The 144,179-nt window shown below is 44.1% G+C and overlaps 2 protein-coding genes across 5 annotated transcripts; both read right to left on the bottom strand.

Annotated features, from left to right (window-relative positions):
- Window positions 1–43,581: 43,581 nt before the first annotated feature.
- Window positions 43,582–52,558, bottom strand: dnajc9 (DnaJ (Hsp40) homolog, subfamily C, member 9). Of its 4 annotated transcripts, none has more exons than XM_063070207.1 (6): window positions 52,487–52,558; window positions 51,521–51,721; window positions 48,544–48,684; window positions 46,187–46,441; window positions 45,910–45,996; window positions 43,582–44,061 (listed from the first exon to the last, which is right to left on the bottom strand). In XM_063070207.1, exons 2-6 carry the CDS (start codon window positions 51,698–51,700, stop codon window positions 43,945–43,947), a joined length of 780 nt encoding a protein of 259 aa, XP_062926277.1. In that variant the 5' UTR covers window positions 51,701–51,721; window positions 52,487–52,558; the 3' UTR covers window positions 43,582–43,944. The 4 variants fall into 4 exon arrangements, with proteins under 4 accessions (XP_062926277.1, XP_062926278.1, XP_062926276.1 ...); XM_063070208.1 differs by having other exon boundaries at window positions 52,373–52,499; XM_063070206.1 differs by lacking the exon at window positions 52,487–52,558 and adding an exon at window positions 52,328–52,471.
- A 696-nt stretch (window positions 52,559–53,254) lies between these two features.
- nfkb2 (nuclear factor of kappa light polypeptide gene enhancer in B-cells 2 (p49/p100)) lies at window positions 53,255–128,945 on the bottom strand. The gene is made up of 23 exons (XM_063070800.1): window positions 128,697–128,945; window positions 107,732–107,765; window positions 107,583–107,649; window positions 107,050–107,090; window positions 102,412–102,510; window positions 102,177–102,328; window positions 101,666–101,796; window positions 98,837–98,995; window positions 93,736–93,840; window positions 85,041–85,126; window positions 79,595–79,733; window positions 78,883–79,008; window positions 78,270–78,473; window positions 75,749–75,890; window positions 73,241–73,355; window positions 71,246–71,456; window positions 68,575–68,741; window positions 66,534–66,636; window positions 63,214–63,329; window positions 61,866–61,938; window positions 59,130–59,302; window positions 57,953–58,064; window positions 53,255–56,776 (listed from the first exon to the last, which is right to left on the bottom strand). The coding sequence occupies exons 2-23, from the start codon at window positions 107,762–107,764 to the stop codon at window positions 56,685–56,687; spliced, it is 2,646 nt and encodes an 881-aa protein (XP_062926870.1). The 5' UTR covers window position 107,765; window positions 128,697–128,945; the 3' UTR covers window positions 53,255–56,684.
- Between the last annotated feature and the right edge of the window lie 15,234 nt (window positions 128,946–144,179).

Here is a 144,179-nt window from a genome sequence, read left to right as displayed (position 1 = left end):
AGGAGCCTGATGGTTGAAGGGTAATAACTGTTCCTGGTTGTGTGGGACCTAAGGCTCCTGTATCTCCTCTCCGATGGCTGCAGCGAGACTGAAGGATAGCTTGGGTGGTGGGGGTTCTTGTTAATGGATGTTGCTTTCTTGTGGCGTCACTCCTTGTAGATGTGTTCAGTGCTGGGAAGGGCTTTCCCCTGTGATGGAATGGGCTGTATTCACTACTTTTTGTTGGCTTTTTGCTCATGGGATTAGTGCTTCCATACCAGGCCGTGATGCAGCCAGACAGGATACACTCCTCTGTGCATCTCTCGAAGTTTGTCCAAGTTTTAGATGACACGCTGAATCTGCAAGAACTTCTGAGAAAGTAGTGGCGCTGCTGTGCCTTCTTTGGTAATGTTACTTGTGTGCTGGTCCCAGAACAGATCCTCTGAAATGACAACGCCAAGGAATGTAAAACTACTGACCCTCTCCACGTGCCCTAATGAGTTCTGGCTCATGGACACCCGGCTTTCTCCGCCTCTAGTCCGTAATCAGCTCTTTGGTTTTGCTGACATTGAGTGAAAGGTTGTTGTTGAAGCACCATTGAATCAGATTTTCAATCTCTCTCCAAAATGTCAATTCATCACCACCTTTGGTTTGGTCAACAACAGTGGTGTCGTCAACAAACTTGAATATGACATTGGAGCTGATGTAGTCTCACAGTTATCAGTGTAAAGTGAGTACAGTAGGGGGGTGAACTTGGAGCAGGTGGGTACCTCAGACTGCCAAAGCAAGAGGCTAAAGGTAACTACTCAGTAAACACTCCAGCCAGTTGATTAGCACAGGTCTTCAGTACTTGGCCAGGTACACCATCTGGGCCAGATGCTTCCCATGCTTCACCCTCCAACAGCATGCCCTCATGGTTGCCTCAGAGACTGAGATCACAGGGTCATCAGGGACAGTGGGTGACCCATTATCGATTTGATGCGTGGAATGACGTGACATTGAGGAAAACCGCTCTCCCCCTGGAAAACAGGTACTCTGTCTGGCCACAGCTGAGGTAAGGAGGATCCTAGTTAGGGTAAACCCACCCAAAGCTGTGGGGCCAGACAGCAGCATACCTGGTCAAAGCAACACTCACAACAAGCCGGAGGAACTCAGCAGGTCAGGCAGCATCCGTGGAAAAGATCGGTCAACGTTTTGGGCCGGAACCCTTCGTCAGGACTGTAGAGGGAAGGGGCAGAGGCCCTATAAAGAAGGTGGGGGGAGGGTGGGAAGGAGAAGACTGGTAGGTTCCAGGTGAAAAACCAGTAAGGGGAAAGATAAAGGGGTGGGGGAGGGGAAGCAGGGAGGTGATAGGCAGGAAAGGTGAAGGAGGAATAGGGGAAAACACAATGGGTAGTAGAAGGAGGTAGAACCATGAGGGAGGTGATAGGCAGCTGGGGGAGGGGGCAGAGTGAAATAGGGGTAGGTGAAGGGAGGGGGAGGGAATTACTGGAAGGTGGAGAATTCTATGTTCATACCAAGGGGCTGGAGACTACATAGACGGTGTATGAGGTGTTGGAGGAGCAAACTCTGCTTCCCACTCCCATTCAGATATGTCCATACATGGCCTCCTCTACTGCCATGATGAGCCTAAACTCAGGTTGGAGGAGCAACACCTCATACTGTCTAGGTAGTCTCCAGCCCCTTGGTCTGAACATAGAATTCTCCAACTTCCAGTAACTCCCTCCCCCTTCCTCTATCCCTATTTCACTCTGCCCCCTCCCCCAGCTGCCTATCACCTCCCTCATGGTTCCGCCTCCTTCTACTACCCATTGTGTTTTCCCCTATTCCATCTTCACCTTTCCTGCCTATCACCTCCCTGCTTCCCCTCCCCACCCCTTTATCTTTCCCCTTACTGGTTTTTCACCTAGAACCTACCAGCCTTCTCCTCCCCACTCTCCCCCCACCTTCTTTATGGGGCCTCTGCCCCTTCCCTCTACAGTCCTGACGAAGGGTTCCAGCCTGAAATGTCGACCGATCTTTTCCACGGATGCTGCCCGACCTGCTGAGTTCATCCAGCATGTTATGAGTGTTGCTTTGACCCCAGCATCCGCAGATTATTTTGTGTTTAGCATACCTGGTCAGGTGCTTGGGGGACTGTGTGGCCCAGCTAACAGAGGTATTAACGGACATTTTTAATATCTCTTTGAAGCAGTACACTGTCCTTGCAGGCTTTAAGACAACCACCATCATTCCGGTGCCCAAGAGAGTGCCAGTAACTGGCCTAAATAATTACCACCCAGTGGCATTGATTTCAACAAGCATGAAGTGCTTAGAGTGGCTGGTAAAGATCATAAAGAATCCCACCTTCCAGCTACATTGGACCTTTCCAGTTCACCTATCACTCAAACGGGTCCACTGTTGATGCTATAGCCTCGACCTTCCACTCCCTCCTAGAAAACCACGCCTCATATGCCAGAATGTTGCTCATCAACTTTATTTCAGCGTTTAGCATGATCACCTGTCAGAGGCTGGAAGGTAAACTGTCATCGTTGGGACACAACACCCTTCTCTGTAACTGCGTCTAGTACTTTTTGACAGAAAGACCCCAGTCCAAGTTGGCCACGCCATCTCAAGCTCCATCATGCCGAGCACTGGTGCCCCCCAGGGTTGTGCGCTCAGTCCACCGCTGTTCACGCTGGTGACTCAAGCCTGCGCTGCCAGAATCAGATCAAACAGCAGCATCAAGTTTGCTGATGATAGAACGGTGGTTGAACTCATTAGCGACAATGATGAGTCGGCACACAGAGAGGAGGTAGAGAGGCTTGTCAAATAATGTGAGAACAACAACCTGAGTCTCAACATGGACAAGTCAAAAGAGATGATTGTGGATCTCAGGAGAGTGCAGGTTAACCACTCTCCATTGCACATCAATCGCTCTGCCGTGGAGGGAGTAAAGAGCACGAAGTTCCTTGGTGAGCACATTACAGCTGATCTAACCTGGACCCACAACACCTCCACACTAGTCAAGAAGGCACAGCAGCCCCTACTCTTTCTGAGGAGATTAAGGCATGCAAGGCTTCCTGCCCCCATTCTAGCAACTTTCTACAGGAGCACCGTCAAGCTTGTTCTGTCTGACCGCATCATTGTGCGCTATGGAAGCTGCAATGCCCTACAGAGGATAGTAAAAGCTGCCCAGATGATCACCAGGGTCTCTCCCCCGATATTTTTGTGAAATTTGCCAGAAGCATTGAAGACAAAGGGCCCAAAGCATTGCCGAGGATCCCTACCACCCATCCCACAATCACTTTGACCCACTACCATCAGGAAGGAGGTACAGGAGCATCAGGACTAGGACTACCAGACTGGGTAACAGCTTCTTCCCCCAGGCTGTGAGACTAATGAATACCCTACCACCACTGAGGTCTTGTCACTAGGACAGTGGTGTGTAAACTGCAGTCAAGAACACGGTAGAGAAATCGCTCAGTAAGTAGAAAGATAGGCACTTAATCATTAGATGTTCCAGATCAGGAGAACAAGAGTGCAATAAGACCACTACATCTGAACACCATGAACAGTTTATCATCAAACCCAGCCCCCTCCCACTTGCCTTTCCTGAGTGTTTTGCAGTTCAATTCATCTGATAGACTAAGAGCCCATCAGCGGGATTACCAGGTCCAGTGTCTGGTGTGAGCCACGTCTCAGTGAAGCAGAGAATGCAGCAATCGCTCACCTCCTTCCAATACAGCAGTTTTCCCCTTAGGTCCTCCATCTTGTTCTCCAGTGTCTGCATATTCATTAACAGAATGCTAGGGTGCGGTAGCTTCATACCTCAGTGCTTTAGTGTAGCCTGAAGTTCACCCAAGCACCCTGTCTTCCGGTGATGGCTGACGTTTGCCCATTTCAAGGTGCCGTACCTGCACTCTTGAGAGTTAAGTTTGCCGAGTCCTTCAGGAGATTGTAACATCGCTAGTTTGGATCTGGAACACACTGCCTGAGGAGGAGGTGGAGGAAGAGACTCTCACAACATTTAACAAGTATCTAGACAAGCACTTGAATCACTTAGACTTAGAGGTTATAGGCCCAAATGGGAAAATGGGACTTAGGTACAGTGGTCAGAGTGTAAAGGTGCTGGAGGGCCTGTTTCTGGGCTGTACAATTCTGTGACTCTAACCTTACAATTTCCAATTGCCAGAAGATTAGAAAATGGCACATGTGAGCTCCCTGATCAAGACAGAGGTTAGAATGTTACTGACTTGCACTGGCCAGTCATTTAAATCTTGGCTGTGGAGAAGTTTAAATCAATGAAAAAATAGTTAGTTACAGAATACTGAGTTGGTAAAAGAAACTTACCATGGTAAATTACATTTGACCAACCTGATTGGAATTATTGATGAGTTAACAGAGAAGGCAGAGGAAAGGACAGCTGTTGATATCTGTGTGGGCTGTCGAGGGTGTTAAGGTCTCACATCAAAGCCATCTTAGCAAAATGAGGCCTAGGGGATAAAAGAATTTTAAAAAAACAGTAAGGAAAGATAATAAATTCAAGCGCATGAAGCAGAGAACCACTGTGAAATTTTGTTTTCCATCTGAACAATGGTAGACAGTCTTGATCCCTGGGGATCAGTGCTTCAACTATTGCTTTGTCCAAGATATGAATTCCAAAATCTGCGAACTTTCACATTTGTGGTATAGTAAACACTGAGGAAATAATAAAGTGTAAGACACTATAGACTGCCTGAGGGAATGGGTACCAGAGTGGCTAATGAACAGTCATAAATGAATGTGAAGGGGTACATTCTCTCAGAATGAGGAGACAAGCTAGCATTGTTCTACAGGGTGCAAGGAACAGAGGGGCTGGTGTGCAGATGTGCAAATTCTCTGACAGCTCCAGTACTTACTGAGAATGTGTTTGGCACTACATATGAACCACAATCAGATTTATTATCACTGACTTACAGTACATAGCATGAAATGTGGTGTTTTGTGACAGCGGTATGGTGTAGGGACCTAAAGTTACTAGAAATTACAAAATAAATCCTGCAGGGAAAGGGAGTAATAAGCTGGTGTTCGTGGGCTTATGAACTGTCCAGAAATCTGATGGCAGAGGGGAAGAAACAGTTCCTGAGTCACCGAGTGTATCATCTTCAGGCTCTTGTACCTGCTCCCTGATGGTAAGTAATGAGCAGAGGAGAAAGGACATAAGAGCAGAATTAGGCCAATCAGCCCATCGAGTCTGCTCCAACATTCCATCATAGCTGATTTATTATCCCTCCTAACCCCATTCTCTCACCTTCTCCCCATAAACTTTGACACCCTACCTCATCAAGAGCCTATCAGCCACAGCTTTAAATATTTGCAGTGATTTCCACAGAGTCACGGCCATTTGGCTAAAGAAATCCCTCCTAATCTCTGTTCTATAGAGATGTCCTTCTATTCTGGGGCTGTGCCCTCTGGTCCTAGACTCCCACACTATAGGAAACATCCTTTCCACATCCACTGTACCTAGAGCTTTCAATATTCAATAGGTTTTAATAAGACCCCTCCTCATTCTTACAAACTCCAGTGAATACAGGTCCAGATCCCTCAGACATTAACCCTTTCATACCTGGGATCATACTTGTGAAGCTCTTCGGGACCCTCTCCAATGTTCGCACATTGCTTTTTAGGTGAGGCACCCAAAACTGCACACAACACTCCTACTGCAGTCTGACCAACGCCTTATAAAGCCTCAGCATTACATCCCTGCTTTTATATTCCAGTCCTCTCAAAATAAATACTAACACCGCACTTGCCACTTACCATTGACTTATCCTGCAAGTTAATCATCAGGGAATCTTGCACGAGGACTCCCAAGTCCCATTGCACCTCTGATTTCTGAATTTTCTCCCTGTTTAAAAAATAATACGTCTTCATTCCTTCTACCAAAGTGCATGACCATGCACTTCCCTACATTGTATACAACTGCTAATTCTTTGCCCATTCTTCTGATAAGACTACATCCTTCTGCATACTGCTACTTCCTCAACACTATTTGCTCCTTCACCTATCTTTGCATCTGAAAACGTGGTCAGAAAGCCAAGCATTTTATCATCAAAATCATTGACATATAATGTGAAATGGAGAAGTCCTAACACCAACCCCTGCAAAACACCACTAGTCACTGACAGTCAACCAGAAAAGGCCCCCAAGTAAACAACATCCACTGACTCTCCTTTGTCTATACTGGCTGTTATTTCCTCAAAGAATTCCAACAACTGTGTCAGGCAAGATTTCCCTTTAAGGAAACTATGCTGACTTTGGTCTGTTTTATCATGTGCCGAGGCCTGCAACATCTTACCACCCACTGAAGTCAGGCCAACTGGCTTATAATTTCCTGCCTTTTGCCTCCCTTCTTCCAGTTTTGTTCCTGTGCTGTTGCAATGGGTCACAAATAAAGCTGCGTGAAGACCTTATTCAAGAGGATTGAGTCCCATTGCAATGCCAGAGACACAAAACTGGAAGAAGAAAAGTGCCTGTTCAAGACCTTTCAACAGAACGGATATCCACGAAGCTTCATCCGAAGGTGCTCAAGGTCAGAAACCCGAATATACGAGCCACATGAATGACGAATAAATAAACTGTAATGCCGTACATAAAGGAACGTCTCAGAAATGACAGCGAGATTGCTTCAGCAACACAACATCACAGTTGCTCACAAACTGCAGCTTTGAGGAGGAACCTATCAAAACTCAAAGCGCAACAGAATGTGACTGATGGAACAAATGTTATCTAATGTCGCAGTCCAGTACTGCGTTGGTCAAACAGGAAGAAAACTATCGACCAGGCTACATGAGCATCAGCTAGCGAGCAGAAGGCATGACCCACTCTCGCTAGTATCAGCTCATGAAGACAAAGGAGGACACCATTTCAAATGGACGTGGTCAGAGTCTTGATTCAACCAAGAACAAGGAAAGAATGAGAATTTCTCGAAGCGTGGTTCTCTACAGAAAGATCCATTAACAAAGGCGTTGATATAGATCTGGTATATGAACCCTTATGGAGAAAAGACAAACAATGACGTCAACAATCAGTGAATCGCTAGTAATCTTAGGATCTAGACAGTAAAACAAACACCTCCATGGGACCTCTCTCGAAGCTAGCCAATCAGAATCTTCTACTCGAAGCTAGCCAATCAGAATCTTCTACTCGAAGCTAGTCAATCAGAGTCTTCTACTCGAAGCTAGCCAATCAGAATCTTCTACTGCTAAACTGCTCAGTTTTTTGAACCAGCCAACCAGATCACGAAGTCTAATCGATATCCATTCAGACCCTGGAGGAGTATATAAACCAGCATTATGAGGAGGCAGCACCCTCAACTGTGCACTGGTTATGGCTTCTTGATTGGAGCTGAAAGGTCTACAAACATTTTGCCAAGCTCAGCGATCAACCAAATTTCCATGTAGCCAACCTGAGCTAACAATATTCTACAATATTTCAAATAGCAACAAATATTTGCAAGTTAGATGACCAAGAAGCTTTTAAAAACCTACAGAAGGCAACTAAAAAGCCATAGGGAGAGAATAGATGAAATATGAATGTAAGCTAGAAAATCATATTTAAAAAGGATACCAAAGTTTTTTTCAAATATATAAACAGTAAAAGAGAGGTGAGAGTGGATATCAGGCAGCTGGAAAATAACACTAATAATGGGGGAATAAGAAATGGTGGATGAAGTTAGGAAGTATTTTGCATCAGTCATCACTGTGGAGTACACTAAGAGTACACCGGAATTTTGAGAATGTCAGATAACAGAAGCGAGTGTGGTAGCTATTACTAAGGAGAAGGTGCTTGGGAAGCTGAAAGGTCTGAAGATAGATAGGCCTTATCTCAAACAATAATGAAGTGGCCTACAGGGAAGAGGTCTTCTCTCTGACACAGTGGTGTCAAGAAAACAACCTCTCCCTCAATGTCGCAAAATCAAAGGATCTGGTTGTGGAATGGAGACGGGCTAACCCCTATTGACATCAATGGATCTGGGGTTGAGAGGGTAAACAGCTTCAAGTTCCTCAGCATCCACATCACCGAGGACCTCACGTGGTCTGTACACACCAGCTGTGTGGTGAAAAAGGCACAACAGCACCTCTTTCACCTCAGACGGTTGAGGAAGTTTGGTATGGGCCCCCAAATCCCAAGAGCTTTCTACAGGGGCACAATTGAGAGCATCCTGACTGGCTGCATCACTCCCTGGTATGGGAACTGTACTTCCCTCAATCGTGGGGCTCTGCAGAGAGTAGTGCGGACAGCCCAGTGCATCTGTAGTTGTGAACTTCTCATGATTCAGGACACTTACAAGGACAGGTGTGTAAAAAGGGCCTGTAGGATCACTGGGGACCCAAGCCATCCCAACCACAAACTATTCCAGCTGCTACCATCCGGGAAGCGGTACCGCAGCATAAAAGCCAGGACCAACAGGCTCTGGGACAGCTTCTTCCACCAGGTCAACAGACTGATGAGCTCAGCTGATTTGAGTGTACTCTATATTACATTGACTGTTCTATTTATTATAAATTACTGTAAATTACTATGATTGCACATTGCACATTTAGATGGAGACATAATGTAAAGATTTTTACTCCTCATGTATGTGAAGGATGTAAGAAATAAAGTCAATTCAATTCAATTCACCACAGGACTGGGTTTCCAGCCTGGCTGCTTTCAGTTTCCCACTTGCTTTATTTTACCTGTTTGAGCCATTTTAATGACCTTTTGTTATTTCTTCCCCTTTATCTAGTGATTCACGTCTTTCTCTTCTCTTTTTTGTTTGAAGTTCTCTGGTAATTCTGCTCGCCCTACACCATCTCCTCCTCTCCCTCCTCCTCCTCCGTCTCACTACCGTAGAGTGGTGTCTCCAGATTTACAAGCCGTCACCTCTGACTGGATCTCGCTGACTGTAGGTGTGTCCCCGAGCCACATTCCCCTCACGACTCCACCGCTACCTCCTCTTCCCGAAAGCCTCTCCTCTGACAGGAGCTACCTGCGCGACTCGATGGGGGCGCACTCTTTGAAGAGAAAAGAGAAACAACAATGTCAACAATCAACAAATCACCGTTAAACTTGGGACCTGGACAGCAAAGCAAACACCACCAAAGCTAGCCAATCAGAATCTTCTACTGCTAAAGTGGTCAGTGTTTTGAACCAGCCAACCAGATCACGACATCTAATTGATATCATTTGCTCCCTGGAGGAGTATATAAGACGGCATTCTGAAGAAACAACACTCTCAACTGTGCACAGATGAGGGCTTCTTAATTGGGGCCAAAATGTCTGCCAACATTTTATTAAGCCCAGCGGTCAACCAAACTTCCAAATTTCTTGCTATATTATATGTCTCACTTTTACTTTTATGCTATTTTTGTCTTCTCTCGTCAGCCCTGATCGCCTTAACCTCCCTTGAGAATACTTCTCTATCCTGCACCTTCTGAATTGCTCCCAGAACATATAGGACATAGACATAGAACATAGAACATAGAATAGTACAGCACAGTACAGGCCCTTCGGCCCATAATGTTGTGCCGACCCTTAAACCCTGCCTCCCATATAACCCCCCACCTCAAATTCCTCCATATATCTGTCTAGTAGTCTCTTAAATTAGTGTATCTGCCTCCACCACTGGCTCAGGCAGTGCATTCCATGCACCAACCACTCTCTGAGTTAAAAACCTTCCTCTAATATCCCCCTTGAACTTCCCACCCCTTACTTTAAAGCCATGTCCTCTTGCATTGAGCAGTGGTGCCCTGGGGAAGAGGCACTGGCTGTCCACTCTATCTATTCCTCTTAATATCTTGTATACCTCTATCATGTCTCCTCTCATCCTCCTTCTCTCCAAAGAGTAAAGCCCTACCTCCCTTAATCTCTGATCATAATGCATACTCTCTAAACCAGGCAGCATCCTGGTAAATCTCCTCTGTACCCTTTCCAATGCTTCCACATCCTTCCTATAGTGAGGCGACCAGAACTGGACACAAGTGTGGCCTAACCAGAGTTTTATAGAGTTGCATCATTACCCCACGACTCTTAAACTCTATCCCTCGACTTATGAAAGCCAACACCCCATAAGCTTTCTTAACTACCCTATCCACCTGTGAGGAAACTTCAGTCATTGCAACTCTGCCACCAATCGTGCTAGTGTTCCCTTCCAATCAACTTTACCCAGCTCCTCTCTCATGCCTCTGTAATTCCCTTTACTCCACTGTAATATTGATACATCTGATTTTAGTTTCTCCCTCTCAAACTACAGGGTGAATTCTATCATATTATGATCACTGTCTCCGAAGGCTTCCTTTACCTGAAGCTTCCTAATCAAATCTAGTTCATTACAGAACACCCATTCTAGAATTGCCTTTCCCCTAGTGGACTCAACCACAAACTACTCTAAAAAGCCATCTCCTAAGCATTGTACAAATTCCTTCTCATGGGATCCAACACTAACCCGATTTTCCCAATCTACTTGCATTTTGAAAGGAGAGGCAGGTAGGCAGAGGGGGTTGGGACGGCTCTGTTGGTTAAAAACAAAATGAAATCCTTAGAAAGAGGCGACACAGGACTGGAAGATGTAGAATCCTTGTGGTTAGAGTTAAGAAACTACAAGGGTAAAAGGACCCTGATGGGAGTTATATACAGGCTTCCAAGTAGTAGCTAGAATGTGGGGTACAAATTACAATGGGGTGCCCATGGACAGACGGAGAAGGTGGACCTTCATTTCTGCCGTAAACAACAGTGGTGTAACAGCAGTAAGTAAGTAACGACTATGCTATGTTGGCGCCCCCGATTGAAGCATAGAGAAGAAAGGATGGCCCAGCTGGAGGGATCTCAGTACCAGACAGCCTCCTCATCATTCATTGCCAGTGTCTGCAACCAGGCCAGCTTCCAGAGTGAATTACCAAATTACCACCAGCATGTCTTGTCCCACCAGTGGCCGCACCCCCTGAACCACTGCTACACAACCATCAAAGATGCCTATCAAACCAAGCTCCGCCCATACTGGTAGTCTGATTACCAGAGTATGGGTGGAGCTTGGCACGGGCGACCCTGCCAAGAGCCAAAGCACAAAGCCCTGACTCCAGCCAACAAAGCTCTCCGGGTCATTGAGGCACGCAAGCCTCCAAACCCTACAGCAAGGTTGTAGTCCTCTTGGAGGTGCGTAGCGGTTAGTGAGATGCTATTACAGCTCGAAGTTCAGAGTTCAATTCTGGCATCGGCTGGAAGAAACTTTGTACGTTCTTCTGGGGGGGGTGGGTGTGTGTGTGTGTGTGTGTGTGTGTGTGTGTGTGTGTGTGTGTGTTTGTTTGTTTGTTTCCTCTGGGTGCTCCACTTTCCTCCCACAGACCAAAGACATACTGGTCAGTAGGTGAATCGGTCATTGTAAATTGTCCTTTAATAAGGGTTAAGTCAGTGGGTTTGCCGGGTGGTGCGTCTCAGTGGGCCTTCCACCTTGCAAAGACGTACCGGTTGACCGGTTAATGGGTCACATGGGTGTAGTTGGATGACAGAGTTTCACTGGGCCATGAGGGCCTGTTGCCATGCAAGATCATGTGATCTTGTAGACATGCTGGTAGAGAGAGTTTTATTTGGGTTTTTAGCGCTGGAAATAGTTACATTCCGACATGTCTCATTAGCGGGGCAGAAGCATGGTCACATTGTTTATTCCAGGACCAGCTGATTGAGCTTTTGCTGGTCGGTTTAGCGAACAGAGCGGCGGACACCTCTGCTGAAATCTGGAGGAAAACACACAGAGGGTACAGAGGGTACAGAGGGGGATAACAAAGGGGAGGAAAGAGGACCGGGTTGAGACAACAGAGACTTATGGAGAAGAGGAGTTCGATGGGTAATAAAATGGAAGAGTTCGCGGCACTAGCCAGGCGTCAGAGAACATTTCGGGAGTGCAGTGTTACGTGTTTCACTGGAACGGGGCTGCACGAGGACATACCCGATCAAAACTTTTCCATGGACGGCTTCCAGACTGTTCGGGCTGACCGGAAGTGCACTGAGAGCGGTAAGCGTAAAGGAGTTGGGTGCTTACTGTTCTGGTTAACAATGGATGGTGCAATCCTGGTCATATTACGATTGAGGAACGTGTTTGTAGACCGGATATTGAACTCTTTGCTGTTGGACTCCGGCCATATTCCACCGAGATACAACACTGGGTGTAATGGGAGGTTGTTCCTGCCTGTGGCCATTGAACCTGCAGCTCCTCCCGTGGAGGGTCAGACACCCTGAGCCAATAGGCTGGTCCTGGATTTATTTCCATCTGGCATAGTTTGCATTTTGTTGTTTGATTGTTTGTGGTTTTTGTATTGCTATATTTATGCCCTATTCTTGGTTGGTGCGGCTGTAACGAAACCCAGTTTCCCTCGGGATCAATAAAGTATATCTATCTATCTAGCTACAAGACCCTGTTGGATATTATTAACGTGGAATGCTGTGAGCCTGATTCACTGATTTATTGGCTGATGGCAGGGGCAGAGGGCGAGGATGGACAGCGGAGGAGCTGCGTGTTTGTAACGAGGACTAGGCCTCGAGCCGCAGTGTCGCCTGTTTACTGCCGCCCAGGAGAGAGGGGATGGAGCCGGTGCGCTTCACTGGAGGCAGGGTGGCGTGGCTTACAGGCTGGAGTTGGCACTGCCCCCCAGTGTTTGCTTAGCACTAGACAAGCTGTATTGTGTTTGACCGCAGATTTCTGCAATGTTCATGGACTCAGGCTCTTGGACTATATATTTTTTGTGAGGCTGCATTTTGCTGATACCTTGTGATATGTGCTCTATGTACCTTGTGTTGTGTGTGACTGTTGGTACTGTGCTTTGTATCTTGACCCTGGAGTAACTCTGTTTTGTTTGGCCGGAATCATGGGTATTCATGTATGGTTGAATGACAATTGAACTTGAACTTAAATGAACTTGAACTCAGGTGGAGAGAGTGGTCATGGAACACATCACGCAAAGTATTGTTTCAATGGTTCACTGTGATTTAAAAGTAAAGTGGAATTGGCCAGCTTGGGAGTGTTTCCTGATTTGAGGACAGAGTGATGGGAGGGGGTGTCGGGGCAACACACACTCACACAGAGGCAGATAATCACTAGGCACAGATATTCAGGGCATAAATACCATGAAAATTATCTTCTCCTTTTTGTCAGCAGCAGCACTGTATATTACAAGATGATATATAATATATATAAATTATAATTTTAAAATGTAATTTAACATAAATTGTACATAAAATATATATGCACAAAAGATAAACAGGAAAATATGGATAGTGGTTAATTTTGGCAACGTACTAAGTTACAGTGAAAAGCTTATCTTGCGTACTGATCAATTCATTGCACAGGGCATTGAAGTGAAGCAAGCACGATGCAGAATAAAGTTTAAAAGCTGCCGAGAAAGTGTAAGATCATAACAACATAGATTTGGAGGCCGCGAGTCCATTTTATTGTGGAAGAGGTCCGTTCGAAAGTCTGATAACAATGGGGTAGAAGCTGTCTATGAGCCTGGTGGTTTGTGCTTTCAGGCTTTTGTAACTTTTGCCCAGAGGAAGAGGGGAGAAGAAAGAATACTCAGGGTTGGTGGGGTCTTTGATTATGCTGCCTGCTTCACTGAGGCAGAGAGAACTGTAGACAGGGTCCATAGAGGGGAGACTTGTTTCTATGATGGGCTGAGCTGGTCCACAACTCTCTGCATTTTTTTGTGGTCGCATGCAGAGCAATTGCCACACCAAGTCATTGTGCATCCAGATGGAAAACCTTCTATGGTCTGTCTGTTTGTCTGTCTGTCCAGGTACCGTATCTGATGCGGACTTTGATGACCATGGTTTTCCATATAGATCTATCCTTCGTTTTTTGGATGACTTCCATTTCCTCGATGTGTAGCCACCTGGCTATGGTTTTGATGTACATAAGCTGAGGTCTTCCTCTAGGTTTGCTCCCCTCAATCTTTCCAGAGAGTATGAGTTTTTCTAGTTCATCTAGATGTGTCCTAGGAATCTGAGTTGTCTTTCTCTTATTGTTGGTATGAGTGATTGAACTGCTTGGGCTCTTCTGAGAACTTCTTCATTTGATGTATGTGTGGTTCATGATATTTTTAATAATCTCCTGTAGAACCATAATTCAGCTGCTTCTAGTCTCTTTTCCATTGCTGGGGAAATGGTCCAGCATTCACTTCCATAAGTCAGGATAGAATAAATGATAGCACTGCAGTATTCTGTTTTTAGTGTACGTGCTCATCTTTCTGTCTGTTAATATGGTCTTCATTTTTTGGAAAGCTTCTTTTGCCATTGCTGTTCTGTATTTGATATCTGTGTCGCACCTGCCAATACTTGTTATTAGGCTGCCAAGATATTTGAATTTGTTGACTTGTTTGATGTTTGTATTTCATAGTCATAGTCATACTTTATTGATCCCGGGGGAAATCCCATTAATCCCGCGAGACACTACGGAGCAACTGTAACAGGCTGCATGCACGACCAGCGCATGTGCACTTCCGATCTTGATCACACATTGTGGGAAGTTTGTCTTTCAACCTGTATAGTGAAAATATCTTGAGAAGTATCAAAGACTTCAAAGGATTCACAATTGGAGGCCATAATATAAATAGCATCAGATATGCTGATGACATCGTACTAATAGCTGACTCAGAAACATAACTTCAAGAACTACTCACTATAGTGGCAGCAGAAAGTAATCGCAGAGGCCTCTCAATCAACACCAAGAAGCATGGTTATCTCCAGAAAGACAATCATCCCACCTTCTAAGGTGCATTGATAAAATTTGGTAAGGGTCAAGACTGAGAGAGCGAAATATAAATAGTCCAAGGCAGTGTCGGATCAGCCCAGTGGGGAAGATGCTGTTGTTGAGGTGTGTGTTGTCAGGCCCCTGTACCTTCTGCCTGGTTTTATTTTTGTTTCAGTTTGGAGATACCGTGGAGAACAGGCCGTTGTGGCCCACCGAGCCGCACCACCCAGCAAACCCACTGATTTAACCCTTATTATAGGACAATTTACAGAGCTGCATAGCCGCCCTCATCCCTGCTCCCAGGGATTCCCTTTCAACCCTCCCTCATTGCTGGTCCCCCCCCAAGGAATTTTCCTCAGGTAGCAGTGGCCCGGATGACAAAATCCATTGACCGCAGAAATGGCAATTTAAAATTAGAAATAAAACAATGTAAAAACAGATTCTGATGTGGAAGGGTGAACCCTCAGACCCCGGGATGGACGGGATGGAAATGGTCCTGAGGTGGGAGAGGTCATTGCACTGGTACTGTCTCCATGACTGAGTCAACCTACGGAGGGGAAGGGTAGGGGTTGTTGAGTTAGTACTGGGAGATGGATGAGGCACAGAGGGACCGAACTGGGGAGCATCAGTCCGATTGCAGTTGGGATCTGCTGTCTTGGGCTTGTATTGTGGACTGACCATTCATGGCTTCGTCATTGGTTCATGCAGTAAAAGTCTCCGTTTCCCTGTGCTCACCCAGATGCCATGGTTTCCAGCAGTCTTGTCCCTCTGGGAGAAGAAAGAGAAAGTAAATTCACTGGCTTACAACTAGAGAACAGCAGCACCATTTACACTTAGAATCACAGATTTAAACAGCATGAGATCTTGTCCACACCACCTTCATGCCCCTGCCTACCTGTATCAGCACTTTCAGGGAACTTGGTACTTGTATCCCTGGGCACTCTGTTCTACAACTCTCCCTGGGCCCTGTCATTCACTCTGAATGTCCTGCTTTGGGTTAAAAAATCTATCATGTTGTACTTTTCCCATTTAAGTTCCCCCTGCCATTCCTTGGCCCACCTTCCCAGCTGATCTCACTAAGGCTACGTCCACACTAGACCGGATAATTTTGAAAAGGCCAGTTTCGCGTAAAAACAATAGGCGTCCACACCAGGTATTTTTGAAAATACCTTTGTCGACATTAAAACGGTTATTTGGGCGAATCTCCTCCTACTGGGCATGCGCAGGATACATCTACAGAAAACAAGCGAAGAGGAAATGGTATACTTGGTGTGCATTTGTCCAGTTACAGACTAGAAAAACTAAAAGGAAATTGCCAAACAACGGACAGCTGTTGGCTCTTGTGCAGGAGGACTTAAAACTAGAAAAACAAATACTGGAGCGTATGGAGGCAACCGACAGGGAGTTCAGGGACAGTATGACCCGGCTGACGACGAACATTGAAAAACTGACCAACTCTGTCGTAGAGGGATTTGCAATGATGATGAATATGATGGCTCCCCCCAGTACTTTTCATCGCCACAATACCCGCCTCACAGCCACTACCATAGCTACACATAGGGACACAGAGACCCCCGGGTGGCCCCACCAACATCTTCCCCACTCCCACAGAGCGGTCACCCTGGAAACATTTCCTACAGCCATAGTCTCTTCACCAATGAAAGGGACGACAGCTACAACTAAATGCAATAAGGTTTGTTACTGGGCAAAAGTGATATTTGCTGTTACCTCATTTGTTTGCCTTTACTTTTGTCATGTCTTTGTGTATTATTTTGCTGTATTTAACATGTGCAATAAAACGAGTTTCTGGGCAAAAGTGATTTTATTTTTACCTGAGTAAAAGTGAAACTTACAATTTTTCTTTTTTGGCCTTAACATTTTCACGTCTATGCCAAACATAAGCTACTACTTAAAAATGACATTTTGGAAGTAGTGACAATTGCAACTATTGAATGTTTGCACAAGCAATACATTAATAAAGCACTTTGTTAAATGTATAAAACATGTCTGCATCAGTGTAATCTTGTATTTCCATACAATGTTAGATTAGGCTATTACACATCTATTGTCAGATATTGTTGTTGTGGTGTTGGAGATTGCATTCAAGAAAACAATGAAATTCCGCGCTGTCGCCACCATCTGTTCCGGCACGTCATGACAGCGGTTTACAAAAGCTCCAGTTACCCCGTACACACTACACCGCCCAACCAGCGTTTTCAGATTTAAATACTCTGGAGAGCGTTTTAGAAAAGCTCCGTTTTCGGGGGAGGAAAACGCCGTTTCAGTGTGGACAAAGGGTCAAAACAAAGAGAGAAAGCTTTGGTTACGGATTTATCTGGTCTAGTGTGGACGTAGCCTTACTGTTTGACCCTCATTCTCCTCCTAATCATTAACACATGTGACAAACAACAGATTGTTACAAGATGACTACAAGGTCATTTACACTTGGAGATTCAGATGGAGGGTGAGCATTGAAGGCGTCAGGTTTCCTGTCTGCAGTTGGTCATTGGGCCCCATTTTCAGACAGGCCCAAGGGGTGTGTCTGACATCATTGAAGGGCCTTTGTTGATATCACTCTGGCTTGATGAGCTGGGAGCAGTTCCTTAGCAACTCCTAAATCAATAAAGACAGTGGACCCCAAGCAGTAATTACTTATATTTACCCAAAATGACCCCCAAATCCCAACAATGAAAGAAGGCAAGACAGCAACTATACTTCATTAGGAGTTTGAAGAGATTTGGCATGTCAACAAATACACTCAAAAACTTCTATAGATGTACTGTGGAGAGCATTCTGACAGGCTGCATCACTGCCTGGTATTGGGGTTGGGGGGGGAGCTACTGCACAGGACCGGACGAAGCTGCAGAGGGTTGTAAATTTAGTCGCCTCCATCTTGGGTACGAGCTTACAAGGTACCCAGGACATCTTCAGGGAGCGGTGTCTCAGAAAGGCAGTGCCCATTATTAAGGACCTCCAGTACCCAGGGCATGCCCTTTTCTCAATGTTATCATCAGGTAGGACGTACAGAAGCCTGAAGGCACACACTCAGCGATTCAGGAACAGTTTTTCCCTCTCTGCCATCCGATTCCTAAATGGGCATTGAACCTGTGAACACTACCTCAGTTTTTAAATATATATTATTTGTTTTTGCACAATTTTTAATCTATACTGTATACTGTAATTGATTTACTTATTTATTATATGATTATTATTTTATTTTTCCTCTTCTCCTATATTATGTATTGCATTGAGCTGCTGCTGCTAAGTTAACAAATTTCACAACACATACCAGTGATAATAAACCTGGTTCTGATCCCTCCCAAAGATAATCCTTCTATATATTGCCTCCTGAAGGAATGGAAGGAACCAATACACTGTCTCACTGTTGCTGGAGTTCTCTCTCATGGGGATCCTCTGCATCTTGTGCAGGTTTCTTTCTTCTCCTTCAGACATCTCCACCTACTCTCCATGTCTGTCTCTCTTCTCTTCAGAGTTTTGATTTGCAAAGTTTAATTCAGGAAAGTCAGTCAAATCTGGGATGAATTCCTAAGGACCAGAATCCTGAAACTCAGAAAGAGGCCTTTCATCCCATTGTGCTGCTGCTACGATGAATGCTTTACAGATCATCCATGCCCTTCTTTGTCCTCTTCCTCCGTATCTCCATCTTTTCCCCTCTCAAGGGCTTCATCCCCTTGACAGAATGTGTTCTCTTCCACAGTCTGCTGGGTGCATCCATTCCACTGTCAGAATTCCAGTACAGATGTTGATCAAGATGGTCGGGGCCACGATGAAATTCGACTGAAGGGAAGAATTCTAGAGTCCAAGATGAGAACTTCCAGCCCATTGTGGTGTTACTAGGTTCAAATTCACCAGGTCCTGACTTGTTGGGAATGCTGACGAACAGGAGGATCAGAGTTGTCACTTGAGGACTGGACTTATCTCAATGTTACCTTCCAAGGATCACAAAATCTGCAGCCTATATTGGGGAAGTTTAACACATCGTGTCTACACCTGCCTCTGGATCAGCAACATCCTCCAGCCATGCTGAGAGTGGTTGTTCTGCCTCTATTCTCCTTCTTCTTCTTCTTTTACGGCAGTTGGCACCCAGCTTAATGGTGCATTACCGCCACCTTCTGCTCCAGAGTGTGCAATAGACTTACATGCTAAATTCCTTCACCCAATCACACACTCACACACACATACCCTAACCTACACTTTATCCTCCTATCTTTGACCATCCTAGTACCCTATTCCTGCTTATTCATCATATCCTATAAAAAACCCCTGTACCCCTTAAGAAAGCTAAAAATACTGACCTGTGCTCTCTCACCCATGCCCAGTAACTCTTTTAATGTGAATTCCTGCACCCCCAATTCCCTTAGATTGATTATCATCATCTCTCTCTGTATTCCATACTTCCTGCAACTCAGAACTACATGTTCTACTGACTCCTCTTCCTGACATTCCTTACACAATCCTGTCTGGTGTTTCCCTATCATTTTCAATGTTTTGTTTAATGCACAGTGTCCCAGCCTTAACCTAGTCCACACAATTTCCTCTCTTCTGTTTCCACTACCTACCCTAGTACCTGCAACACTCTTTTGTATTTGATATAAATGCCTCCCTTTCCCATCTCTGTCCCATCTTTCTTGCCACATTTGGTTGATTTTTTTCCCAGATTACACACTTAACCTCTGCTTTACTGATACTAATGTGCATTTCTATATTTTCTTTCTTCAACGCCCTCTTTGCCAACTCATCCACCCTCTCATTCCTCTTCACCCCTACATGTGCTGGAACCCATAAAAATTTTACCTGACCTCCCTGATTTGCAATTCTTGTGACTGACTGAAGGACTTCATAAAGTACATCTTGCCGACTGTTTGAGTGAAAAGACCTTAAACTTGCTAGAACTGAGGATGAATCTGAACATATCAACACTTTGACTTGTCTAGCTTTCTCCACCCATCGCAACGCAACCAACACTGCCAGCATCTCCACTGTAAACACCCCTAACTTATTAGATGTTCTTCTGCTGATTCCAATTTCTTTTGCTGGTATAGCCACCCCAAACCCTGTCACTCTTGTTTCAGGTTCCTTAGCACCATCCGTATACATCTGAGTATAATCACTATGCTTTTCCATCACATGACAGTTAAATGCACTTACCAAACCAGTTTTATATTTTTCTTTCCTTTTTACCTCTAACAAATGCCAGTCTATGTCAGGCCAAACAAGCTTCCATGGAGCTACAATCGGATAAACTACTGAAGGACTTATCCTTAGATCAAACACTCCACATTCTTTAGCAATATCATTCCCTACCTTACTAAAGTTATCCCTCTGAAACCTCCCATTTTCCCAGCACTCCTGCAACACTCCTTTTGCAGGGTGAGAATCATTGTGTCCCTGCAAATTATCTCAGTAGTTTGCCATCAATTGCATCCTTCTTAGTTCCAAAGGCAATACTCCCATTTCTACCTGTAGGGCTGATAATGGTGATGTTTTAAAAGCCCCACTGCACACTCTCAAAGCCTGAGACTGAATCACATCCAGTTTCCTTATAAGAGACCTAGCTGCTGATCCAAATGCTATATTTCCATAGTCCAACACAGATCTCACTAAAGCCACATACATTCTCTTCAATGCTGAACAACTTGCTCCCCATTCCCTACCAGTCAAACATCTCATCACATTTATTACTTTTTTACATTTCTCCTCAACTTTCCTGATATGGTCTGCCCATGTTAATCGTGAATCAAATATAACTCCCTGAAATTTAAATGATCCAACCCTTTCTAATTCAATCCCATACATCCTTAACTTATTCCCTACCTCAATTCTTTTCCTGGTGAAAAATACAGTTTGAGTTTTTCTGCTGAAAATCTACATCCCCGATTATAACCCCACTCCACCACTTCATCAATTGCTCCTTGTAGTTTCCTGACTATATGCTCCATGTTCCTGTCTCTTTTCCACAAGGCCCCATCATCCGCAAACGGTGACGTACCTATATCCACTGGTAGCTTTGTGAAGATATCATTGATCATAATGATGAAAAGTAACAGGCTAATCACACTACCTTGAGGTGTGCCATTTCCCACTATGTACTGCTTTGATAATTCTGGTCCAATCCAAACTTGAATTTTTCTACCAAACAAAAAACCTTTAATCCAATTAAAAACTCTCCTACCAACCCCCATCTTGTGCAGTTTAATTAACAATCCTTCCTTGCACGTCATATCATAGGCTTTTTCAATGTCAAAAAACATTGCAACTACTGACTCTTTATTTGCCTGGGCCTTTCTTATTTCAGTCTCTAACCTTATCACTGAATCCATGGAATTCCTTCCCTTCCTAAAACCACTCTGATAACTTGCCAGCATTCCTCTCTTCTCAAGCTCATACAATAACCTTTCTGTTATCATCCTTTCCATTATCTTACATATATTTGATGTTAATGCTATTGGTCTGTAGCTAGTGGATTTTGATGGATCTTTGCCAGGTTTCCTTATTGGAATTACTACTGCTTCCTTCTATGCACTTGGTAATGTGCCCTCCTCTCACACTCTGTTATAAAAATGCAGCAACTTCAAGAGCACTCCTTCTCCTAGATTTTTTAGCATCACAGAGCATATCAGATCTTTTGCTGGGGAGGTTGGTCTCGACCTCTTTATTGCTCTCACCATTTCTGCCAACATAATGGATCATCAATTATATCATCTGTTTCTTCCCTCCTGTTTAACACACCTAGGTGTTGATTCATTGTTCTTACCCTTCTCCTTCTCCCTTCTTCAGACAAATTTTCTGAACCGTGTATCTGTTCAACCGACTTGGCCATGATCTCAGCCCTATCCCTACTGGAGACTGCTGTTTCCTCCTCAGATATCATTACTGGATATTCCCATTCCCTTCCATCTCCCTCCCCATTCTCTTAATCATTCCCCATACCTCTCCCGCAGGTGTTGTTCTTCCCATTTTGTTGCAAAAACTCCTCCAACTTGCCCTTTTAGCTTGACGTATAGTTCTTCTCACCACTGCCTGTACCTTATATTGAACCAAATGCTGCATATTATGGGTTCTTTTAACTAGCCTGAATGCTCTATTTCTGTTTTTTACAGCCTGACAACATTCCTCTGTCCACCATGGTACCAGTTTCCTATTCATCCTATTTTTACTCCTGGGTATTGATCCTTCTGCTGCCATAATAATTGCTGAAGTCACCTGACTGTTTAATACATCTATATTTCCAGAAATGTCAATCTTTGTCAATGCCTCTTCACTCAACTTCTGGAACTTGTCCAAATCTGCTTTTCCAAACACCCACTTTGGGATTCCAGCACCTGGTCTTACTTCAATTATTTCACCCACTGAACATAAAACTGGGTAGTGATCACTGCCTACTGTTGAAGCAGTCCAAACTCCCCAGTTACTAGCACCAGCCAACGTATTAGACGCTAATGTAATATCTAATACTGGCTCAGTTCCTGTTGTTAAGTTTATCCTTGTTCCTCTACCATCATTTATACACACCAAATCCCTTTCTTCCATCAAACCTTCAGTTACTTTTCCATTTGAATCTTTAATCGGATCCCCCCATATTGTGCTATGAGCATTGAAATCTGCACACTACACTACTTTATGTCTGTTTTGTCCTTGTATCTTTAATAGGTTGTCCAAATCCAACCGTTTACATAGATTGTAGTAGTTAATTATAACCACACCCTCCCCTCTCTCCCACACTTCCACCACTATGTATTCCTGATCATCTCCTTTTTCCAGTATCCTATATGGTATACCTTGTTTGATTAACATTGCACAACCCCCTCCTCCCCCTAGAATTCTATCTTTCCTTATTATTGTATACCCATACACCACAAAGTTTAAAGTTGGTTTCAACCACGTTTCCTGAATACATACTACATCTGGTTTTACAACCATTTCTTTAATGAAGTGCTTGAATTCCTGGCTATTGGCCAGTAAGCTCCTTGCATTCCATTGTAAAAGAATCACCATAACTAGTATTAACCAACTCATGACACTTCCTGGCTTGACTGATTAGTGAGGTTCTCCCTCACTTCCTCCCATGTCAGTCCTACTAACTCTAAATGGTTTACCGCTGCTTTGACCACCAGCTGAATTTTATCACTTTTTGACTTTACTTCAGCTGTACTATTAATCACTCCTGCAATTAATGTTACTAGAGCCTTTTTGTCTACATAAATCCTGTCATTTGTTCTTTGTTGCAACTCTTGCATCCCTATTGCTCCCTGTTCATTAGGAGCATTATTCTTTTCTCTTGACATTTTTACAGCTTCTGCATAAGTCATCTTTCTTTTCACTCTTATTTCTTGAATTTTATTCTCCCGTCTCACAACCTCACACCCACTATATGCAACATTATGAGCTCCTCCACAACTGCAGCATTTTGGTTGAACTCCTGTTCCGCACTTTCCATATTCATGAGGCGGTCACCCCCACATCTACACATCTCCTCTGCCTTTTACAGTTTTTAGCTATGTGTCCAAACCTTTGACAATTATAGCAATTCTGCCTCTGTTCTCCAGGTAACCAGACTTTACATCTTGTCGTGCCACTGAAACTCATTGTGATGTGTCAGAGTGGCCTTGTGATGTCAGGATTTGACCTCTCCCTGAGGGGTCACACATCAACATCTCCATATTTAGTAAAAGCCCAGGTCATTGGCTGGGTTACAATGCTGTGACTGGAATGACTGGTTTTCATGGTGACCCTGGGTCTGTTATTACAACAGGACACCATCAGGTCAGAGAAACACACACAAAATGTTGGAGGAACTCAGCAGGCCAGGCAGCATCTATGGAAAAGGGTAAACAGTCAACATTTTGGGCTGAGACGCTTGAACAGGACTAGAGAAAAAAAGATGAAAAGTCAATGTAAGAAGGTGGGGTGAGGGGTGGAACAAATACAGGGTAGTAGGTGATAGGTGAAACTGGGAGGGGGAGGGGGTGAAGTAAATATCTGGGAAGTCATTTGGTGAAAGAGATAGAGGACTGGAAAAGGTGGAATCTGATAGGAGAGGACAGAAAGCCATGGAAGAAAGGGAAGGGGGAGGTGCACCAAAGGGAGGTGATGGGATTGTAGGGACATAAAATGAGAGAGGAAAATGCGAATGTGAATGGTGAAGTGGGGGGGCATGACCGGAAGCTTGAGAAATCAATGTTCATGCCATCAGGCTGGAGTCTACTCTGGCAGAATATAAGGTGTTGTTCCTCCAACCTGAGCGTGGTCTTATCTTGACAATAGAGAAGACCCTGGACTGACATGTCTGAATAGGAATGGGAAGTGGAATTAAGATGAGTGGCCGCTGGGAGATCCCACTCTTTTCTGGCGGATGGAGCGTAGGTGCTCAGTGAAGCTGTCTTCCAATCTACGTTAGGTCTCAGCAATATACAGGAGGCCACTCCGGGAGCACTGGACACAGTATATGGCCCCAACAGACTCACAGGTGAAGTGTCGCCTCACCTGGAAGGACAATTTGGGGCCCTGAATGGTAGTGAGTGAGGAGGTGTAGGGGCAGGTGAAGCACTTGTTCCGCTTGCAAGGATAAGTGCCAGGAGAAAAATCAGTGGGGAAGGATAAATAGACGAGGGAGTCGCATAGGGAGTGATCCTCATCGAAAGCAGAAGGGTTGGGGGTGGGGGAAGATGTACTTAGTGGTGGGGATCCCATTGGAGATGGCGGAAGTTATGCAGAGTTATGTGCTGGACATGGAAGCTGGTGGGGTGGTAGGTGAGGACAAGAGGAACCCTATCGCTGGTGGGCTGGTGGGAGGATGAGGTGAGGGCAGACATGTGTGAAATGGTTAGAGGTGCAAGTGAGGGCAGTGTTGATGGTGGAGGAAGAGAAGCCCCTTTCTTTTAAGAAGGAGGACATCTCCTTAGTCCTGGAATGAAAAGCCTTGTCCTGAGTGCAGATATGACGGAGGCCGAGGAATTGAGAGAAGAGGATCACATTTTTACAAGTACAGGGTGAGAAGTGGTATAGTCCAGGTAGTTGTGAGAATCAGTGAGAATATAAAAGGTATCAGTAGATAAGCTACCTCCAGAGATAGAGACAGAGAGATCAAGAAAGGGGAGGAAGGTATCGGAAGTGGACCAGGTTGGAAGTTGGAGGCAAAGTTGATGAAGTTGATGAGCTCTGCATAAGTGCAGGAAGCAGCACCAATGCAGTCGTCGATGTAGTGTGGGAAATGTTGGGGAGTGATACCAGGTCAGAGAATTGTTGACAGGGGATCTGTCATTGCAGCAAGATGCCACCAGCGGGAGTGTTGTCCGCAAGTGACCTGTCATTCCAGACAAATACCATCAGGTGGTAGTGTTGTCAAAAGGGACGATCTGTCATTCTGACTGAACACCACAAGGTGGGAGAGCCATAGTCATAGAACACTACCATATAGAAACTAGCTCTTCGGCCCATCTAGTTAATGCCAAGTTATTAATCTGCCTAGTTGCATCATCCTGCACCCAGATTATAGCCCCCACCCCACACCCCTGACATCCACGTAAATATACAAATTTCTCTTAAATGGTTAATTTGAACCTGAGTCCATCACTTCCACTGGCATCTCATTCTACACTCTCACCTCCCTTTGAGTGGAACAAGTTCCCCTTTAACATTTCACCTTTCATCTTTAACCCATCACCTCTAGTTCTCGTTTCACCCAACCTCAGTGGAAAAAACCTGCTTATACCTATTCTATCTATACCCCTTATAATTTTCAACACCTCTATCAAATCTTCTCTCATTCTAGGGAATAAAGCCCTAACCTACTCGACCTTTCCAACTAACTTGGGTCCTTAAGTCCTGCGACATCCTTGTAAAGTTTCTCTGCACCCTTTCAATCTTATGGACATCTTTCTTGTAGGTAGGTGAGCAGAACTGTACATAATACTCTAAATTAGGCCTTGCCAACATCTTATACAACTTCAACATAAATCTTGACTCCTGTACTCAATATTTTGAATTATGAAGACCAACGGGCTATTTACCACCCTATCTGCTACCTTTGATATCTCTTTCAAGGAATTATGGATCTGCAGTTCCTGATCCCTTTGTACTCTACACTCCTCAGTGCACTACCATTTACCATCTTAAGAAACCTGCCATTGTCCAGCCCATTTTTCCAGCTTGTCTAGATCCTGCTACAAGCTTTAATAGTCTTCCTCACTGTCCATGACATCCCCAATGTTGGTGTCATCCGCATATTTGCAGATCCAGTTTATTACATTATCATCTGGATCATTATTGATGGCAAAACAACAGTGGAGCCAGCACCGATCCCTGTGGCACATCACCAGTCACAGGCCTCCTGTCAGAGAGGCCACCATCAACTAAATCATTTCCATAGATGCTTTATACTTACTTTATACTTTATTGTCGCCAAACAATTGATACTAGAACGTACAATCATCACAGCGATATTTGATTCTGCGCTTCCCACTCCCTGGATTACAAATATTAAATATTAAAAATATTAAAATAGTTAAAATTAGTAAATATTTAAAAAATTATAAATCATAAATAGAAAATAGAAAAATGGCAAGTAAGGTGGTGCAGAAAAACTGAGAGGCAGGTCCGGATATTTAGAGGGTACGGCCCAGATCCGGGTCAGGATCCGTTCAGCAGTCTGGCCTTCTGAGTTCCTCCAGCATTTGGTGTGTGTTGCTTGGATTTCCAGCATCTGCAGAGTTTCTCTTGTTTGTGATTGAACATCTCCTACCACTGTCTGGCTTCTCCCGCAAAGTTAGTATCTAATCCAATTTTCTACCTCTGTCACAATGGGGGGCGTTGATGGAGGACTCAAATGCAGGACACAGACACTGAAGTACAAGGAACAGGACTTGACTAGAGTAGGGACGTGACAGGATACAGACAAGGAGCAGGGACAAGAACGCAGACTTGGGCTAGGACATGGACAAGACAGGGAACCCAGACAAGGAACTATGCACTAGGAGCCTGGGCTTGGGCTCTGAGCCAGAGACTGGACAGGGACCCAGAACCTGGGTCTTGGCTCGGGCTTGGGTCCCAAAACCAGGCAAGGAAATGACATGACTACAGGACAGGCCGTGGCTGGGGTCTAGAGGCTTGGGGCTGCAGGCTGGGGTCTTGAGTCTTGAGGCTTGAGGCTGAGATCTTGGTCTTGAGGCTTGAGCTTGGAGACAGGCTGGGGTCTTGGGTCTTGAGGCTGCAGACAGGGAGCTGGGGTCTTGGAATGCGGAGGCTGAAGCTCGGAGACAGACTGGGAACTGTACAGCAACATAGAACCGGGACTTATCCTTCGAAAAGCCAGGACTCATCTTTAACACGATACTAACATGAGACTGGACAGTACATAGACATAGAGCCGGCACTTATCCTTAGACAAGCCAGGACTCAACTTTATCTCCACACCAAGGTGGGACAGGTCCATCCGTTGGGTAACGGCAGAACGGCTGGACTTACCCAACAGAGGCAAAGACAAGACAAGACAAGACAGGACCCCCCGCAGGGCAATGGCAGAACGGCCTGACTTACCCCACAGAGACAAACACCGAACAATGACAGACAATTCCATTTCTGCATCGGGGTTGCTCCAAGTCGCAGTTCGGCCAGCAACCTCAGTTGGCTACAGAAACAGCTGGATTCCTACCTAGCTCAGAGTGGCTGACAGCCACTCCGCTGGCCCGGGAAACAGCCGAATCCATACCACAAAGACAGCTCTGACTACCGACAGCAAGGCTCCATGAAGCGATGGTTCTCCAACACGGCCTACAGATAGCAAGTGGCTGCTCTAGCCTTCCACCAGCAGGTTGCTCCCAGGAAATCTTGACAAGACAAACCAGCCGCCCACAGTCATCCCCAAGGCTACTTATATTCCAAGCCCCAAGATGGGAATCAGGTGCCTATGATTAACTCAACCAAAACAAGGGACAGCTGGAAGACCTGGAGTCCTGAGTCCACAGACCGGACCGTGAAACGGAATGCAGACCTCACAGACCGGACCATGACAACCTCACCCTGAACCTTCCTGACCAACCTCCCTCAGGGGCCTTGTCAAATGCCTTACTGAAGTCCATGCAGACAACATCCACTGCCTTCACTTCATCAACTGTCCTGGTAACTTTCTCGATAAGATTACAATTTACCTCAAAATAGATCAGATTAGATTAGATTATGAGGACATGCAGTCCTCTCTTATTGTCATTTAGTAATACATGCATTAATGTTGACTATCCCTAATTGGTCCTGGTCTATCCCAATACTTGTGTATCCGGTCCCTGAGAATACCCTCTGAATCAGAATCAGGTTTAGTATCACTGGCATATGTTGTGAACTTTGTTTTGCAGCAGTCCAATGTAATACATAGTATTAAAAACTATAAATGACAAGAGGTGTGTGTGTGTGTGTATGTATATATACAAATATAAATATATGCCTCCCACAAGGTCCAAAGGAACACCTTGTCAGGCCCTAGGGATTAATACACCTTAATTTGCCTCAAATCAGTAAACACCTCCTCCTCTGTAATCTGTACACGGTCCATTACCTGCTGGATCGCCTCACTTCTACAGACCGTGTCCGTCTCCCGAGAGTTGTCCTCAGCAGACTTGCTATTGCGGATGGAGACCACCAGATGGGAGTGTTGACCACAGGGACTGCCATTGCGGTAGGGCACCACCAGGTCGGAGTGTTTGTTGTTAAATGAAGGTTCAGTGAGAGGAGTTCTGGAAGACTTGACAACTTGAGTTCAAGGTGAGTAAGTCAATCAGTCCATCCTCTGAGTATGAGGTGTCATGTTGCAGATGCTTGAGACTTTTATGGGACCACATTAAGAATACTGTCTGCAGTCTGGTTTTGCTAGAGGAAGGATCTGATAAGCGCGAGATAATGTTACTGCCCCTTTTGACGATACAATCCATCAGACATAGGCACAGAATTAGGCTATTCAGCCCCTCGACTCTGCTCTGCCATTGCATCATGGCTGATTTCTCTCAACCACATTCTCACGCCTTTTCTGCTACGTTTCTGTATGTATGTCCTTGATGGTGGACAGGCTGGTGCTGGTGCATCGGGCAGTTTTGACTGCCTGTTGTAGGGCCTTCCTGTCAGCTGCAGTGCAGTTTCCATACCAGAGCAACACACACAAACCACTGGAGGAACTCAGCAGCTCAGGCAGCATCTATGGAAATGAATAAACTTTTGCCGTTTCGAGCAATTCTTCCGGCACCAACATAGAATGCCAACAACCAACTGTCCCATACCCCGTGACGGGAATAAAGAAACAGCAGAGATGGAAAACACTTTGGAGTCCAGTATTGCTATAATTTACTAGTGACTATGCAATACAGTAATATAAATGTAGATAAATCAAACAGGTTAGAAATGATTATATAAAAGTAAGTGTGGAATATATATGTATGAAAAACCAAGCTTCTTTAAGTCTAGGGGTAAAAAGATACAGTCTTATGATGACGAGTAAAGTTCAGTCCAGTTCAGTTTGTGGTATTGAGTTGAGTAGTGATGGAGAGAGAGAGAGGGAGAGATTTGAGTCTTCAGGTGAGCTGACGCTGTCGATCTTCTTGTCCTTCGAAATCCTTTCAAAGTCACCGACTGTGACTTTAACAAAGGGGACCGGTTTTCTTTGGTGGAGCTATCCCCCAGGCAAGGGTGGACACATGGACAACTCCCCACCAGTCAACCCCTTTTCCTCTTTCCACTGCAAGAGCGACGGATCGATCCGCCTGATCGATCCTCTAAAACCCTCTTTTCCTGTGGGCACAACAATGCTTATTCAGTGTCCAGAACATGTATCTGAGGTCTATCATCTGACCTCCTATTTTATCTTCTCGTGCTGAGCATCAACTGTCATTCAAATAACTCCTCCTTCCTTTGTCTGTGTAAGAAATGCAAGCAGGCAAAAGTATTGAAGAAAGTATCAACAACCTGCCGAAAATCATAACATCGAGTGTCCATTAAATAACGCTGCCTTCGGTCACCATAGCAACTTACCAGCTGCTCAGTGCTGTCTCCAACTCAGCAGAAATCCAAAAGTTAACCTGTTCTTAAAGTGACAGTCCAACAGTTAGTCTTCATCTCTCTCTCTCTTTCCAAAACAACATGTCAGTGTTAAGTAACACTCTCTCTCTCTCTTTTCAAAACAACAGTTCATAGGGGTAATTCAGGATCCCGTCACACTACCTATATGTCTTTGGAATGTGGGAGGAAACTGAAGCACCCAGAGAATATCCACGCCTTCATGGGAAGACCATACAAAGTTACAGAATTACGCCTTATGGACAGCAGTGGAAATTGAACCCATCGCTGGCACAGTGAAGCATTACGCCAACCGCTACACTGCCATGCTGCCTACCCACTCTTGAAGTGGAGTTGCCAGATTTACTCTTCACCCTTACGGGAATGTGTTGTCCATGAACTTACACTAGTTCATTTTGAAAGACTCTCAGTGGCCAAATATAGATTGACTGTATCTAGCTGCTCCCAGTCTAGTGTTGTCTGGTCCTGTGTGATGATATGGAAACCTGCCTTCCCCAAAATTACAACCAAAATTTCTGTATTATTCCAATGCCTTTCTATAAATACCTTGAAGATTAATTATATCTTCTAAGCTATTTCCAGAAAGTCCCACACCTTCCCCCTACCCCACCCAACTACTTGCCTGGTTGTAGTCCCAGAGATAACTTGTCCAGTACTGTCCATTCTCTGGTAGGACTAGCTCTATACAAGCTTATAAAGCTCTCCTAGATACATTCTAAAAATTCCAACCTTCCAAGACTTTCACATTAAGGCGATGCCAGTTGATACTATCACCCCACTGCTCCTACACCTCTCTGTGATTTACCACTACAACCGTTCCTCCGTCTCCTGTTCAAATGAGGCCTTAGTCCAACCCCGGCAAATCGACAGCTCCCCTTTCATTCTTATGTTCTATCAATCTGGCATTTTTGTAGAACCTTTGAGTATATTCTCCTACACTTTGAAGAACCTCTGATGACAGCTTCCCATATTACTGTAGAAACTAATTCATCTTGCGACGCCATCTACTCTTTTACATCCCCTGTCACCCATCAATGCCCGATGCTGAGACACCAGTTCTGTTCTGCCTGGGATGTAAAATTATCATAGTTCCATAATCTGACCCTTGCTTTGTTGATCTGCCCTGCACATCAGACTCCTGGCATTAAGAGAGATGCTAGTGATGCTGCTGAGCCCCACGTGCCCCCTATGTGCTTTATCATTCCTGTCTGCTCTATGTACGGGAGTTTGTCTCCTTCACAGCAGACACCCACCAGTCCACTTCCTGCCCCAATCTCAACGGTACATCTACTCCATGGCTCACCCCCCTGTCAAATTGATTTCAACCATCCCAAAAGCCCTTTCTCCCTGCAAGGGTGTTGGACTCCTTCCATTTCAGGTGCAGCTTTTGCAGTTTCCCAGAAACCGTTCCAGTGTGGCAGAGATCTAAAGCCCATCCTGCTACATCGCTGTTCTCACTAACATTCATCTGATCTATTCTCCGCAGATATTTGTGGGGTGCACTGTATGACTGGGAGTGGGAGCAGATACAACGAAGGTGTATACAAGGCTTTTCAATAGGCACATGAATACGCAAGGAACGGAGGGATATGGACCACATACAGGCAGAAAGGATTAGTTTAAATCTGAATTGAGTTCAGCACAGAGACTGTAGGCTGAAGGGCTTGTTCCTCTGCTCTACTATGCTACCAGGGTCAAAAAAGTTGTATTACTAAAGTACACGCAGAATTGTTAACATAAAGGCTGACACAATAGTGTCAGAGGAGGTAGAAGAGACTTAAATATTTTGCTTTAGAATTCACCAGTGAAAGCAGGGGTCCACAGCATAAAAAAAAGTTTGGGAATCCCTGAATGAGAAGGACCTTTATGTTTGTGAAAAATAGGCTGATACTTTATGCTATAACATGTCAATTTTATGAAAGAGGATGTGCTGGAACGTTTGAAAACCATTAGAATTGATGGGGTACAGTATACCCCTGTCTACTATGGGAAGCAAGGGAAGAGGTTGCTGCACCTTTGACAATGATCTTTGCAACAGCCATGAGATGATTGGAGGGTGGTGAATGTTATTTACTCAAGAAAGGGAGTAGGGATAACCTTGGGAGTTATAGACCAGTCATACTTCAATGGTGGGTAAACTATTAGAGAAGAATCTTGGAGACAGGTTTTACAAACTTAGTCTGATTAGGGGTAACTAGCTTGGGTTCGTGAAGGTCAGGTCATTGAATTTTATGAGAATGTGACAAACCACATACGTGAATGAGAGCAATCGATGTGTGGTGTATATTGGTTTTAGTAAGGCATTTGATTCAATTCCCCATACTAGGCTCATTCAGAAAGTCATAAGGCATAGGATGGTTGTAGATGGATTGTATTCTGTCTGGAGGTCAGTGACTAATGGTATTACACAGGGTTCTTTTCTGGAACCCCTACTCTATGAGATTTTTATAAATGAACTGGATGAAGAAGCTGTGGATCGTGTAGAAGGCTGCCATAGGTTACAACATGACATTGACAAGATGCAGAACTGGGCTGAGAAGTGGCAGATGGAGTTCAACCCAGAAATGTGTGAAGCGAGTCACTTTGGAAGGTCAAATATGAAGGCAGAATGGAGTTAATGGCAGCAATAACAGTGTGGAGGAATGGAGGGATTTTGGGGTCCATATCCATAGAGCCTTCAAAGTTGCCGCACAAGTTAATAGGGTGATTATGAAGGCATATAGAGTTATAGAAAGCTACAGCACAGAAACAGGCTCTTCTGTCCATCCATTCTGTGCTGAACCATTTAAACTGCCGTCCACCTCTTCCATTCATGTACCAATCCAAACTTCTCTTAAATGTTGAAATCGGAATGGCATCCACCACTTGCTCAGGCAGTTCATTCCACACTGTCGTTTCCAGGATTATCCTGTTTCTCGACATTTTCTCCACATTTGGATTGAATGTTAGATCTGTTTTATTTATTTATTTATCTATCTATGTGGCAGTAAAGCGTGGAGTAGGGATTTTTGGCCCTTCAGCAATCCTCAACAACCCCGATTAATCCTAACCCAATCATGGGACAATTTACATTGACCAATGAACCCACCCGGTACACCTTTGAACAGTGGGAGGAAACCGGAGAACCTGGGGAAAACCCATGCATTCCATGGGGAGGACAGACTGAAACTCCTTACGGACTCCTCCTACTGACTATGGAGTAGACGTGTTTCTCGAATGGCTCCGTTCTTTTTAAGTTACTGAATCCAATCTGCTTTGAAAACTTACTTTTGGAGTATTATGATGTCTCGTGCTAAAACTTTTAAAAAAGAAGAGGATCCTTCAGTAACTATGGGAGCTATTGCCGAGTTAATTCAGTAACCTCAGAGCGAAACATCTGAACAATTTTCAGATGTATGTTTAAAAGTTACCACAGAGCTTAAACGAATGGGGAATCTGCTGTAGACTTATCAAAAAACTTTACAGGAAAATACTACTCAGTTTCAAGAACATGAAGATGCTTTAACCAGACTGGATACTAAGATGGATGATTTGGAGAAGTTCGGAGATAAACAATAGAAAATCGTTGAATCTTTAAGTCAAAAGATTGTCGCTTTCGAGAATAGATCAAGAAGGAATAATATACGAATTTTGGGTCTTCCTGAGTTGGTCGAAAGCAAGCGACCTTCAGAATTTTTTTTGCAAATCTGTTGACTCGCTTGTTTTCTGATGTTTTGGATACTCCACCAAGAATAGACCGGGCATACCAAGTCCCAGGGTTTAGAACCACTTCTCAACAAAAACCTCAACCTGTGATAAGTGGTTTTCATGACTTTCAAACTAAGGTTTCTATAATTCGCCAAACTCGTCGGTTAGGTATGATTTACCTTGAGGATTATAAGATAAGGCTGGTCGAAGGTTATTCGCCTGAGGTATTAAATGAATGCTGTAAATATAAAAAGGTCATGGTGGAGTTATATAACAAAACCTTCATTAAATTACCCCGCTCACCTCAGGATCATTTTGGTTTCTTTTGATTGAGGAAGTGCACGAATTTCTTCAGGCCAAATCAAGTCCAGAAGACTAATTGTTTAATACTGTATCACTTAAATTATGCTTCCTTAGCTTGACCGATTCTTTGTGTTGGAAGTTTACAATCTAATGGTTTAGTATGTCTTTCTTTTGAACAATTCTCTCTTCTATTCTCGTATACTCTTATAATTAGTTTCTGGTCTTATTGGATTTTCTTTGCTGAGTTAATTTTTTAAAAATATGTTTTGAACTCTTCTTTAGCTCTTCTGAATAATATTTAGTATATCAACTCCGGAAGTTTAAATGTTTATTTCTGCTTCATATAACCTTGTCCCCTCAGTTTGACTGATCAATTCATTGTAATTGTGCAGTTTTATTTGTTTATTACTTCTTTCTTTGAACAATTCTTTTTTTTTGATATATTTTCATAAATAATTCTTCTTTTTCTTCTCATTTTTTTCTGTTTAGGAAATTAATAGATTTGACTTCGGTAAGTTTTCTTTGTAATTATTTTTTGCAAAAATTATGCTTTGATTTTTTAAATTTCCTTTGAAGGTTATTTAGTCTAGGTTGGAATTCATTGTTGTCGAAAGTGGCCATTGTTGTCTTCAGCAACTCTCGCAATAATTACTCTGTGTCGCATATTTTTGAGTTGATCTTTCCTTTTCTCCTCTGTCTCTTCCTCTCTCCTCCTTCTCTGCCTGTTTTTGTCATTCTGGAGACATGCAGCTCTTTCATCCTCCATCTCTTCATCTCATCTACCATTTGTTCTTTCTCTCTGATCCTGGAGTCATGTAGCCCTGGCCTGATCGGATTCTTGTTCTTTCCTCTGTCTGTGCCTATTGTTGTCATTTTGGAGACGTGCATGCCTGTTCTCCTCTGTCTTGTCTTCTCTCATCTTTTTTGTCCTGACCCTTTGATCCTGGAGTCGTGCGGCCCTGGCCTCATCCGATTGTTGTTCTCTCCCTCTCCTTGCCGCTTCCGATGATGTTTAGCGTCATCTCTTGACCATAATGTCCCCCTTCTCTTTCAATGCGACATAATTAGGCTATCCATATATTTTTACCCTAATGCTTGATAGAAGATAGGAAGCAGAAACACCAAAGCCTCCAAGCTGCTGAGGCTGGCTGTACGCTTGTGTTGGGCTGTGGCGTTGCGGTCTCCATGGAAGGTGGAGCTGGCTCTGTGAGCATCATGAGGCGCTGCTGAGGCTGGCCGTGCACATGCATCGGGCTGTGGCGTCCCGATTTCCATGATGGCTGATCGGGTCTTGGGTGAAAGGCAGCCTGTTGATTTTTGGCGAATGAGCAATTTTATACGAATATATAACCCTGCACTTTGCCTGCATTTTGTAAGTTAGCGCATTTTAATTCGATTTAGCCAAAAAAGGTGCCACTGTAATGCACCATTTGCGATAATTGGAGGTCACAAATGGACAGACAGAGCATGAGAGTTTTAATAGTATATAGATACAATATTAATTTTCTTAGTTTAAATGTGAAAGGTTTAAACCACCCTGTGAAACGCAATAAGATTTTTACCTATATTAAGAAATTGAATGCCTCAATTATTTTTTTAAACGAGACACATGTTCGCAGATCGGACTGTGGGCATTTGTTCAAATGTTGGAATGGTCTAGCTTTTCATTCTTCCTTTCAAGCTAAGGCCAGAGGTACTTCAATTTTGTTTGACAATTCAGTTGCTTTTGTTCAACGTGATGTAATGTCTGACCCCAATGGGCCAGTCATTATAGTCTCAGGGAAATTAGATAACAAACTAATGGTTTTTGCTAATCTCTATGCTCTGAATATAGATGAACCCAGCTTTTTTGAACGTTTATTTTCTGTTTTTACCAGACATAAATTTGTACTCTTTAATCTTGGGAGGTGATTTTAATTGCTGTCCTGACCCTGTTTTAGACCGTTCATCTTCTAAACGATTCAATATTAGTAGATCTGCCTCCTATATCCAATCTTTTCTAATGAAATGTGACATTATTGATGTTTGGCGGTTTTTTACACCCAACAAGTAGAGAATATTCCTTTTTTTCTCATGTTAATCATACCTATTCCAGGATTGATTTTTTTTTGTCAATAGTCATTTGATACCCTCTGTTCAATCCTGTGATTATAAGGAAATTGTTGTTTCAGATCATGCCCCCATTTTTTAATCTTTAAATCTTCCGGGGGTTCCTCGATCAAACAGATTTTGGCGTTTTAATCCAATTTTACTCTCGGATAAGTCTTTTTTTTAAAACAATTTTTAGAGAGTCAAATTACTTTTTTCTTTGAAGAGAATACGTTAGATGGCACTTCTAGCCTTATTATTTGGGATGCTTTCAAGGATTATATTAGAGGCCAAATTATCAAGAATTAGCAAGTATCAAGAAAAAAGCTAATAAGGAGAGAACTGATTTAACCAATCAGCTGAAACATTTAGATCAAAAATATGCTTCTGATCTGGATCCCGTCTTATATAAAAGACGTGTGTAAGTTAAAATTAAATATGATCTGTTCTTAACTTACCCTGTTGAAACTCAACTTTTAAAAGATAAAAGTGAATTTTATGTTCATGGTGATAAAACGGGCAAACTTTTGGCTAATCAACTTAAAACTTTAACAGTTAAACATCAAATTAAGGAAATCAAAGCAAATGGTGATATAACTGCTGATCAATTAGAAATAAACAATACTTTTAGAGAATTTTACTCTGAACTGTATAGTTCCGATTCCCCAAAAGCCAGTTTGGTTATGATTAATTTTCAATAATTTACATCGGTGGTGCACAAGTGGAACAGGTCAAAACCTTTAAGTTCCTCGGGAGTCAATATCACGAATGACCTGACTTGGTCCAACCAAGCAGAGTCCACTGCCAAGAAGGCCCACCAGCACCTTTACTTCCTGAGAAAGCTAAAGAAATTTGGCCTGAACCCTAAAACCTTCACTAATTTTTATAGATGCACCGTAGAAAGCATTCTTCTAGGGTGCATCACAACCTGGTATGGAAGTTGTCCAGTCCAAGACCGGAAGAAGCTGCAGAAGATCGTAAACACAGCCCAGCACATCACACAAACCAATCTTCCGTCCTTGAACTCACTTTACACCGCACGCTGTCGAAGCAGTGCTGCCAGGATAATCAAGGACACGACCCACCCAGCCCACACACTTTTCATCCCTCTTCCCTCTGGGAGAAGGCTAAGGAGCTTGAAGACTCATATGGCCAGATTTGGGAATGGCTTCTTTCCAACTGTGATGAGACTGCTGAATGGATCCTGACCCAGATCTGGGCCATACCCTCCAAATATCTGTACCTGCCTCTTGTTTTTTTGCACTACCTTACTTTCCCTTTTCTATTTTCTATTTATGATTTATAATTCAAATTTTTAATATTTACTATCGATTTGTAATCCAGGGAGTGGGAAGCACAGAATCATATATCGCTGTGATGATTGTATGCTCTAGTATCAGTTGTTTGGTGACATTAAAGTAAAGTAGATTGTTTAAACATTCCCTCACTTTCTGAGGTTGATTGAAAATAGTTAGATCAACCTTTTTCTTCTGAGGAAATTGCCCAGGTTGTCCATTCTCTGAGTTCGGGGAAGGCTCCCGGCCCTGATGGATTTTCTGGAGTTCTACAAGGCTTTTGTTCCTTTGCTTATTCCTCACTTACTTTCTGTCCTTTCCGACTCTTTTAAATTACATAGATTGCCACAATCTTTTTATGACACCTCTATTTCACTTATTCTCGAAAAGAATGAAGATCCAACTGGTTGCTCTTCCTACAGACCTATTTCTTTACTTAATGTTGATGCTAAAATTTTATCTAAACTTTTGGCTCATAGGATGGAAAACATTCTGCCCTTTATTATCTCTGATGACCAGACCGGATTTATTAAAAATCATTATTCTCATTTTAACATTCGTCATTTACTGAATGTTATTTATTCTCCCTCTAAGGAAACTTTGGAAAGCGTGATTTCTTTGAATGCTGAGAAAGCCTTTGACTGGGGTTGAATGGAATTATTTATTTAAAGTATTAGAAAAAAAATAAATTTGGGTCCAATTTTATTCAATGGATTAAATTACTTCATCTCCCACTGCACAGATTCTTACTAACTCTCAGAGTTCTAAAACATTTAATCTCCAATGTGGAACCAGACAAGGATGTCCTTTGAGTCCTTTGCTTTTTGATTTGGCTTTAGAGCCTTTAGCCACCGCGTTTCGTGAATCTGTTGACATCTCAGGTATTTTAAGGAGGGGTATCACTTTATCACTTTATGCCGATGACCTTTTGCTCTACATCTCTAATGTGGAGTCCTCTCTACCCTCAATACTCTCCTTACTTTCTGAATTTAGTCAGTTCTCAGGATATAAACTTTATCTTCATAAGAGTGAACTTTTTCCTTTGAATAATTTGGTATCAGTCAACTCTGACCTTCCTTTTAAAATTGTAAGAAATCAATTTACTATTTGGGTATAAAAATTACGAGGAATTATAAATTTCTTTTTAAAGAAAACCTTATCACTCTTTTGGAGTATGTTAAGAAGGTACTATCAAATTAGTCTCCCCTTTCTTTATCGCTGATTGGACGTATTAATTCTATTAAAATGAATATTTTGCCTAAATTACCTAACTTAAAAAAACACCCTACCTGTTTTTGTTCCTAATTTCTTTTTTGACTCTTTGGATTTGATTATATTTTCTTACTTATTGAAGAATACCCCCCCCCCCCCCGATTAAACAAAGTTCATCTTCAGAAAACTAAAAAAAATGGGGGATTAGCCCACCCAATTTTAGGTTTTACTACTGGGCAGTCAACATACGCTACCTTACGTTTTGGTTGTACTACATTAATCGTGAAGACTGTCTGGTTTGGGTTTCTTCAGAAGTTAATTCTGTTAATAAATTTTCTATTATTTCTCTTCTTGGTTCTTCAATTCCTCTATCCCTAAGTAATTTAAGTGATAATTATGTAGTTAAACATTCTTTGAGGATTTGGTTACAATTTAGAAAATTCTTTGGGTTATTTGGTTTTTCACTCTCCAGTCCCATTTTTTCTAACTATTTTTTAAACCTTCTTTGACTGATGTAGTTTTTAAAGAGTGGAATAGACCAGGTATTAAATGTTTAAAGGAGCTGTTTGTTGGAGATAGTCTTTCCTTATTTGAGCGACTATCTATTAAATATAATCTTCGTAAAGCTCACTTTTTAAGATATTTACAAATTAGAGACTTCTTGTGTTCTCAACTTCATACATTTCCTAAATGTCCAGATAAGAATTTAATTGATACAATTTTTACATTGAAACCTTTTCATAATGGATCTATTTCTAATATTTATAGTATGTTGTTGGCAGTGAGAAACATTCCGTTAGACAAAATTAAAAACCTCTGGGAACATGACCTACAGATTTCAATTGATGAGGATACTTGGAATGAATTTTAAAAACTTGTTCCCACCTCTTCGTTATGTGCACGTCACTCTCTTTTACAATTTAAAGTGGTTCATAGAGCATATATGACTAAAGATAAGCACTCTCGTTTTTACTCAGATTTTTCTCCATACTGTAATAGGTTTAATGTTGAAGAGGCCTCTCTAATTCATGTTTTGGTCCTGCCCGTGGCTTGCTAAATTTTGGAAAGAAGTATTTCAAACTTTCTCAGAGCTTTTTAAAGTAAACTTTAAACCCAATCCTCTGACTGCCTTGTTTGGCATTATTGGAGGAAATGATTTTACTCTTAAGCCAAATGATTTGCGTATTTTGGCTTTTATTTCTCTTTTGACCAGAAGAGTTTTGTTGCCTAAATGGAAAGATGCTGCTCCGCCTACTCATGCCCATTGGTTGATTGATATTATGTCATGTTTAAATCTAGAGAAGATTAGGTGTTGTATTTCTATACCTAGACAAGATTATTTTCATATTATGGGGATCTTTTTGGAACTACTTTCACAATTTTCAACTTGTTCAGCAATGATGATGGCTATTATGTTTGAATTTACGACTACATGTCAGAGATCTTTTTTCTTTTCTTTTAACCAAGCAGCTGTTCTTTTTCTTTTTTTGTTTTGTTATGGGGTTTTGATTTTGCTTTAGATTAGAATAAAATATACCTTTTCAATATTATGGTTAATTTACTATACATAGTTATGGGGCATTTCAATTTTGTTTCTGTTTCCATAATTTCATAATGTATTTTGTATTCGTCTATGCAAGTGATTAATAAAAATATTGAAAAAGAAACTCCTTACAAATGACGTTGGAATTGAACTCTGAACTCCGAGCTGTACTAGCGGCACACTAACCGCTACGTTGCCATTGCAACTATCAATTTACCCCATTAATTGGTGAATGATATCTGCAGACTCCCCCAACTCCTGGAGATGGCCTCACCACTGAAACGAGTCTGAGGTCATTGAAACTGCTCCGGGTCGTATCCAGAATGGAGTCAGTGGGCAGGTCAGTTCTGTAACCCAACTCCAGGAAGCTGGCACTCCTCCACCCGACTCCATGATGAGACAGGACCATAGAGCAGACTGAACTGTGGGAGGGAGACCTTTGAGGGAGATGGGTTCTGTGTACATGCTAGGGCCCTCTGAAAAGATCTGGGCCATCAGTTTAACTCTCCCCAAAAATAACTGAACCCCACTGATGTAAACTCTGACTTTAGTGTGTTGATCTTTATCAGTCAGGTGATCAAATTCAAGCACTGCAAGTAAATGTTCCAGCTCTATAAAAACCTGGTTGGACCTCCTTTGGAATATTCTGTTCAGTTCTGGTTGCTTCATTATAGAAAAGCTTTAGAGTGGGTGCAGATTTACCAGGCTGCTGCCTGGTTTACAGAGCACGTTGAGCGGGCTAGGTCTTTAGTCTCTGGAGTGGAGGAGGATGAGAAGTAACTTGATACAGGTGTACAAGATGATGAGCAGCATAGAATGAGTGGATATTCAGAGACTTTTTCCAAGGCCGGAAATGACTAATACAAGGGGCATAATTTTAAAGTGATTGTAAGAAAGTATCAGGCGGATGCCAGAAGTAAGCTCTTCAGAGTAAGAAGAGGGTGGTGTGTGCGTGGAACACTCTGCCAGGGATGGTGGTAGAGTCAGATACATTCGGGGCACTTACGAAATTCTTAAGACAGGCAGTGATAGCAAAATGGAGGGTTGTGTAGGAGGAAAGGGTTAGATTAATCTTAGGAGTTGGTTAAAAGGTGCACATTGTGGGCCAAAGAGCCTGTACTGTGCTGTAATGCTCTATAAAATTTCATATGGCTGACTGATCAGAAAAGCTCATGGGAGAGCAACACTGAATCCAAAAATGATTAAATAGTAGAATGTGAAAGCTAAGGGTAGGTGTGAGTTTCAGGAACTGGGAGGCTGGACTTGTTTCTTTGGTGTGCATCAATGCTGCTTCTGATGGAGTCTACAAAGTTGTGGATGATACTAAGATTGGCAGTTCCAGTGGGGAAAAATTTCAGTGAAGTAATATTGTGGACAAAAATGTGGCAGACAAATGCAATTTATTCCACAGATGCAAAACAAAATGTAGAACAAAGAAACTATTGATTGGATACCAGAAAGCAAAGTATGATATTGGCATGCACATCCTAATCCCTGAAGGTAGCAGAGCTGGTACACAGAATTACTTGTATTTATCATTAGCTGAGAACAGGAGTCATTTGGCCTATCATGTCCATACCAGCTAAAAACAGAGCGATTTAGACTACTCTCACTTTAACGCTCTGCAGTACTTCAAATGAGTGTCAGCCTTCATATTATTTCAGTGACTTCAGAACCCCTAACTCTTTGGGAAAATAAACTTTTCAACAACGTAACATTAATCTGCTGGTTTACTACATCAGGGATCGTCAAACCCCTTAGTTAATGGTAGGAGTCCATGGCATAAAGAAGATATTGGCAGATGTCAAAAAGATACAGACTGGATGATGGAATGGGCACAGTAAGCAGAGTGCTACATTATTGAAGAACAAATTGTGTGAGAAAGTATCAAATTATGAACCACTTACTTAACAAAATTAAATGTTCATTCAAGAGTCAAACTAACAATCTAATCACTCAACACTTTTTTATAATTTTGCCCAGCACCCAGAAATATCTTCAAAGAATGGGAAAAACTCCATGGCTGTCTTGATTACACTTCTTCCCACCGCCTCCTGTAAAAATGCTATTCCCTTTATTCAATTAATCTCTGCCATGCTTCCAGGCTGAAGCTTTCCTTTCCAGGGCATCAGAAATCTCCTCCTCCTTCAAAGAATGGGGTTTCCTTTCCTCTGCTGATGCTGCCCTCACCCGTGTCTCCTCCATTACCCAGACATCTGCAGTCACCCCATCTTCCCGCCTCAACAGAAAGAGTTCCTCTTGTCCTCTCCTACCACCCCATAAGCCTCTGCATCCAACACATCATTTTCTGCGATCTGCCATCTTCAATAGGATCTTACCACCAAACACATCTTTACCTCCCCCACCCAGTCTCTCCGTGACTCCCTTGCCCATTTATCCCTCCCCACAAATCTCCTTCCTGGCACATATCCCTGCAAGCAACAGGAGTGCTACCCTTGCCCATTCACCTCCATTCAGGGCCTCAGGCAGTTCTTCAAGATGAGGCAACACTTCCCCTATGGGTCTGTTGGGATCATCTATTGTATTAGGTGCTCTCAATGCGGCCTTGATATTGGTGAAGCCCAACAAAAATTGGGGGACTGCTTTGTCAAGCACCTCCACAAAAAAACACAATTTTCTAGTGGCCAACCATTTAAATTCCTATCCCCATTCCCATTCCGACATGTCGGTCCATGGCCTCCTCTTTTGCCACAATGAGGCCTCTCTCAGGGTGGAGGAGCAACACAGGATATTCTGTGCAGGTAGCCTCCAAACTGATGGCATGGATATTGATTTCGCCTTCCAATATTTTACCCCTCCACCTTCCCTCTTCTTCTATTCCCCACTCTGCCCTCTTCTCCTTACCTGCTTATCACCTCCTTCTTCCCTTTCGCCCATGGTCCACGCTCTTCAATCAGTTTCCTTCCTCTCCAGCCCTTTACCTTTCCCACCTACTTGGTTTCACCTTCTAGCTACCTTCCTTCCCCGCCTCCCACCTTTGAATTCTGGGGTCTTCTCCCTTCCTTTCCAGGCCTGAAGAAAGGTCTTGGACTGAAATGTCACCGATTTATTTATCTCCACAGACACTGTCTGACCCACTGAGTTCTTCCAGCATTTTATGTGTGTTACTGTGGCGTAGTGGCATCAGCGTCGGACTTCGGGACGAAAGCTCCCGAGTTCGAATCCAGCTGGCTCCCCTGCACACTTTCCATCCATGCTGGGTTACGAGCTGGTAAGCTCTTTGGACACTCACCCGGCAGAAGGCAATGGCAAACAACTGCTGTAACTTACCTCGTACGCCGTTCCCTACTATGTCACAGAAGCGTGGAGGGAAATCATCCGCTGACCGGAGAAACTCCAGATGTAACGTACCTTTCCTTTTTTTAACTTAAAAATACTTACATTACAGGTTTGTAAGAAGCACTTAAGAATTGATAAAATCTGAATTAAAAAGGGTTTCCATTCCTGCATGTGCTAATCAGTTCAGAAGATAACTGGTGGAACTTACTACAGCAAGTACTTTTACACTCATGGAGGAAATGGAGAGGAGGGGAGGCAACACAGACTTTCACTTAATGTCACTGGAGAGATCTGTCAGTTATAAAATCGGGATTGGGATGTGTGTCAATATAGGGTTCAGTGAAACATTCGGCAAATAATTAAGTATTTTGTATTTCATTATAATGTTATCAACACAGAATTGTCATTTAAATAATGGTTGCATCCAAAAGTGACTATTTCCTGGAAACATATTACTACAAAACACAACCATTTGATCAGGATTCCTCTCCCTTTACATCTCAATAGATGCACTGTGGAGGGAGAACAGTTCAGCATGGACTATATAACAAGGTTAGTGGGAACAGTAACTCTCAGGAAAAAAAGTCAGAGTACATGAGTTGTTCAAGGCAGACAACTAAAGTCATCATAGCAATACCAGCTCTTCTCATTCCAGAACTCTGAGACTACTGGACTACTGTCGTTCCATCTGAAGGTAGGGCATTATCACAGATGATTTTTTATTTCTTCCCTTTTTTGGTAGCTTTTTTCCCACCTTTTGCGGACTTTCCACAGTATTTGGCCTCCATTGCAGCCAAGAAACTGTTCATTTCCTTCTCTCGGTCCTTCTGCTTCTTCTGAGGATATAAAGATATCATTAGAAACTCAACTAAAGCTTAAAGAATCTCCTTCAAACACAATCTGTTCCCACATCAACTGAGGTGAGAACACAGGAACTGGAGATACCATTTAGACACTATTCTGCCAATGTGCCCAATGGTTGATCTGAAACCTAATTCCATTGTCCTGCTTTTATCCCATACTTACTTACTCTTACTCTACAATAACTTATTCTTTATTAAAGGAAGAGTTGTATCTACATACAACTCCAACTGGAGTTGGAGGACTGCTCCAACTTTCAGACTAAAACCCTAATCCTTGGTTCCAAAGCTAAACTTTTCTACATAAATTCACATAACTAATTGAAAACCTTCAACAAATCACCCTCAAATTCATAATAATTAAAGGGGCAAAAAATGGGTGAGACACATGTCAGGTGAATAATTCCAGGCTGAAGACAGTAAACTAAGTGACTTATTAATTGTTTTACATTAGAAAAGCCAGTTTTTTAATGTCTGCCTTGAGATGATGGTGAAATTCTTGCTGGAAATATATTTGCCTGGTATCCAGCTGTTGCAAGTGTAACTTGACACTCACCAGGCCACTACTAGTTCTTGTTGCAGTCCAGCATGGGCTGCTTTACTTAGGGAGTTGTATGTGGAGCATTCTGTACAGTAACAGTTCTATGATTTGATATGACTTTACCTGCCTTAATTTGCAGCCCTCCAGACAAGGTGTTATATTCTTTTAGCCACTTGACTATTTTCCATGATCTACATGCACAGACCTCTTTGCACTTTCATGGATTCAAAATTTTAATGCTTACAAGTGCTTTTCTATTCTTTCTTAGTCTAAAGTGAAGTCTCTCACTTTACTAGCTTATCTAGCCGTTTCACTCTTGACGTTGTGCCGAACTTGTTAAACAAAGGATACCTCATCCCTACTGCTGTACGTGGTCAATATCACACCATTCTTTGCATATTCAAGTCAGGCAGCATCTTAGGAAGTAGGAACAAAATTAACAAAGATCCTGTGTCAGTTCTGGTTGACTGATGTGTTGCTTATTTCAAGCACTTGTTTTGTAAAACTGATCCTCACCCCATCATGTCCTCCAGCTGATAGAAGCCACCTTCGTATGACAAAAACGGGTTTTACCTTTTGAACCTGTCTCCCACGTTGGAGCTTGCTAGAGGCTTTACTGAAGTCCATGTAGACTACATTACCCACACGGTTCTTATCAAGACATTTTCTTATCTCTTTGATAAGCTGAAATGTGCCAGGCAGGTCACTCCCCAACAAACCTATGTTGAATATTTTTTCTGTCCCAAACACGGATTTATCCTGTCCCTTAGAAATGAGTCTAATAAGTGGTTAGACTCATAAACCTGTAATTTCCTGTCTTACCCCTTCTGACCTGCTTGAAGGAGGCTATCACACTTGCTGTGCATTTGCACCTCGCTCATGACCCAGCAACCTTGTTCCTCACCTCCCACAGCTGCCTGTGATACATTTCATCAGGCCCCGGGAAGTTATCCACTGTGAACTATGTTATATCATCTCCATTTCCCATGCACAAATTACCACTTGGACCCTTATGGACCTTTATTCTTCCCAATAACTTACTGTCCTTTACAAACTTACAAAACAATTCTGTTCTTAATCTTCTCATACAGTGATATTTCACACCCACTTTTCTTTCTCTCCTATTGCCAGGTTAGTTTGAGAGTCCATGAACTTTAGGAGTATGAGTTCATTTAAATAATTTTCAAAACTTAAGTGAGAAGATAGGCTGTATATTAAAGATTACAATGGCAGGAGACAAACTCCAGGTCTGAGTGTGTCAGCAAGCCTGCTGTCTCACGTACCTGGATCAGTGCTTTGAGGGAGTCATCCCCATCCTCCAGCCCCAATTCCAGTCTCGCTGCTTCTGCTTCTTTAGCTTCCCTGTCACCCTGACATGAAAATGTGCATGATAAAACATAAATTAACATAAAATATGCATGGCAAAATTAACATTATTAGTGCGAGTGAGAAACGGAAGAAATATAGAAACATACATCTATTATATATTTTTCTCGTTTCTATGCCCGAATATCTTGGAAAAATTAGATTAATCCCAAATTGAAGTACTTGCTTCCTTACCTGCCTCTTGCGTGCTCTCTGTTTACTTTTGCTCTCTTTGGTAAATGCAGCGTATGCTGGAAGCTCTTGTGCTTTGATGGCACTCTCTAGGACTTCTCGTATCCGTGGTTCATCCCCAATCGTTGCACATAACACCGACTCCATGATGCAGTCCATGTCCCCCTTAAATTCCATATATGCCTGTTTTATATCCGTCATCTCCTCTTCAGATCCTTTGTACTTGTCTTCAAAGTTCTTAATATCATCAAATGTAATCTGGGCACAATAAATCACGTGTGATAAGGTCACTCAGGAAGCTGGCAGTCCAGTACAATGCCAAAAAACCACATCTAACTAAACCTGCAGGACGACGTGCACATGTACGTACAGGTGCCAAGAGCAATGTTATATCACACGGCATTCAGTTATAGTAATCCTGCATCTGAGTGACTTCTGTGGTGCCAGATTCTGTGTTCCAGGATTATTGAACATTACTCCTGTTGATACCTGCAGATACACCTAATTAATTTTGTTTTACAATTGCTACACAGTGGTGCAACATATTCACCAGTGAGTTTAAAGGGAGTAGACAGCAGAAACTGGCCAGTTGTTACTTGTAAATTTCAAGATATCAAAGTAAATTGAAAGAAGCAAGCACCCTGGACCCTGGCTCTGGCCTTGTCCTCTGCTCACACTCATCAAAGGGTGAGCCTGATACCAAAATCACTTGGATTTCCCAGTGATCAATATACTGGATTACAGGAGTTTTACTGTTTAGGCATCCCTGTAAATGAGTAGAGAACAGAAATGCTGGAACACTTGGCAGGTCAGACAGCACCTGTTTTCAGAGGAGCAGAATCAATATTTCAGTTTGATAACCCTTCTGATGAAATGGGGTGACAATGATCTCAGAGGCTGATTTTGATTCTCATTCCTCCAATGTCTGACCACTTGAGCATTTCCTGCATTCTCTGTTACCTTCATTGAAGGGCATCAGACGCAAGTTTGGAAGTTACCGGCCAGTCTGTCTAATTAACGTTCCTAAGCACAAGAGGTGGGCGGCTCAGTTGCTCAGAGGTTAGTGTAACGCTTCACAGCAGTGCCTGTAAGATCGGGGTTCAATTCCAGCCACTGCCTGTAGGGAGTTTGTACGTTCTCCCTGTGACTGTGTGGGTTCCTCCAGATGCTCACATTCCAAAGATGTACAGTTATGGTTAGTGAGTTATGGGCATGTATGTTGCCAGAAGTATGACTGCCCAGTATAATCCACGCTGATTTGATTTGACTTGACGCAAAGAACACATTTCACTACATGTTTTGATGCAAATGTCAAGTCAAGTCAAATTTATTTATAAAGCACATTTAAAAACAATCCATGTTGACCAAAGTGCTGTACAAACCATACCTGGTAGCTAAATTCACAAATACAAGAAACACAGATATAAACAACATGGCACACAACTTATAGGCACAAAATAAACAACACATGAGCCTGGGCACAAGCCAAAAATCAGCCACATCAGGAAGATTCAAACACTCGTGAATAAAGGTAAGTTTTGAGCCCGGACTTAAAAGAGTCAATGGAGGGGGCAGATCTGATAGGGAGGGGAATACTGTGACATCGAAAGTTAATCTTTAAGATTCTGCAGATGCTGGAAATTATGAGCAGCACATACAAAATGCTGGAGGAACTCAGCAAGTAAGGCAACATCTCTGGAGGAGAATAAATGGTTGACATTTCAAGCTGAGACGCTTCATTGTAAGGTTTATTTTCTAATAACTGTTCTGAGGCACAGCATTAACCTACAATTGGAAAGGAAGGGATTGATCAAGGATAATTGGCATGGATTTATGAGTGGATCAGACAGATATATACAAAATTATTACAAGCTTAGGAAAAACGTTCTGACATGTCTGAGACCAGGGGGGCATGGTTTAAGGTGAGGACTAGGAGGTTTAGAGGGGCATGGGTAGATTGGTAAAGAACATTCACTGGCAACTTGGTTTTGCTTCATTTATGATTTCATTATAAAGTGTATGTGGAGGGTAACAACCAACACCATCTTCACTATATATGCTGTACTCCCAAGCAACTAATGCACAGAAACTGTAACAGATAGGTCTTTATAAACTATGACAACAAATCTCAGCACACCATTTTACCTCAAAAGGGATAAGCCTGATATTCCCTTCAGGGCCATGAGATCCTAGGAGCTCTGGCCAGAATTATGTGTTGTGCTGAAGGAGCAATCTGGCCAGAGTGCTGTGCGAATGAATCTCAATAGGCTTTGTCGAACAGTTCCTCAAAGATCACTGATGCTTCACATCAGTTCCCAAGCCCCTTAATTTCAAGTCTGTCATATTTCTATTAAAGTCACCTTTTTAAACAGAAGTCTCCAATAAGCTTCCCAGTCACGATCCTGTGTTAAGGCATCTGCTTCATCATCCACTATACCTTGCTCATCATACACTGCACGCTGCTCCTTGTCGCTCAGAACAGTGTAAGCTTTACCCAGGATCTGTTGGAAGGACAAGTAATAATTAACTTGCAAATAATAACCATGACTCGGAGACAGAAAAAAAGATACATTCTGGTTGCTTTGGGACCATAGGAAGATTTCAGTTTAAACTTGGGAATTGGGAAGACTTTGTCACTGGGGAGTCTCCGATATTGGGAGAGGTGAATGATTGAGATTTCTTTTCTTCAATAGATGGAGTGCTGGGTAACTTCGGGGAGAATCAATTCCAGACATGATCCGAAGAAAACATGGAACTACAATGAGGGTTTAGTCCAGGATTGAGCATTACTGGGAGTGCTACTATGGGGAGATTTCATCCTCTGGTTAGATGTTGGGAGAAATATGTTTCAAGTGACTTCGGTTGTGATACTAGCAGGCCTGTGTGTGGAATGAGAATGTGTGTATGAACTATGATTTCCAATAATTTCAAAATTATGTATAATCAATCTAGAGGAGAGGCCAGACTAGACTTTGCATTAGGAAGGAAAGCTGGCCAGTTGACTATGATTTCCATGAGAGAGCATTTTGGGAAGAGTGATCACAACTCCTTAAGTTTTAAGATGGTCATGAATGAGGATAAGCTTGCACTTTGTGCACAATGTGTGAAACTTGGAGAAGGAAAATTAAAACATTATTAAGCAGGAGCTGGGGAGAGAAGACTGGGAGAAGTTGTTATTGTGCAAGGCCACATCTGACATCTGGGAGTTGTTCAAAGACCAGCTGATCAGAATTCAGGAGAAGCATGTTTCAGTAAGTAGGAAAGACAATGATGGCAATGTTCAGTAACCTTGAATGATAAAAATTTAGACAATTAGTTAAAAACAAAAAAAAATGCATAGTCTGGGAAACTAAAATCAGACATGGCCCTCAAGGAATATAAAGAAAGCACAAAAGATCTCAAGCAGGGAATTAGGGTCAAAAGGGGTCATGGAATGCCCTTGTTGGATAGGACTATGGAAAATCCAAAGGCATATTATACATACATCAGAAACAAGAGGGCAGCTAGGGAGTAGGTAGGATCACTCAAGGATAACAGAGAGAAGTTGTACCTGAGCCAGAGAATGAGGGCGAAGCATGAAACAAGTATTTTGCACTGGTGCTCACCAAGGAAAAGGACAATGAAATCATTATGAAGTATGCAAACAATCTAGGGCACGTTGAGATCAAAGTACTTATGGTATTTGGTCCACTGAAGAACATTAAGGAGGGAAAGTCCTTGGGGTCTGATGTGATCTATACCTGGTTCTTGAGCAAGGCACCAGAGGTTGTTGCTGGGGTCTTGACAAAGGTCACTGCACACTCTCTAGAGATAAACCAACATCATTCCTTTGGGAAGGGTTATGGGGATAATCCTAGAAACTATAGACCAGTTATAGGGAAGTTGTCAGATAGAGATTGAACTTACATTTGCAAAAGTATTTGCTTATTAGGGGCAGTCAGTTTGCTTTTATGCAGGGCAAGTCACATCTTACAAACTTGGTTGAGCTTTTTGAGGAGGTAAAAAAGACTGATGGGGGTAGGGCAGCAGAGGACTTTAGTGAGGCATTTACCAAGGTCCCTTCTGGTAGACTAAACAGGAAAATTTAGGCATAAAGGATCCATGGTGATTTGGTAGATTAGATTCAAAATTGGCTTGGCCATAAAAGACAGACGATAGTGGTTGAGAGGGGTGCTTCTGTGACCAGTGGCTGGTCCACAAGTAACCGTGTTGAGACATCTTTTGTTTGCGATATCTTAAATATAAAATGTCAGACAAAAATATAGGTGGTTGGGTTAATAAGTTTGCAATGACACAAAAATTAGTGGAAATAGTGAAGAAAGTTGCCAAAGGATACAGATCAGTTAGAGGTGCGGGTGGAGAAATGGCAGGTGGCCTTTAATCTGGTGTGAGCAGTCTATTTTACTAGGTCTAATGTAAATAGTTAATGCCAGGAACCTTGGAAGCATTGATGGACAGAGGAATCTTAGGGGCCCAAGCACAAGTAGGTACGGGTGTAAAGGCAGCATTTTCACGCTTGTCTTCATTTGTTGGGACACTTAATCCAAGTTCAGGAAAACATATTGACGCTGTATAAAACTTCGATTAGGCTACATTTGGGCACTGCGTGCAGTTCTGGTTGTTCCACTATAGGAAGGATGTGGAGGCTTTGGAAGGGTGTAGAAAAAGTTCACCAGGATGCCGTCTGGATTATATAGTGTTAGCCACAAGGAGATATTGGACAAAATTGTATTTTTTTCCTCTAGATATTCAGAAACTGAGGGGAGACACGGTAGAGGTTTTATAAAATTACAAGACAGGGTAGTCTTTCACCCCACCAAGTTAGAAATGTCAAAAACTAGAGGGTATAGATTTAAGAGGAGAGGGAGATTCTAAAGATGAGCAGAGCATGTTTATTTTTTTACAGAGAGGAGCTGGTGCCTAGAACAAGTTGCCAGGGTGGTGATGGAGGCAGACATGACAATGGTATTTTGACAGCCACAGTGACCTGCTGGGAATGGAGGGAGATGGATCATGTGCAGAGAAGTTTAGTTAAACATGAAACCATGATCAGCACAGACATTATGCACCAATTGATCTGGTCCTGTTCCGTTCTCCAACTTGTTTCATATAATTCTAAAATAACCTGATTTGTATTCCATAACCAAAATGCAGGCTGTGACTGATCCAGGTATTAATTAGCTTCCATAACATAGTACCATGATGGAGACCAAACTCTCAATACTGTGGTGATCAAACAAGGCCTCTCACTATCTGATTTATTTCCAAACAAAACTGAAATATTCATATAACCTGTATTGCCCCGGACAACAATACCTTAACCGTGGCAGAATATACCTGGAACTTCTGAGTGGCTGCTTCCTTCTCCGCCTCTGTAACTCGATCAGGATGAACCTGGAGAGAAATCTTCCGATATCCCCTCCGGATCTCTCCCTCCGAGGCCCCTGTCTTAACGCCCAACACTTGATACAGGTCTGAGGTACCAAACACCTCCTCACACTGTTCCAGGAACCCCATAGCCAAGCTAGTTTCAGGCACCTGTCACACAGCAAAATACAACGAGGAAGTAAAAAAAAGACAGCTCTGCTTTTATTGCAAGAGGGTTAAGTCAACTAGCTCTAATTATACACAGCGCTGGTGAGACTACATTATCCACGAACCTGATTTCCCGACTGAAGATAGAATGTACCTGTTAATGTGGGAGTACAATTTCTAGGATGGTGAGTATGTTGGATGAGGAAATATAACTAGTTTGGGCCACTCCAGACTTGAAAAAATGACCGGGGGGGGGGGGTGCTCAATGAAACAGAGAGAATTCACATATGGCTTGACTGATGCTTCCCCTGGTGGAAGCTTTCAGAACCCCAGAATAACGGGTTGGTCATTCAACACCGAGAGAAGGCAGCGTTCAGGCAGAAGGTGGGCAACCTGTGGATATCTGTATCCGATGGGTGAGAGGGCGTTATATGGAGCTCGGTCACAGGACGGACTCAGCAAACGGAGATGAAGGGATTTAAGCGCCAGGGTCAGAGCAGGGCAGGGGTGTTGAAGGAACGCAGCTGTCACTGGATGCGGAGGACGGGCTGAGCGGCCAGGTCCCGGTCACCGAGTGGCAGGGCGGCCGCTACATACAGACGCCCTCACCCGGGGGAGGTCAGGCCCGGCCACAGTTGGTCATCAACTTCCCACCTTCAACACATCACGTCGTATCGCACAGGCGCCGTCCTCGGCCCTCACACCGCAGCCATTCCCCCCGCCACCCGGTCAAACCCCGAACGCCACCGGACCCAGTTCGTCCCTCACCACCGACTTCCCGCCAGTCCAAATTTTCCCGCACGGAAGGACTTCGCCGCGCACCGGAAGTACTGCCGAGCGGTTCAGCGACTGCGCAGTGAAGAACTGCGAGGGGGGTGGGGAGGAGTCGGCACAGAAAGAGACCCTTCTGCCCATCTAGTCCGTGCCGAACCATTAATCTGCCTAGTCCTCCCGTCCATGTACCTATCGAAATTTCTCTTAAATGTTGAAATCGAACTCGCATCTGGCAGCTCGTTCCGCACTCACACCTCCCTCTGAGTGAAGAAGTCCCGTCAGTCTTAACGTGAGGGGGATCCTGAGAAGGGAGGTGGGGCAGAGGTTGTGGATGAGGACCGGGCGGGACGGGGTAGGCGTGTGGAGGAGGAGGGAGGTGGGTCAGTGGGTAGTGAGGAAGGTGGGACACAGATGGTCTGAATTTAGGGAGTGTTGATGAAGAGGGAAGTGCAGCACAGGTTAGATGGGTTGGTGAAGGCAGCGCACAGCGCAGAACAACCTGCGGGGACATGTATGATGTGCAATTCTGTTTGTCACGTTGTAGGAGGTATGCGGTTACACCGGAGAGGAAGTAGCTTCAGCAGGACATTGCCTGGGATGGAGTTGGGTTTGTTAGTGGGAAGCCTTTACCCACAGGGAAGGTGTCTGAAAATAGAGCACATGGTTCTAAGGTGAACAGTATGACCTGAAAGGGGATCTGAGAACTTCATCATCGTAGGGTGGTGGAAGATAGGATTTTCTCAACATTAAGCAGTATCAAGTTCAAAGTTTATTGTCATTCAACCATACACATGAACACTGTCAAACAAGACAACGTTCCTCCAGCCCAGGGTGCACAACTCAATACATATAACTCACAAACAACACATTACCACAAATAATAAGATGTATATATGATACAAATTAGAAACTAAATAGTATAACACTACTGTTGCATCATGTGCAATGAGACTTAGATGGTGGCAAAGAGGTCAGTTGTCTTACAGCCTGAGGGAAGAGGCTGTTTCCCATCCCAATGCTAATGTAACTCCTACTCGATGGTAGGGGATCAAAGATTGTTGGACAAATGGGAGGGATCATTGATAATGCTAAGGACTCTATGTCTTGATAGATACCTCTAATGGATGGATGAGAGAGCGTGATGATCCTCTCAATCTTTTGTAAGGACTTGCAGTCAGATGCCATGTAATTCCTGTACCAGATGGTGATGCAACTGATCAGGTCACTCTCGATGGTGCTCCTGAAAAACCTGGTTAAAATGGTGGTTTGGGGGGGGGGGGTGCGGTAGGGGTCAGGAAGTGGAGATGCTGCTGTGCTTTATTGACCAAAGAGATGGTGTTGAGGGACCAGGTAAGATTGTCCATTACTCTATGTGCACTCCCAGAAACTTGGTGTTGCTAACTCTCCCCACGATAGAGTTGCATAAGTGCAAGTGAGGAGTGGTCAGCCTGCACCTTCCTAAAGTCGGCAATCATCTCTTTGGTCTCGTCAACTTTCAGCCTCAAGTTTTGCTCACATCATTCTACCAGCCACTCTGCCTCCTCTACGCACACCATCTTGTCGTCACTGTTGATGAGGCCAGCCACTGTTGTCTCATCAGCAAGCTTGATGATTCCATTTGAACTGGATCTAGCAATGCAGTCATGCATCAACAGCAGGCTGAGTAGGCAGGTCAGCAGCTCGACCACCAAGGCAAGCAGGTAGGGACTGGGTGCTGGGTCATTGCCGATTAGCACAGATCTGGTGGGTTGAAGGACCATTTTTGACATACGACTCTAAAATGATAATGCTAAACACAAATTTTTGACTCGTGTAGTTGGCATTCTGTACGGATTGCACACCTGAGTTTGCTCTAACCTTGCACATGCAGAGAATACAGGGAATGAAGAAATGGATCACATACAGATGGAAGAGATTTAGGTTAATCTGACATCATGTTCAGCACAGAAATGGACTGATATGTTCCTTGCTGTACTTTTCTATACTCTGTGCAAGTTAATATGAATCTGATTTGATGCTAGATAGGTTGTTTTCAATATTCAAAGTACATTAAAAAAGGAACAAAACCCCACTGACTTTTGGTGTTTTTATTTTATAATCGGTTTAAATACCATCCGAAATCATCTCATCACAGAACTTCCACTTCACATACCAAAGTACTCTACAAATTGTACAGAGTCGTTGGATACAGTTAAGTCAGTGCAACCTATGGACTGGGAAACTGCATACAGCAAAATAATGACATACAACAAAAAAAAAGGGTTAAATAAATCTTTGTCTGGGGTGTGAGGATGCAGTAAACGATGCAGTAAACAGGCTGCAAGGTAATTTAGCCAAGCTCCTCAAGTGGGCAAGTACAAGGCAGGTGCAGCACAAAGTGAAGTTATCAACTTTGGGAGGACAGATGTTGATATTAAATGGTGCAAGATTGGGAAATGATAACATACTGACGGGTGTCCTCATACACCAGTCACGAAAAGCAAATATGCAGGTACAGCAAGCAAGCTGTGCTTTTGGTCTTCACTGCAAAAGCATTTGAATACAAAAACAAGGACACCTTACTCCAACCGTACAGGGCCTTAGTGAGTCCACATCTGGAACACTGTGTGCAGTTTTGTTCTCCATATAAAGTACAGGAATATAGGGAGTGCAATGCAAGTTCACTAGATTGATAATTGGAATGGCAGGGCTCCTGTACATAGAGAGAAAGGGACAACTTGACCTGCATGCACTACAGTTTTAGAAGAGAAAAAATCTAACTGATGTGTACAGAGTATTGACAAGGCTTGACAGGCTGGATGCAAGGGGGACTGCCCCCTTGGCTGCATGTCTGGTTTAAAAATACAGGACAATTTATTTAGGTCAATGTAAAGAAACTTCTTCATTCTGAAGGTGGTGAAATCATGCAGCTACAACCATGGACAGTGAACATATTTAAAGAAATATGTATCTAGACACAGATATCAGGAGTGAGAGCAAGAATATGGTTTTGCGACAGTGTCATCTCTGATTGTATTAACCGGTGAAGCAGGTTTGAAGGATACATGATCTGATCATCACCTGCATGTACTTGATGTTTTGTTTCCAATCATTTCAACGAATGAGCAAAATGTCAGCTTGAAAGCAAGTGTCCGGATCCCCCGCACTAAAGGTACTCAGTACCCCTCCGCATGGTTTATCAACAGCTGTTAACATATCCTGCTACTTATACACTTTTCTTGTAATAATTATATATATCTTATAAAAGTGCTGCATAAATACAACAGCTCAGGATTCCAGAGGAGAAATGAGACTGCTGCAGGTTATCGAAACCCTCATATCTGGAGCCAAAGTCTGCTCAAAGATGAATTGGTTTGGCACATTCGTTTGCAAAGTTACAATTCAAGTGAGAAATTTAATCCTTCTGCCTTTTGAAAAAATAACACTTGTGACCAACCAAAGGCGCCAGCGGTGTACTCTGAATGTAGCGATGGGTTAAAAGTAGTCACACCTATCGCTCAGCTCCCATCCTCTCTGGAACCTGCCAGGTTTTCCCATTTATAACACCACCAACTGCCGACATCAGCAGAAACGCAGCTTCGCCTGGCTGTTGCAATAGCAGAAGGCACAGATTCACAAGGCAAAGAGCTGATACTGAACAAGAGAGGGCAGAAGAGACGCAAGAGCGTAAGGCAATTCAAGGAATGAAGAGCTAAACACTTCCTCCACATCCTGTAATGGGGTTAATGTAGGTGGGTGGGGTTAGTATAGATAGGTATGTTGGTTGGCATAGACTTGATGGGCCGAAGAGCCCGTTGCTATGCTGTCCTTTCCCTTACATATTACGTTGAGGCAAGTTCAGATTACACCTGCCCTCCTCCGTATAAACACGTAAACATCAGCCCATTGACTCGTACACCAACAGGTCTGTTCATACCACCTTTTGCACTCTGAAAGTTGTTGGCGTTCACTTGGCAGACTCTTGACGTAAGGCTGAAATAGTCACCAAGTCCCCAACACTTCTTCACGTACATCAGCAGCTGTAAGTCAATCAATAAGGAGCTGGCAGGATCCAAACAGACAAAATCACTTTTCTTATTGCGGGCAAGAGGTAAATAGAATCACGTCGATTGGCTCCCTACAAACTAGAGTTGGTGGGAACGATAAAATCCATTCATTGTCTTTGTTTATAGATGCCAGAGCCCGATCGTGGTTAAACCTGTTGGTCTCTAATCGGCCCTCTATTGGTACTGATAATGCTCTGTGATTCACTTTCATAGGCACTGTCCACTGACTGCTTCCCATCTGAAAGAAACAAACTTCCGTGAGTAACAGCACCTTCCCACTTGGAAACAGTCATGAGCATGGGTGATTTGTTGATCAGAGCCCAACAACCCCTCATACAAGTACAAAGACACCACTGCTACAATCACGAACACCTCAATCCAAAGCCTCACAGGAGTTATCGAGCGTGTCAGCAAATAGAAAATTACTTTGTACGTTCGTTGGGTTGACAAGCTGTGAGGGATGGGATACAATAGGGACTGCAGCCATTCACAGTCGGCACAGAGGATTGAATTCATCGATCTCAGAAAAAGGAGCAGGAAATGGAGCAGTGATGAGGATAGTCAGCACAGAAACAGGTCCTTTGGACAGAGCGAGATTTAAAGGGATATAGACAATTGAGAGGCAACATGCTTGATAGGGAATGATCAGAAGCAGAAAAATAATCAAAAAAATTCTGAGATTTCAAAATACAAGGGAGCGGGAAATACTGCTGTTTGAAGGGACGTGTGCAGCTAAAGGTTAACAGCAGGAACAGCGGCCGGTCTCGAAGGCAGTCGGCGAGGCCACAGCTGCAGCACTGTGGGCAAAGAGGGACTGCAAAGATTCACCTGACTGGTCCTACGACTGGCGCGCCTCTCCATCAGTGAAGGGAGACTGACTAGCCGAGTCTTCCATTCTCCACAGCTTATTAGAATGAGCGGTGACCTCATTCAAAACATACAACATTCTTAGAGAGCTTGCCAGGGTACAAACAGGAAAGGTACTCAGGCTAACCAGGAGATCGCGGGGTCAGCCACGTGGGATTGAAAAGAGGAGACATTTCTTCACTCTGTGCATCTTTGGAATTCTGAGGCTCAGTCACTGAGATTGCTCAAAGAAATGGGATTAAAAGAGTAGGGAATACAGAGGGAAACAAGTGATTATGGGGGTCTGTGCAACAGGAATGGTACTGAGGTCAAATATTCATGATCTCAGTGAAAGATGGGCAGGCGGGATGGGCCAAATTATCTCCTGGTCAGAGACACCCTTCTCAAAACTCTCCATCCCAGCAATAGTGCACATTGAACTGAAAAGTCGATGCCTCAACTCTCTCCTCCTCTGTCGCAGTCTTTCTCTCTGACTCTGCGAGATCTCATCCATATCCGGTTCATGGCTTAACAACTTAGACTATACTCTTTCAACCCATCACCTCACCTGAAGACTGAAGCACTTTGTAGCTTTCTGTTTTCTGGATAATATTCGCAGCTTTCTCCAAGCCCAGCTGATGTAGTGCATTAATTAACTGCTCAATCGTTCCACCTGAAATCTGTAGAGAAAGAGAGAGAGAGAGATTTATTAATTCACTTTCCAACAGCAGGTCGGCATCAATAACATAGTTACAGCATCACTGCCATACCCTCAATCTGACACCAAGAGTTACCAGGAGAGGGTAAGCCTGTTGTGGGAGTCTGAAAATCTCCTCGCTGAAAAGCTGTCCTTATGATTTGTCCCTCATTATTCTAACGAATTAGCACTGCAACTTTCCAGCAAGTGTAGCATGCAGTAACCCTGATGGGACCCGCTGGGCTCCGTTTAACATTTCTAACATAGTTTGGTGAGAGGCGGGTCACTCCACAACCCACCCACAATGACCACGGTACTGACCAGCAATAACAAACTGCTCCAGGCTGTGAGACCCCGAGATCTCCCTGTCAAAAGTGGCCAGGTCTGTCCCTGGAAACACTCTGGCAGTCAGCCTCAGTGTGGTCAAACTTTCAAAAAATATTGTGAATGCAGAGAGTCAAAACTAACCAAACACCATTAACATTTGTACAAAAAATTCCAAGTTCATTTAATTGAATTTTCCCTCCTGCGGCTGCATTTCTCCACCGGATTACAGGGAGCTCCTGCACTTGATCTGGGTTCAGTGGGGCAGCTTCCTCAACAGCTGCAGGGAGTGCTGCTCTGCCTGCAGGCTTCACCAAGCACCTCAGAGGCAAGAGCTGTAGGACAGCAGCAAGGACCCAAGCAGGGCACCAGGCGCTCTGTGCTTGGGAGAGCAGCTCTCCAGAGCAGAGTGGATTATCAATCTGGCCTCTCCCGTGAGAGGTTGAGGGTTGCTGATGGCAGGGATGGGTTTGGTGGTAGAGTTAGAGGACTAGAGATGAACTGCAGCCAGTGCAAGGTTCAGGCATACTGAACAGCTGAGATACTTCCTTTGGCCATGTCAGTTTATGGAGGACACTGAGAAGATCTGGGGTGAATAGAGGGGAGAATGACATATTGAAATAAGAACAAAATTGTTGTTATTTTGTGGTTTGTATGCCATACACTTGCAGGCCCCAGCATTAAAGACGGCCAATGATTCAAGAACAGAACAGGGTGAACATACATCAAAATTATCCAGTAGCGACTTGCTTGGAGACTTGGCACTTTTGAGCAGCTCGCTGAGAGAGCCAAGGCCCAGCTTCTCTGCCAGCTTCATCCAGTCAGCCCCTGAAACCTCCTGGTTCAGAACTTTGTTCAGTTCTCCCAAGACTTCAGAGCCTAGAGATGTGATGCTGCCTGAAAGATCAACAGACAATGTTTAGTTTCCCCACGGATAACCAGGGACTGGAGCCACGGCATGACTGATGCTGGAATCTGCAGCAGGGTAGGTTGCGGGAGAAACTCAGTAGGTCAGGTAGCACCTGTCGACATTTTGAGCCCCTGCATCAAGACTTCAACACAAGCAGCAAGGCAAACTAATCACTCGATGGGCAGCGAAAGCTAGACTTTGTCAAAGGCAGGAAGCTGGTCAGTTGCATGGAGACCTACAACAGGAAGGCTCCTGTTTCCTTGGCGGTGTTTGCCAGTAACTACTGATCCCTGAAGCAGCTTGTGCCTCACTGCAGGGAGGCCTGGATAGCATTTGGGCACGGGCCACATCATACGAGTGCCAACCATGACACTTACTCAAGTACCCAACCCAGCTGTAGACCCTGCTGTTAAAATTAAATCAAATGATAACATGCAAAATCCACAAAGGCAGCATCTGAGGTAGGGATTGAACCGTGCCACTGGGTCCGTGAGGTAAAGGTGATACTGACTGCACCACTGTGCTGCCTGCACTGAAATATCGACATTTATACACAATGCGGCAGCCATATTCTATAACCCTCTATGTACCTGTCCAGGTGCCTCCTCAATGTCATTGCTGATACCACCTCTCCTGGCAGCTCAAAACAGATTCAAACTATTTTCTGTGTGAAACATTTGCCCCTCAGTTCTTTAAAACTCCTCCCTTTCACCACATACCTCTTCCCTCTAGTTTTAGACACCCTTCCCAAAGGAAAACACATTCTCCATCTATACCTCTCAATTTTATAAACTTCCATCATGTCACCTCCCAGGGGGAACAGCCCAAGCTCATCTAATCTCCCCCAATAACCCAAGCCCTCCAATCATATGCAATGCCCTGGTTCACATCTTTACTGCTATGCTGTAGGTATTTCATTTAACAGCTCTGTAAGAGCAGTCTGTTCTGCTTCCAGCCTGTTTGGGTTACTGTTGAAGACGAGGAATGGTGTGGAATGTGTGCCAACCAATTAGGGGGAGGTTTTCTTGGTGCGGGACACTAAGGTTGGTCTTGAGGTTTTTTTTCTCGGTTCGGCGGGAGATGGAGAGAGAAGACGCTGGGGAGAACCGGTCGCAGGATACAACCCGGTGGGAGACCTGTTTGAGATGGTTTGTAGGCGAAGTTCAGAAGGTTGTGTGTGCTTCCACGCTGACGAGGGCCCAGCACGTGAGTGACAGAGAAGTTCACAATGAGCTCCAACTTGTGCACATTTGACTGTTTAATGAGAGTGGGCCCTTTTCTTTTTGTTATTCTTTACTAGCCCTTTAGTTAAGATTCATAAACATAATTCCTTTAATCGTATGCAGTGTACTGTCCGTTATTTCCTGGCACTAATTTGTAACAGGGTAGCAAATTACACAGCAGTCACACAAACTGGGGATTGGGGTGGGAGAGTTGTCTCAATCTCATGGGTTTGGCAGGACCGGGGAGTGTATTCCCTAGACTTACGCAGCCAAGGAAACCAGGGGGTTTCACATGCAACACCCTTGTGAATTTTTTCTGAACCTCTCTGGCTTAATCACATTTTTGTGTGAGAGAATCTAAAGCTGGAGGTCATTCTTCAGACATCCCATCCTGCAAAAACTCATTTCAGGGAGGTAGCACCATCAATTTGTGGGAGACTCCTGGAACTTCCGGGAGAGGTGGGATGTCTGCAATAGAGTAGCTCCTGAGCAGCTAGCCAGCTAGTTTAAATAATGTTAGCTATGCTAATGAACAAATGACACCTGTTAAACTCACCTCAACATGTCTTTTACAGTCTTAACCCACCATAGGCAATAGAAAAGTCCCTGTTGCAAACAGTGCAGCGAGCAACACTGTCATTATTTTTGATCCCTGTTAGGCAGGGGTGCACTTTAGTGTAGATTGGGGAGAAGTACGTTTTATATTTTCTTTTTTTTGGAACACTGCCATGGCGCGCTCTCTCTCACGCTCGCTCTCAAACAAATTGATTTCCGTGATATTGTATATAACTTGTGGCATCAGGGAGCCGTTATAAATATGTGGAAGACTCCCCGAACTTCCGGAAGAGGTGGGATGTCTGTTCTTTAAAAGAGGGTCACCCATTTTAGATAGAGAGGAGTTGGAAATGTTTAAATAGCTTTTAAGGCAGAGGTAGAAAAAAAAGATGCCTGATAAACAAGGGGTGTGGAAGGTGACCAGGTACAGGTGGAAATGGAGAGTTGCAAACACCTTGGATCTAATGAACGGCTGCCGGAGACAGGTTCAGATTTGTTCGTGTACACGAGGTACTGGGAGCAGCTAAGCAGGCGCTCTCTGAGTTACAGAATGCTGTGCTGGGTCTGTACATCAATGTACAATCCGAAATGAGTCTGGTGAGCAAAGTTCTCAGACTGATTTCCCAGGTCAGAATCCAGAGGGCAGTGAGGCACTGAAAACAAATAGTGGGCAAGGACACTGGCACGTTTCAGTCCTGCTGGGCACAGTGACCGACCAAGGTGCCAGCGCCCACCAACCCTCACGGTCCACACATGCAATCAGGGGCATTACCTTGCTGAATCTCGGATGAGTTTTCATTCTGTTCCTTCCATCTCCAAGATTGTCCTAGTAAAATGTCACGAACCTGTGTAAAATAATAACTGATTAGTTTCTATACAAGGCATCACTTAAAATACCAACAATACTTAAAATTTGCTTGTTTCTTATGGTTTTACTGTTCCTTTGTACGAAATGTGTAAATTTTTCAGTTTCCCATACTAGTCACCTTTGAACCTGATTGATAATTATTAATTAGCAAAAGAGAATCCATCTACCATCCCCGTGATAATCATCTGTGGATATGTATGTTACTTGCCCTATCCAGCTCTTCCTCTGTAACCTCCTCAAGTTGGGTTGGGTTCTGTAGGTTGGCTGTGACCCTCCTCCTGCATTCTGCACCTCAGCTGATATACCATGCATCCTCCTTCCCAGCTCTGCTCCTTCACAGATCTGTCAACATGGATTCCAAGGTCCACTGGTGGCTTTCCAGCTCTCGGCACCTATCAGCACCAGTCCACCATAAACACTGTTCTCCTTTGACCTGGGAAATGTTCAGCAATGCTTGGGTGGGGTGCCAACCAGGCTGGTTCCTCTGGATGACGTCAAGCTCTCGAGACTGTTGAAGCTGCGCTTATCCCAGCAAGCGGAGGATGTTTCACTGCGCTTCATAGGAGGAGGAAAGGCCTTGCAGTGACATGCAACAAGTCCCTCTACGAGGGGTCGCCAGGTTTTGAGCTGTTTCTGGTGCTGTGTTTTTTTTTGTGTGGCTGGTTCAATTGAGTTTCGATGTCAGATTGTTGACGTATGATTGGCAATGTTAATGTCATTCTGTACCAAGGGCAAGAGGTTTGGCTCTCCTCTTGGAGATGGTCAACTGCCAGGCAATTGACGCACAAAGGCCAGATCTTCATTCTGTTAAAATCAGATTTCAGCTCCTCCAAGGCCAATATAACCTTAATGAGGACTCAAATCAGGGCTAATCTGAAGCCAGCCAGATATGAGGAAGCGTTGAACAAAGAAAGTTGCAAAATGACTCTAAGAGTGGGAAGACACAGCACCTAGAATCCGAACATCAGCGCTTCTCTTCCTTATCCAAGGCACAACGAACAAAACATTTTCTCAATGGTGAGAAGTTAGGAAACTGGACGCTCAGTGAGATTTCAGAGCTGGTAATATCACTAAAAACTAGTGGCCAAAACAATTCGACATAAAGGCTACTTACCTGTTAACAGGAAGAAAAAAACCCACAACATAAGAAGTAGGTATGGAGTAGCCAGCCAGCCAACCCTTCAGAACTTCTCCACCATCCGTTTAAGATCGGCTTGTCTCTCTCCAAAACATTTCCCCATCCCTCACGTACCTTCTGGTCACTGGTGATATCGAGAGGCGTGTGTCCACGGCAGATCCCCAGATCCGGATCATCCTCTTCATCAGATTCCATTATGGGCTCATAGTTTTCGGCACTTCGATCAGCTCCTGGTGTTGGTGCCAGCCAAGTGGGACCGGAGGTGGGTGAGGGCAGCAGGGGGGCAAAACAGAAGATCACTAGTCAAATGCATGGCTCAGTCACTGACATATCCTTCATAACCCAAGGGTCAGCCAAGAGGGAGAAATGCCAGGAGATCTCTCTGATGTCGGAGGGGAACATGGATTAGGTTAGGGAGATATTGGTGTGGAGAGAGATATTGCACTTGGTGCTGAGAGGCAGCTAGATTTTGTAGAGAGTGGACAACAGAATGCTGAGAGAGGGGATGAGTTCCAGGAAAACAGTAGAGGATACAAGAAGTAGGCAGTGTCAGAGGTACGGCACCATTCAAGTGATGCCCCGGTTTACTCCACAAATCACTGTTGCTGATGAGGAACAGGCACAAGGTCCATTTCCTAGCACATTTCTGGAAATCAACCTTCCCATGGAAGCACAGCTTCAGACTACAAATCTTTCTGCGCGCACGAGCTCCAAAGGCCGGGTCACTGGATCCAGTGAGATGGACACTGACAGACTTACAGGAGCTTGGGCTTCTGCCTAGCACTGCGTGCAGTGAGATAGCTCTGGCTGGGCAATACCTCACAGCTCCAGTGACCCAGGTCCAATCCTGACCTCAGACACTACATGTTCTGTACGTTCACTCAGTGACCCTGTGGGTGCTGCACTTTCCTCACACATCCCAAAGCTGCTGGCAGATAACTGGCCCACTACTGTGGATTAATGACTAAGAAAGTCAAAAGGGAAAAGGAATGTCTGCAAAGGAATAAGTGCAGGAACAGGGAAATGAAGAGGGGAGATTGCGGTCCCAGTACTGGCACAGCCTTGATAGGCCCACTGGCCTCCTCCTGCATTTTTCCATGAGAGGATGCGGCAGACTGTCAGGAGTTGGTAACGGGTCTAAAACAAACATACAGACGTGGGGTGTCGAATTAATTTGGCAAGGAGGATAGAACGTCAGGAACCAAGTATTGGAATGACCGATGCAGGGGGAGAGTTGGTGGCCTAGAAGTGGGATCCCAGTGTTGAGTGAAGGAACTGTTCTTAACCTCCAAGTGCATGGATAGCTTCGACTGTGAGTAGGGTGCACATTTCTGAACTTTATTCGAATTAATGGGGCAGATGCCTCAGGACAGACATTAATGATTAAACACAAGATTCTGCAGATGCTGGAAATCCAAAGTCACACACAGATAATGCTGGAGGAACTCAGGCATCATCCATGGAGAGGAATAAGTAGTCAGCGTTTCGGGCTGAGACCCTTAATCAGGATAGGAATGGACGGGGTAGAAGCCAGAATAAGATGGGTGGAGGGGGAGTACAAGCTGGCAGGTGAAGGGTGTTGGGGAGGGAGGGGGATGAAGTAAGAACCTGGGAGATGATGGCTAGAAAAGGTGAAGGGCAGAAGGAGGAATCTAACAGGAGAGGACAGGACCATGGAAGGAAGGCAACCAGAGGGTGGTATGGGCAGGTGAAGAGAAGGACTAAGAGAACCAGAATGGGGAATGAAAAGAAAGAGAGGAGGGAGGGAGAGAGAGAGAGAAAACTGTATGTTGGAGAAATTAATGTTCACACCATCAGGTTGGAGGCTACCCAGACTGATAAGAGGTGCTGCTCTTCAAAATGAAGTCTGGCCTCATCATGGCAGTAGAAGAGGGCTTCTGTTCCTTCTCCTTCCCCCACCCTTATTTTGGCTTTATCCCCCTTCCTTTCCAGCCCGATAAAAAGTCATGGCACGAAACATCGACTATTTACTCTCTCTACAGATGCTGCCTCACTTGTTGAGTCATCAGCTTACTGAGACATTTGACAAGGACCCCCATGGTAGGCTGGTTTAGAAGGCTACGGCATGGTTGGGGTCCAAGGCTGGCTGATTAATTGGATCCAGAATTGGCTTGGTGACAGAGGCAGAGGATTGTGATAGAAGGATGCTTTACTGATTGGAAGTGTGTGACCTGTGGTGTACTACACAGATCAGTTGTTCATGATCTATTTAAATGACTTGGAAGTGGACACAGAAGGCTGGATCAGGAAGCACGTGGATGGCACAAAGTTAGTGGTGTTGATTTTAAGGAAGGTTGTGAAAGGACACAGACCAGGTAGAAAGTTGGGCAGAGTGTGGTCAGGCGGAACTTAATCCCGATGAATTAATGCACTTTGGGAAGTTGATCAGGGATTGGATATATACAATAAATGGTGGGGCACTAAAGATTGTTATTGAGCAGAGAGCCCTGGGGTTCAAGTGCACAGCTCACCGAGTCATACTTCAAGTGTTGCATGCAGTTTGCTCACTCACAGTACGAAGGATGTGAGTGTGCGACACAGACTCTGTAGGAGGTTCATCAGGATATTCCCTGGATCGGAGGACTTCAGTCATGGGGAGAAGATGGATAGGCGGGGCTGATGTTCTCTGGCATGAAGGAGACTAATAGGGGTTTCTCATATCATGAGTCGTAAATAGGGTAGAGTCAGAATCTTCTCTCTCCATCGGTAGGGATGAAAACAATAGATTTTACGTTCAAGGTGAGAGGAAGGAGTTTTAAAGGGCTTGGAAGACTGTTTGATATCTGGAACTTGCTGCGTTTAGACAAGCGAGGCACAGAATGTGATAGAGCAAGTGGGACCAGATGGGCAGAATAGTCAGTATGGCGATGACAGGCTGAAGGACCCATTTCTGCACTGGACAACTGGGTGATACCGTTAAAGGAACCACCAGGGCCCTGCGTGAGTGGTGAAGACACCAGATCTCAAGCCTATCACCAGCATTTGATAACGAAAAGAAACAATTTCCACTCTTGGGTGGTAAAGTAAGAGTTTAATAATTTACGATAAATGGTCTTGATTTTGAACAGGAAGATGTCTTTTAGTTAGGGACTGGTGCAGAGGATTTATCAGCAATGGGGCAGGAGAAATCTCACTGAGGGCTTTTAGTTCAGAACCTTTGGGCAAGTGTCTGCCCATATTTCATTGGAAGAGCCAATAATTATTCACAGCAAAGGACAAGGCCAGTGAGATTAATATCGTAGCGATCCAGCAGAGGCTAGACAGGGCAGCCAACAGCAGGACACCTCGACCAACGAAGGTCTCAGTGCCGTCTCCATCAGAACAGAATGATACTGAATGTCGGGTGGTGACAAACCTGTGATTCAATCCAACCCACAAAGCTACAGCCACAGGAACAGAAACGACCAACAAACCTGCACCGAGGAGCATCGCCGTCAACTCCGGGAAACTGTAGCCAGCCGCCAGGTGCAGCGCAGTGTTCCCCTGAAACGTCGGCCGGTCAACTTCTACGCCAGTCTGTGAACGGCAACAGTGGCACATCAGCACACATCTACACCGGGTGCTCAGCGTGATCACCCCTAGGTCATAGGTCATTCTTTGGCCAGCTGGTGGCGCAGTGAGATCAGCGCCAGACTCCGGAGCGAAGGTTCCCGAGTTCGAATCCAGGTTGGGCCACCCCCGAGCACGCTTTTCATCCGTGCCGGGTTGAGTGCCGAGCTAGCCACTCGGCCTCGTAAAAAATACAAGGGTCAAGTCAGGAACATTCATAACGTGACCCGGTTAATCCTGACACCACGTGCCAGACAAGAATGGCTGCATGTCTGGTACGATATGTTTAAAACAAAAGGTCACTCTACAAGCAGGCCAAATTGAGCTCATAGCCTTAACCCTAGCCAATCACCAGTAACACCTCGCGTGAGTGAGACACACAGGGAACTGAGCAGGGGAGCTGCTCAGATTTGTTATCCAGGGCCAACAAATCGGATCAGGGAGCTCAAAGTTCATGATAACAATTATGAAATTTGAAACTTTAAAAGTCTGACAGGGGGTGACGACGAAACAACACATCTGACTATATAATGTGTTAACACAGACCGCACAGTTCGCTTTGAGCATTGACTTCAACACCCAGGTCGGATATAGCAAGGTTCAGGAAACCCAGCTGCTAGAGATTAAGTCCAAGTTCAACTTCAATTGTCACTCAACCATACTTGAATACCCATGAATACCACCAGACAAAACAATGTTCCTCCAGGGTCAAAGTGCAAAACAGTACCAACAGTCACACACAGCACACAAAAAAGCAGTAAACATACAGCTACCCTTCCTTTAGAAAAGTAACAGATGGCAGAGCACGTAGATACATTGCAGACAAGATTCACAGTCCCAGAAAGGTTACAGCATTGAAGATGGCCATTGTCCTCTGCCACATTCCCATCATTTGGACAGGGCCACGGATAGGAAAAGTTTTATGGGATGTGGGCCAAATGCAGGCAAACAGGACTAGCTTAGATGGGAATCTTGGTCAGCATGGACAAAATAGGCCAAAGGACCTGCTCACAGAGTGCACATTTCGATGAACTTCCAGTTTGTTCTGATGGAGTTGAGCAGTTAAATGGCCACCGTAGGCTGCTCACACAGTGCACGGGTGAGAAGTTGAATCTGCGAAGAGTTGAACTGAACACGGGCAGGATTAAGCAGGATCAGTGGAAAAGGGTGGTTGACACTCAGAACAGACCTGGTGAGCTGAAGGGCCAGTCCCTGCGCTGCAATGGAGCCAATTTACAGAGCTAGTTCAGGTGCCCAGTCTCCAGACAGCACCTCTCAGTGGCAAACGATGCAGAAGCAGGGCTGACCCGGATTCCCACTGAGCCACTCTCATTTGCCCACGTTTGTCCCATATCCCTCAATCCCACAAATAGAGACCATATCCCTTAGCCAGCACTTTCAAAAAGGAATTGGATAGACTGGAGAGCAGGGAAACAAGGGAAAATGGTATCCATGGCATTTCTTTACAAGGAATGGGCATGCATTCAATAGGCCAATTGGCCCCTGTCTATGCCAGAAGAATTAATGATTATAATAGCTCTTGTTTACATCAGGTCCCTCTCCTGCATTGTAAACTTCCACTCATAACATAGCTGCACATGAAGGATTTGGTCCCCAGTAAATGAACCACACTTCAAAAAGTTTCCTTTACAGCACAAGTATACAGATGGAGCCAGACACCCTGATGTGGCCAATTGCTGTGCTGATGAATATGGGGTGCACCTGGGAGACATTTTACCAGTGCCTTTCCTGCCATTGCCAGTCTTGATGTGGTGAGTAGGGTGAGTCAGGGAATAGGGAACACACCAAGCTTCAGTGCAAGTGGGTGGGAGGGTAGGTAGGTAGGTAGGTTAGGAGAGCCAGGACCCATTAGCAACCCAGGAGACCCTCACAAAGTGACCTTACATGCACAAGGTATCCGACCATCCTGAGGCTCCGAATTTCCACGGCCAGGTGCAGCGGAGACCGCCCACTTTTTTGCTCGGACACATTTAGCTCTGCGCCGTTGCTCAGCAGAAGATCCACCAAATTCTCATCCAGTGCTTTCACTGCCAGGTGCACAGGGTACAATCCTGAGGGAAAAGGCACACCAGGAGATTCAGAGTGAGGCTGTCAACCCACACGTGCATCAACTTAACGATTTTCATCTCAGATCACTTTCCCAGCAACGGCACTGGCTGCCAGTTTCCCATCCTCTCTACGAAGGACAGAACAAATACAGGCCTGATGCTGGTGGTGGCCAGTTACTGGAGAATATTCTGAGGAGCTGCACAATTGGGGAACAAAGACGTGACATATTTTTCGCTCAGGAGTGACGACGTGATAATCAAACACTGTACACACAGAGTCAGTGCCTTCAAAAAGGAATACATAGACTAGAGAGCAGTTTGGAGATAGCGTGAGGTTGTCTAGCTGACCAACAACTGAGGCTCAAGCAATGTGCTGGAGGAGCTCAGCAGGTCGAACAGCATCTGTGGGGGGAGGAGGAGGGAATGCTGGCATTTGTAGTTGAAACCCTACACCAGGACTGAGCGGAGAAGAGAGGCAGAGAAGGGCAAGACAGGGGCCAGTAGGTGAGGGGCAGAGGGGGAGGTGAATGTGGAGGTAGCTGCTGTGGATGATGGGTGGAGTATGATTGATCAGGAAGGTGATAATGGGATCCATTCGGAGAGAGGTGAAGGCAGTGGGATCCTGATGGAAAAGGGATACGGGACAGGGGTAAAGTAAGTTGCTGGTAGGTGGATAAAACCAGGAGTAGGGTGTGGGTGTGGGGGGGAAAATTTGATGGAAGACAGTACACAGATGGGAAGACTGGAGATAGATCGGAAGGAGAGTGACAGAGAATATCTGAAATGAGAAAACTCACTGTACCTTTGTGTTGTAGATTCCACAGGATGAATACAAGGCGTCATTTTGTGTTGGGCTTCATCATGGCAGTGAAGGTTGTGGATGGACTGGTCTGTTTGGCAACGGGAGATCAAATGGCATGCAACTGGGAGCTTGGAATGGTCACTGCAGACGCAGAGTGGTGTGCAAAAGAGTTGCCCTGTCTGTGCCTGGCTTTACTGACGTAGAGAAGGTCACATTGGGAGCACCAAATGCAGCAGGGGAAGTTGGAGGAGGTGAGCATGGATCTCTGCCTCAGCTGGAGGGCCATTTAGACCCCCAGATGGTGATGAGGGAAGGAAGTGTATAGATGGACCGGCGTCACTATGAAGGGGTGGCGGTATATCGGGAAAGGGGTTCCATCTCCTGTGATTGCAGGGTAAAGTGCCTCCCAACAACTCAGCTCTCTGGAGGTAATAAGGAAGGTTGATAAAGGAATTGATCAAAACTGTTGACACCTGGGAACAGGCAGATTGATCCAAGTGGGGTCCAAGAGACTGGGGAATGACCGGAGAAAATGGGCTGTGGGTAAAAGTAAACAAACAGCAGCAAGCCGTTCCGTCCACAATGGAGGTGGGGGGGTGGGGGGGGCTCGTTATCAGCGTGGCCTGCTTCACCTGCTGGAGAGCCGCGAGAAAGGCCGATTGAGAACAAGGGCTCACCCGTTTACAACAGGCAGTTTCTTCTCCGTGGAAATGGTCAGCTTTTGGAACTTTGAGGGTGGCGTAGCGGTGCAGCAGGTAGTGCTGCTGACCCACAGCTCCGGCAGTCAAGGTTCCATCCTCATCTCAGGTGCTGCCCGAGTGGAGGTTGAATGTTCTCTCCGTGGGCTTGCACTGGGTGCCCGGTTTCCACCCACATCGCCAGGACATGCAGGCTGATTTTGGGTTAACTGGTCCCTGTGTAGATGGGTGGTAGGAGGAAGGAACAAGGCTTGGTGCTAATGGAAATGTGAGAACAAACAGATACCAGGGAAACAGGGGAGTGCTCAGAACAGGCAGAGACCAGAAAACCATTTGGCCCATCAATGTTAGAAGGAAATGTGAATAATCACTGACAACTCGTGGAGGAGGTGTCATTTAATGGAGATGATTTCTGATCTACAAGGCGTCTTAGATTATAGGGAATGAGAGGGAAAGTGAAGATCAGGGGAGCTGTGGTGTAGCAGGCTGCCTTCTGGCCTTGCCCACGATGGACTATAGTTAAATCACTTATATAGGCATCCGCTAGTCTTGTGAGACCATGGATTTGCGCCTTGGAAGGTTTCCAGGGCGCAGGCCTGGGCAAGGTTGTATGGAAGACCAGCAGTTGCCCATGCTGCAAGTCTTCCCTCTCCACGCCACCAATGTTGTCCAAGGGAAGGGCACTAGGGCCGAAACAGCTTGGCACCGGTGTCGTCGCAGAGCAATGTGTGGTTAAGTGCCTTGCTCAAGGACAAAACACACTGCTTCAGCTGAGGCTCGAACTAGCGACCTTCAGATCACTAGACCGACACCTTAACCACTTGGCCATGCGCCAACACAATCACTTAACAATGGTGTTTAACATTGTAGCAGGTAGATTGGTGGGAACAACACTACAGTATATTAAACCAAACGCGAGTAGATGGGACTGGCTTGCTGGGCAACATGGTTGGCATGGCCTAGTTGGGCCGAAGGGCCTGTTTCTGTGGTGCCAGTCTATTACCTACCGTCACAGTCTGGCAGCTTCATGAGCTTGTCGAGCACTTGAGGTTTGAGTTGTTGCACCAATAACTGCACCATCTGTTTATCCTTCCTATGCAGAGCAAGGTGGAGAATGGAGTTTCCATGGCGATCCAAAATAGCAGCATCAGCCCCGGCAGTCAGCAGCAGCTCAACCATCTTGTACTGCTGGGTGATCACTCCGAGGTGGAGCGGCGTCTGAGACACAGGAAAAGCAGTCACATAACAACTCGCGTTACTCTGCACACGGTGCTGGGGTCAGGGGTTACTTGGTGCTTCTAAAACCCGCTTATCCTGAGCTGTCTCAGACATCATTGGTCCCAATAATGGTCTCCACAGGCCTGAGCATCAAATCTAACAAAACTGCCTCCAGGAAGCAGAAGTGTAAGTGGAAAAACCCACCCAACCGGGCTTTTCATTCTTTCGCAAAACCGACATTTAATAGTGAAATTAAAATAGAGCGTTTGGTGCCTTTGTGTGGAAAGAGCAAGGAGGCCATGTGCTCTTCGGATTTGAGAGTCTGAACAAAATCAAGGAGCAAAGGGATATGGAACAGGCAACACCACCTGCTATTCATGTGGCACTTGTTATTGTTGGGCAAAATGATGCCAACCTGTGGTGAACCTGTGGCACATATGTTTTGTTGGCACATGGAATGCAGTGCCACCCATAATAATAAAAAAATACATGCCTATAATGATTATATTTACTGCCAAATGAAGCAGTGGAGAATTTTTTAAAAAAGAAACCCAAGAGCATTGAGATGTTTTCACTGGAAATGTCTCACGCTGGCTTGGTGCCAGCTAGGTGGTTGAAAGAGCACATGACACTGCATGATACTTCTGAAAACCTCACAGACCTGGTGTAGACATCAGTATTTGGATAGTAAACAATTACAATATTGATAATATTTAGAAATGACCTTATTTTTCAATTATCTATTTAAAGATTAACATCAATAATTTTAGAACAGGTTTTTGAAGTGCTTCATTTATTTCAGAGTCTGTTATACTTTTACTAATAGTAAAGCAATGAAAGTACATAAATATGCAACAGGATGCACCTTTTTCTTTAAAATTTATAATTATTGTTACTAATTCATTAACCAATGATAATTTCTACTCAAAATTACCATGGCAAGCAAGAGAATATATTTTAGAAAATTATCACCAATTTGGACACAAACTCTCAAAAATGTTCACCTCCCCTGCCAAAGAACAGGAGCACCTAAGGAAATGGACCAGCAAACCACACACCATGCAAAGGCAGGTAAGCAACTCTGCAGACCGTGCTTGCAAGGAGCAACTCTTGAAGAGAAAGGAGGCAGCACTCAGTGAGCAGGGGCTGGCTGATCACAGAGATTGGAGAGGTGAGTAAACGAGTGATTTGAAATCAAGGCAGATTTCTAGGGTGTTTTCCACGAGCCAGCCTAGGCCAGAAGCCCTGGGGGGGAGATGGGTGAGGAATGGGAATCTCAGCACAGAGTGACAATGATCCTATATTGCCAGCAAGCAGATGGGAGAAGGAGGGCTGTGAAACGTTAGAATGCAATAGCAATGCAAGTTTGCAGGAAGGCTTTAGCAGCTGGTGAGCTGAGGGAAGAGCAGATAGTGAAAACAGGTGGAATTCACATCCTCGCTTCCCCACAACTCCATTCATCTCCATTTTGAATACACTTGGGGTTGAAGCCTCCAAAACTGAACATTGAGGAGAATTCCAAAGATTCTCCAGTTCCAGGTAGAGAAATAACCTCTCACTCTGTCTTGGAGGGCTGAGACTGTGAGCCTTGGTTGCAGACATCGAGACTGCCAAGCCCCAGCAACGTGCATGGTTCAGTGAAAGCAGAGGCTGGTAATGTGAAGCAGGAGGGGCAGGAAGAGGCAGAACTAGACAACAATTGCCATTTCAGGGAGGGGCAGGATCCAGAACCGTCCTGGCAGCATGACACACAGTTATACGATGTAGTACTGAGGGAGACTGACCTGTCGCAGATGGTTAGGGACATTGATGATGTTCTGCCATGGGATGCTGACAATGACCTGCAGTAGCTGTTGAACCACCAATGGCTGCTGATGGATGACGGCCAGGTGCAGGGACCTGTGAATAGAGCACCCTTTACAAGAACTGTCTTAAGGTGCTGGGCAACAGCAGCCCCTACCCCCACATTGCCAGCTCCCCACCACCGGAGAGTTCTCACACAACGCCTTCCCCAACCATCAACTGAGGCTTCTCCATCAATGTGTCCTCAACCACACCCACCACCCCCCCCCACCACCCCAGACCCCTGTCTTTTTGTGTGTGAACTGTTGGCGGCAGCCTCACAGAGTGCATTCTGCATTATTCATTATTCCACTTTCCCAATGTGTTAGTGACACACTACACCCAGGGCCGAGCGCCAGGAAGAGGGAACCTCACAACACCAAACAATTCCACCCTCAGAAACCGGAGGCCGGATACCGTGCCTACAATCAGTTAACTCAGACCAAATTGGAATGTCACAGTGACACACTTTCTCCTCCCCCCTGGGTACCAGCAGTCCCTTTAGGACAAGGGATTCCAACCTGGGGTTCACGGACCCCTAGGTTTAATGGAGGGAGACCATGACATAAAAAAGGTTGGGAAGCCCTGCTTTAGAACCTGTTGACTCTCTGCAAACGTGATTTAACTTCTCAAAGTCTAGGTCACAGTCACAGAATCTTTCAGCACAATAACATATCTTTCAGCCCAGCAAGTCCATATCAACTTTTCTGTTCATCTACACCAATCCCATTTACCTGCAATAAGGCCCTATCCCTCTCTGACTTGCCTACTGAAACATCTGTCTAAATGCCTCAAACACAGTCATTACATCTGATTCTACAATCTTCTCTGGTATCGCAGTCCAAATACACTCTGTGTAAAACTTACTCTCAAGTCCCTTTTAAAACTCCTTCCTCTAACCCAAGGGCAAGGTCCTCTTGTTTTTGATAGCCCTGCCAATGGGAAGAAACAGACTATCTACCCTCTCTATGCCTCTTGTCACTTTATATCCTTCAATCCAGAGATCCCGTCTTGCTGCAGTGTGGTGACCAGAACGGTATCCAAGAATCCAGATGCAACCCAACTCCATTAACCTGGCTTCCGATTGTTTGGTAATCCTGCCAGTTCGGCAATAGCTCACTCGTTAGTTTGAAGAGTGGGCAGTGGATTCAGAGTGAGTGGAATGTGCGGCTGGAGCTGGGATCAGGATCCATAACAGCAGGAGGTGGATACATGGAACCGTACTACACAGAAGGCCTTTCAGCGCACGTCTATGCCAACTAATGACGCTAAATTAAACCAATCCCAACAGTCTGCACATGGTCCACATCCCTCCATTCCCTGCCTGTTTATGTGCCTCTGAAATGTTGTTATCATGTCTGCTTCCTCTCTGTGCAAATAAAATTCTCACACATCTCCTTTAAACTTTCCCCCTGCCCTCATCTTGAAGCTATGCCCTCTTGTATTTGACTCTTCCACCCTGGGAGAAGGATTTACCCTAAACATACTTCTCGCAATTTTATACTCCTCTATTAGTTTGCTGCTCAGATCCAGAGAAGCCAATTTTGTCCAACCACTCTTTATTGTTACTACCCTCTAATCCAGCCAACATCCCAGTGAACATCGTCTGCACTCTCTCCGGAGCCTCCACATCCCAGTGAACATCGTCTGCACTCTCTCCGGAGCCTCCACATCCCGGTGAACCTCGTCTGCACTCTCTCCGGAGTCTCCACATCCCGGTGAACCTCGTCTGCACTCTCTCCGGAGCCTCCACATCCCGGTGAACCTCGTCTGCACTCTCTCCGGAGTCTCCACATCCCGGTGAACCTCGTCTACACTTTCTCCGGAGTCTCCACATCCTGGTGAACCTCGTCTGCACTCTCTCCGGAGCCTCCACATCCCGGTGAACCTCGTCTGTACTCTCTCCATAGCCTTGACAATCTTCGGAGTGAACTCAACACAACATTCCAAAAGTGGGACAACCAAAATTTTTCTATACAGCTGCAACATGATGTAACACCTTTTATACTCAGGACCTCGACCAATAAAGGCCAGCATGTTATACATTTTATTTACCTATCTATCCACTTGTGGTGCCATTCTCTGGGAGCTATGGATCCCAGGATCCCTCTGTATATTGATGCTCACAATGGACCTGCTCCACTGTATGACATGGGTCGATCTGCAATTGGAACTGGATCTGGAGTGTTTGTGTATGTCCCACTGCTTTTAATTTACACTGGAACATTTATTACACTAATAAATAAATTATAACACTAGTAATAAATGCAGGGAAATGGTGAAAAGAAAATATATTGAGATATTACCAGAAATAATATCCCATAGCTCAGAAAATCCAATGATCCAGTACTATGCCGAAGTCCAGATTATTGGAGTTGCTCTGCATCCAGATTACTGGAAAGGCATTACCACAGTTAAGGAACACCAGTTCTCTACAAAGCAATGCTTACGTGTCTCCATTTTCATCCTGAATAGCAGTCAGATGTCTCTGCACAGCCAGCAGCATGCGCACATCCGCCGTGATGGCGTAGTCTAGTAAAGCACGGGCCGTCCTCTCGGTGATCTGCAGCGCTTTCAGACCAAACAACTGCTCTGCAAGGCGAGGGAAGAGTGAGTGAGTAAAGCTGTCAGACACTAGGCTAACAAGAAAGGGATCCAGGGTTCCAGTTGCAATTCACAACATTACCAGCTTTCAGTTAGAACTCAGAACATAGGGTCAGCACCAACATGGTGAGCCAGGGAGTTGTTGCTGTGCTGACCCTGAGGCCAATTTAAACTAATCCCATCTGCCTGTACATGATCCACATATCAATACCGCCACCCCCATTTCCCCACGTGCTCACATCAAAATACATTTTTGCTTTTGTCATCCTTGCGTTTAAAAGTAGCAGTTTCTGTGAGAGGTGGAATGGGCACCAAAGTGAATCCTTAGCTCAAACCCTTCACCAGTGCAGCTCAACACATGGAAGGCAATTTCACCACGTAGGTGTGCTGTAATCCAGAAACTGTGAGGAGGTTGTAATTAGCGAATCGGTGAAACTTTGTTCCATTGGATCCTGAAATCAACACTTGCCTGCCTCATTACTAACTTTGCAATTGCTGCTGTTTTAAGTTCCCGTTCCAGAAGCTGACTGACACAGAATCTGACAAAGGTAACACGTGTGGCCCTGTGAGCAGTCAATGGCACAAAAGGATATCCAACATGTGCAATGACTACAATTATGGAGCAAAAACATCCCAGGTCAACATCACAGTTTTACTGATTCAACTGATTAATCATTAATTTCATACCTTTTATCTCTTCCTCCCTCCCCAGCTCGGTCAAACCCTCCCAACACTCACCATTTCAGTCCCACCCTATTTATATATGGTCATCCAGTAAGGAGGGGGGCACAGAGGGATGAGGATGTCCTTGTCAACTTGCTCCTGGGGCTGGCGAAAATTGCCATCCGTGGCTCCTGGAAAAGGGTGGCAGGAGGTTCTCCCCGGGCGGACTGCCTGGCTATGTTCAGGGGGTATGTTCGTGCCCGGGTGAACATTGAAAAGGAATACGCACAGTCCACGGCGACCGTAGAGGTGTTCCGGGACCGTTGGGCTCCGCGGGGTGTAAATGCCATCATTGATGAGGATGGCAATATATTGGTTTAAGATGTATTGTCTGTTTGTAGTGTAGTAAATATGTTAGTCACTGGGTTTGTAAATATTGTATAGCACCGACATTTGTAATAAAGAATTTTGTAAAAAAAAAAAACACTCACCAACCCCCAGATTAACTGACCCAACCCCATTCAGATACAACCTACCCACCCTGTGCGGGTCTCACCTCTCCCAACACTAGTCGCAATACCAAATGGATCCAAACCTCACTGCCCTGCCCCACCCCTCAGCAATGCTTCCATTTCTCTTCTTGTTTCTGTGCCTACTCTAACTGGGAGTCACCAGGACACGGCTTCCTTTGCCTCCTATTGTTTAGTCGCCTCCCCAGCTCCAGTGTTATCTGTTTGAGGCACTCAAGCTCTCTTCTACCACCTGACGGGCACCCATGTGGACTAGAGCCTCCGGCTGGCCACCTTCCCGCTCGATGCCCTGTAGCCGAGCGTACAGTGAGTCATGCAGTAAAATGTGTGCACTTTGAATGTTTGTGCAGTCCCTGCACTGTGGGAAGCCTGCATTTACTGCCCAAGTCCTGGTGCTCTCTAGGTGTGAGAGTAAGCTGGCACCTTGCACTGGAGGATGCTACTCAGTGGGAAATTCTGGGATTTGACGCAGTGAACAGAAAGCCTCTGCTTACCGATGTACTGGTTACATTTGAGCCCTCAGCCATCCTTGATTTGCAGAGCAGTTATGTGGCAAGGTGCAGACTCTGGGGATTCAATGACAATGCCTTTACTACTTGTACACACTCTGTAATCATCAGGAACCACCGTCCCTTCCACCTTAGTTCTAGGGAAGGCCCGTATGAAACAGCTGAAGATGGTTGGTTTCAGGACATTCCACACGAGCCTGAGATGATTGATTTCCCACGACAGTCTTCCTTTGAATTTGGTGCGACTCCCAGCCAAGGCAGGGTTTCCACACTGCCCACTGAGGAGACACGTTTGAGGATACAGGGGCCCTTACGTTAATGGCAGTCACAGGTTTTATCTGACGCACCACTCAGCTTTGGAGTTCTATGTCAAATCCATGGAATACCAAATCCCACCTCATTCACATTGAGGTATATTCATATTAATTCCTTCCTTTGCAAAAATTACCTTCATGTTGACAGAGGTGGAATCTTCATTCATTCCACAACTTCACTACATACATTCACTGAAGCTGTTATCAACAAAGCTCTGTGGCTCAATGATTAGCACACCGGAATATCTGCGATTTGGAACCACCTTTCTCACGCCTGACATCTTGTCCACGGTTACCACACTGTTAACACTCAGCACACTGCTGTGGCTGTCCTGAACTCTGATCACCTACCGGAGTGAGAGAGAGGGGTCTGCTGCTCACTGAGCTGTTCGACTTCCTGTGGGCCTCTGCTGGAAACCTCCATTGACTGGGGTGAAGGATTCTGTTCCACAGAGAGCTCCATTCCTCCCTGTGCTCCCCCCGTGTGCTGCATCCCCTGCTGGTTCGCCCAGAGTGGGTTTCCGAAAGTATTCGAGTAGTTTAAATAGTTAAAACCTGAAAGGAAACAACAATGGTCCTGAGAATCTTTACTCCTGGTCTGTCAGAGAGTTTGGGTAGTCCAGCTTCCAAAAGGTGGAGATCTTCACCAAGATCACACGCCAACATACCCAGGAATGCCTCCCTCCTCCACGTCACCACCACACCCACCTTCTTGGGAAAGCACTGCCAAAATTCTGCCCTCCCGCCCACCCCCCCCCCGCATACCCGTCAGGACCGGCTTCATAAATGTCCCCCCTGTGGCTCACCACACCCTCAAGACCACCTCTGCAGTGATCCATGCCCAAACAAGGCTTGCCCAACCCCTTCCCTACCCCATATCATGGGAGTCAAACACTGGCCTCTCTCCAAAGCCTACAGTAAACACCACATTCTTTAAGGACGAAGAATAAAACCCAGGCCTTACCACCACCTCCTCCACCACCTGCTCCTCCTCCTCCCCCGATTCCTGGAGACCCTCCTGATGGACCTCCAAAGTGATCGGAGAAGTGTGGAAGCCTCTTCATCCTTTTCCGGTTCACTTCTTCCCTGTCTACAGAGGGAGAATGAGTGACATGAATTGTGATTTGGGAAAGCTGGGAACTCAGTGCAGAGAAATAAATTAAGCCACAACGTATCCCTCCAGCTATCAAGTAAGGAAACAAACACTGATTTAGGGAGAAGAGAGGGTACGGGGAGAGAGGGTGGGATTAGACTGGGAGTGATACACAGGGGAAAGTGCTGACATGAAGACAAACGCCAGAACGATTAGCCATTTTCGAATCTAGCAGCATACGTGTGGGGAGAGCTGGTCATGTGGCTCCTCACCACTACAGCATCTCGTACGAGTGCGTCCTCGGGCATTGCATGAAATCATCCCACCCTGACCTCAGTCCACCAGACAATGTTAGGGTCAGCTCAGCACAGCACACCAGTCCCACTGACAACACGCTCCACTGCTCCAAGTACCGAGTGAACCAACCATTGGCTTCTCAAAGTGTTTCTGGTTGCCAGAGGCCGCTTTGAGTGCAAGCTCTCCATTTCTCTCAGCCGCTCGGCTCAGATTTTGATCACTGAACCCATCAAGCAGCTCAGCACCACTCACCCACCGTTGCTTCGTGTCAGCTCCAGAGGCTTACCTTCCACTCTGGGGCAATACGTGAAGGCTTTGGCTTCACTCGTCTCCCCGTCTTTCCTCCTCTTCAGCTGAACAAAGACTGTGATTGGTCTTTCGATAGAAATGTTCCAGTAGCGGGGAGTCCGGAACACTATAGCAAACTGAGAAAATGCAAGAGATTACATAAACAAGTCAGAGGAGTGCCGGGCACCTACACTAAATGGGCAACAGCTGGGGGTGCACTGCAGAGGTAGAGGCATCTAATAACCTAATTGTCATGATCAGGGGTACCCCTCTCATCTGTCAGGTGGTGGGTTTAAATCCCACTTTGGCACATCGCCTCACAGATTCAGTCCAGCCGCACTGCTGCTGGTCGAATAACAAAAATTAACATATCCCAAAACCACCTTGTTACCACCCACAGTACAGAGGACATCACTGTGTAGAGCTGCAGGAGATGGGAGAGGTCCTCAGTGAGTGTTTGTCTGATTTTACTATTGATACAGACAGAAAGACTTTGGGACTTGAGATAGTTAATGGGAGGTCTTGTGGAATAGCTTACATTATAGTAGAGGTGATACTGGATGTCTACCTTCATCCCTTAAAGACAAATCTCAAGGGCCTGACTAGGTACATCCAAGGACACAGTGAGAGACCAGATAAGAAATTGTGGGAGCCTTGATTGAGATATTTGCAGTGTAGACTGGAGAGTAACAAATGCTGTGCCTTTATTTAAAGTTTGCAAAAAAAAAATCAAAAGCTCCAGCACATCCTCTTTCTCAATGTCTATATGCTCAAGCATTTCAGCAAGTCTCCCCACAATTGCCAAGGTCTTTTTCCCTGGTGAATAGCGAAGCAAAGTGCTCATTAAGTACCTTCACTACCTCCAAACACACGTTTCCACTATCGCACCTGACTGGTCCTATTCTCACACAGCTCATCCTCTTGCTCTTCATATACTTGTAGAATGCCTTGGGGTTTTCCTTAATCCATAAATGTAGTACTTTCACAGTGAGGGCTCTGGAGAGTGTTGTGGAACAGAGGGAACTTGGAGTTCTGAAAAATAGCTCCCTCAAAGTGGAGTCACAGGTAGACAGGGTAGTGAGGAAGGCTTTAGGCATGTTGTCCTTCAGGCAGTGCACTGAGCATAGAGGCTGGAACGGTTTTACAGGACACCGATGAGGCTGTACTTTGGAGTATTCAGTTCTGGCTACATTGCTATATTAAACTGGAAAAATGATATTAAGTCAGCTGGGAAGACTTAAAGAACAGATGATATCCTTTCCCTCATTAACTGAGGGAGGCAATAAGAAAGTTAAACTTTTCTAAAATGACTAATTATACCTCAGCTGCTCACAAACTGTGGACTTCCCTGAATTTATTTTAATTTTGAAATCTTTAACCACTAACTTCCCTTAATTTTGTCATTTTAAAATAGAGCGATGTAGAAGAGATTTAGGCTCTCATTTTGTGGTTAATCAACCATCGCTGTTCTATTGAAGGCAGGTGACTCCAGCACTGTTAGCTAGGAATCTCTCTGTTGGGCTCACCCATTTCCACCCTCCTATCACATGTTACCTTTCTCCAAGTGTAGACTGCAAGGGCAATTGTGTCAGAATTAAGTTAGTTAATCAAGGTATCTGAAATAAGTGTTTTCAGGTGGGATGACAGCTGGGGTCTGTGGGATTCGACCTCCACCTGAGTTCACTGTGACCACATCTACAGCTGATGTCTATAGTTCGAGAGGACCTTCAGTTCAAAGTTGATGCTGGACCCTTACACTGCAGGACTGGTCAGGACAGTCAGGAGGGTCAGGACGGTCAGGAGGGGCTGACTGATAGAGCCAGGTACGGGATTCAGAAGGGAGGGTCCAAGGAACCTTGGACCTTGTACGATCCAACAGACCAGTTCACATGGAGCCTGCAGGGAGAGTGAGCACTTACAGGGAGTATTCAAGCAAGGGCAGTGAAAAGAAATGTATTGGTGAGAACGCTTGGATAGATATGTACAGGATTGAGGGATATGGGCCAAGAAAACACAGGAAATTGGGACTAGATGGGTGGGCAGCACGGTTGACATGAACCATTTGGGCTGGAGGGACTGTATCCATACTATTGCTCCATGACTCAGTGGATGGAATCGTAGGGATTGTCTGCAGCCACAAGTGAGAGGTTCCAGGGCTGCGATACCTGCCTCAGACCAGAGGGCAGGGACTGCACCTCGGAACTGGAGAAGGTGGAACACGTACAAGACGAAGAGGAACATTCTGCTGAGGGACTGTGAGCAGCCGCAGAGCCACAAAGCCACAAAGGTAAATGCCTGGACTCTTACCTGAGCCACACAAAGACTGGCAACAGGGGCAGTGAATTAAACATGTGGTTCAGGGATTGATGTGTGGGCAAATGGGTTTCAATTCATAGGACACTGGCACTAGTGGTTTGGAAGGAAGAAGGGCCTGGCATCCATGTCTCTAGACCAGCAAATCAAATAATAGGGCTTGACTTGATCTTTAAAGCAAGTCATGGGGGTGGATGAGTTGATCATATTTTCAGCTGATTAAGTCTTTGCTCGATTAAAAATAAATAAATGAATTTATTTTCCCTCTCATCCCGATTCAAAAAGATGATATTTCCTTACGGAGATACAGGAGAAGTTATGCTGGGGAATAAGGAAAAGATGGAGAAATTCAGAGGACAAAAAACCTCCCACAAATAATGGAGAACCATAGATTCAGAATGAAGGAGAAGCTCAAAGGAATCAGCATGAATTTTAAAATACTGCAGAAATAGATTAGGAGAATGCTAGAGGAATGAATTTCCATTGTGTTGACTCCTACAAAACTGAAGATGGTGTCTATGGTTGTCTTTTTCCATTGGCCCCAGAGTGGTCCCCATAGACTGAAACATAGCAAATGTAACCATACTATTCAAGGAGGGAGAGAAACCAGATTAGATTATCTGACATCTTGAGCAGGGATGATGCTGGACTTTCATTAATAAGGAAATACAGTATTGTGCAAAAGTCTGAGGCAGATATATATATAGCTAAAGTGCCCAAGATTTTTGCACAATGCTGCATAACAGGGAACTTAGAAAATAAGGATAGGAGTTGGTAGAGTCAAATTGTTAATCATATTTCACAATTCTGTTGAAATTACTTCAGGTTATAACGAGTAGAATAAACAAAGGTGAACTGGTTGCTGTGTTTGGACTTTCAGAAGGTCTTCATTAAGGCATCACAGGATATCGAAACAAAATTAAAGTGGAAGGTAGTTTAGATGAGCAATCTCAGCCTTAAATATTGACCGTTCATTTTCCTCCAAAAATACTGACTGTTCACTTCCCTCCATAGATACTGCCTGATCTGGCGAGATCCTCCAGCAGTTTGTGTGTGCTACTTAAGAGTGCACAGTAGCAAGCATGCAAATTTATTTGCATAACACTTGTCAAACACAAGGCAGTTCCAAGTGGTTTACATGGAACAAGATATGTACAATATTAGGCATTTTATGCTAATATGGATTATGGACTGATTAATAAGCAGAAAGCAGTGGGAAATGAATGGGTCAAACTTAAGATGACTGTTACCAGTAGAACTCCCAGGGATCAATGCCGAGATTCAGTGACGCACATCAATTGAGGGGACTAGGGGCAAAGGAAAATCAAAGAGCTACAGAACTACGAATCTAAACTAAAGAACAAAGATAGTTGGAAACATTCAGTAAGCCAGGCAGCATCTGTAGAATTGTTTACTGATGACACAATGTGAGCTGCAAAGAGTATGCAGACAGGATTCAGGGGATGCACCAAAAATCCACATACAGGTCGCAGGCACACGATGGTCATCAGGTACTCTTATTAGGTCAGCAGGGCCTTTTGGCAATCACCTCTGTAACCAAGTAGCCCTTTTCTTCAGTGTCCAGAATGGGGCCACACTTAACTGAAGACCCACCAATTTCAATGAATGTCAATCAGTTCCAAAGGACTGGTGATAACAACAATGTACAGTACTGTCTGGGCATTACAGAGGTTTACAAGACCAATAACATGACATTCTGCAGATGCTGGAAATCCAGAGTAACACACAAAAAATGCTGAAGAACTCAACAGGTCAGGCAGCATCTATGGAGAGGAATAAACAGTCGGTGTTTCAGACTCACACCGTTTATCAGGACTGATGATGAGCCTTTGCCCGAAATGTCGACTGGTTATTCCTCTCAGTGATACTGCCTGACCTGCTGAGTATCTCCCGCGTCTTGAGTGTTGCTCAAAACTTCCAACATCTGCAGAATCTCATGGTTATGGTTCAGTCCCATCCACCGTTGCAGGAACCTAGCAAGTCCCCTTCCTGATGAACAGTCTCAGCCTGAAACATCAAAACTCCTCTCCATAGATGCTGCTTAACAGCATTTTGTGAGTGTTACTTTACGTGACCAATACCTAGAGTAACTGGTGTTGCAATATGATTAGACAGGACAGGTGTGTACCTGCTAGAGTCTGGAGAGGTGAGAGGAAACTCGACTTGAGGGTTTTGACAAGTGGATACCTAAGATCCTTGGCGGGAAGACTCAAGGCTGTAATGAGACACTCCTTGAAACTCTCCTTCTCAAAAAAAAAGTAGAGGCTGTGAATTTTTTGAAAGCATAGGTGTACTGTGTTTAATTAATTGGCACAGATTATTGGGGTGGATGTGAATATGGAGTTGAGGTTGTAATCAGATCAGTTGTGATCTTATTCACTAGTGGGGCGGGCTCAAGAAACAAAGCAGTATGTTCCTGCTCCTAATTACACGTTGTTAAATGTAGAGACTTTGTAAGGTCTTGATGTCCGGGGGATCTCCGTGACTTTCCACACCAGCCACCGATGTATCGATTTAGCCAGGCATCACCAAAACTGAGGGAGGGTCGCTGACCTGCAACTTTGAATGGCTTCTCTCTCCACAGCCGCTGCATGGCTAGCTGAACTCTGAGCATTTTACATTGTTGTTTCACCAGACTGAATATTGGGAAGGTAAGCTCATTGTTCAATTAAAAGTGATCACACTGACCATTTACTCTCAAGTTTAATTAAATGAAAGGTGATCATACCGAACAGTTCCAATCTCAGGAGCTAGAAACCATAGGATGCCCACAGTCCAAAAAATTAATCAAAGAAATTAAGAGCCTTGGCAAGTGTATCAGATGGAATTGGTGAATACATTTTTATACTAATGGTGATCTGGAATGCAAAAGGAATGGTGGAACTAGAGGAGTTCAAATCAATGATGTAGAAGTTAGAGTTGTGGAGAGTGAGCTCCAGAACGGCAATCAAAAACCTTTCATAGTGACATCACAACACCACCAATGGCTTCCTTCCAGTTCTATAACTCAGTGATGTTGGTTGTTTACATTTACATTTGTGGGTATGACAGGGCAGAACCACACACATACCCAATGTATGTGTAAATGGAGTCAAATAACAATTGTTTACCTGTCTATGAACATCCGTGGGACCAAAATCTCCATACGCTTCCCAGCCATTTTCGTCATCCTCATAGAAACGGATCTGGATGTCATCTGCAAAGCAACAAGAGCTGCTACTTCCTCCATTGGAGATTGATGCACACTTGCTGCACTTCAAATGATCCCAACCCCTACCATGAACAACCAAGGGGAGAATTCTCTGCTCACTTTTCCGTTCCCAGACCAGCTGAAGAACCGCCATCCTTCTTGTCACTTGGATGGCATGGAATTTGGTTTCACTTCTCTCTTGTCATGGGAGAAAGTGAAGGAAAACAGGACTATGGGGAGGAATCATCAGCTATCACATGGAAATAATATAGTAAGGGAGTCTTACAGCATAGAAACAGGTCCTTCAGTCCATCTGGTCCATGCCAAACTTTTATTCCTTTTGATCAAAAAAAAACTGATAAATCTGTTGGAAATCTTTGAAGAAATAATAAGCAGGATAGACAAAGGTGAATTGGTGGATGTTGTGTACTTGGATTTTCAGAAGGCCTTTGACATGGTGCCACACATGAGGCTGCTTAGCAAGATAAGAACCCAGGAAAGATACTAGCATGGATAGAGCATTAGCAGATTGGCAGGAGGCAAAGTGGGGAATAAAGGGTGCCTTTTCTGATTGGCTGCCAGTGACTAGTTGTGTTCCGCATGGATTGGTGTTGGGACAGGTTCCTTTTACGTTCTAGGTCAATGATTTGGATGACAGAATTGATAGCTTTGTGGACAACATGAAGATAGGTGGAAGGGCAGGAACTGTTGAGGAAGCGGGGAGTTTTCAAAAGGACAGATTAGGACAATCGGCAAAGAAATTGAATATACAGTCAGGAAGTGCGTGGTCATGCACTTTGGTAGAAAGAACAAAAGCGTAAACTATTTTCTAAATAGGGAGAAAATTCAAAAATCTGAGGTGCAAGGGTACTTGGGAGAGCTTGCGCAAGATTGAATCAGTGGTGAGGAAGGAAATGCAATGTTAGCAACCATTTCAAGAGGACTACAATATAAAGACAAGGATGTAATGCTGGGGCTTTAAAAAGCACTGGTGAGGCCTCACTTGGAGAATCGTGAGCAGTTTTAGGCCCCTTATCTAAGGAAGGATGTGCTGACATTGGAGAGGGTTCAAAGATGTTCATGAAAATGATTCCGGGAATAAAAGGTCATAAACTTTGGGCCTGAAATTCCAGGTACAAGAAGGTTTTGATGGCTCTCGGCCTGTACTCACTGAAATTTAGAAGAATGTCGGGGGCATCTCATTGAAACCTATTGAACTATGAAAGGCCGAGATAGAGCAGACGTGGAGAGGATATATACTATAGTGGGGGAGTCTAGGACTAGACACAGCTTCAGAATGACGGGACGTCCATTTAGACTGTAGATGAGAGGGAATCTCTTCAGCCAGAGGACGGTGAATCTGTGGAATTTGTTGCCACAGGTGGCCGTGGAGGTCAAGTTGTTAGGTGTATTAAAAGCAGAGGTTGATAGATTCTTGATAAGTCAGGGCATGCAAGGTGACGAGAAGGCAGGAGAATGGAGTTAAAAGGGAAATGGATTAGCCATGATGAAATGGCAGAGCAGACTCGATAGGATGAATGTCCAAATTCTACTCCTATGCCTTATGGTCTAACTGCAAGAAACCAAGGAGGATGATGACTACAGCTCGGCATAATCTCAGAAACCAGCCTCCCCTCCAGGGACTGTCTATACTTCTTGTGCAGCCGGCATAATCAAAAGCTGCACCCACCCCAGGTGTCCTCTCATTGCCCCCCTTCCATTCAGCAAAAGATACAAAAGCCTGAAAGCATGTACCACCAGGCTCAGGTGAATTTCTGCCCCACTGTTATAAAACTACTGTACGCTTCCCCTGTATGATAAGATGGGACTGTTGACCTCACAATCTACCTTGATGTGACCTTGCACCTTACCGGCTCCCTGCAATGCACTCTCCGTACTGTAACACTAATCTGCATTTGCTATTGTTGGACCTTGTACTACCTCAATGCACTGTTGCAATGAATGGATCTGTATGAACAGTATGCAAGACAAGTTTCTCATTGCATTTTGGTGCAATTATTGGCCCTATTCTAATGTGATTTCAACTCAGATCCACAGCTCACAGATTGAATTCTCTGGACTGGAGAACTCACTCAGTTGGACAGAACTAGAGCACACCTGGTGTAAAGAGGTGGCACAATAGCGTAGAGATTAATGCAAGTGCTTTGCAATGTTAGCTGTAAGATCTGGGTTTGATTCCTACTGCCGTCTATAAGGAGTTTCCATGTTCACCCCATGGGTTTCCTCCGGGTGTTCCGGTATCCTCCCATTCCAAAGACACATGATTAGGTTTAGTGAGTAGTGGGCATGCTTTGTTTGCACTGGAAGTGCGATGACATTTGCGGGCTGCCCCCAACACAGTCTTCGCTGATTTGATTTGATGCAAACAACGCATTTCCTGCATGTACATGTGACAAATAAAACTAATCCATCTTTATAGAATTTATCGCCAACATGAAGAAACTGCTTTTTGCCCAATACTTGACGTAATCTGTGCAATGACAAGTTAAAATTGTGACCAGCACTTGTTGAAAATTGAGAATTAAACAGACCAAAAGTGATTGAATGAAGTCTCAGGTGTGGCAAGCTGAGTATTGACAGTAAACGATCCATTTACAGGACCTACACTTAGATCCCTCCTGCTGCAAGTTAACAAGGGAGTAGAGGCTAGTGATGCCTTGACAACTGGGCAATTTACACCACTGCTGGTAGGGGCATACTGTGTGACTAGTGTTACTGTGAGGGTAATACTCAAGACTGAATCAAAAAACCAGGAAAAATGTAGTTCAGCAGGTACAAGCTACTTGTTTCTTATGAAGGAACAGCTTTGATGGGAACTATGCAGACTGAGGGTGGAGTAAGGTAGGGAAGGAAAACAAGCAGAGTAAAATCAGTAATGAGGGTGGGACAAATGTAGCATTCTTTCTCTTAGTATTGAGCCACAGAAACAGAATGAGCCACATGGACAGAGATAAGAATATGGCCATAAGACCTTTAAACTAGTCAGGAAGGTAGAAGGCAAAAAAAAAGTTCTGAAATGGACCAAAAGGTAGAAAAGTAGTCGGCAATAGTATGCAGCAAGTCAAGCTCCAGGGAAAGCTAGAAGACACAAAATAATCAAATGTTTCAATAAAACATTAGAGCAAAATGTTAAAATGTGGCCCCATTTATAAAAAAATCACTGCAGAGAGAATAATATAATGCATCTCAGGTACAAATTCAACTTGCAGGGCATGAAGTTTCAGGCACTGGGCCACGATTGTCAACACATGCAGCCTCTCCGGTGATTGATATCCGTAATCTGTCAAGTAGGGAACCGTGCACAATTCTGATTTGATGAAGACAGATGTGAGAGTACGGAGGAACATCTGGAAAACTTCTGAAATGCCCGCTTCGCTGCCGCTGCTACTGTGTAGTAACCGGAATCTCCGGAGCAGAAGGCCCTGAATCCTCGGCTTTGCTTGTTTTAGCGACCGGGGTGAGGTCAAAGGTGCTTGGCAGAGGATGGCACTCGGGAGGCTGTATTGGAGGGGCTGGTCGGAGGCTCGAAGTTTCCGGATGGACAGACTCAGTATTGGCTGTAGTCGGCTGCTTCCAAGGCATCAGCAAGTTGATGGTGCCTGGAGGTTTATGGCAGGGAGTTTCTCCCTTTTGCCGCCGCTATCGGGAACTCGGGGACTTTGAGACTATTTTTACCGTGCCCATGGTCTGTTCTTCATCAAATTATGCTATTACTTTGCACTGCTGTAACTATATGTTATAATTATACGGTTCTGTCAGTGTTAGTCTTTGGTTTGTCCTGTTTTCTGTGATATCACTCAGGAGAAACATTGTATCATTTCTTAATGCATGTATGCATTTCTAAATGACAATAAAAGAGGACTGAGTGTTCTCATAATCTAATCTAATCTAGACTAAATATTGGAGGTTATAAGCATTGGAGAAAAATGAATAAATGACAGAGGGAGAGTAACAGGTGAAAACTTCAACAATGAATTATGCTATTATCAGAGATGTGTAGATAGTAAAGATTAGTGAAGTGAGAAAAATTTATGATTCCAATAGAAGTGATTGACTCCTTAAACAGGTAGCAGAACATCTAAACACAGAGATTAGATGAACATGCAGCAGAATGGCTTTCATTTGGATATCAAAGTTCAAAAGTTCAAAGTACACTTATTATCAAAATATATATAAACTTCTTGCTTTATGAACCACCAGTAAGCTGTCACCCATCTTCAGTAGTGCTATCTTAAACTGTATACAAATTGACATAAACTGAATAAAAGTGAATTTTTAAGTGCTGAAGGATAGCCAATTATTTCTGACCTCAGCTCCATAAAGCTTGAGTCTCTCATTAACCAAAATTCAAAGTCCTGATGAAGCGTGATGGCTCAGCATGCACCGCTCCGTCGGACAATGCTGAAAGTTCACAGCAATCAAACAAAAGATTTGACATTCATCCTAGGCTGATCCAGAGATTAAGGAACATGGAGAGTTGGTAAATTGGACTCAGACTTGGTTTAGTCATTATATGACCTTTGGCCTTCTGGTAAAGATGGCACTGGCAAGACATGGCAATGTTTTACAGGCAGCAAGCAAAACTAACTATTCTATTAATTACACTTTTTCTGGATTACAATGTGGATTACAATCACTGTAAACCACAGTCTGTAATTTCCCTTTAAGAGTCGTGCTTTTGAACCATCTGTATGACCTAACATTTTTGTGGTATCCTGAAAGGTTCAGCAAACTGGACTCTCAGAAACGCAGGTATGGCTACAGCAGCCATTTATAGAAAAGACTAGGGGGCTGATTGAAATGGTGGGACCTGGGGCCGAGGGTGAAAAACGAACCTATCGTTGGCTGATTTAAGCGCTGAGCCACGTTAAAAATAATAAGGCGTCAAGGCCGAGGGCAAAAGACAAACTGCTGTTCACTACTCTGTGAGGTTTACTTGCCCCAGCATTGAAGTGAGGCTGTGCCTCACTTTAGGGGGTTCATGTTCATGTTCCGTGTATTATTCGTTTACATTTTTAATGCTTGGACGATTTGTTCTCCCCCCACTCCACCGCACATTGGGTGCTTGACAATCCCTGTTGTGTGGGATTTTATTTAAATGGATTCTACTCTTTCTTTGCTTTATGGCTGCTGCAAATCTCTTGGTTGTATTCAGCAGACAGACTGATACTAAATATACTCTGAACTTTGAAGACCAAAGATGATTGTGGAAAAGGGGTATTATTCTGACAGAACAGTGCTGGGAACTCTTGTTTATAAAAATGACTTGCATGAAAATGTAGACAGCTGCTTAGTTAGTTTGCAGGTGACACAAAGTAAGCAGAGTTGCTGAGAGTGATGGAGGTTCAGAGAGAATGGAGGGATGTGGACATTTTGTAAGCAGAAAGCATTAGTTTAGTTAGATGTTTAATTACTAGTTTAATTTGTTCAGCAGAACACTGGGCTGAAGGGCCTGTTCCTGTGTGGTGCTGCTCTATTGTCACGGTTCAATGTTACATTTATGGGCAGAGAAACGGCAGACAGAATATAATCAGGGCAAGTGAGAGGTCAGGAGCAAGTGGAAAGTTTACAGTTAATGGCAGCACCCTTAACAGCCTTGATACCTCTGGCATCCAAGTCAATAGCTTTTAGAAGTGGCATCACAATTAAAGAAGGGATACTTGTTCTTCTTTGGTTGGGACCCTGAGTATAGCAGTTGGGATGTCATGCTGCAACTGTATAAAACTTTGGTTTGGTCACATCTGGAGTGTGTGCAGTTCTGGTTGTTGCATTACAGGAACTGCGTGAAGTTCTTTGGAGAAGGTGCGTAAGAGGTTCACCAGGATTTGAGAGCATTAGCTACAAGGAGAGGTTGGACAATCTTGGATTGCTCTCCCTGGATCATCTGCGGCTGAGGGGAGACCTGACAAGGTAGCTCCAAGAATACAAGATACTAGGGTAGATAGTCAGAAAGAAATATCAAATATTAGAGGAAAGAGCTTGAAGGTGAGAGGGTACTAAAGATCCTGTGCATGCCGGAAATCCAAAGCAAAACACATAAAATGCCAGGGGAATTCAGCAAGTGAGGCAGCATTTATGGAAATGAATAAACAGTTGACTTTTTGGACCAGGACCCTTCATCAATCCTGATGCAGGGAATAGAGGGATACGGATCATGGCAGGTAGATATACTTAGTGTTTTTTTCGTGGAAAAACAAGGGATCTAGTGCTTTCCCGGCATATATGACAAATAAACTCTTCCCGGGCTTTCAGCCGGGTACAGGTATTGATTATACCCGATATTTCGATGATAAACTCTGCCACCTTCATTGGGGATGGCAGAATTTATCATCGACATGTCAGTTATAACTGATACTTGTACCCGGCTGGAAGCCTGATGAGAGTTTATTCATTACGTTTAGTTCATTTGGCATTATGGTCAGCACAAACACTATGGGCCGAAGGGCTGCTCTTGAGCTGTTCTGTAATTGTGTCAAGTGGCTCACTCCTTTGAGATTATCCTCTAGCTTCATACTCTCCTGCTTAGGTGAAACGCTCATAGCATCCACCTTGTGTTATTAAACACTTGGCAGCTGCTCAACCTCATGACAGCCATCACTCACTGAAATTCAGCTGATCTGTCCTTTGTCTCACTTCCACGTTGCTGTTCTTTTACCATAACCAGCTTCCCTATCCTCCAAATATCTGTTCATCTTTTGCAATAGCTATGGCCTCCAGTTTTCTGGGGTTTAAGAAATTCAAATTTTTCCTGGCCTTGACTTAATGCAGGCAACGCCTTTCTCTGAAACTATGCCCACATGTTCCAAGCAAAATAACGTCAGAGAAACAGGTAAAGTTTTAGGTCCCCCCAACTTCCCCCCCGAATGGAATCATGCACACTCATTTAAATCTTCTAAACACTGTGGAGTTTTACCAGAATGGGACCTCCCTGAAGGACCCAAAACAGCCAACCTTTGCTACCTAGTAGGGTGACAACCCTAACCACCAACCATCTCTTTACTGCCACAGATGCTGCTCAGGCTGCCGATTTCTTGCAGCCATTTGCTTTATTACTCCAGATTCCAGTATCTACAGTTTCTCATCTCCTTTGTTTCCTTCAAATACATCTTTCCTTAAATACAGAGACCAAAATTCTACCAAGCTCACCACGTGCTGTCCCATCAAAGCCTGGTACATCTCCAGCAGGACTGACTTGCTTTTACATACTACTCCTCTTGTAACAAGCATTTGCTCTCCAAACATGAACGTTTTCTGCACCATTCCATGTAAATATTGTGCTTTGGTATCCTTCCTGTCAAGGTGGATAACTTCATGGTTCTCAATACTACACTGTTTTCCTTCATTCACTTAGTCTTTCATGACCTTTTTGTTTACCTCTCTGACTTCCCCACCTGCTGTCACCTGGAATCAAAATACCCAGCTCCTTCACCCACACCATTCCTGTAGATATAAATAGCCAGGCCCCAGCACCCAGCACTGTGGCTCCAAGCCTGGCAAATGAAATGTCCTGCTTATCCATATCCAGTGTATCCTATCCGTGACCAACCACTTGAACGGGGGATTAAAGTATCAAACACCAACTCCTCACAAGGTCACAGAAATAAGACCTTCATCCACCTGAGATGGTGTTGGTCATCACATACCTGTCTATTTAAATCATATGTTAATTGCACTTTAGTGTCCACCTTGCTCACAAATCACAGGCAGTGACATTTATGCAGCCTTTGCTGCAAAGGGAATGCTGGGCTAAAGTACAACTGCCTAAGGGAGCGGTGGCACTGTTCTTTCAAGCAGGGATGTGCTTTCATTGGAGGCAGTCCAGGAACTTCACTACGTTTATTCCTGGCATGAAGTTGTTGATCTGAGGAACACCGAGCAGATATGGCCACTGCAGGGTGTGCCTAACCACAAACTTTTCGTAATCATGTCTGTAATACCCTCTTTAACAAAGAATTGCAGAATTATCTCAACAATTGATTTTCACTTCCAGCCAACTCCACCTCCCAGTTACTGTCAGGGTGAACTCCTAGCCCACTGGGAGATGAAACCAGCCAAATGTACCAGCTACAGTCCACTTCCATGCTCATAGCTTCCCAAAAGACATAGGAGCAGAATTAGGCCATTCAGCCCATCGAGGCTGCTCCGCCATTTCATCATTGCTGATCCCAGATCCCACTCAACCCCATACACCTGCCTTCTTGCCATATCCTTTGATGCCCTGACCAATCAGGAAATGATCAAATTCCACCTTAAATATAGGCACGGACTTGGCTTCCACTGCAGGCAGCAGCACAGCACTCCACAGATTTACAACTCTCTGGCTAAAAACATTCCTCCTTACTTGTGTTCTAAAGGGTCTCCCCTCAATTTTGAGGCTGTGCCCTCTGGTTCTGAATACCCCCACCATAGGAAACATTCTCTCCACATCCATTCTATCTAGTCCTTTCACAATACTGACAGAAACAGTGGGTTCACCGCGAAGACCTGATTGCTAGGAGACACTAACACCGTGGATCTGCATCCCACCCGAGCTCGAGTCTAAAATGAACAGTGACCTGCACCAGACTTTCCTTTCTCTGATCTCCCCGACTCACCTTTTTGAACCTTGTCACACAGGAGGTAAATCTCATCTCCACCGAGCACACAGCCAGATGTTTTGTCCATCCTGACAATCTTCAAGTTGGAAGCATTTGGAGCCTCTGCCAAACAGATCAGAAACATTAAAATATTAACAGTAAAATTTAACCTAGGAATGCAGTGAAGTGCATAAAATGTCTCACATATGTAAACAATGAAGATCCTAACCAGGTCCCTAAAGCAGCTCTTGAGCAAAGGAACCCAAGTTTTATCCTTCCATTTCCTGAAATGTCTGCCATTTTCTACTTGAGAAAATGACCAAAGGGAAAGAGTTACACACCTATAATTTCGAAAGTAATTGTGAAAATAACTGCAGGGAATTTCCCGTTCTACATCCTTGATGTCTTAAGATGAATTGGTTGGAAATACCTCAGAAAGTCCATTGGCAGAACCTGTGATTAATAGCAATTAAAAAAAATGGATGAAGTACATAGGTATCTTGTGTCTCACTACTCTCCAGTAGTATTTCCTGCAGTCACTGTTTCTAATCTTACCAAACTCTAGCAATCTAAATCACACCATGTGCCCCTACAGAAGTTAGTATACATTGCCACCTTGTAAGCTATGGTGCTCTCATACCATTTCATTATTTCCCTGTCTTCACTACTTTCAGGCCCATGTATAATCCAAAAACTTAGTTCTCACATGGTTCAATCACACCAGCAAATGGGTTTACTCAAAATTCTTCTTGCAATTAACATTACCCAAGTTTCTCATCAAGTTAAGACAGATCATGTTCTGTTCTATACTTCACTGGGGGGGGGGGGGGGAGTAGTAGGTAGCCATTGATCCCAGGGGATCATGGGTTTGCGCCTCTGGGTGCGAGCCTGGTCAGGAAGGTTTGAAGAACTGGCTGTTGCCCATGCAGTGGGATCCCCCTCTCCACGTCACTGATGTAGTCCAAAGGAAGGGCAAGCACCTATACAGTCTGACACTAGTGTCGTCTCAGAGCCTGCCAGCGTGAAGTTGTAAAAAACATCAAATTGCTTTAGGGACACCGGCTCTAGCTTTCTTCCTCAGGGTTTACTCCTGAAGCCTTTCCCATGGGTGGATACGGCCACAAGGCAGCAGAGGTTTAAAAGACATGATCAGAGTTTTCCTTCTCCTAGCCGGGCTGCTGTCCAAGGCTGTCGAGCCCCACCTTTGCCCGTTTCTTGTCAGTACAAACAGTTCTGCTGGGCCTAGAGGCAAAGTCACACGTGAAAGCCAAGAATAGAACTTGATTGTCAGAGGTTGTTAGTGACGCATGCCATTTGGAGCACTTACCCCCAGCTATGACAAAAAAAAAAGTCTAAAATCAAATAGAGAAATCAGTTTAAGGATAATCATCAAATGAAAGATTGAAGCTCTCTCTCTCTTTTTCTAGAGAGGTGGTAGAGGCAGAGACTTTCACAACATTCAAACTTCTAGACAAAGACTTGAATTACCAAAGCATCAAAGACTATGAACCTAATGAAGGTAAATGAGATCAGTGTGGATGGGTACAAAGGATAGCATGGACATTGTGGGCTGAAGAGCCTGCTTCTGTGCTGTACAATTCTATAAGAGAACAGCTGGTCTCTTTACCTGAAGGTGGTGTATATTCTATACAAGGAGCATGTTAAAGATTAGTTACATTGGAAATGGGGATGTGGTTTGCCATTGAAGATTTTGATCAAACTATTTTTCATAATGAAAGGAGATCTCACTGAAACTTAGATTTTGTGGAGTTTTTTTTTGCATGACTCGACAGGCTGGACTCAGGCAGGAACATCTACCCAGCTGAGGGGTCTGGGGCCTGAGGGCACAACATCTGCATAAGCAGTAGTTAGTTTTGGACTCAGACAAGATAAAGGTGGTGAATATTTTATAACTTGATCTCATGGTTGGAAACACTCAGCCACTGTGTCCTTTCAAAGCAAGCATCAATAGATTTCCCATTATTGAGTGAATCTAGGGGTAGATTCGGAGGTGGAGTAAAAGTTCAGTACTGATCCTGATTAATGGAAGAAATATCCCGATGTGCTACTTGCACTTCTTTTTGTAACAATCTTAATACATTTACTTATTTCAACCAGTTACAGTCCTCTGTCCTCATCATGGCTTGAAATGGCCTCGAAGGTGCTCACTAGTAGGTTGGCTCTGCAGTCAACCATTCCTTGTCTGACGTACCACCACAAACCCCACTTCATTTTGCCTCAGTGAAGCCACTTTTTCTTGTTCCTCAGTCTCACAGCCTGTCTGAAGAACATACTGCATCATGCCCAGGAACTCTGTAATACTACAGGGATCAAGTAGGCAGATACCCAAATATATACCCACGTCCCACAGTGACCGGACAGTAAAACTGACCTCTGCAGTACCAGACCCTGGTGTTGGGAGCAGAATAAAATGTCCAGAGGAGGGGAGTTGAGGCCAGCATAGATCAGCCATGGTCATCTTGAATGGTGGGGCAGTCTGACGGTCTGGTGTCGTGGTCTTACTTGCACCAACAGCAAAGCTGTGGTGTGGACCAGCATCTGCAACCGGTTTCCTATCTTGTTGAATTAAGTTTTAGGAATCCTGCTTACACCTTGCGGCTTCAGCAAACCATCACCATCCCTGTCTGCTACCCTCACCATTCAGTTAACCCAACATCGGCATGTTAGGATCCCAGGGAATTCTAAATAAATCCACAACATTTCTACAATAAGGAATTTGCTCAGGTTGGTAACATTGCAGCAATAATCATTCTGATCCCATTCTTTACCAAACATCAGTTGGATGAGGACGTAGGACGGTGGTTGTAGATAAATTATTTTCTAGCTCAGCCACCATCTCACTGGCCTTGGTTTCTCCCACTGACTAATAGTCTGACCAATTCCAATACTAGGTACAAATGTCAACTGAAAAACCCAAGAGCAGCAGTGGGAATTTTCAGTGAGTCATGACCGTTGCCTTCTGAAGAGGCAATGACAAATTTTACCTCAAGTTTGTTAATCCTAGTATCAATCAGTAACAGCCGTCCCACACCAACTTAGATCCTTGTCCAGGACAGAGCTCAAACACATGAAACTCTGTTGGCTCGTGTTCAAACTCTTTACCAAAATGGAGTCCTCCCCTTCAGCAGCAATGCATGAAATTCACTGTCTGCTCATCTGCTACATATAAAATTATGAAAGGGATAGAACAAGATAGAGGCAGGAAAGTTGTTTCCGCTGGTAGGTGAGACTAGAACTAGGGGATAGAGCCTCACGGCTCAGGGAAGTAGATTTAGGATGGTGATGAGGAACTGCTTTTCCCCAGAGAGAGGTGAATCTGTGGAATTCTCTGCCCAATGAAGCAGTGAAGGCTACCTCAGCAGATACACGCAAGACAAGGTTGGGTTGACTTTTGCATAGTCGGGGAATTAAGGGTTATGGGGAAAAGGCAGGTAGGTGGAGATGGGTCTATGGTCAGATCAGCCATGATCTTATTGAATGGCGGAGCAGGCTCGATGGGCCAGATGGCCGACTCCTGCTCCTATTTCTTATGCTCTTACATTCCTTACCTACAGCTTTATTCTAAAAGGAATTCATATTCTCTAACCTGGATATAAAACTCTTGAATGAAGCAACAAACACTGTGCTGTAGGAGCCAAGTGACAGATGGAAACAGTATCTGGTGGATAGGATGAGCTGCAAGGTGTAATGTGTAGTTGGTGTTGGATTACAAAGACAGGTGACAGAGGCAAAAATGGGGGATTGGCAGGAGCATGAAAGAGACCCAATATTGGAAGACAACGCTCATGCCATTGGCTTGTAGATCACCCAGGGCAAACACGAGGCTCTGTTCCTCTCTCACCTTGGTCGCAGAGGATGGACAAATCGGCGTGGGAAGAGGAATTGCACAAGGCCACAGCAGACAGAGCACAGGTGATCTGCAAAACGGTCATACAGTCTGCGCTTGATCTCTCTGATGCGGAGGCCATGCCGAGAGCACCAGATGAAGGTTGCAGGAGGTGCATGAAAATCTCTGCCTCACCTGGACAGGCTGCCTACTTCAACCCTCAAGATCTCTCTCCCACCTGTGCCCATTTGATTTTGGTTCCATCTGGCCCTCAACCCTCCCCAGATGGTTCCTATTCTCACCACTTTTACACATCAGCACTGGTAGCTTTTGTGTCCTTGCCAATCACCCTTCAGCAGCTCTCCTTCCTCCATTGATGGCAAGTCTCCAGTGGGGGGGGCCTGCAATTCTCCCAACTCCACCTCCCCCCTTCCCCCACTGAGCTCTATCTGCCCATCACTCTCCACTCCTTCTCAGTCGACCAATCACCTCAGGCTGCTGATTCACCCTTCCCCCTCTTCTGCTTATAATGACAATCTCCCCTCTCCACTCAGCTTAGACACACAAAACATTAACAATTCCTCCCCCCCCCACACAGAGGCTGCTTGACTATGTTCCTCCAGCAGATTGCTTGTTGCTGCAGATTCCAGCACCAGCAGTCCTTTGTGCCTCACTCTTTTGAATGCGTTATTTCACTGAAGCTTCACCTACATGTCAGCTCTAACTGGCCCACTAGTGAATTCACACCCGTAAGTGCTCTGTGACCTTGCCTGGACCAGTTCAGCGCCTCCACCGCATTTACAGCACTACCGTGGCCCATTGTCATGTCTTCATCTTTGACATTAACTGTGGTGCAAATTTCTGACTGAACTATGGCAAGGGATTAAGAACAAATTCCCTGATCCTGTGCCTCACAACCGAAGGATGAGCACACAGTAACTGTGGGATTTTTTTTTTATTACCTCAAAGATGATAAACAAATGCATTTTTTTTGTTCCATCTTTGTGTGATTGTTTGTCAATTTGTCCCTTCAACAGGGACAGAGTCATAAAGCACAGAAATAGACTCTTCAATACATCATGTCCATGCCAACAGTCAAGTACTCAACCAGACTAATTTCACCTACCAGCACCTGGTCTGAGGCCAGCCTCAAGTTGGTGATTAAGTAGTTGCACAGATATTTCTTAAACATAGTCAGAGCAGCCTGCAAGGATCTGTTGCTGCACCTCTGGTCCCATCCACACTTCTACTGCTTCACGTTCCAATACTTACTGCTGTCGAAGATGGGATTGGAGATAACCGGTTCGAGGGGCAATGTGTACATGCCCTCTCCGTCAGGGAGGTAGGCTGTGAACTGTAGCCTCACAACACTCAGGTCCATTTCCTTGGCCAATTGTTCGGACTCTTGTCTGAGGTGCTGGAGCTCTTGTGCTGTGAACATTGGTTGAGAGAGAGTCAGTATTGATTACTGATGTACACAGATCAATCCTCACCGTATGCTCGGTGAACCCTCAGTAAGCCAGGAACGAGAAAAAAATCATGTACTAATCACCCAACCAGGAAGTAAACTTCACAGTGCTCCCAAACAAAATGAAATATTACATCTGGGTAGTTCTGCATAAGATTGGGAAACCACAGGCTTCATTTCTGAATGGCCAAACAGATAATTCCAATGGTTTTTGCAAGGCAATAAATACAGGCTACCAACGCCCACTTTGTTATTTGCCGCATGTACCCCAAGTGTCCCATGTATTTATAATTCAGCTGGGCTGACCTTGGCTTAGTTTTCTACCCATTTGACTTCTTGACTGACAACTTCAGATTTCTGTTGCAAAGGACCCTCAACTTCACAGATCTTTCCTGTAGAACTTGATCAAGGACCAAAAAAAAAGGTAGTGTGCGGTTAGCACAATGCTAAACAGTAGCAGGGGTGTGGATTCAACTCCCGCCAGAGCCCGTAAGGAGTTTGTACATTCTCCCTGTTACTGCATGGGTTTGCTCCGGGTGCTCTGGTTTCCTCCCACAGTCCAAAGTAGTACTGGTTAGTAGGTTAATTGGTCATTGTAAAGTTGTTCCATGATTAGGCTAGGATTAAATTGAGGGACTGCTGGGTGGTGTGGCTCAAGGGGCTTCATCCACAATAAAAAAAAAATGGATTCTCACACTCACAACTTCTCAACTTCATGCTAATTACTAGGGCTTTACAGGAACCAGTATTGGACTGGCCGGTGAACGAACAGAATAGATTAAAGGTTGATTGATCAGGATGAACACATTTGATAAACAATTTGCTCCATTCCAGAATAAAAGCCATCACGGACTGTGTCTGTAGAATGCACTGGGACTGTGATGCAACTGATTTGGAAGCCATTCCTGACTCAGATCCTCAGCTATGCTCACCCTGCCCTAATAATAACCTTGTGTCCAAATTCAGAAGAATTTACAGTATTTATAACTTTGCACTGTTCTAACCTATTTCCTCGCATCTCAATGCCCACAGGACTGTAGGTCCTGGTTTGCAGAACGCTGCCACTGGATGCAACCCCCACTGCCGGCACTAACTCCTTCTTACCCAAAAAAAAATTCTCAAATAAAAGTAAACCCTCAATAAAGTCAAGTCAGGTTTATTGTTAAGTGCTAGAAAGTTTGTGAACCCTGTAGAATTTGCTCTATTTCTGCATATAACCCAAAATGTGATTAGATCTTCACGCAAGTCTAAAATATTACACATATTTGTTGGAAAAAATATGAACCTTTGGGATAACACCTTCTACAAAAGCTATAGGGAGTCAGGTGTTTCAATCAATGAGTTAAAATTGGAGGTGTGCGTTGTAGAGATGCCCTGCCCTATAAAAAAGACACAAAGTTAAGTTACTGACAGAGCCTGCTCTTCTGAAGAAAAATCTGTTTATATGTACCACGCCTCAATCAAAACAACTTTCAGAGGACTTTAGAAGAAGAATTGTAGAGGTGCATGAAGCAATAAAAGCATTTCTAAAGACCTGAGTGCTCATCAGTTCACAGGAGTGGCCATTCTGCGAAGATCACACCAAGCACACATCATGCAATGCTGAAGGAGGTGTAAAAGAACCCAAGGGTAACAGCAAAAGACTTGCAGAAATCTCTAGAACTTGCTAAAGTCTCTGTTCACATCTCTACTATGAGAAAAACGCTGAACAGGAATGGTGTTCATGGAAGGACACCACAGAGGAAACCACTGCTCTCCCCCCCAAAAAAAATTGCTGCACGTCTCAAGTTTTTAAGACCACCTAGATGTTCCACAACGGTTCTGGGACAATGTTCTGTGGACAGATGAGGCAAAAGTGGAACTTTCTGGCAGAAATGCACATTGCTATGTTTGGAGGAAAAAGGGCACTGCACACCAACACCAAAACCTCAACCCAACTGTGAAGCATGGTGGAAGAAGCATCTTGGTTTGGGGCTGCTTTGCTGCCTCAGGGCCTGGGCAGCTTGCAATCGTTGCAAGAACAATGAATTCAAAATTGTATCAGACATTTTACAGGAGGATGCCAGGGTAGCAGCCTGTCACTTGAAGCTTAATAGAAGTTGGATAATGCAACAAGACAATAATAATCAACAGAATGGTTTAAAAAAAAAGAAAATTTGTGTTTTGGAATGGCTGAGTCAAAGTCCTATAGAAATGTTGTGGAAAGATCTGAAGCAAGCAGTTCATGCAAGGAAGCTGACCTACATCCCAGAGTTGAAGCAGTTTTGCAAGGAGGAATGGCCTAAAATTCCTCCAAACCAATATGCAGGACTGATCAACAGTTACCAGAAATGTTCAGTTGAAGTTATTGCTGATCAAGAGGATCACGCCAGTTACTGAAAGCAAATGTTTACTTACCTTTTCCAACAAGTACATATAATATTGGATAATTTTTCTCAAAAAGTAAATGTTTTTTGTGTTATTTATTTAATTGGGTCCTCTTTATCTAATTTTGGGACTTGCAGTTCACAAACATTTAGCACCGCTGTAACTACATACATGTATACCGCCAAGCAAGGCATTTCTCCAGACAGGAGAGACAGTGCAAACTGAAATCTGCGTATACTTCTATACCAGACACCCAAAGATCTCACCTGATAGCAAAGACTTGCTAATAAAATTCGGACTCAAGGGATTCTTGTGGTATCTCTCATTAAATATCCTGTCCAGCAACACCTCTGGAACATTCTTCTTTGTGACATGTAGAATGCCCAGGTTAGTAAACCTGGTGAACAGAAACACAGTTGTATTAGTTTGGTATTTTTCTCTGACCAGCTTCTACCAGGGAAACAGGCTCAAATGATTTGCTTACTCTTGTTCCCAACACTGACCCCCCAGCAAAAGCACTCAAGAGATTTGCTGGTGATTGCAAAATTGCGCTTTATGGAAACTTGCTCTATGCTTTTTGGCTGTCACATTTCCCACAACAGAGACTACTCTTGACCCAGGGACTGGTGTGCTCTGGGTCACTCTGAATTTGGAACCATGCAAATCCCTTTCTCCATCACGCCGGATTGGTGGGTGCAGGAGAGCTCCTACAACATGGGGTCTGTGCATGGGAATTATGCCACGAATCAAGGCAAAATGCAAGAATTGTGAACTCACTGTGCTGTCATGTCCTTTGGTCCAACTTGTACAATGCAAACACCGTCATCGGTGCATTGTTTCCCAACCAGGCTGTGTGCATGCAGTCTGGGTGGGTCTTTGGCCGTCACCAGCTGCACTACAACCTTTGCGTTACCCGTGTAATTACAGATCTGGAGAACAATTCAACCAAATCAATTAGTACTCGCTCTGTGACATTTGCCCTCTGTCAAACTTTGCTCTCGCATTCACTCACCTTGACACTTGGGTATGTCTTGCGGTTTTTTTCACTGGAAGCTCCAGGTAGGCCCCCGTGTGAAGGGCCCTCACACCCATAGCGGAACCGGAATCCTCTCTGCAAGGACACACTAATGTTATGGACCACGATAGATGGGGCAGAGATACAAACAGATTGACAGACATGGAGCAGACTGATCTTAACAAAGGGGCACAAAGTAACATAATGCAATGGGAAATCTGAGGCAGTGCTGTGCAAGGGTACAAAATAGAGAGACAGAGAGTCCAGATACACAGGGCAGTAGGATGAATCTTTAAATGACCTAAGTAAAAGTACACAGATAGGGGCTCCCAACCTTTTTCATGCCATGGACCACTACCATTAAGCAATGGGTCTGTAGACCCAAGGTTGGGAACTCCTGAGTTATGGTAATTTGCTTTAAGCTGTTGGTTAGGACCAAGCCTGAGTTTGGTTCAGTTCTAGGACTTAGAATCTTCTTTAGTGAGCAACTTGCTTCCAATCAGCCTCAGTTTCGAGTGGTAGAAAGTTGTCAGGAGGGCAGTGGGTAGTTTTATACGTAGGATGCTCTGCTTCTGCCACATATGGGGCTTCATCTTTCAATACCACCCCCAAGCACTTCCCCATTTTGAGCGATAATGAGCTAGGAAATCCCAGGAGTTAGAGGACGTGTTTCACTTTTCAGCACCCATGGCATTGAGCAGGAACATAAAGTTGTGCTGAACTAACTGAAGTAGCAATTAAATGCTTATCTAAGTTTATTCCTTCCGCATTCACAATGTCCATATCCATTCATTCCCTTCATATTCATGTGCACAAGATCACCTGAAACACCTCTGTTGTATCTGCCTCCAACACCACTCCTGACAGTGCATTCCAGGCACCCAATACTCCCTTTGAACTTACCCCCTCTCACTTTAAACGTATGCCCTTTTGTATTAGATATTTTAATCCTAGGAAAAAGATGCTAGCTGTCTACTTTATCTATGCCTTTCACATCTTTGCAGTTTTGTTCCTGTCTGTTTGGTAATCTTCTCCAGCAACAGGGCTTGGAAAGGAGTTGAATCCAGAAGACGGTGATCAGCTAGATGATCAACGTGACCTGCCAATGCAGCCAACTGTATCTAAAACAAACCCAGCCTTGAGAACTTATGTGAAATGATTTATCATAGAACAAGCACTGTCCAGATCCAAGGCTTCCAGAATCTCAGGAGATGTGGATGATGCTTGCATTTATATTTGCTCAGAGGCCAAGTTGCAAGACAGTTTCTCTGCAATTGATTACTTGGTCTCCATTCTACAGGATGTGGACCTCCTCTACTCTCCCCATCCACAATCTGTTCAACAGCCCAGGGGTTTTTTGTGGGTCCTTGACCTTCATGTGCTGATGGAGCAGTTTTTCCCACTCTTCCTTCGGTGGAGCTTCCAATTCACTGCTTGTGTTAATTAACTCTTAGCTACCCTCATTCTTTTCAGTAGAGAACCCAATTGCCCTTCTGCATGGCCCAATTATGTCAGACTTTGGGAATGCCCAGAAACTGAGGACACATCACAGCTGCTGGCTGTAGACACGTTGTATCCAAGCTGCTGCCTTTGTCCAATGCTCGAGAGCTTCAGCGTTGGTCCAACGGCTCTTGATGCAGGTATTGCAGCAGCCAGTCCAGCAGTGGAAACACTAGAGACTGCAGAAGCTGGAATCTGAAGCAACACACAATCTACTCGAGGAACTCAGTGGGTTGAAAAGCATCAGAAGGAAGAAAGGAATTTTCGACTCTTACAGGGTTTTGACATGAAACGTTGACGATTCCTTTCCTCCAAAAGATGCTGCTTGACATGCTACATTTCTCCAGCAGATAGGGTGATCATCTGTGCAAGTCTTGGTGGGCATCTCTGCAATCTGTCACTCAGATGGTGGCTGACAGTAGTTGGTAGGAGGAAAGGTACACTGAACTCCCATTCTTAGTTATTGGGGCCCCAGCAATCTGATTCAATCTTGGTGCTGAGTGGAGATCAGGAGATATTGACCATCTCTGCAGGACTAGTGAGTGAAATGCCAGCACAGACAGCTGTCAATGGTGATTTTTGTTCCATGAAGACCACGCCTCTCTTCCAGTCTGTACCCCAGAAGGTGCTGCCTTCACCTTATTCTTTGAGCCAGCTTTTAGACAATAGACCACAAGACACAGAAGCAGAATTAGGCCATTTGGCCCATCAAGTCTACTCTCCCATTCAATCATGGCTGATCCTTTTCTCCCCTCCTCAGCCCCACTCCATGGCCTTCTCCCCGTAACTTTTGATACTGTGGCCAATCAAGAACCTATCAAGCTCTGCCTTAAATACACCAAACGACCTGGCCTCCACAGCTGCCTGTGATAACAAATTCCACAAATTCACCATCCTCTGGCTAAAGAAATTTTTCCACATCTCTGTTTAAATGGACACCCCTCTATCCTGAGGCTGTGCCCCCTTGTCCTAGACTCCCCCACCATGGGAAATATCCTTTCCACATCTACAGTCCAGGCCTTTCGACATTTGAAAGATTTTAATGAGATCCCCCTCCATCCTTCTAAATTTCAGTGAGTATAGACCCAGAGCCTTCAAACATTACTCGTACAATAACCCTTTCATTCCCAGAATCATCCTTGTGAACCTCCTCTGAACCCTCTCCAATGCCAGCACATCTTTTCTTAGATGGAGTCCAAAAATGTACACAATACTCAAGGTGAGGGCTTACCAGTGCCTTATAAATCCTCAGCATCACATCCCTGCTCTTATATTCTAGACCTCTTGAAATGAATGCTAACATAGCATTTGCCTTCCTCACCACCAACTCTACCTACAAGTTAACTTTTAGGGTATTCTGCACAAGGACTCAAGTCCCCTTGCATCTCAGATTTTTGGACTTCCTTCCCATTTATGAAATAGTCTGCACATTTATTTATTCTACTTAAGTGCATGACCATGCATTTTCCAACATTGTATTTCATTTGCCACTCTCTTGCCCATTCCCCTAATCTGTTCAAATCCTTCTGTAGCCTATTTATTAATTATTAAATTTAACTGCAATACTCCCCCTTTGGCCAGATATTTCATACTCTGCCACTCAGTGCATTAAAAGTTCTCCCTTGTGGCTGTCACCTGCCCCATCCATGGGAACAGTTCTCAGTCTACTGTTTAAACCTTTCACGATTCTAAATAACCCCATCAGGTTCCCTTGTACTCTTGATCTCACTATGACCTTGCACTGCACTTCACTTGTAGCTGTTACACTTTATTCTGCAATCCCTTATTATTGCCCTTGTATGGCTTCAATTCCCTGCTGTAATGAATTGAACTGTATAAATGGTAAGTAAGACAAATGTTTCCACAGTATTTTAGTACAAATAATATCAATTCAGCTCATTCTGTTCTGTTTTGTATCTTGTTGTACATACTATATATTACAATTTACTATAATTTGCACATTGCACATACAGAGAGAGACGTAACAAAGAGTTTTACTTCTCATGTACGTGAAGGAGGTAAGAAATAAAGTCAATTCAATATACTCCAAGGAAAACAACCTAACCTCCAGTCCACACATGCAACTATGGTTCTCTAACTCTGTGCAGAAATGATTTGCCAAAATCATTCCACTCTTCAAAGCCTTCACAAATTTTCTGATCTGCATTTCCTTGAGCAGGACTGTCTTCCAAGTTGTTGCCAAGCCATTGTTTTATAAAGGTCATTGTGACTTAGAGTCAGAGCACTACAGCACAAAAACAAGCCCTCTGACCCAACGGGTCCATGCTGATTGGGATGCCCATCTCAGCTAGTCCTACTTCCCCACATTTGGCCCATATCCCTCTAGCCATCCTAGCCATGTATCTGTACAAATGCAGTTTAAATATAAATCTATCCAGCTGTATCACTTCCTCTGCTAGCTCATTCCATATACTTGTCATCCTCTGAAAATGTTACCCCTCAGGTTTCTTATAAATTTTTACCCTCACTAAATCTATGCCCTCTATTTCTGGACTACCTTGCCCTGGGAAAAAGACTGACCATTCACTTTACTTGTGGCCCTTTATCAGGTCACCTCTCAGTCTCCTACACTCTCGGGATTAAGTCCGCCTATCCAGACTCTCCTTATGACCCATGCTCTCTGGTCCTAGGAACATACTCAAATCTTCTTGCACCCACTTGGCTCTTATGCTCTCCACCTCCATTTACAAAGCCCAGGATCTTTCACTCTTCAGTTCACCATTTCCTTAACCTGCCCTGCCACTTTCAGTGACATACCCCACCACATACACCCACTGTTCTCTTTTCCAGAACCGTTGCCTCGCCCTGTCCTTTTGGTTAAAGATTAACTTGCTGCATTTTGTAGCATCAAGCTACAACCATTTCTTCACCCTGACTACATCTAACACACTGTCAAGTGTTGCATCATACAGAATATACAACACCCAAGTTATTAATTTACTAATACTGGGGAATTCCATGAACACCCCCACCCCTCCAGTTCCCAAGACATCCTTCCCTCCACTGTTTCTTGCCAATCAGCTCACTCTACTGCTGTTCTACAGTCTGCTAATTCATCTGGGACCAATTACCATCACAAATTATCCTCTTATTCACTCATGGAGTAGGATTTACCTGCTTTGGCTGTTCACAGATGTCAATATACGGACCACCAGCTGTGATAGGAAGACAAGAATTGGTCAGAATTGCACCAAGAGGACGTAGCTTCTCCTAGGTCAGGGGTTCCCAAACTGGGGTTCACAGATACTTCACTTAATGATATTAGCCAATGGCACACAAAAGATTGGAAACCCCTGTCCTAGGCCCACCACAGCCCACCATTCTACCAGAGGCAAAGCCCAGCCCGCAACCCAAATCCCTCCCAAGACTCAGCCAGACCTACACAGCCCTACATCTCAGACTGATACCCCTTCACCCAAACTCCGCATCCCCATCGGGAATCTCTAACTCCCACACTCAACCCACAATCTAACAACCAACCCAGGCCTTGAGAGACTACCTTCCTCAAAGCCATACTCACCTGCATCCCCTATTCAAGGGGACACACAACTCCAGACATCCCTCAGCCGCTCCCACACTCTCCATCAGTACACCGATCACTCTTAAATTAGCTCCCTACTCCACCCATAGCCCCTCATTGCACTTACTGGGGACAAGGGAAGCCTCCGAGCCAGTTAACACATTCAGGTCCAGCTGCCCAAAGTCACTGTCAGCCTGGAGGAAGGACACAGCAGTCAACAGGCTGAGCAGAGGCAGGGCCAGATCCAATTATCCCCCAACACCACATCATACTCACATCTTGTGTCCCAAGGTTATAGGCATCCTCCATCCTAGAAGAAATCAAAAGTTATCACTTTAGACCAACCATGAACATACTGATATACAGGTCCACAATCCCTTATCCGAAATCCTTGGGGCCAGTTGCATTTCGGAATTCAGAATTTTTCGGATTTCAGACCCCCCCCCAACCCCCGATACCAGAAAACACGTTTGCTCAAGTCCCTTATTTAACCTGTCTCAGTGCGGTGGACTTTAGGACCCGGCGGTGCACCAAACCTACGCACATCCTCCTGTATACTTTAAATCGTCTCTAGATTATTTATAATACTTAATACAATGTAAGTGCTATGTAAATAGTTGTTATACTGTATTGTTTAGGGAATAATGACAAGAAAAAATTTTATTTCCAACAAAAACATTCAATAAAACAAAAATATACAGCTTCAAACGAACCAAATCAAACACATGGTAAATGACTTATTGGAATAAATTTTGACTATCACTGTCACTATAAAACTTCAGTAACTTGTCTTTCTGTTTATTTCAATCATATACAGTGGCAGTTCCGACACTATTTTCTTCAGTAAGATGCCGCACCGACACACCACGATCAAGCTTCTGCAATAACTCCACTTTCTGCATTATTGATAATGATAGATGCTTCCTTCTCTTTTTCTCATTGCTACCCATAGGGGTATCTGCAGCTCTTTTTGACATTTTCACAGTGAACTTAAACACAAAGTCAACAGTGAACTGCAAATGCACGTGTAACCAGTACGAGCGCTGAGCCACGACAGACGTCTGGTGGCCTTTGCTAGTGCTGCCACGTCACACCTGAGTGACGTCAGCTGTTGGCGAAAAAACTTCGGTTTTCGGAGCTTTTTGGATTTCAGAATTTCGGATAAAGGAATGCACACCTGTATTAGTTTCAGAAGAGGAGAGCCACTCACTCCTGACCACAGAACCTGATTACACAGAAACCTGTGGAGCTTTTGCCTTGCTCGATGTGACAACCAAGCCCAACTCTCCCCTCATTCCTCGCATCCCCATCAAGTTCTGAATGGTTCATAAACCCATTGACATTATCTCATTTTTAGCTCTATTTATTTGTGTAATGTATGAACTTTTACTGTACATCTTGCACAGTACTGCTACTGCAAAGCAACATATTTCATGACACAAGTCAGTGACAATAAACCCGATCCTGATGTAGAACAGCACAGCTCAAGAACAGGCCCTACCAGTGCTGCCTTCAGCTGACAGGCCTCCAGGTTAGGCATTAAACACTAAACAACACACAAAATGCTAGAGGAACTCAGCAGGTCAGGCAGCGTCTATGGAAAAGAGTAAACAGTCGATGCTTCGGGCTGAGAACCTTCTTTAGGGAATGGAGAAGAAGGTGAGGGGGGAGGGAAGGAGGACTAGCTAGGTGAAGCCAGGCAGGTAGGAAAGATAAAAGGCTGCAGCGGAAGGAACCCGACAGGAGAGGAGAGTGGACTGTAGGAGAAAGGGAAGGAGGAGCGGACCCAGTGGGAGGTGACAGGCAGGTGAGACACGAAAGCCTGAAAGCACATACCACTAAGTGCAATGATAGATCTATCCCGCGTTCATCACACTCTCGAATGGACCTCTTCAAAGTTCAAAGTACATATATGTCACCATATACAACCCTGAGATTTATTTCCTTACGGACATTCTTAATAAAATAATAACCACAATAGAATCAATGAAAGGCCGCACATCGGGACTGAATTCTTGATGGTGCACTTCATTCAATATTGTTCTTGCAACTTCTACGTACTTATGGTCGACATGATCAGCCTGGATGGTATAGGCGCGGAACTCTTGCCTTGCAATAATAAACCAATTCCAATAACAGAAGGTGTGATGGAGAGAAAGGAGCCCATAACAGGAAGAGGAATTGATTCCACCAGATACTATGAAAGTGAAGCAGAATAATGCTGAGACAGGAAGGAAAAGCCCCAACAATACCAGCCCTGCAACAGGATGTGTTCAGATCAACCCACAGTCTGCTTCTCCTTGCTGTACAGCTCAGCCCAACAGCATGTACACAAGAAACTACATCAGCGTAGCTTGCTACCATCAAACCTGGCTATATATATATATATATATATATTTATTTTTTTTTTTTTAAAACACCAACCCCCCCCCCCCAATCCTACAGCTTTTCAGCCATCAACAGCACCTCGCAAACCTACAACTTCTCCCCCAATGAGGAGAGGCACAGCGCACACCCCATACTGACCTGGGAATGTATCACTCACTCCATCTACATGCTGGAACACTCTCCCCAAGAGGGGATGAGTCCCTCCCTTGGTACTGCAGTGGTCCAAGGGAGCAGAGCCCACCTCCTTCTCCAATGTAGTTATAGATGGACAATAAGGAAGGAAATCAGCAGTAAAGTTCAGACAAAGTCATATTAAACTACAGCACAGAAACAAGTCCTTCGGCCCATCTCGTTCATGCCGAACCATTTAAACTGCCTACTCCCATTGACTTGCACCCGGACCATAGCCCTCCATATCCCTGTTCCATGTTCCTATCTAAATTTACCTTAAACATTGAAATCGAACCTGCGCTGGCAGCTCATACCACATTGTCACCACCTTCTGAGTGAAGTAGTTCACCCCTTATGCTCCGCTTAAGCATTTCACCTTTCACCCTTAACCCATGAACTCTCATTGTCGTCTCACCCAATCTCAGTAAAAGAGCCAGCTTGTATTTACCATTTCTATACCCCTAATAATTCTGTACACCTTACCAAATCTCCCCTCAATCTTCTAAGTTCTTGGGTATAAAGTTCTAACCTGTTCATCCTTTCCCTGCAAATCAGGTCCCAGCAACATCCTTGTAATTTTTTTCTGCACTCTTCCAATCTTACTTACATCTTTCCTATAGGTAGGTGACCCAAACTGGACACAATTCTCCAAATTAAACCTCACCAACATCTCCACACAATTTTAACATAACATCCCAACTCTTGTACTCAAAACTTTGATTTATGATGGCCAATGTGCCAAAAGCTTTCATTGTGACCCTAGCTACCTCTGATCCCACTTTCAAGATCTTCTGGTGTGGGAAGGAGCTCGAACACCATCCGACTCCAATTTACCTGGGCGTAACACTGGATAGGACGCTCTCATTAGCCACCCACATCCAAAAACTCTGAGGGAAAGTTGGCTCTCGCAATTCAAAATTGAAAAAGGTAAACAGAACTCAGATCCACGGCACCCACTACATCATCATGTGCCAGTTTCCAACTGCCTAAAATCGAGGAAAAGCTTTGCTACAGTGGAGGAACTACCACACGGAACATCCCCCCAAACATACAGGATTAACCTCTGGCAACAAACAGAAGCCTGAACCCCACCAAACAATACAGTGTAAGACCCCACAGAAATGTTACCAGACGGGGCACTGCTTGACAGACGGAAGTGGTGCACTTTCAACAGAGCAAGAGCGGGAGTTTGTAGGACGGCAGACAATATGGTGAAGTGGGGTTTAAAGACCAGCGAATCCTGCAAGTGTGGCGAAAGGGTGCAGAACATTGAACACGTACTACGCAACTGTCCACTCTCACCTGATTTAGGAGACACTGACCTGCTCAACATCAACCAAACAACACTAGAGTGGCTGGCTGTCTGGTGTGACAAGCTATGATGATGACCACTTTCAAGGAATTATGGATCTGTATTCCCAGATCCCTCTGTTCCACTGCACCTCTTAGTGCCTACCACTCACCGTGATTTGTCCTCCCAAAATGCTACACCTCACACCTACCTGCATTAAATTCTGTCTCCCATTTTTCAGTTCATTTTTCCAGCTGGGTCTACATTGTGCTGCAAGCTTTGATAGTCTTTCTCGCTGTCCACTACACCCCCAATCTTGGTTTGTCATAGTCATACTTTATTAATCCCAGGGGAAATTTGTTTTTTTGTTACAGTTGCTCCATAAATAATAACTAGTAATAGAACCATAAATAGTTAAATAGTAATATGTAAATTATGAAATAAGTCCAGGACCAGCCTGTTGGCTCAGGATGTCTGACCCTCCAAGGGAGGAGTTGTAAAGTTTGATGGCCACAGGCAGGAATGACTTCCTATGATGCTCTGTGTTGCATCTCGGTGGAATGAGTCTCTGGCTGAATGTACTCCTGTGCCCACCCAGTACATTATGTAGTGGATGGGAGACATTGACCAGGATGGGAGACATTGACCAAGATGGCATGCAACTTAGACAGCATCCTCTTTTCAGACACCACCGTCAGAGAGTCCAGTTCCATCCCCACAACATCACTGGCCTTACGAATGAGTTTGTTGATTCTGTTGGTGTCTGCCACCCTCAGCCTGCTGCCCCAGCACACAACAGCAAACATGATAGCACTGGCCACCACAGACTCGTAGAACATCCTCAGCATCCAGATTTGCAGATCCAGTTTACCACATTATCATCTATATCAACGAGCTGGATGATAAACAGCAACTGAACCCAGCACCAATCCCTGCAACACGCCACTAGTCACAGGCCTCCAGCCAGAGAATCAAGCTACCACTCTCTGGCTTCACCTGTGAAGCCAGAGTCCAGACCCTCAAAATACCTTTCAATAACTTTCCCACTTCTGATGTCAGGCTCACCGGGCTATAATATCCTGGCTTATTCTTACCTTAAACAAAGCAACAACAGTAGCTAGACTTCAATCCTCACCCATGGCTACGGACCTCTGCTCAGGCCCCTGCAATTTCTGCACTAACCTCCAGGGTCCAAGAGAACATCTTGTCAGGCCCTGGGGATTTTCCTCAAAACAGCAAACCACTCCTCTCTAATCTGTATAAGGTTCATGACCTTGCCGCTGCACTGCCTGACTTCTATAGACTCTGTGTCTGCTTCCTGAGTAAAGAGATGCAAAAAATTCATTTAAGATCTCCCCCCATCTTTTTCAGCTGCCTGTATAGATTACCACCTCTGATCTTCCAGAGGACCAATTTTCTCCCTGCTACCCTTTTGCTCTTACGACAGTGCCTTGAAAAAGTATTCAGCCCCCTTAAGTATTTTCGTGTTTTACTGTCTCGTTTAATAAATTTAAATTAGGATATTTTGAGCTAATCTACAAAACATAGTGCATGTCAAATAAAAGAAATTCCAAAATATGTCAACAATTAACTAAAAATTAAAAACCAAAATTGAGAGGCTGAAAATGTATTCACCTTCGTAATTACTGCACAACCTTTCCTTGAGTGCAATACTGTACATTATCTTACCAACTCACCCAAATTGTTGATGTAGAAAAATGGAGGATTGTCCAAATAACTCCCCCCACCTCTCTCTCTAAAATCCAACAGTATGGTAGATTTTCAACCCAATCAAAATGAAGACAAAAGCGCATTCAAGGCAAACCAGGGAAATAATAGAGAAGCACAAATCTGGGGAAGGGTACGAGACCATCTCAAAAGCACTGAACATACCTCGGAGCTCAGTGCAATGCATCACAAAAAAGTGGAAAAATACGAAACCACTGCCATATGCCTAGGTCCACATCTCCAAGGTCTTGCACATAAAGGGTTTTTAATGGAAGAGTGACAAGGAAGAAGCCCTGGCTTAAAAAAAATCATATCCTTGCCTGTAAAAGCTATGCAAAACATCACTTAGAAGATATTGCAAAGATGTTGAATAAGGTTTTGTGGTCGGATAAGACTTTTTGGCCTCAACAGTAAGTGGCATTTGTGGCGTAAATCTAATATTGCACATCAGCCAGGTAACAATATTCTTACTGTTAAGTATGGTGGAGGTAGCATCATGCTATGCGGATACTTTTCAGCAGCAAAGACGGGAAATCTGGTCAGAATTGACGGGAAGATTAACGCTGCTAAATACAGAGAGATCTTGAATAAAATGTCCAAGTCTCTGCCAGAAAGCCTAAACTGGGGAAGAAGTTCCTCTTGCAGCAGGACAATGATCCAAAGCACCCTAATGTAACACTGAAGTAGCTTCAAATGAAGAAAATTGATGTCCTTGATGGCCCATGCTGAATCCTGGCTTTATTCCAATTGAATATCTCTGGCAAGACCTCAAGATTGCTGTCCACTGCCGCTCCCTCACTCACCTGGCACAGCTTAAGCAATTTTCCAAAAAGGAATGGACAAATCTTGCTCCAACACATTGTGAAAAGCTATTAGAGACTTATCCAAAAAGACTACTGGGGCTAATAGCTGCAAAAGGTGGTTCAACTCAGTACCGAGCAAAAGGTCGGGGGTGGGGGGTGAATACTTTTGAATTGCTGACATTTCAGTTAGTGATTTTTAAAGTTTTTCATGCTTTACAATTTTCCCTGTTTTTTGGGGGGCTCTACTGTAAAAAAAAGAGCACAAGATATACAAATAAAAATTCTTAGTTAAGTTATTCAAAATCCCCGGTTGTAATACTCATTTATGTGAACAAAGGGTGGGAGCTGAACACTTTTACAAGGCACAGAGTATCTGCAGAAATCCTCGGAATTCTCCTTCACCTTGTCTGTTAGAGCAGTGTCACGCCTTCTTTTAGCCCTCCTGATTTCCTTGTTACGTACCTCACTCCACTACTTATACTCTTGGTGGCAAGACAGGAAGGCAGATTACTATCTGAATGGTGTCAAGTTAGGAAAAGGGGAAGTACAACAAGATCTAGGTGTCCTTGTTCATCAGACACTGAAAGTAAGCATGCAGGTACAGCAGGCAGCGAAGAAAGCTAATGGCATGTTGGCCTTCATAACAAGGAGAGCTGAGTATAGGAGCAAAGAGGTCCTTCTGCAGTTGTACAGGGCCCAGGTGAGATCACACCTGGAGTAGTGTGTGAAATTTTGGTCTCCAAATTTGAGGAAGGACATTCTTGCTATGGAGGGAGTGCAGCGTAGGTTCACGAGGTTAATTCCAGGGATGGCGGGACTGTTATATGTTGAAAGGTTGGAGCGACTGGGCTTGTATACACTGGAATTTAGAAGGATGAGAGGGAATCTGATTGAAACATATAAGATTATTAAGGGATTGAACACGCTAGAGGCAGGAAACATGTTCCCGATGTTGGGGGAGTCCAGAACCAGGGACCACAGTTTAAGAATAAGGGGTAGGCCATTTCGAATGGGGTTGAGGAAAAACTTTTTCACCCAGAGTGTTGTGGATCTGTGGAATGCTCTGCCTCAGAAGGTAGTGGAGGCCAATTCTCTGGATGCTTTAAGAAAGAGTTCGATAGAGCTCTTAAAGATAGTGGAGTCAAGGGATACGGGGAGAAGGCAGGAACGGGGTACTGATTGTGGATGATCAACCATGATCACAGTGAATGGTGGTGCTGGCTCAAAGGGCTGAATGGCCTACTCCTGCACCTATTGTCTGTTGTCAAGTACCTCATTTGTTCCTACCTACCTATACCTGATATGCACCTCCTTTTTCTTAATTAGGGCCTCAATATCTCTCGAGAACCAAGGTTCTCTAAACCTGTTGACCTTGCCTTTTATTCTGACAGGAATACATAAAATGTGTACTTTTGAAGGATTCCCACTTACCAAGTACATCTTTACCAGAAAACAACCAGTCCTAGTCCACACTTGCCAGATCCTTTCTAATAGAATCAAAATTGACCTTCCTCCAACTTAGAATCTCAATCAGTGGACCAGGCCTAGCTGTTTGCATACTTACTTTGAAACTAATGATATTATGATCACCAGATGCGCAAACTGCTCCCCTACACAAACTTCTGTCACCTGCCCTGTCTCATTCCTTAATAGGAGATCTAGTATCGCACTCCCTCTAGTTCTCTGCACTGATTAAGGAAGCCTTCCTGAACACATTTGACAAATTCTTTCCCATCCAACCCTTTTAGAGTATAGGAGTCCCAGTCAATACATGGAAAGTTAAAATCATCAGCTATCACACCCATGTTCCTCGCAATCCTGAGATCACAACACAGGAGGTCCTGTCCTTTAACTCAACAGCTAACTCCTTGAAGTCACTTTGCAGGACATTGTCACCCATCCTATCCATGTCACGGGTACAGACGTGGACCAAGACCTCTGGCTGCTCACCCCACCACCCCCCCAACTTAAGAATGCTGTGGACTCTATCTGAGGTGTCCTTGATCCTGGCACCCAGGAGACAACATACCATCCAGGAACCTCATTTTTATCCTCCGTCTCTCCTTTCTGTTCCCCTAAACAAATCCCCTATCACCACAGATCACTTCTCCTTCCTTCTCTTCTGAGCCACAGAACCAGACTCAATGCCAGAGACCTGATACCTGTGGCGTTCCTCTGCTAGGTCATATCCCTCAACAGTATCCACAGCAGTATACCTGTTGTTGAGGGGAACAGCCATGGGGTACTCTGCACAGGCCGCCTAGTCCCTTTCTCCCTCCTGATGGTCTTCCAGTTGCCTGTGTCCTGCACCTTGGATGTAACTATCTCCCTGTGTGTCCTGTCCATCAATCCCTCAGCCTTCCAAATGATGCGGAGTTCATCTAGTTCCAGCTCCAATTCCTTAACGTGGTCTGTTGGAAGATAGGGCTGGATGCACTTCTCACAGGTGTAGTCACCAGGGACACTGGAGGTCTCCCTGCCTTTCCACATCTCGCAAGAGGAGCATTCAACTAACCTGCCTGGCAACCCCACTGCTCTCAATGTGCAATAAAGAAAGAATAAGTAACAAAAAAACTACCTACAGCCTATGCCTCTCCTTGCTGAAGCCTTGATCTCTGAAAATGATCAAGAACTGGTCTCTGCATGAATCTTCCCTTTCTTTTATTCCCAGAGTAAAATTCCAAACTGCTGACATACTCCAGGAATAAATGTCTTCCCCTTTGTCTATGCCCACGCGTTAGGGTTAGGGTTAGGGTTAGGCAATTAGAACACAGAACACTGCAGCTCAGGAAAAGGCTCTTCAGCCCATCACGCCTCTGACTTTCCGCCTCACACTTGCTCGGATTAAGCCCCATCTGCTCTTTCTATGTCTATATCTGCAACGGACCCAAGTCCTGTTGAATCCTTTGACAATCCTTCACTGCAGCTCCAATAATTTTTGTCATATGCAAATTTACAAACCAGCCCCGATGTATCTTTGTACAAATCATTAACATATAATCATAAGTAGTCCCGGTCCCAGTGGATCATTGGTCACTAAGGACAACACCCTTCCACCACACACTGACACTATAGGCAAGCCAATTTTGAATACAGCCCACCAAGTCCCATGCACCTTAATCTTCTGGATCAGCCTATTTTGAAGGACCTTGTACTTATTTCAAGTACTCCAGCAATGAGACTCTAGTCCCAGTAAGAATCCTTCCAAACCCTCCCAGATGACCCGAACTGTGAAACCACACTCCCCAAAGTCAGCAACAAGACACCTTGACCTCCACTCTTAATAGGCAGAAAATTTCTACCCTCGTCACAAACTGGAGCTGAAGTTACACAACGCCGCATGCAACCCTGAAGTTCTGACAGTGACATTCAGAATGCGTGAGGAAAGAGACACATTGAGAGGCAAGAGAAAAAGAAAAAGAAATAAGTGGAAATGAGGTAATCATCAAGTTCAGAGGTTGGGTTGTCAGACCTGGAAGTCCAGGGGCTGTGTGGAGGATGGAGGACAATGGAGGGATGTTGATAGGACTGAGTGAAAAAAGTGTAGCAGAAAACTTTAAGAGGAGACTGTGCTTACTAAGGAATGTAAGAGCCTGCATTCTTGGAGAACAGGCATAGTTTTAACCAGCATTCAGATCTGAGATAGCCCTTCTAACAGTGCCCAAGGGAACAGGAGAAAAGACACAGGACCAAAGATACAGGTCTGGGCTTCACCTAGGAACTTCACTTAGGAGCTGTTTTCAGTGCACAACCAGCTCACTCCTACAGGAAGAGTCAGTGATAAACTACACTCACCACAAAAAAAAATGTTTTCCCCTTTCCCATTAACACTGAGGTTACTAAACCCAGAACGCCTTCCATCATAACAGCACTTTCAATCCACGCACAGGCAGGCTGCAAAAATTATCTAATGCTGGCGTCAGATGGGATATTTGGCGTCAGCACTTTTCCTGGAACAACTTGGGGTTCAAAATAACAGAACTTCAGAAATTTCCCATTTCAAAACTGTTTTCACTTGCGTGGGCGGTGGATTAATCAGATTATTGGCTTCAAACACACGGCTGGTTTCGTCACAGATGCTGATGTAGGCAGATCAACCGGGGGGTGGGTGGGAAATCCACTGCTGGGGGTGAGGTTGAGGGGTAGGGAAGAGTAGACAGTCATGGCTGACAGTGGGCAAAGCTGTTAGTTGATGTTGGGGGGTTGAGGACAGCTTACTGTTAGCAGGGTGGGCAAAGGATAGAAAGGCTGAAGTAAAAGATGAAAACAGTGGGAAAGAGAACAAAGGGTAAATGAACACAGGGGTTTGTCCGTGGAGAAAATTACACACAGGAAGGGGTGGCTTTGTAATTAAGGACAATCCCTCTTTAATCATAGAAAATATGATCAGAGGCTTGCAGGTGGGGGAGAAAGAATGAAGAAAAAGGAATTAATTTTGGGAGGTGATTGTGTGATCAGCTGACAGCAGGTCTGAAACAGTCAAATGTACAAATGAAGAAATCAAATTGGAAATGCTCAGCAGGTCCGGCTGAGGAGTGGAGAGAAGCTCAGTCAGGAGATTTCATCAAAATACAAAAGTGAGAGATAAAAACCCAACTCTGGTTCCCACGGTAACTAGTATTGTTAACAATTCTCACAGTCAGAGACACAGCCATTCAGCCCACTGTGTCTATACTGACCTATTTTCATTAATCCCTACAATTAATCCCTTTTTTTTTAAAAGAAAACCATATTCTTCCCATGTTCTCAACCACAACTCCCCCATAGATTCTACCATTCACCTACCTCTTGGTGAAAACACAGTTGCCACTTAACTTGCCAACCCGCACATGGGAGGACACCAATCAGTAAGATTGCCCAAATTCCACACAGACAGCACCGGAGGTCAGGACTGAACCTGACAATCTGGGGCTGGGAGGCAGCAGCTCTACCAGCTGCACCACTGCACTTGTCCCTGCTTCTGGAGCCCTTGTCATCATTCCTCTGAAGGCCAGCCCAATCCATCTACCCCTGCAAACCATTTCCTCTCTCTATTTCAGATTCTTGAACATAACACCATCCCTAATTTCATGCCTCATCCCCCAGCTACTCAGATTCTTTACTCAAATCAGGCCCCCCCACTTCCACACTGAAGAAAAATCTGATAAAGTCATGTAGGTCATCCAACTTGATTGGGACAAGGTTGACATCTTGTCCCATCGATGTGTTCTTTCCCTCCCTCTCCTCTTGCTCTTTTCCAGTCCTCACAATAGACCTTTTAGCACTTATACTTATACTTATTGTAATTTAGTTTTAATCGTGTATTGCAATATACTGCTGCCGCATTATCAACAAATTTCAGGACATATACCAGTGATGTTAAACCTAATCCTGGATCACATAATTCGGTCCATCGCTCCTTTCCCTGTGCTTTTAGCTCTCTTGTTCTCCGAGGATTTGACAATTCCAATTCCTTTCACATTCACATGGTGCCTTTGGAGATGTTATCCAAAAATATGGATGCAGTTTCATCAACATAAACCAAAAAAACTCAGCTCTTCCTCACTCAATCCAGCCATCATTTCTAACGTTGCATTTTTCACCTAACACAGGATCCGTGTTGAAGACATTGCCACGAAGTAGACAGTTCCCTTCCTGCCACAAATGCCATCAGCTCCAGCTCTGACAGGCTGTAATGTCTTACATACAATCCACGTGCTTCAAACCACAGTCAACTTAATTGCTTCATCCCACTTGAGTAGCGGACTGCTACATCCGCAAAGCTCACCTGCAGCTGAAACCCTCTCCGATTCCTTTTCATCTCACTCATCTCCAAATGGTACCTTGTACACAAGGTCATTCAAAGCTCTGATGCTTGTAACATAATTCACACTGTTCATTTCATCCAACCATTTACTGAAATTGATCTGTGGCCCAAGCTTACAGGTACTTCCTCAGTTTTTAAATGCCCACACTACCATAATCCATTTCAAAATTTCTCAGCCCACCATCAGAGAGAACCCATGCTCTTTCAGCTCTGACTGTCTCTTGATGTGCTGTTGTTATTTAAGCAGTACAACATTCCCCAGCCAAATGATTGTAATGTTTTTAGGGACAGGATAAAATACCCGTTAAAGAGGCACCAATTAGGGCAGACATCATAGATTTATCTGACTAAAGCAAAATTGTTTTTTTTTGAGGTGTCAGTGATGTCTGATATGGGATGTAAAACAAAAACACGCAGGTGTTGGAAATCAGAAATAAGAATAGGAAATGCCGAAAACATTCAGCCAATCGGACAGTACCTGTGAAGATGGAAAGAGTTAACATTTCAGGGCAGTGGACCACGTTCACAATCAGAGATGAATTTAAGGAGAGGTCACCTGAACCCCTGACCCATCTCTCCCTCTCCTGATGCACTGGATGCTTCCAGATTCATCATTTGCATCTTAGGTTTATGTAATGGACATAGATTTCAAAGACCCAAAAAGTGGATTGATCAAGAAAACAAGAGTTCATGGGATTCAAAACAAAGTGACAAATTGCAAGGTCACTTAGTGAGAGAAAGTTGGCTGACAGTCAGAGAGAGTTTTAGTGCTGAGGGGGCTGTGTGCAGTGCAGTTTGTGTGAACTCACTGCCATAAACCTTGCTTTCTCTGATACATGCTAGTAACTTGGACAAATGAGCTTAGGAGGCACAATGAAATTTGAGAGATACCAAAACTAGCCTCTTATGCCAAGGCTCCAATCTCTGTACTTCCCTTCTCAAACTTTCTCTCCTCACCTCTGGCTCCATTACCCAAAATGGCCCAGATGATCTTACTGACAGCTTGCACTCAGGACAACTCTGGGATGAAGAGGTGATAGCAGGAGGGCAGACCTTCCAGGCCCCATCACAGAGAGACAGAGAGAGACAGAGAGACCTCTCTCTTTATAATTTCCTCTCTGGAACATGGGGGTCCAGCAGTGTGAGGAAAGCAATTATTTGTCTCTGGTTTGCTGTTCCAAATCCTCTCCAACCTGCTGCTGTTTCAGTGTATGTGGGGAGGGGCCAAACACTCAGTGCTTCCCAAAGTTATTTCCTTGTTAATATAAATGACCTGTGATCTTCGTATACACTGTTGACTAGAAGTTGAAGCTTCCAACATCAAGAGGAATCCCTATCCTGCCTCTAAACAATGCAACATCTACCCTGGCAAGATTTCTCTGACTAAGATACACCACTCACTAAGACCATTGTTAAACACCTGTACCAGATCTATGTTCACAATCAACTCTCATTACACAATTCCCATGGCATCAAAAGTTTAAACTGATTTAACTCTTAAATATTATCACCCACCACCCCAATACAGCAAGTCTCCGACCCCAGTACTCAAATCCCCTCTGAGCATTCCACTGGTGATTTTAGCCCGTGCCCTCTACACAAGAGAAACACCAGCAGAAAGAACACTTGCCCACTTCATACTCCATTTGCGCCGAAGCAAATTCCATGCGTCCTCCTCAGAGTTTATTTCTCCATTTTGCTTGGCATTGTAGAAAGATCACTGTACTCATCAAAGCCATCAATGGTTGAGGTCACAACACTGATCCCTGTGGCAATCCACCCTAAAGAAGATATCCACTTGTTCCTTCTGCCTTTTCTACTTGATAATGAATTCATGCTAATATTAACCACAAAGCCGCGAGTCCTAATCTTGCACATTAGTTCAAATAATTTCTGTAAACTCAAAGCACATGCTCTCACCTGGACCTGCTAGTTACATCCTCAAAATGTAGATCTTCAAGATTCCTTTTTCCTAAACTGCAATTACAATTGACAGGTGTGATATTTAAAGCTGTTTTATCTTTAACAAGGAATTTCCCTCATTACTGATATCACAGCATGCAATTTTCACATTCCCTTAGAACTTCCTTTCTCAAGGAGCAAAGTTAAATTGGCAACCATACAACTGATGGTTTTTTAAGAATCTATGGAACATTAAAAAGTTAAAACCATTACATCTATCATATCTACTGATTCCTGTTTTAAAGCCCTGGGATTATCTTGTTACTGCAATTCCTAAAATCTTCTTAACCCATATTAATTTGAATGTTCTTCACTCCTTTGCACTTCAGTTCCCATTATGCCTGGTGCAGGTTTTACTGCCAGCAAGTGAAAACAAAGATAATAAAGATTTGACTATTATTTCCTTATTTCATATTGCAGTCATTGCTGCCTTTGCTACTGTTTAAAATCAACTCTTACATTTTCATTTCTTGGCCATTTTAGTATTTTTTCCAACATTTTGTCATCCACTTGCTTATTTTTAATTAACTTATGAACTCCTCAGGTTTACTATTTTTGGCAACTTCTAGGCTTTAAAAAAAATTCTGATATTAACACCTCCCATTAGCTATTATTAAACTTCTTCCATTAGAACTTCAAGGACTAATTGTATGAATCATAAACTCTAAACACTTTGTGTTTATCTTTCATCACTTCTAACCTAGGTTACATCTCTACCTCAGACACCTTACACCCATTGCTCCCCAATTTGCTTATATTCAAGATACTGATTCCAGTAATTAACCACATAATTCTCACATGCATAAAGCAACATTAGTAACTCCTACTCAGAGAGAGCTTTATGATCATAAACACAAGTAAGTCTGCAGATACTGGAAATCCAAAGCAACACATACAAAATGCTGGAGGAGCTCTGCATGTCTGAAGAAGGGTCTTGGCCGTAACATTGACTGTTCACTCTTTTCCATAGATGTTTCCTGGCCTGCTGAGTTCCTCCAGCATTTTGTGTGCAGAGCTTTGTTATCAGTTGTTTTTTTTTAATTACACATGTTGTTCCAAGTTTTTTTTCTAATTTTCAAATCAATCTTATTCATAAGCATTTATCTACATTGGGAGATACTCTCTGACCAATTTGACTGAGTTATTGCTTGAAGTATTGCTTGATAAGGGCACTACAATTGATGTGGACTTCAAGAAGGCTCATTCTATTTCATGCGTGTGAGACTGGCCCAAAAAGTTAGAGCCCATGGGATCCAAGGCAATTTGAATTTAATCTTTAGAAACCGAGGTTGTACACTTTGGGAGATTAAATTGAAAATACTGAATCTCTGCATAAATAGGGCATACACCAAGAATGGCAGGGTCCGAAAGAGTAAGAGGAACGGAGGGCCCATGTTTAACAAGTCCATAAATCCCCAAAGCTGGTAGAACAGACAGACAAGCTGGTGGCCTTATTAGCTGGGGCACAGACTACAAGAACTTCAAGAAGAACTATAAGAATGAGGTCATCGTTCAACTTCATAAAATGCTACAGCTGTTGTATAGAACACTGGTTCATCATTGTCACATGTATGAGATAGTGAAAAATTGTCTTGTATGCCATTTATACAGATCATTTCACAATAGTGTATATGCACATTGAGGTACAACTCTAGCACATAATCAGGTTTTGATTGCACTGTAGACTACTTAGGAGGTTAATGTCTGGGATGGAGGAGAAACCTTATAGGTTGGGTTTGTTTCCCTTGGAGTGGAGGGATGGGGATCCTGATAAGAGACTTAAAAAAAAAGAGCTTTGAGGGGCCTGGATAGGATGGATAGTGAGAAAGCTTTCTGCATTATAAAGATATCTGAAACCAAAGGGTGTGGGTTTAAGGTGGGAAGTACAAGAGTTTGAGCGGATCTGAGAAAGCCTTTTCACTGATGATTGGTTCCAATCTGAAACCCAGCATTTGATAAACTGGTGAAGGCAGGTACACTCACAACATTTAATTATCTAGATGAGCACTTTAATCATTGGGGTGCAAAAAAAGCACAGCAAAAATGGTAAATTGGACTGGGATAGATGGGTACTGGAGAGTCAGCATGCAAATTATAGGCTGAAGGGCCTGTTTCTGGTGGTATTGCTCAATTAAGCTACAAAGCAATCAAAATGATAGACTTGATTCCAACAAATTTGGCAACTGGTGGCCAGGTGGACAGCAAGCCTGGCTGATCGCCAAGATGGCCACTTTCTGACCTCTTGCTTTCCAAGAGGGTTAGTCCATCCTGACACCATTTAGAAATTAAGCTGTAAGGATGTTCAAATGCAGCTGGATCCTCCAGTGGCAGGAGATCTCCAACTGAATGAGACCTGGCCATATACAGAACATCCAGCTCAGCCAGGGCCTCCTCAGGGTTGACGGTGGGGAGGGAATTGAAGCCAGGTTAGTGGGACAGACATCAGACAACCCCTCATGCCAATAAAGGACAAAGAGAAATTCTGTCACCCAGAATTCCCAGGCTAAATACCCATAAAGCAATGGGAAGTGAGGGGGGGGGAAGGGTGTGATGCCAAAGGAAGAGAAGGAGCAGTCACATGTTGGCTTGCCTGATCAGTCACCAGGAGTCAACCAGCTGGGACTTCAGCAGGTTTGAAGATTGCCAAGTGGTGCATGCTGCAATTGCCCGTTACCAGGAACTGGCAGTCAGACGCTCAAAATAATTCAGGAGAAACTTAGGGGGATACAGTCCTCAAGCAGGCAGAAGAGATTAGTGTAGTCTGCCATCGTGACCAGCACAGACATGCTAGGCCACAAAGCCTGTTTCCATGCTGCAGAATCAGTGTTATACAGCACAGAAACAGGCCCTTCAGCCCAAATCATCTACGCTGACCAAGTTACCTACCTGAGCTAATCCCACTTACCTGTGTTTTGTGCACACCTCTGCAAAGCCTTTCTCTCCATGTAGTTGTCCAAATGTTTTTTTAAAATGTTGTGATTGCACCCACCTCTACCATTTCATCTAGGACCATATTCCATACACTCATCATCTTTTGTGGGATTAAGTTACCCCTCAGGTCCCTATTAAATCTTTCCCCTCTTGATTTACACTTTATGCCCTCTAGTTTTAGACTCCTCAACTCATCCATCTTATCTAGGCCCTCTATTTTATGCACCTCCACAAGGACATCTTTCAGGATCCAACACCCCAAGGTCTCAGCCAATCCAGCCTCTCCTGAGGAGTCAAGAACTCCAGCCCAGCCAACATCCCTAGAATCTTCTCTGCACCCTTTTCAGTTTAATGATAACCTTCCTATAGCTGGCTGACTGTAACTGAGCACGATATTCCAAGTATTATCTCACCAATGACCTGTACAAATGTACCATGACATCCCAACTGCAGTACTCAGTGTCCTGATAAATGAAGGCAAGTACACTGACCACCTTCACCACCCAGTCTATCTGGGTCACTTTCAGGGAACTATGTACCTTAACCTGTAGGTCTCTCTGTTGTACCACACTCACCAGGGCCCTACTGTGTGAGTAGACCCTAGTTTAACGTCAAAATACAATACTTCCTCTCCAGCTTCCCCAGTTCCTGTTGTAATCTTGATTACTTTCTTCACTGTCTACTACATCACCAATTTTGGTTCCATCTGTAAACTTAATAATCACCATTACCATGCAATTCATAAACATAGGTGACAAACAATAATGGACCCTGCACTGATTCCTGTGGCACATCACTGGTCACAGGAGTCCAATCTGAATAACAATCTACCATTACCACCCTCCGCCTCCTTCTACCAAGTCTATTTTCTATCCAAAATCAGTTCAGTTTGTACCTTGGTATACTGTTCAATGTTCTAAGTAGTCTGTGGGGCAAGTTGGAAATCTAATGGTCAAGCAACCTCCTATTAACTATAGTGTGATAATGTTCAAATCATCTGTGTTCTATTGATATTGAGTGATAAATATTGGCCAGGGCACCAGAAAGATCATCCCCCTCTCCTTCAACATTAGTGTCAGCATGTCACGTGCACCTGCAAGAAGGTACAGCGTTTAACACCTCATCCAAAAGCTACCTCCAGCACTTCTGCGCTTGTCGACACTGCAGCAATGTCAGCCTGGATTTCTGAGCTCCATTCTCTGAAGTAGGAAACTGGGAAGCTCCTGGGAAGGAGATACAGGAGCTTTAGGTCCCACACCACCGGGTGCAGGAACAATTATTACCCAATAACCATCAGGCTCCTGAACCAGCATAGATAACTCCACCCACCTCAACTCTGAACCAATTCCATAACTTATAGACTCACTTTCAACAACTCTACAACTCATGTTCTCAGTATTAGCTATGTATTTATTTTATTTCAACAGTTTGTCTTCTTTTGCACATTGTTTGTCAGTCTTCATCTGAGTTTTCATTGAATCTATTAGATACCAGGAAGAAACTGAATCTCAGGGTAGCATATGGGGACAAACACACACTTTGATAATGAAACTTAGTTTTGAACTTTGAAAACAGTGCCACTAACAAAGCCACAACTATTAACAGACCCAAATGTAACCCTTCACCATGTAATATCAACAATAACCAAATACAAAGTTGCACAAATATTCTCTTTACCTTACACAATGTATCAGTAATTTGAAGTGTATTGTTCAGTACATTTTCACAAATATCCATTGTTTGGTGAGGGCTGAGTTGGCTATGTGGATTCTTCCCTTGCAGAGCAGGATTGTGGGTACATCTCATGACTGGGAAGGCCCATGTTGTGGGTGTCTGGTACTGTATTACTGACTGACCGACTACAGGTATCTGTTGGCCAGTTTCAGCTTCTTTTTTTTTTTGAGTCTAATTCTCATAGTAATAGTTTCATCATTGTTCCTTTCTCAGGAAAATGACCCAGGAATTTCCCACAGATAGTTCCTTCTCAGCTTAACCATCAGAGAATGACACAACACCGAATCAGGAGTTATTTTTCATGATTCACATCCTTAAAGATGAAGGTAGCCCTGTAATAAAGTGCTGTGATCAAGTAAGCACAAGAATGCCTGTTTACATTAACCATAGAACTGACTACTTTTTAAAAATTGTGCTGAGTAAAATTTGCTGTTTTAGAAATTCATTTTCAGTACATTGACTATTTCCAAAAACACTGCCTGACTGAATTTGTCCAGTATTTTCTTTTTTGCTTCAAGTTAAACAGTAAAATGTCTCCCTACACTGCACTATCAAACATTAATTTAGAAGTTGCTTCTGTTTTGGGTGATAATATACACCAGACAAGTTCAGAGAAACATTCCCATTTCACATTGGTGACCAAACACGGAGGTTTTCACTCCTGGAGTACCAGATCTGCTAACTACAACACAGTCACAAATCTACTTCACTCATCTGCCCCCTACCATTCTCTCCTCAAAGAAAAAACATACTCATTTTTTTCCTAATCCAAGGCATTTATAAAATCAGTGATTCCCTACAACGATACGCAGGGCAATAAATTTTCAAGCCTCTGTTCTTCAAAACAGTATGCTAATGGGAAGAACACACTATTCCAAAGCGGAAGGCAATAGCTCGAGCTTCATCACGTTCTCACTTTGACCCCATACAGTGGAACCGAATCTTCTAACTCAGTCAACACTATAACTATGATTCTAAAGTAAACCTCCTGTCACTATTAAAGCCCCACGTGTTTGCCTCAGCAGTGCACACACCCACAGTTATTCCTCAGCCCCACTGATTCCAGCCCTTGGTGTGCATGAAGCTGGATCCTGATATGACCACTTATCATCCTCAAAACATCTTCGTTGGCAGAAGCTTGGATACCACCCTGCCACTCTCAAGATGAACTTTCATTACCCAAAAGAGTAAAGGCTTTTTCTTAATCCATTAACAAAATACTAGCCATCACATAAAGCCACGTGGACACAAGGCCAAACATGTGGTGATTTAGAACGGGTAGATTTCTTTAAAAATAAAATTCCCAAACCAAGAAACAGTATGGTCAGTGAGCACCACAATAATGACAAAATTTGCAGAGCTGCAAGCATCTGCAGACGCTGAAACCTGGAGGTAAAAAATAAACTGTTGGTGGAACTCAACAGGTTAGGCAGCATCTGTGATGGTGGTTATGGTGAGAATGGATAGTCAATGTTTTGGGTCAAGGTTCCAGTGTAGGTGAAAGGTCTCCACCTAAAACATCAACTGTCCGTTTCCCTCCACTGATGCTACTCAACATACTGACCTCCCCCAGTAGTTTGTTCCTGGATGTAGAAAGGAGATACTTTAGGACCTACAAGGAGAAATTTGTGTGTTTAAGATTAAGCCTATCCTGGAGCAAGAATAGTTGGAGCAAGATCTAGAGTTCAGGGCAAATTTATTGTCAAAATACATAGATGTCACCACACACCACCCCGAGATTCATTTCTTGCAGACAATCACAGTAAACACAAAGAAACACAATAGAATCAATGAAAAAATAAAAGCACAAGACAAACCACCAATGTGCAAAACGCAACAAAGTGTGCAAACAGATATAAAGAAAAACAAATAATAAGGAATAAGTGAGCAATAAATATCGAGAATATGAGATAAAGAGTCCTTGAAATTGAATCCATGGGCTGTCGGAACCCATGGATTCATTTTCAAGTGATGAGGGGGAGTGCAGTTATCCAGCTCCATAGCGTACACACATGATAACAATGTCAGCTCAGTTACAAAGATTGAATCACAGCGTAGCGAGAGCTCAGCCTCTCCCCGCATCACTTCCTCAACCCCCGGCCCGCCAGGGCTGCTCTACCCGTCAAACCGGCCGTGACAACTGAACGCGACCGCCCCTCCTATTAAGGTTTCCAGCATCTGCAGAATCGCTTCTGCTCGTGATCTGGGACGGGACGTTCTCCCGGTAAACCAGATCTGGCCCATGTCTTCATTCGGGGACTTGGGGCGAACCACCCCCAGTTCGATGGCAACCGGTCGGGCCGTGCTGATGGGAGCAGACCAAACTGAGCGCCCCGACTCCAGCTGTCTTGCCTCCCCCCGCCCCCAACGACCAGGTACCTGGATATTGGCCCGGCGTTAGATGCTCCGAACTGGCGCTCTCCCTACCTGACAGAGCGGCGCTTCGGTTCCAAACTCCGGCCACTACCGCTCCGTGCACTCGGGCCCTACCGAATGCCACCCAACGGCTCGCCCCGCGCCCAGGGCGCCGCTTAAACTCTCCCTCGCCCCAGACCCGCCGCTCCGGTCCCTGGATGTCGGGTCTCAGTCCCCGCTCCGCTCCGTCCCAGGTGCAGTGGTATGTCTCCGCTCTCTCCCCGTGCCGACCCTCGCCCCTCTCTCACGGCCTCTCGCGGCGGAAAGTCCCAGTTGCTATTTGCAGCGCGTGTTGGAGACCGGGGATTTCCCATGACGTCCATCACGGTCAGCACGAAAGCGCATTGGTTGCGCCGAGACAAGCCGCCGTTTCATTGGTCGATGTTGTACAAGGATGCAAATCTATCCAATCCCCATGCTGCAAACTGCCAGAAATTTAAAGGGATAGACATCTGTTGCCTCATCCACTCGCCCCACAATCTCGTTGAAAGATGGAATTTCCCAAAACAATACATATTTTGGCAATGTCCTCATGCATTCACTAGAATTGTTCGGTAATTATCTTGTCCCTCTGAAGAGGGACTTGGGTGACTTCCTGGGACATTACACTAGAAGCTGATAATCTTGATCATAGCACAAAACGTGCTGGAGGAACTCAGCAGTTCAGGTCGCATCTTTGGAGAATTAGCGGTCGACTTTTCGGGTCGGGACTTCATCAGGGGGATTTCCATGATTGGACAAATAAGTGGCAAATAAAATCAATCATTTGCTGAGTAAACAACACCTTTGGTCTTTGGAGGATCACGTTTACTTATCTACGGAGATTTTAAACAAAACATGACATTTCTTAAAATTTTTAAAAGTTAACGTAGCCGAGCAAAAAGTGAAATAGATGTTATTCCCAGGAGATTTAGTGCTTAACTGTCATTGGTCGAGCCACCCACCGTAACCGTTACAGCCGAATCTACCCCACTTCCAACCTACCACTTCTAAGTTTGAAGACAAAGTACATCTGCCCAAAACGTAACAACTACTGCAAAAGTCATTTCAAAGCAAAGCTATCATCAAGTCAGTAATCGAAAATAGGAAGCCGAAAATAAAAGGATGCAAATGCTGGAAATCTGAAACAATGCCAGAAACTGCTGGGAAAATTCGGCTGGTCAATAAGATGATTGTTTCTCTTTCTGCGGCTGCTGCCTGACCGGCTGTTCCCAGCGTTTTTATTATCAAAGCAGTAACCATTGTTAAGCCAAATAAGCAGATCAGATGAGTAAAACTTGGAGCAAAGAGCTAGTATTATTTTAGCGAGTGGCTTCAGATTGGGAAGAGAAGAAGTGTTCAGGGAGGGGAATTCCGTAGGCTGGGCTCGTGGCAATGAGCGCAGGAATTCAATTTTGACCACTCTGTGCATTAAACACAGAGCTAAATCCATGGGCATACATTCTTAACGAGTTAATAATTCCTGAGGGAAGCTGGTGATTGCATGTTCAACAGACCCCTGTGACTTGGTGGTTGAATTCACAACCTCGAATAGTAAGTAAAGTGCTAGAACTCAGCCAATCATACAGCATTTGCAGAAAGAGACAGCAGTTAACATTTCTGCTCAGTATTAGAAAACTGCAGGCTCACAGTGTACTTGACTCAGGAGCAAATGGCCTGAAGCTACCTGTTCTGATTATGACTGAATGGCTCCAAGTCAGAATGTCGTCCAAAAGTTACTGCTTGACCAACCGAGTTCTTCCAGTATCTGCAGTTTTATTCATTTTCCATCACAGCCTCTAGTAATGAGGTGCAATTAAATTCAGCCATATAGTCAGAATCAGGTTTATTATCACCGGCATGTAACATGAAATTTGTTAACTTAGCAGCAGCAGTTCAAAGCAATACATAATCTAGCAGAGAGAGAAATAATAATAATAATAAATAAAATAAAACATAATAATAAACTAAATAAATTACACATATTGAATAGGTTTTTTAAATGTGCAAAAACAGAAATATTGTATATTAAATAAACGAGGTAGTGTCCAAAGCTTCAATGTCCATTTAGGAATCGGATGGCAGAGGGGAGGAAGCTGTTCCTGAGTCGCTGAGTGTGTACCTTCAGGCTTCTGTATCTCCTTCTGTATCATGGTAACAGTGAGAAAAGTGCATGCCCTGGGTGCTGGAGGTCCTTAATAATGGACACTACCTTTCTGAGACGCTGCTCCCTAAAGATGTCCTGGGTACTGTGTAGCCTAGTGCCCAAGATGGAGCTTACTAGATTTACAACCTTCTGCAGTTTCTTTCCATCCTGTGCAGTAGCCCCTCCATACCAGACAGTGATGCAGCCTGTCAGAATGCTCTCCACGGTACAACTATAAAAGTTTTTGAGTGTATTTGTTGACATGCCAAATCTCTTCAAACTCCTAATAAAGTATAGCCACTGTCTTGCCTTCTTTAGCTACATCAATATGTTGGGGCCTGGTTAGATCCTCAGAGATCTTGACACCCAGGAAGTTAAAGCTGCTCACTCTCTCCACTTCTGATCCCTCTGTGAGGATTGGTATGTGTTCCTTCGTCTTACTCTTCCTGACATTCCCAGTCAGCTCCTTCATCTTACTGAAGTTGAGTGCCAGGTCTCTAGGATTAAAGGAACTAAATATTTTAGTGTACCAGGAACACAAGGGCAAGACCATGGAACTGAGGCATTCCTGAACTGCAGGCTGATGCACAAAGCTGATGAAATGAGTCTTAGAGTAAATTACAACATGGTACCAATTTTTCAACAAATTTTCTCTGATCATGACTAGGTATTAATGATTTCTTGTTGACTGGAGAAAAAACAAACTGTACATTGCCATCAAATACAATGAGTTCCCCTTAATCATCTACAAAACGTGTGCCTTTTAACTACTGCAGAGGGTTGTAGTTGATGGTACTGTGTTGGCATTGGGTTTGCTGACTGTGAAGTTCTAAACTCAGGTGATGACCTTAAGTGCCACTGGATATAAATAGCCATAACTGCTCTCACTAAGGAGAGATTATACTGTAATTACACAATCTTCTCAGACTTGTTCACTTCCCTGTTTATTCTCCATGGTGAGTTTAGCTGCCAATATCTACTATTCAAAGGGTGAGTCCCCTCTCCCTACCAAGGAGAAGATACTTCCAGCTAACAAAGTAGTTTAAAAGACAGTTCATTTATTTTCACTGATACATGTTTAAATCCAACATTCTTAAAACACATTTAAAACTCACAAACCCCAAACCTCCCACCTCCTCACACACAAAAAAACCCAACAGCTCGCCCACCCAAAAGAGGCAACCAAAATATCAAAAACCCCAAACTCCAACCCTCTCAATCACAAAAAAAGTGACAACATCAAATCCCCAACCCCTGCCAGCAAAAAAAACCCAGCACAAACAGCACCAAACTCTAACTCCCTCTCCCACACACAAAAACGAACAGATCATCCACACAGAAAAAACAGCAGGAACATCAGACTCCCAAATCTCAACCCCTTCCTCGTACAAAAACCAACACATTGCACACCCGGACACCCAACCAGATAATCGGCAACAAGAAAGAAAACACAGAAAACTGAACGAGAGCAATATAAACTACAGTTCAATAATCACATACACATCAGAATTTCGAAACACCTTCCCACCAGAACCAAGGAGAGAGGCCACTCGACTTAGTCCTTCTGCAAAGAGTGACCACCGTGTACTGACCTGTGGCCTTCCGAACTGCATCAACCCATGACCTCCATGGAGAGTGACCACTGACCTCCTCCATATTTGCCTCAATGCTTCAATCTTCCTTGACACTTCGAGATAGAGTCGATCATGGACTCGTGCCCTATCTCCGGTCTTCTGCACAAGGCAGCCCATGCCCGCAATCCTCAATGGGGACAGCAGAGCACCAGCTCATTCAACCAAACTCCAAACTATACAGCACAGGCTCCAACAGTCTCCAAAACACAATCAAGTCAAAAAGAACAAGCAGAAGGCATAGAAAAAGAGAAATAATTGAAGCAATTGGCTATCTGAAAGATGTCACCTGAGGAATCGTTCGCAGGTGCCATCTTGACCATCTTTTCTAAACAAAGGAAATATTGAAATATAAACAATGATTGGGAATCAATTGGCATTGAGGTATCTAAAGTGCAAGGAGATAGGGATGGATCATAGATTATTTATGACACAGAAGTAGACCATTCTGTCCAACTTGTCAACTAGTCAGTAAAGAGCATCCCAAACAAATCGCTCAATCCAGTGGTGGGTCTGTGACTCTGCTACACAAGGCCCTCAAATACTGCTTCTGTCTCCACTGTCTTTTGAATGTTGAGTTCCAGACTCACCCACCATCCCAGTGTCATCACTTTCACCCTTGTCTGAATCCTCTTCACTGCAATATCACACATTGCCTCCTACAAGTTTTCCACAAGAGTACAGATAGTGTACACTGTTCAGTCTATCTCACTTCCACTGTAGAACTCAGGGTATTCCACTCTCAGTATCGAGCTGCAGTACACAGATGACGTATGTGTCTCTCTGCACTTGTTGGTATGAATGTTGAATGGAAATTTGGAAATGTATAGTAAGAAAATATGAGAAAATATTACAGCTTGCCCACCCAAACTCCTAATGCTATCTTCCAATAGTCGCAGGATAGCAGGGCACTTTCAAAAATATTGCTACAATCCCTACAGTCAACATAAACATTGTTACCTTCTGAAAAAGATTCAATTGTTAATCATGCACACTCTTGACAAGCTTTCCTCTACGCCTTTTTACGTGAAAATTTATATTGTCCCTTAGATTTAGTAATTTGCCCGTCAGTCTCACTGAAGTTCCAGTATCTGCTGAATCGCTTGTTCAAAGTAAATTTATTATCAAATTGCATATGTGTCACCAAATACAACCCTGAGATTCAGTTTTTTGTGCGCATGCTCAATAAATCCATCATAGAATAATAACCATAATATAATCAGTGAAAGTCTGCATCAACTTAGACCATTCAACCAGTTTGCAAAAGACAACAAACTCTGAATGTACAACAATAAATAAATAATAATAATTAATAAATAAGCAATAAATATTGAGAACATTAGATGAAGAGTCCTTGAAAGTGAGTTCATAGGTTGTGGGAACATTTCAATAATAGGGCAAGTGAAGTTATCCCCTTTGCTTCAAGTATCTCATAGTTGAAGGATAATAACTGTTCCTGAACCTGGTGGTGTGAGCCCTAAGGCTCCTGTACCTTTTCCCTGATGGCAGCATTAAGAAGAGAGCATGCCCTGGATGGTGGGGGACCCGGATGATGGATGCGGCTTTCTTGTGGTAATGCTTTGTGTAGATGTGCTCAGTGGTGGAGAGGGCTTTGCTGTGATGGGTGTAGCTGTGATAGCCATTTATGGTTAAACTAACTGACCTAATATTACTTGGCTTATTGTTTCCTTTATCTGTAACCAGCATTACAACAGTAGCAATTGTCCAATCCTGCTACATCACTGATTTGACCAGGGACAATTGGACAATGAAAAAAGTTCAAAGCTCAAATTAAATTTTAGTATCAAAGTATATATATGTCACCCTATACAGCCCTGATATTCATTTTCAATAAATCTATAGAAATATAACCATAGCAGAATCAATGAAAGACCACCCACTTAGGATGTTCAACCAGATTGCAGAAGACATCAAATTGTGCAAGTACAAAAAGAAGTAAAATAAATAAATAAATGCATACATACATAAATAAGCAAGCAAGCAATAAATAAATATTGAGGACATGAGATGAAGAGTCCTTGAGAGAGACTCCATTTCAGTGATGGGGCAAGTGAAGTTATCCCTTTTGGTTCAAGAACCTGATGGTTGAGGGATAATAACTGTTTCTGAATCTGGTGGTGTGAGTCCTGAGGCTTTGTACCTTCTTCCTGATGGCAGCAGCAAGAAGGGAGCATAACCTTGGTGGTGGGGGTCCCTGATGATGGATGCTGCTTTCCTGCAACAGCATTTCATGTAGATGTTCTCAATAGTTGGAAGACTTTACCCGTGATGGACTGGGCCATATCCACTACTTTTTGCAGGATTTTTTGTTCAGGGGCGTTGGTGTTTCTATACCAGGCTGTAAACTACTAAGGAAGTGGAGGTGCTGCCATTCTTCCTTCATAATTGCACTTACGTGCCGGGCTCAAGACAGGTCCTTAATAATAACACTTTGGAACTTAAAATTGCTGACCCTCTCCAGCTTTGATCCTCTGATGAGGACTGGCTCAGAGACTCTGTAATTTCTTTCCATGCTACTTTTAACAGCCAGGAATACATTTCATCTGTACCTGGTGACTTATCAACCTACAGATGATAAACTCAGAATACCACAACTATGGTTGCCAGATTTGTTGATGAGACAAATATAGGTAGGAAATTACTTCGTGAAGAGTACATAACAAAAATGTACTGGGCTGTATCTCTTCCCACCCTGTTACTTGTAAAAACGCCGTCCTCTTTTCTCAATTCTTCTATCTCCACCTTATCCGCTCTCAAGATGAGGGTTTTCATTCCAGAACGAAGGAGATGTTCTCCTACTTCAAAGAAAGGGGCTTCCCTTCCTTCACCATCAACACTGCCCCCAACCCATCTCTTCCTTTTCACGCATGTCTGCCCTCATCCCATTCTCCTGCCACTCCACCAGGGATAGAGTTCCTCTTGTCCTTACCTAGACACCACCAGCCTCTGCGTCCAGCACATAATTCTCCATAACTTCCGCTATGTCCAGTGGGATCCCACCACTAAGTACATCTCACTCCTTCCCGCCCCACTTTCTGCAGGGATCACTCCCTATGCGACTCTCTTGTCTGTTCATCCTTCCCCACTGATCTCCCTTCTAGCATTTATCCTTGCAAGTGGAACAAGTGCTACACCTGCCTCTACTCCTCCTCCCTCACTACCATTCTGGGCCTCAAACAGACCTTCCAGGTGAGGTGACACTTCACCTGTGAATCTGTTGGTATCATCTACTGTATCCAGTCCTCCTGGTGTACATCGCCCCACTTCCTGCTCTGACACCTCATCTTTTTTTCCAGTCCTGATGAAGGGTCTCAGCCCAAAATGTTGACTGTACTCTTTTCCATAAACGCTGCCTGGCCTGTTGAGTTCCTCCGGCATTTTGTGTGTATTACTTGGATTTCCTGCATCTGCAGATTTCCTCTTGTTTGGTACAAAAATGGAGGTTAAGTAAGCAGACAAAGACTCTGCAAATTAAATAAAATGTGAGAAAATGTGAAATTATCAGTTTGGTAGGAGAAAGGAAGAAGAAGCATGCTCCGTGGTTTCAAAGCTCTGAAATGCAGAGCAATTAGGTTGGACCAGTAAAAGATTTGTAAAAGCCTCATGCACCAGACAATCGAAGAAATGAGGGGAAAGTGAATTTAATTAGGAAGGTTTTGCTGCAATTATATAAGGCATTGATGAGACCACATGTCATATTCTGCGTTATGTCAGTGCAGGGAAGTTATTGGAGAGGATTCTTAGGGATAGAATTTATGAGCATTTGGAAAACCATATCCAAATTAGGAACAATCAGCATGGCTTTGTGTGGGGCAAGTTGTGTCTTACTAACTTGACTGAGTTTCTTGAGGAGATGACAAAGATGATCAATGAAGGTAGAACTTGTTGTCTGTATGGACCTTAGTAAGGTATTTCATAAGGTCCCTCATTGTAGGCTCATCCAGAAGATTAAGATGCATGGAATCTATGGTGACATAGCCACTTGGATTAGAATTAGCTTGCCCTTCGAAGTCAGATGGTATTGGTCAATGGGACTTACTCTGACTGAAGGTCTGTGATTAGTGGTATTCCACAGGCTTTAATTTTGCTTGCTTTCATTGGTTGAGGCATTGAGTTCAAGAGTCAGGAAGTTATGTTGCAGCTTTATAAAACGCTGGTTATACCTCATCTGGCATATTGCATTCAATTTTGCTGGCCCATTATAGGAAGAAAGTAGAGACTTTGGAGAATCGAGACTTTGGAGGTTCACTAGGATGCTGCCTTGGTTAGATGGTAGACTGAGGTTGGAGCTTTGTAGATGAAACAGCAAAAGATGGTTTAGTTAAGGACACTGTACTAAGGAACTCCTGTTGTAATATAAACACAAGAGATTCCACATATACTGGAAAATTTGAGCAACATACACTAAATGCTGGACAATCTGTGGAAGGAAATATAAACAGTTGGTGTTTCCAACCACAACCCTTCATGAGGACAGTAAAGCAAGGAGCTTGGTCTCAGCCTGAAATGTCAGCTGTTTATTCCCCTCCATAGATGCAGCCTGACTTGCTCAGTTCCTCCTGTATTTTATGTGTGTGGCTGTGTACAGAGCCTTGAACAACCATAATCATCTTCCTTTGTTCAAGGCACACCAACCACTGAATGCCCATTGATCTCAGCTTTACCAGGGCTTCTTGATGCCACATTCAGTTAAATACTGCCTTGATGCCTCTATACCCATGACTGTGTGGTTAGGCATAGCTCAAATACCATCTATAAATTTGCTGATGATACAACCATTGTTGGTAGAATCTCATGAGACAAGACAGCGTACAGGAGTGAGATATACCAACTAGTAGAGTGGTGTCGTAGCAACAACATTGCACTCAACATCAGTAAGATGAAAGGGCTGATTGTGGACTTCAGGAAGGGTAAGACAAAGGAACACATACCAATCTTCATACAGGGATCAGAAGTGGGAAGAGTGACCAGTTTCAAGTTCCTGGATGTCAAGATCTCTAAGGACCTAACCTAGTCCCAACATATCAATGCAGCTATAAAGAAGGCAAGACAGTGACTATATTTCACTAGGAGTTTGAAGAGAGTTAGTATGTCAACAAAAACACTCAAAAACTTCCATAGAGAGCATTCTGACAGGCTAATCACTGTCTAACATGGGAGTGAGGGAGCTACTGCACAAGACCGAAAAAAGCTGCAGAGGGACGCAGATTTAGTCGGTTCCATCTTGGGTAGCAGTCTACAAAGTACCCAGTACACCTTCAATGAGCAGTGTTTCAGAAAGGCAGCATCCATTATTAAGGACCTCCAGCACCCAGGGCATGCCCTCTTCTCATTGATACCATCAGGTGGGAGGTACAAAATCCGGAAGGCACACACTCAGCAATTCAGGAACAGCTTCTTCCCCAATGCCATCCAATTCCTAAATGGACATTGAACCCTACCTCATTTTTTTAGAACATTTACAGCACATTATAGGCTGTTCGGCCCACAATGTTGTGCCGACCACGTAACTTACTCTAGAGATTGCCTAGAATTCCCCTAGCGCATAGCCCTCTATTTTTCTAAGCTTCCATGTACCTATCTAAGAGGCTCTTAAAAAACCATATTATATCTGCTTCCACCACCGCCTCTGGCAGTGCATTCCAACCACCTACCAATCTTTGTGTGAAAAACTTAGCCCTGACATCCCCTCGGTACCTATTTCCAAGCACCTTAAAACTATGCACCCTTGTGTTAGCCATTTAAGCCCTGGGGAAAAGCCTCTGGCTATCCACATGATCAATGCCTCTCATCATCTTATACAACTCTATCAGGTCACCTCTTATCCTCCATCACTCCAAGGAGAAAAGGCTGAGTTCACTCAACCTATTCTCATAAGGTTTGCCCTCCAATCCAGGCAACATCCTTGTAAATCTCCCATGCACTCTCTCTATAGTATCCACATCCTTCCTGCAGTGAGGTGACCGCAACTGAACACAGTACTCCAAGTGGGGTCTGACCAAGGTCTGATATAGCTGTAACATTACCTCACAGCTCTTGAACTCAGTCCGATAGTTGATGAATGCCAACACCATACACTTTCTTAACAACACTGTCAACCTGCACAGCAGCTTTGAGTGTCCTATCGATACAGACCCCAAGATCTCTCAGGTCTTCCACACTGCCAAGAGGCTTACCATTTATATTATATTCTGTCTTTAAATTGGACCTACCAAAGTGAACCACTTCACAGTTATCTGGGTTGAACTTCATCTGCCACTTCTCAGCCCAGTTTTGCATCCTATTAATGTCCTGCTGTAACCTCTGACAACCCTCCAGACAATCCACAACACCCTCAACCTTTGTGTCATCAGCAAACTTACTAACCCATCCCTCCACTTCCTCATCCAGGTCAATTATAAAAATCACAAAGAGGAGGGGTTCCAGAACAGATCCTGCAGAACACCACTGGTCACCAGCCTCCATGCAGCTATAAAGCTATACATTTTTAGTATATATTATTTTGTTTTTGCACTTTTTAAAATCTATCCAATATACATATACATTTTTAATCTATTATATATATATATATACTGTAATTGATTTACTTATTTATTAGTTTGTTCTTCTATATTATGTATTGCATTAAACTGCTGCTGCTAAGTTAACAAATTACATGAAACATGCCAGTAATAATAATCCTGATTCTGACGGGCAGTCCCTGTAGACTTATCTCTTGGAGTTTCAGATCTTTGCTTTGTGTTTGAATCAAGGCTGCGAAGAGATCTGGAGCCAAGTGATCCTAGTAAAAACCAAACTGGGCATTGATGAACAGCTTATTCGTGGGCAAGTCTAGCTCACAGCATTGTTGACAAGTTTCCATCATTTTGCTCTCTACTGAGAACAGACTAATTGGGTCTGATTGGGTTTGTCTTGCATCTTGTGGATGGGATGTACTGTGCCTAGGCAATTTTCCACATTTTTGGGTAGATGCCAATATTGTAAATGTACTGGGACAGCTTGGAATTTTACTGTAATTACCGGTGTGATCTTTTCTAACCAGGGACTTCTCCATCCTCTTGAATTTTCCCATACTGTACTTCATTTGCCAGATTTTTGTCTACTCACTTATACAGCATCCCTTTCGAATCATTCAGTGCTTTTGCTGTGGAAGAAACAATACCTTCAAAAGTCTTCACTTAGAACCCACATACAGGAAGCAGAGATGAGGAGATCTGAGTAGCACTGAATGGAGTTGGAGGAGTCGTTCAGTGTGATGATGTGGTGATCCTGGCCTAATGAGAATTAATTGGGCCTTTTTCCAAAGAAACTGCCAAGGCCTCTCACAACCTCCCCACCCCCCGACCACCAACTGATGAGGGATGGAGGTGCCAAGAGGGAAATGAGAGAAAACTGGAAACTGTCAATGTGGTAGAGAGCATTAGAAAGGGAATGGACCACAAAGGAAAAGATGGAGTCAGGAATATACACAGAGCAGGGAACCCTGGAGAACGTGATAGGACTGAGAGACTTAGGGGGTACAAGTACATAGTTCCGTTATACAGGTGGATAAGGAGTTGAAAAGGGTGTATGGCATTTTTGCCATCAGCAGATTGGGCACTGAGAACAAGAGTTACATCCATGCAGGTTGTTGGTGAGACTGTACCAAAATATATTTCTGGTTGTCATATTTTAGGAAGGATACAATTAAGCTTGAAAGGCTGGGTCAACATAGTGGGGGGGGGGGAAGAGATTTAAAACGGAGCTGAGGGGCAAGTTTTATACTCTGAGGGGTAGTGGTATATGGAACAGCTGCCTGAGGAGGTGGGTACATTTACACCACCTAAGGTTTAGAGGGATATAAGCCAAATCCAGGCCAATGCAATTAGCTCAGGAAGGCATGAATGAGTTGGGTCAAAGGGTCTGCACTCTATGACGCTAAACTAGGGAGAAATAAGCTTAATAGGATAAACCCAGACAGCACTGCTTGTGGATGTTGGCCAGTCGGTAGAAGCAGGCAGAGTTGTAGAGCTCCAGGCTCACACAACTTGCTTCAACTTCTGCCCGAGGCCAGAAATGGCAGAGGGAAAAGGTCTGTCACTGTGCGGGTGTCATGGGCTATTGGTCAAAAGCTAGGTTGTAGTCCGGGGATGTGATCAGGAGGTATCTCAACACTGATGCTTGGTCTCATTTCACCAAAACACAATCTCTCTCTTTCTGGTGGGGTTAATTGCAATGATAGAGTGTATTTTTAGTGAGCGAAGTGCTACAACTTTAGAGGGAGGTAGGTATGAATGAGTGAGTGAATTGAGTAGAACCAATGTCCCATTGACAGTTACCAAAGAACAGCTTTGCAGAGGATAAGAGGCCAGATGGAGGCATCTAGTTGGTTTGAAAACTCCAATGTGAGAGAAATGTCTGCAGTTAGACTCCAAACCAAGGAAATGAGCATAGAAGTGGAGGCAGTAGAAGAAGAATTCAGAGTTGTGTTGGGCTCAGAATTCACTCACACAAAATGAAGCGGAGGCCACTGATGAAGGTCAGTCCTTCAGGAACAGGGAGGGGAAATTAAAACATGGCTGGAGCTGGAACTGGGAGGAGAGGTGAGGTCAGAAGAAAGTGAAGGAGGTGAAAGGTCAGGATTAAAATTTAAGGGCCATTGAACATTGCAATCTGTGACCTCTAAAAGGGCAAAGAAGTTGTCTGTTATATTTCTCAATGTAACAGAGAATAGAGAAGAAACAGGGACCATGGCAGACAGAGTTGATCTTGTTGCAGAAACAACAAGATCACAAAGTATGAATTTGAAGTTGTGTTCAAGTTCAAGTTTATTGTCATTCACTCATACCACCAAATGAAACAACATTCCTGAAGACCAAAGTGCACAACACAGTTCATATAACTGACACACAACACACAAAGTAATGTCACCACAAATAAATTAACAAATAACATATTGTGGCAAGGAACTGCTGCATAGTTTGAATACTCCAGCGATCTTGGGTGGATCAATATTGTGAGCTGTGGAATTTCAATTGGAATTGTTCTGGGATGAGAATCTTTAAGGAAAGAGATGCGGCTATGGAAGTGAGCTTTTGCCTACATCTTTTCAAAGAAGGGAGACAGAAACCTTTCGAAGAAGGTGACAGAGACAGACAGAAATCCTGTTGGAGAGAAGAGCCGAACTCGGAATGTCAAACAGTATCTTCCTTCAATTTTAACATTCCTGGAAGAGAAGTGGCAGTAATTAAAAAACTCTAGAGTAATTACAGTAAATGAAAATCAGCATACTGCAGGAGCTAATTATTTGAAACAGAAACTGCTGAAAACACTTTGTTCAGATTACCTACCTAAAATACTGCCCTTTGCCTGACCCATATCACATATTCCAGTTCACAAACTCATTAATTTTTTTGTTATAGTATATCCCATCTCTTATGCTTTAATGCTCTTTGACTTCCCTTCCAAGCCACAGTTGCCTCATCCTCCCTTTGGCTTACTACTTCTGCTTCGCCTTGACTGGAAACTATTTCACCCACTGAAATTAACCTTTCCTCAGCTTCAGTTCCATTTTACATTTCTCTTTCCGCTCTATTTCCACAGTTAAACTAAACTTCACGGAACAGTAATTATTGCTCAGACATTTTCACCATGAATGTGTAGACTCTCCTTGGTGTGTTGCATTCCCCAGAATCAGATGCAAGAGCCCATCTTGACAGGAGCCCAATACCTCCAAGGTAGCCACTCCCTCCTTTGGCCTTTTCCCTAACATTCAAATTTGTGGTAACTAACATCCTCCCTCCTATTCCTGCCCCCAATATCTCCACAGTTCGTGTGCATTTTCGCTAGTTCCCAGATTTGCTCCACTCCTGCTCACTGATGGTTGCTGTTGTTTGCCAATAGAAAACCCACTGTGGCAGTGATATTCAGCTCTCAACTTTTTAAAACTCCAAAAGAGTTCTGCGCTCCAGCTCTCAAGGACATCCTGTCTTTCCAACACCATCACTTCTTCCTTACCTGGGTCATAGGATTATACAGTACCAATTATACAGTTTTCTTCAAGTTGCCTACCTAAAATACTGTTGTTTGCCTGTGTTTGTCCCTTATCCCTCTAAACCGTTCCAATTCACAGACCTGTCTAAATATCTTTGAAACATTGTAATTGTACCCTCCTCTACCTGCCCCTTGGGCAGCTTATCCCAGGTACTCACCACCCTCTGTGTAAAAAAAAATCTGCCCTCAGGTCTCCTTTAAATCCTTTCTGTCTCACTTCAAGCATATGCTCTCTAGTTCTAGTATCACCAACCCTGCAAAAAAAGTGTGACCTCATCTATGTCCCTTGTGATGTTAAATCTCTTTATAAAGTCACACCTCAGCCTCCTTCAATCCAGGGACAACAGTCCCAGCCTATCCAGACCCTTATTGTAACTCAAGCCCTCCCTGCCCAGTAACATCTTTGTGAAAATCAGTACTGTTGTCCCAGCTCCCGTTCTTTCCCGACCTGCCCCTTCAGAACACTCTGCCTTGCAATATAAGCCCCCAGCCAGGCTGCAGTTATCAATTTCCAAAATGTCTATCTTGATTTGCAGTTTATTAATCTTAATCACCATACCATGCATTTACATATACACATCAAGAGGCATTTTAATATTCAGGAATCTGTTGCCAATAGCATTCATAGGTCTGTGATCAACCAGTTCTTCTTGATCACTATCTAAAATGTGCACTGTGTTGTTTACCTCTGGGCCATGGCAGAAACGCTGGGGGTTTCCACATCTTTGCTCCAATACGGGCTGTTGACGAAAGAAATGGAAAACCCCACCTCTAGAGGCACATATAATAATAATTGTGTAAAGTAACTGCATGTTGCTTGGTCATTTTATAGCATCAGCTCTGAAACAGGCTTCAGTCCACCATGTGTCAGAAAACATAGAGGAGGTTTGACCTAAACGCAGAGCAGCAGAGATGATTTGGCGGCAAGCAATAGCTTTAATGACAGCCTGCAAAATAACAAGCCATGAGGGGCCACAGGACAAGAAGAATTCAGATACTAAACATGACAAAGTAACTGAAAGTTAGAGGCGGCTGGTTGGTTTGATGAGTGAACAAGGACTGTAGATGAGAGCTGGGTTTAAATAGGCTGCAGGTCATGAGTTGGAAATGAGCAGCAAGTGATTCCTGTTAGCTGGGTGGAGACTGGGGGGTGCCTGTATGTGCAGGCCAGAAAGGACCCTTCTCCTACAGCCGGCACTTGACTGCCCAGATCAATCTGGATGAATCCAGTGAAATTCTTCAATGAGGAATGGATCCAAGATGAAACTGTGTGGCACCCAAAACCTTTCTTCCAGCTTGTATCCTTGCCAGTCCACCAGGTACTGCACACATCCCCCCCCCCACCGCCCCCCATCCATGAGAACATGAATCCATCAACTGCTTAATCATGTCCACTGGACCACCCTCCACCATCCTGAGGGAAGGAGACAGCTGGAGATGGTAAGTGACCGGATTGGTGTGTTGGGTGGTCTTGAAAGGACTGATGAACTGGGGTGAGAGCTTGTGGGAGACGGTATGCAAGGCAATATCTCAGGTGGACAGCCAGACACGATCCCCAGACCTGGTGCCAATGGCAGTTGGCCTGGTGGCACTAGGCGTGGTTGATAGCTAGAATGGCCCTCCCAAGAATTCCAGCAATGGCAAACCAGGGCCCTGGCAGACAGTACCTTCACCATTGGCTCCTCT

The sequence above is a fragment of the Mobula hypostoma genome, chromosome 18 (genome assembly GCF_963921235.1).
Source record: "Mobula hypostoma chromosome 18, sMobHyp1.1, whole genome shotgun sequence".
NCBI lineage: Eukaryota > Metazoa > Chordata > Chondrichthyes > Myliobatiformes > Myliobatidae > Mobula > Mobula hypostoma.
This window is presented reverse-complemented; position numbering and strand designations above follow the sequence as displayed.

Bases quoted from the DNA above. Each gene is read 5' to 3' on its own strand.
- dnajc9 (XM_063070207.1), bottom strand. From the start codon at position 51,700: ATGGGGTTCCTGGAACAGTGTGAGGAGGTGTTTGGTACCTCAGACCTG. The intron at 46,442-48,543 runs GTGACTTTAATA...TATTGTGCCCAG, and splicing joins GGAGACTTCTGTTTAAAAAG to ATTACATTTGATGATATTAA. The intron at 45,997-46,186 runs GTAAGGAAGCAA...TTTTCATGTCAG, and splicing joins AGAGAGCACGCAAGAGGCAG to GGTGACAGGGAAGCTAAAGA.
- nfkb2 (XM_063070800.1), bottom strand. From the start codon at position 107,764: ATGGAGGATGCCTATAACCTTGGGACACAAGAT. The intron at 102,511-107,049 runs GTAAATCCTACT...GTGTCCTTGCAG, and splicing joins TCTGTGAACAGCCAAAGCAG to AGAGGATTCCGGTTCCGCTA. The intron at 101,797-102,176 runs GTGAGTTCACAA...TCTGTTCACCAG, and splicing joins CCAAAGGACATGACAGCACA to GTTTACTAACCTGGGCATTC.